Source organism: Elephas maximus, chromosome 8, assembly GCF_024166365.1.
Source record: "Elephas maximus indicus isolate mEleMax1 chromosome 8, mEleMax1 primary haplotype, whole genome shotgun sequence".
Classification (NCBI taxonomy): Eukaryota; Metazoa; Chordata; class Mammalia; order Proboscidea; family Elephantidae; genus Elephas; species Elephas maximus.
The window spans coordinates 6,448,063-6,587,586 of record NC_064826.1 but is presented as its reverse complement, the minus strand read 5'-3'; the positions used below and the strand labels follow the sequence as shown (position 1 = coordinate 6,587,586).

At 50.4% G+C, this 139,524-nt stretch overlaps 6 protein-coding genes across 12 annotated transcripts; 5 read left to right on the top strand and 1 right to left on the bottom strand.

The window, feature by feature from the left end:
• Positions 1–4,391: 4,391 nt before the first annotated feature.
• Positions 4,392–5,345, top strand: LOC126081886 (taste receptor type 2 member 40-like). The gene is given in 1 exon segment (XM_049894056.1): positions 4,392–5,345. A coding segment is annotated over 1 exon segment (954 nt).
• Positions 5,346–27,686: 22,341 nt separating this feature from the next.
• Positions 27,687–45,587, top strand: GSTK1 (glutathione S-transferase kappa 1). 4 transcript variants are annotated; one of them, XR_007518456.1, is made up of 10 exons: positions 27,687–27,834; positions 28,643–28,724; positions 28,825–28,953; positions 29,163–29,263; positions 29,376–29,411; positions 33,093–33,209; positions 33,491–33,584; positions 36,265–36,575; positions 38,927–40,764; positions 41,276–45,587. XR_007518456.1 is itself a non-coding variant. In XM_049894054.1 (8 exons), exons 1-8 carry the CDS (start codon positions 28,136–28,138, stop codon positions 36,366–36,368), a joined length of 735 nt encoding a protein of 244 aa, XP_049750011.1. In that variant the 5' UTR covers positions 28,072–28,135; the 3' UTR covers positions 36,369–36,707. The 4 variants fall into 4 exon arrangements, 2 of the variants coding, with proteins under 2 accessions (XP_049750011.1, XP_049750012.1); XR_007518455.1 differs by lacking the exon at positions 27,687–27,834 and adding an exon at positions 28,072–28,207 and having other exon boundaries at positions 41,276–45,586; XM_049894054.1 differs by lacking the exons at positions 27,687–27,834; positions 38,927–40,764; positions 41,276–45,587 and adding an exon at positions 28,072–28,207 and having other exon boundaries at positions 36,265–36,707.
• Positions 45,588–61,065: 15,478 nt separating this feature from the next.
• On the top strand, positions 61,066–63,870 carry TMEM139 (transmembrane protein 139). Of its 2 annotated transcripts, none has more exons than XM_049893697.1 (3): positions 61,066–61,104; positions 62,237–62,484; positions 62,653–63,870. In XM_049893697.1, exons 2-3 carry the CDS (start codon positions 62,249–62,251, stop codon positions 63,047–63,049), a joined length of 633 nt encoding a protein of 210 aa, XP_049749654.1. In that variant the 5' UTR covers positions 61,066–61,104; positions 62,237–62,248; the 3' UTR covers positions 63,050–63,870. The 2 variants fall into 2 exon arrangements, with proteins under 2 accessions (XP_049749654.1, XP_049749655.1); XM_049893698.1 differs by lacking the exon at positions 61,066–61,104 and adding an exon at positions 61,289–61,481.
• Positions 63,871–64,332: 462 nt separating this feature from the next.
• Positions 64,333–80,971, top strand: CASP2 (caspase 2). 3 transcript variants are annotated; one of them, XM_049894040.1, is made up of 11 exons: positions 64,340–64,517; positions 67,539–67,689; positions 67,963–68,130; positions 68,255–68,336; positions 68,839–68,933; positions 69,171–69,347; positions 74,024–74,152; positions 74,273–74,363; positions 78,345–78,494; positions 78,609–78,718; positions 78,850–80,971. In XM_049894040.1, the coding sequence occupies exons 1-11, from the start codon at positions 64,444–64,446 to the stop codon at positions 78,979–78,981; spliced, it is 1,359 nt and encodes a 452-aa protein (XP_049749997.1). In that variant the 5' UTR covers positions 64,340–64,443; the 3' UTR covers positions 78,982–80,971. The 3 variants fall into 3 exon arrangements, with proteins under 3 accessions (XP_049750000.1, XP_049749997.1, XP_049749999.1); XM_049894042.1 differs by having other exon boundaries at positions 64,428–64,517; positions 67,325–67,689; XM_049894043.1 differs by lacking the exons at positions 78,609–78,718; positions 78,850–80,971 and adding an exon at positions 74,444–74,504 and having other exon boundaries at positions 64,333–64,517; positions 78,345–78,431.
• Positions 80,972–84,340: 3,369 nt separating this feature from the next.
• On the top strand, positions 84,341–120,183 carry CLCN1 (chloride voltage-gated channel 1). Its single transcript, XM_049893817.1, has 23 exons — positions 84,341–84,520; positions 87,679–87,799; positions 88,142–88,273; positions 89,000–89,128; positions 89,310–89,443; positions 91,012–91,089; positions 92,145–92,223; positions 98,384–98,509; positions 98,929–99,013; positions 99,209–99,310; positions 99,622–99,706; positions 99,957–100,106; positions 107,814–107,883; positions 108,077–108,187; positions 110,787–111,000; positions 111,213–111,346; positions 113,609–113,823; positions 114,833–114,935; positions 115,213–115,292; positions 115,517–115,555; positions 118,514–118,618; positions 119,384–119,470; positions 119,821–120,183. Exons 1-23 carry the CDS (start codon positions 84,341–84,343, stop codon positions 120,181–120,183), a joined length of 2,922 nt encoding a protein of 973 aa, XP_049749774.1.
• A 3,233-nt stretch (positions 120,184–123,416) lies between these two features.
• Positions 123,417–129,813, bottom strand: FAM131B (family with sequence similarity 131 member B). The gene is made up of 7 exons (XM_049893785.1): positions 129,742–129,813; positions 127,539–127,648; positions 126,968–127,003; positions 126,633–126,726; positions 126,175–126,372; positions 124,627–124,770; positions 123,417–124,414 (listed from the first exon to the last, which is right to left on the bottom strand). Exons 1-7 carry the CDS (start codon positions 129,767–129,769, stop codon positions 123,918–123,920), a joined length of 1,107 nt encoding a protein of 368 aa, XP_049749742.1. The 5' UTR covers positions 129,770–129,813; the 3' UTR covers positions 123,417–123,917.
• Between the last annotated feature and the right edge of the window lie 9,711 nt (positions 129,814–139,524).

The following is a 139,524-nucleotide window of genomic DNA, read 5'->3' as shown; positions in this document are numbered from 1 at the left end:
TGTCGCTCCTCTTCTAGTCTGCGGGGTGGAATGAGGCGGAAGCCAAAGAAAAACGGTTTCCCTAGTCATACAGGGAGGCCCTGGGTGGTACAATTTGGTCAGCTGCTAACTGAACGTTTGGAGGTTCTAGTCCACCCAGAAGCGGCTCGAAAGAAAGGTCGGGTGATCTACTTCCCAAAAATTCAGCCTCTGAAAACCCTATGGAGCGCAGTTCAACTCCGACTCCCGTGGGATTGCAGTTGACCCCAGGGCCACTGGTTTAGTTCAGGATTTTTAATCCCATATGTTTCCAAGTCTATTCTGACACCTAGACTAAGGCTTTTGAAGTTAACAGCCAAGTATTTGAAACCGGGTCCTTTGGTTCCCCCATGAGAGCCTCCCTGGAGTAGAGATGTCTCCCTTCTAGCTTCCTAAATGAGAAAGGTTCACAGGAGGAAAAAATGAACAGCTCCACACCTCTCCAAATATGGCGCCATGAGTGGCTGGGGGCAGCCCACGTGGCCTATCTGCACCAACCTTCAGAGTCCCTCCCCAGCCCACACTGCTCCCTCCCTGCTTCTCCACCATGCCCCTGGGGGCTGCAGGCAGACCCTGCCCAGCCCCTCCGCTTCCGCTCTTAAAATCAGAGAAAGACAGGAATGAAAACCAACAGAAAACGGTAGCAGGGCCATGGAAATCAACTACAGGTACAGGAAATTGGGGGAGCTGTTATTTACTACAAACTTGCATAAATGGGAACAAAATGAACCACAACGATGAGTTTTCTGTTTTGGAATATGTGAAAGCTGTTGACAAACGTGATTCTGCTCTATGAGGGGAAATAACAGAAGTTAGTAAGCCTCTTACAGAAGATGCAAATTTGCCACCAAATCTCCTTGCTCGAGGACTCTGGCTTCTGTGAATGAAGCTGCTCTGAGCATCCTTGCGCAAGTCTTTGTGTTGACATGAATCGTCGTTTCTCTGAGCAGTGCTTTCTTCATTTTGCAATACGCTGCCTTTTCTCGGGCTATTTTTATACAAATATGATTTACCAATACAAGACAATTTTATAATAATAATAAAAAAATCTCTGACTTCTTTGATGGGGGTACATTTTTATCATCCCTCTGTTGACATTCTGAAAAATATAATAGGACAAGCATGCTGGCAAACAGCAACCGGCCCCAGGCCTCAGTGCCAAGACACTGATTGGTGAATTCTGTAGCAAACAGAAAAGTGCCTACCTTGTTAAAACGAGGAGCCACCACTCAGCTCCAGCCAGTGCCTGGCGTAGCAATCCTAATATTTCAAGAGAAGACATGGGTATGCGTATGCCACCTCCTAGATTTTAAAGGTGGGCAAATAATACCAAACACAGTCAAGCCCTGGGTGGGTGAGTGGTGTTCAGTGCTAGATGGCATGAGGTAAAACAACCCCAGGGCAAATGTGGGCCAAGGGCCCTCAGCCCCGGCTAAGACTTTGGTTCTCGGCCATGGCTACAATCAATCTGACCTTTTAGCTTTTGAAATGCAGTATGCCTGGGCCCTATCCCAGACTCTGGCTCAGTAGCTGAGTCCTGGGCATCAAGACATTTTAAGGGCCAGGGTCCGTTCCGGCGCACAGCCAGGGTGAAGCAGCACACATCCAGAGTAGGAGATCACTTCTCAAGTCACAGCATCTTGTCACGTTCCCCGCCTCGACACCATGTCCAGAACATTACAAGGCCTTCCCAGACTGCTCTGCCTTACTCAGAGCCTTGAAGGCTCACTGGATCTCAGCAAGCTGGAACTGGTGGTGCACATGCAAGAAAATGGTGACAGCGGAGACCTCTTGTCCCCGGTGAACCCAAATGGCATCAATTGGGGCTTTTCTGTAGACTGCTTGAGGACATCATAGAACAGCTGGCCTTTTCTGGAAGAAACTTGATTCTAAGGAAAAGATTTCCATGTATGAGCTGAGGGAGATTTCTTATTCACAACATGGTAACCATAGGAATAAAAACCTCTCCCTATATAAGGGGTGGGGGGTGGGGGCGTAGTTCCTGGATGGTGCAAATGGTTAACACACTCAGCTGCTAAGCCAAAGGTTGAAGGTTTGAGTCCACCCAGAGGTGCCTTGAAAGAAAGGCCTGGAGATCTCCTTCCAAAAAATTAGGCACTGAAAACCCACAGCTCTTCTCTGACACACAGAGGGTCACCATGAGTAGGGATCAACTCAACGGCAGCTAGTTTAAATAAGGAAGACAAGAAAGAAAGCAGGAGAAAGGGGTAAAACCAGCTCTCATGGTAGAATCTTGCCTTCCTGCAGGAGACCTGGCTTTGATTCCCGGCCGGTGCACCTCACCCACAGCTACCGTCACCTGTCAGTGGAGGTTTGTGTGTTGCTATGAGGCTCTTTAAAGTGTTGAAAAGCAAAGACGTCCCCTTGAAGACTAAGGTGCGCCTGACCCAAGCCAGGGTATTTACAAATGCATCATATGCATGCAAAAGCTGGACAGTGAATAAGGAAGACCGAAGAAGAATTGACACCTTTGAATTGTGTTGTTGGCAAAGAATGTTGAAAATACCTTGGACTGCCAGAAGAACGAACAAATCAGTCTTAGAAGAAGTACAACCACCATGCTCCTTAGAAGCAAGGATGGAGAGGCTTCCTTTCACATACTTTGGACTTGTTGTCAGGAGGGATCAGTCCCTGGAGAAGGACACCATGCTTGGTAGAGTACAGGGTCAGCGAAAAAGAGGAAGACCCTCAACAAGATGGATTGACACAGCGGCTGCAAAAATGGGGCTCAACCGTAACAACAATTGTGAGGATGGCACAGGACTGAGCAGTGTTTCATCCTCTTGTACATCGGGGTCGCTGTCATGGATTGAACTATGTCCCCCAAAAACCTGTGTATCAATTTGGCTGGGCCATGATTCCCTGGACTGTGTGGTTTTCCTATGTGTTGTAAATCCCGCCTATATAATGTTAATGAGGAAGGATGGCTGGCAGTTGTGTTACTGAGGCAGGACTCAACCTACAAGATTGGATTGTGTTTTGAGGCAATCTCTTTAAGATATAAAAGAAAGAAGCAAGCAGAGAGACAGGGGGACCTCATACCACCAAGAAAGCAGTGCTAGGAGCAGAGCCCGTCCTTTGGACCTGAGGTTCCTGCGCAGAGAAGCTCCTAGTCTGGGGGAAGATTGATAAGAAGGCTGACAGAGAAAGAAAGCCTTCCCCTGGAGCTAACACCCTGAATTTGGGCTTTTGCATACTTTACCGTAAGGAAATAAATTTCTCTTTGTTAAAGCCATCTGCTTGTGGTATGTCTGTTATAGCAGCACTAGACAACTAAGACAATTGCTATGAGTGGGAACCAACTTTGACGGCACCTAACAACAATGATGCTGACTAGGAAGACTAGGAAGAAAGGCCTGGTGGTCTACTTCCGAAAATCAGCCAGTGAAAACCCTATGGATCAGAACAGTCCTATCCTAGAAGAATCCCAGCAGTCATGGTCCCCAAACCTTCTGTTGGCCCAGGACAGGAACCATTCCCAAAGACAACTCATCAGACATGGAAGGGACTGGACAGTGGGTTGGAGAGAGATGCTGATGAAGAGTGAGCTACTTGTATCGGGTGGATACTTGAGACCGTGTTGGCGTCTCCTGTCTGGAGGGGAGATGGGAGGGTAGAGAGGGTTAGAAACTGGTAAAATGGTCACGAAAGGAGAGACTGGAGGGAGGGAGCGGGCTGACTCACTAAAAAAAAAAAAATTAGGGGGAGGGTAAATGGGAGTATGGAGTAAGGTGTATATAGGCTTATGTGTGACAGACTGACTTGATTTGTAAACTTTCACTTAAAGCACAATAAACATTATTTAAAAAAAAAAAAAGCAGTCCGATCTGCAAGCAATCATGGAGATGGCACAGGACCAGGCAGTGTTTTGTTCTGTTCTGCATGGGGTCTCCATGAGTTGAGGGCAACTCGATGGTAGCTAACAACAACGAATAAGAGGGACAAAAAAGGAAGAGGAGGAGGGTAGATAACACAAGCGCTGGGGTTTTGCAGAGCTTAGCAGGTGAAGAGGCCGATAGATTCCTAGCCTGGGATCTAGTCATGTCCAGTAAGGGTGGACTTAAACCAGGTGAGAAGGTGCCATGGTAGCAGGCTGTCTCACACCCTTTCCAGAGAGCTCCCTCAAGCCCAAGACAAATGGGTCTTCATGACAGATGGAAGCAACACCAGTAACCAGATCCTCTCCGTATTTGCATTTCAGGCCTGTAACTTGTGGTCACGTGACAAGCAAATGAAGAAAAATTGGAAATGACCACTAACCAAGAAACATCAACTACATTGAGCGGGGATCAGAGGAATGCAGGGCCAGCTCCATGCTTTTCTCAGAAATCTGAACGCAGAAGACAGAGAGGATGGCAACGGCGAACACAGACGCCGCAGACAAAGACGTGTCTCTGGTGAAAACTGCCTTCACCCTGGTGGTGTCTGGGCTAGAATGCATCATGGGCATGGCGGGGAACGGCTTCATCATGGCTCTCCACAGCGCTGAGTGGGCCAGGGGCAAGTGGCTCCCCGTTGGCGACTACATCCTGCTGCTGCTGAGTCTGTCCCGGCTCCTGCTTCAGACCTAGATGATGCTGGAGAATATACTAAGCCTGCTCTTCCGGAGCTCTTACAACCAAAACACAGTGTACATGCTTTTCAAAGTCGTCACCATGTTCCTCAACTACTGCAACCTCTGGCTAGCAGCCTGGCTTAACGTCTTCTACTGTCTGAGGATCGCCACCTTCTCGCACCCCTTGTTCCTCACGATGAAAAGGAAGATCGTGGGGCTCGTGCCCTGGCTGGTGTGGCTGTCGGTGCTCCTTTCCATCTGCTTCAGCGTTGCCTTCTCTAAGGACACCTTCAATGTTTACGTGAATAGCTCCATCCCTGTCCCCGCTTCCAACTCCACAGAGAAGAAGTACTTCTCTGAGACCAACGTGGTCAACCTGGCCCTTCTCTATTACCTGGGCATCTCCCTTCCTCTCAGCATGTTTGTCCTGGCAGCCACCCTGCTCATCACCTCTCTCAAGAGACATACCCTGCACATGCAAAGCAAAGCTACTGGCTCCAGGGACCCCAGCATGCAGGCCCACCTGGGGGCCATCAAAGCCATCAGCTACTTCCTCATTCTCTACGTCTTCAATGCAGTCGCTCTGTTCCTTTCCATGTCCAACATCTTTGACACCAACAGCTCCTGGAACATTTTGTGCAAAGTCATCATGGCGGCATACCCTTCCGGCCACTCGGTGCTGCTGATCTTGAGCAACCCCGGGCTGAGAAGAGCCTGGAAGCGGCTTCAGCACCTGTGCATCACCACCTAAAAAGGCAGACTCTGTGTCCAGCACTCAGGAAGCACCACGGACCTGGTCCCCCAGCTCTGCCTTCCCTCCCCTAGATGCTTCTCCTCTCCCATCTTTTCTGCTCAAACCTGCCCTGACCTTCTCCTCAGGTAACTGGATCCTACCATGAAGACGAAGTTGGATTTTTAACATGAGACTCTACCCAGGAGTGGCTCGAAGATGGACTTCTACAAGCCCCTTAACCTTCACTCATCCACAACCCGCCCGAGCTCCTTCCCACTCCCTCGTCCTCTGAGCCGTCTGGAGACTGGAACCAGACATCTCAGTTTGCCTGCGACAGCCCCAGTTTATGCCTGTTGCCAGGCTTGATTCTCAGCTGAGCACTCACTGATTCTCAAGGGTATCCTGGCCTGTGTGATAAATTATGTGGTCGCCCTACTTGAGGACTATCCACTGGTTAGATACAGTGCAAGGAGTGGAGGGAGCCAGGATGCCGAAGGAGGAAAGGGATGCAGGAAAGAAGCGCCGGCCAAAATCTTCAAGTGCTGCAGAGATTTCAGACGAAGACAGAAGAGAAAGTCTTTGGATCCAAGCCAAGGAGGTTACGTGTACTATCAATGAAGTGGTGGAGGAGGCGTCAGATTGGAGGAGCTTCCAAACAGAGAAGTGGTGGAATGAGAAAGGGCTTTGTGAAGACCGATCATGAAAGGAGGTTGGTTAGAGACAAACACAATGTAGGATGGCAGGTGGACAGGTGGATCCTTTTTCCCAGTCAGGGGAGGCAGAGAAGAGTGGAAAAAGAATAAAGGGAAGCGAGCAGGGAGCAGCAGAGTGAGTGTAGCTCTGCTTGGCTATCTGCTGACTCTGGCATGCAGGGGCATCTCACCTCCAGCAGCCTGTCCTGGTCACCTCGGAGTGACAGAGGGACAGGTACGGGCTGCTGGAGTGGCACTGTCCCTTGTCAGCGCAAGACAGTCATTGGCAAAGCAAAGGGCTGCTCACTAAGTAAGACCCCACCTGACACTGTGGAACTAGAAGTTAGGAATTTAGGTTTTCCACGTATTACGCATTTTTTAAATTGTAATTACTGAGAAAATGTCAAAAACAGCGCTACTGATCACACCACGCTTAAGTTGTCCCCAAATGAACATGTAAGGTCAGCAGCTAAGATTGAATTCTGAGCCCCTGAGCTCTCACATTTATTTCAGAAAGAGTTCCTTACTTCTGTAAATGGCAAAAATCTCACACTCACACAACATGCACACTCACACACACCACACGCCACACCACACACACACATCACACACGGGCATACTCACCACACACATAGCACACACCACACCATACCCCATAGACACACACACCACACACAGAGACACACCACACAGTCAACGTTCTCACACACACTCACACATACCACACCACACACATAGCACACACCACACCACACCCCATACACACACACAGACACACTCACCACACACAGTCTACATTCTCACACACACTCACACATACCACACCACACACAGCACACACCACACTACACTCCATACACGCACACACAGACACACTCATCACACACAGTCAACATTCTCACACACACCACACCACACCCCATACACACACCCATGCACATACGCACAGATACACTCACCGCGTATACACACACTCACATATACCACACACACCACAACTCAACACACCACACACACACACTCAACACACCCCTCACACACACAGACACACCACACACTCACACAAGGGGAGAGGACAGTGGGGTGAAGTCCCTCGCACACTCAGAAAGGCTGTGTGCAGGGCGGAGGGAGGCGGAAAGGCTGAGCAGCCGTCCTTGGAGTCAGAAGGCCAGAGGCTCTCTGCACCCCTTTTCCAGACTGGGATGAGGACCTAACACAGGAGAGGTGAGAGTCAGGGGAGCATCCTCCTCGGGTGTCCCAGGAGGAGCTCCCGTTGTATGTGGGGGTGCACTCTGGGGCCTCGGACGTGGCCACCAGGACAGGCCGGGGCAGCACAAGGCGGGTGACAGGTGGAGCAGGGCCGCAGAAGGGAGCAGAGAAGCTGGGTGACAGACCACTCCCTCCTGCCTCCTGCCTGGCCTTTGGGGGTTATCCCCGAGAGAAACAGAACCAGAAAGCTTCCACAGACTTCCCAGAGGGTGTCCTGGGAGGAGCTGAAATGTGCTGGAGGTATAGGGGCTGATCACCCTTGCTGGGAAAAAATAGATTGTTTTTAATTTTCTGGTTTGTCTCTCATTTGGTTTTCCTTATGCTTTTAGTAAAGTGCCTTGTAAGCCTTCTGCCTCTCTCAGCTTCTTGAGGACAAAATTGGTTTTTAAGGCAATCCAAAGGGAACAAGAATGAGTAGCCCTGGGACTGGGTGTGGGGGTGGCAGACAGAGGGGGCTGAGGAGGGAGCGCCAGGTGAAGGGTTGATGGGAAACCTTGGGCCCTCAGGCTCTTTGGAGTCCACAGGCTTAGGTTTGGGTCCTAGACCTGCTACTTACTGGTTGTGGGGTGCAGACACATGATTGAATTCCCTGGCCCTCAGTTTTGCATCTGCAAAACTGAGAGTAATGATACCTACCTCCTAGGACTATCTCAGAGTCCTGGGGGGTTGCAAAGGATTAACATGCTAATCAAAGGGCTGGAGGTTCAAGTCCACCCAGAGGCACCTCGAAAGAAACGTCTGGCAATCTACTTCCAGAAAATGAACCATTGAAAACCCTATGAGTAAGGTTCTGCTCTGACGCTCATGGGATTTCAATGAGCTGGAGTAAACTCCACGGTAACTGGGGTTGTTTTCGTTGGCTTGCTTGCTTGTTTTGGGGGTTTTGTTTGTTTGTTTTAGTCCTTTGTTAAAAAAGAAAAAAATAAAGGCAATGCCACAGTCCCCTTTCTGCCACCTCCACCATGCTGCTAAGGACGGATAGACACAGGGCTCTGATTTTGGTTTTATCTAAAGTTTTGAAGGTACAGCCTGAAGCAACTCAGTCAATAGCAATGAGTAAAGCGTGAACAGGCTCCTGCAGGGTCCTTGGGAACGGCTGGAAGGTCATCTCAACCAGCTTTGAGATCATCGTGCCCCATAAGCCATCACTGTCAGGCTCCTCGGGAATGCCTGGAAGGTCGCCTCAGCCAGCTTTGGGGTCCTCATGTCCCATAAACCATCACCATCAGGGTCCTCAGGAATGGTTGGTAGGTTATCTCAACCACCTTTGAGGTCATTGCGCCCCAAAAGCCATCACCATCAGGGGCCAAGGCTGAGCTGTGGGCTTTCCTTCTGCTTCTAACTAGCGTGGCCACGTTAGATCTGTGTGTTCCTTTTACACGGTTAGGTCTCTGGCTGGTTTGTGGGATGATGCCTTACGGTGGTGTGGCCAGCCCCTGGAAATAACCTAGACTTTCGTCCAGAGACCCAGATTTCAGTCCCAGAGCAGTCGTGGGAAAGTCACTTGCCTCTCTAAGCCTCAGTTTCCCCATCTGGAAAATGGGGGTAATCATGTATCCACTTCACAGGGCTGTTGTGAGGAGTAAAGAAACAACGTGTGTGTGTGTGTGTGTGTGTGTGTGTGTGTGTGTGTGTATTAAGCTGCAAACCGCCATACAGGTATCACTGCATTTATTCATCCAACAAGAACTTCCTGAGCCTAGGGGCTGGGCGCTGAGCTGGATGCTGGGAACTCAGAGATGAACTCACCAACATCCCCACTCTCCGGGAGTTGGTGGGCTGGGAAGGACAACCCTGGAATGAGAGTATGGGGACCACTCAGAGGGCGTCTGTGTGTTGTGCCACCTGGGAGCTGCTTCACCCTCAAGAGTTCACACTTAAGATTCCTCCTGGCCAAAAACATCCTGATCTTCCTCCATTTGGGGAGGGGGGACCCAGGGCAGGGTGCTGCTGTCCCAGGGTGGCCTCACTGGACAGGCAGGAAAGACAGAGGCTGAGGGAGGAAGAGGTTTCCCGGGAGCATCCTTGGGGAACTGTCAGAGGCTGAGGATGCAAAGCCGAAGGTCTCATTGCAGACAGCTGTGTGTGTTGGCGGGGGGAGATGGGGTGGGGGTTGAGAACCGAGTTTGCATCTCCTGGCTTGGCTCCGGGGACTGGATACAGATGCCAAGTTTATTCAAACCAGAGGCTGGGTGACAGATGGTGGCTGGAGGCCTGAGTGAGAGCTGCCTACAGGAAGGTACTTTGGGAAGAGACTTCTCTCACTTTATTCTCCATGGAACACGCTGGGACACTCACCCATCCTCATAAACTCAGTGAGAAACATCAGCTCGCCTTGGGATCCAGTGTCCCAGACCAGGCCTGGAAAAGTCAGAAAAGCCACTGGGGCTGTGTCCACACTGCACTGCAGCCAAGTGCTCAGGTGTCCTCACAGCCCCGAACTGGCACCCCAGGACAGTGTGGGACCCAGGACAGTGTGGGACCCAGGACAGTGTGGGATCTGCCTGAGGCCCTCCATGGGGGTGGGTGAAGAAGCTAGGTTTTATCCTTGGCTGAGGATAGAGAAAGCAGGAGCCATGGGTGGCTGAACCCCAATCCTGGCTCTCCTGTTGTCACCTTAACAGGCAGTGGCATCGGATGTGGAGTGTGGGAAAACACTTTCTCTGCTCGCACTGTACGTGCAGACAGGATAGGGGACAGATGAAGGCCTGGTAAGCTGGGCCATAAAGCCAGCCAAGTGCAGAGAGGAGAGGCCAGGTAACCTTGGGCAGTGCTCATCCAGGTGTGTCTACCTAAGCGGACGGGCCGGACAGTCCTGCTGAATACCACCACATCCGGCAAATACAGCCTGCGCTCTCAGCCGCCTTTGCCCTGGCCTTTCGTTTGACAAAAGAGACATTTCCATGACCACAGGACGACTGTCTGACTCAGCCTTTCTGGTTTCCCCGGAACCCCGCAGGCCAGGGCCTCTTCCACAGTGAAGCACAGCAGACGCAATTGTCTATTAACTAGGAAAAGCCAGACGAGCAAGTCGGGTGAAAGTGTTCGCTCTGGAGTAGGTGAGTTAGCTGTGTGTATTTTACATTTATAGTTTTGACTCACTTGACATTTCGCATTAACAAGTAGGGGCTAAGATTTGCTTGACTTTCTCTGCGATTTGTCTTCACCTAATAAAAAATTAAATACCTCTAAATCCTGCAAGTTGAAGATTGCTTTAACCTTTCTGTTAATTAACCAAATTATGAAGTGATTAAAGTGCCTTTTTACCTTTTCATGAGTTATTTAATTAATTCCTGTTGTTACCCGATTAGGGTCCCTGCCACGGAGCAGTTGAGCCAATCAAACATACTCCAAGTCACAAAGAGTGAGAAAGTTTATTAAGGAGATGTGTACATCACTGGGGACCCAGCAGCAGCACAGGCTGTCTCTATGGAGTCCCGAAGAGCAATTTCACATTAGAGCTGACACAGAATCTTAGGAGGGTTAGAAGTGTCTTTGTAGTCCACAGATGGCTTGGCTGGGGGAGTTATTCATTACAAGATAGTGACAAAAGACTCTTTATCAGACTAAATTGATACATATCAGGTACCTGTGCTCCGATTTTCCCGTGGGGGGTGGTAAGACACAGGTGGTCCTAAAGAACAAAACAAAGTTATTTGCACCAGATTAAAACAAAGAACAAAGTCATTAACATGAGTTCAAAACAAAGTCTTTAAGAAAGGTATGTGAAGGAGGAGGCAGGCAGAGGAAGGAGAAAAACTTACAGGTTTGATCCTGGCGGTAGTTAGGTCAAGCTCCCCGTCATCCATTTTGAAAAAGGAGAAAACATGCTGGGGAGTATTGGGGTCACACTGTGTCTGTATTCCAGTCACTGAGAATACTCACTTGACTTATATTTTCGCCACCGGTCATATTAACCGTACTCGCTGGCAGGTTTTTGTCGTGATTTTTGCTTATGAAGGGCTAAGTCGCTGAAGTTATGTTGCCCACCTTAACGACCTCCTGCTCAGCTAGCTCGAGTTCCTCTAAAAACAGCCCTGCTCGTTTTCCTGACTCTGTTTCTCTGGCAGTTTTTAGTCTGTGCTCGCCAACACGGGCCCTGCCAGGGGGTTTTCTACCCGCAGAGAGCCTCATGATGCTCTTCAGTAGATCTTTCTTCATTTTAAGTTCTGTCTGAGTTACAAACTGCCTCTTCAAATACAAAAATCAAGGAGAACAGCCTTCTTTCAAGATCCCTTTATCCCATTGGGAACCTAAGCTACAGTGTAAATGCTTACCTTTAACACAAAAAAATTAAAAAAAAAAAAAAAAGATTCCTCTAGCCTTTTTTTTTCCCCAAAACAACCAGGTTCTAATTACTTTCCAAATCTCTTTTTTAGCTTACAGTCATGTCTCTGAATTCCAAGTCTTTGTCATGGGGTAGAATGCTGGTAAACCAGCTCTCAAAAAAGAAAAACGCACCCTGACTCGTAGCATTTGCTGATTTTTTGTGTGTAAATACCCCCATCATGACGTATTGAAGCTAGCAGTGATGTTGCTGAGTGGGGTGCCAGGAGGCAGACGCGGGCTCCCGCACACCCCTGCCTTCACCGCTCCAGCATGAGAGCAGAGGGCTGAAGGTGGCAATTCTGAAGGCAGACGCCTGGGTTTCAATACTGGGCTCTTCCATGTGTCGGCTCTGAAACCGTGGCCAAGACACTTAACTTCTCTGAGCCTCCATTTCCTCATCTATTAAACTGAGACAGTAATAATCTCTGCATCCTGGGTTTATTGTTTTTTTGGTAATATTTTATTGTGTTTAAGGTGAAAGTTTACAAAGCAAATTAGGTTCCAATTTAACAATTTCTACTAAATTATTTGGCGGTATTGGTTACATTTTCCACAAAGTGTCATCATTCTTATTAATTCCATTCTGGTTGTACCATTTCCAGTACTCTAGGGTCCCCGCCCCCTTACCTTCTCATCTTTGTTGTAGAGTCTTTGTTGACCCTTTGATCTCATACAACCCATTGCTGTCGAGTGATTCTGACTTATAGCGACCCTATAGGACAGAGTAGAACTGCCCCAAAGGGTTTCCAAGGAGCAGCTGGTGGGTTCGAACTGCCAACCTTTTTTTTTTAGCACCAGTAGCTCTTAACCGCTGCACCACCAGGGTTCCTTGGTCTCATACAGGTGATTTTTTAAAGAAGCTCATTACTCACAGGTGATAATTCTTTATTTTATGAACCAATCTGTTATTTAGCTAAAAGCTGACCTCAAGGTATAATTTTGGTTTAAGGTTTTGAGTTTCTTGTTGAAATGTGCAAAATTTCTAGATAGTGCCTGTTTTAGAGTAAGCACTGTGAACTATTTCCATTGTTTTTATTTAGAACTGAAGACTAAATGGTGTTGTTTGGATAGATGGCCACTAGGTGGCAGCCTTCACCTTTGTAGCACAAGCCTTTTCTGCAAAGGTATTTGTAGCTTCATATCAAACACATTGGAAACTCTGGAGGTGTAGTGGTTCAGAGTTTGGCTACCAACCAAAAGGTCAGCAGTTTGAATCCACCTGGTGTTCCTTGGAAACCCTATGGGGCTGTTCTACTCTGACCTATGAGGTCTCTATGAGTCAGAATCAACTCAACTGCAATGGGTGGGTATCCTACATATCACTGATTTAATTATATGATTTAACTGACATTCTTCTTCCTCATTCATCTCCCAGTTTAAGCTACACATTTTCCCTTGAAATTCCATTCAGAATCCAACTGCTGACGTTTGTTTGTAGCCACATCTAAAGCGCAAAGCAGAAGCTATTTTCAATAAAGAGCTGCTGAACAGATTTCAAACGGCTGCTCAAGAAGACAAAGTATTATAATGAAATGTGCAGAAATGTGGAATTAGGAAACCAAAAGAGAAGAACACGCTCAGCATTTCTCAAGCTGAAAGGACTGAAGAAAAAATTCAACTTGCAATACTGAAGGAGTTACAATATTCTATGGGCAAAATATTGAACGATGTAGGAAACATCAAAAGAAGATGGAAGGAATACACAGGCTCACTGTACCAAAAAGAATTGATCAATGTTCAACCATATGATCAAGAACCGATGGTATAGAAGGAAGAAGTCCAAGCCACACTGAAGGCCTTGATATAAAACAAGGCTCCCGGAATTGATGGAATACCAACTGAGATGTTTCAGCGAGTGGATGCAAAGCTGGAAGCACTCACTCGTCCATGCCAAGAAAGTTGGATGACAGCTACCTGGCCAACTGACTGGAAGAGGTCCATATTTATGCTCATTCCAAAGAAAGGTGATCCACGAGAATGCAGAAATTACCGAAAAACACCATTAATATCATAATAAAAAAAAAACACAAGTAAAATTTTGCTGAAGATAGTTCAAATGGGAACTGCCAGAAATTCAAGCTAGATTCAGAAGAAGACATGGAATGAGGGATGTCATTGCTGATATCATATGGATTTTGGCTGAAAGCAGAGAATACCAGAAAGATGATCACTAGTGCTTTCTTGACTATGCAAAGGCATTCGACTGTGTAGATCATAACAAATTATAGATAACATTGCGAAGAATGGGAATTCCAGAACACTTAATTGTGCTCACGAGGAACCTGTACATAGACCAGGAGGCACTTGTTCAAACAGAACAAGGGGATATTGAGTGGTTTAAAATCAGGAAAGGTGTGCATCATGGTTGTGTCCTTTTACCATATTTATTCAATCTGTACGCTGAGCAAATAATCTGAGAAGCTGGACCATATGAAGAAGAATGGGGCATCAGGATTGGTGGAAGACTCATCAGGAACCTGCACTATGTAGATGACACAACCTTGCTTGCTAATAACAAAGACTTGAAGAATTTACTGATGAAGATCAGAGACCACAGCCTTCAGTACGGATTACACCTCAACATAAAGAAAACAAAAATCTTCACAACTGGACCAATAAGCAACTTCATAATAAATGGATAAAATATTGAGGTTGTCAAGGATTTCATTTTACTCGGATCCACAATCAATGCCCATGGAAGCAGCAGTAATCAAACAGTGTATTGCAAAAGACAAATCTGCTGCAAAAGACCTCTTTAAAGTGTTAAAAAGCAAAGATGTCACTTTGAGGACTAAAGTGCACCTGACCCAAGTCATGGTGTTTACCATTGTCTCATATGCATGCAAAAGCTAGGCAATGAAAAAGGAAGACCGAAGAAGAATTGATGCCTTTGAATTATGATGTTTGTGAAGAACATTGAATATACCATGGACAGAAGAACGAAAAAATCTGTCTTGGAAGAAGTAGCCAGAATTCTCCTTAGAAGCAAAGATGGTGAGACTTCGTCTCACATAATTTGGACATGTTCTTAGGAGGGACCAGACCCTGGAGAAGAACATCATGTTTGGTAAAGTCGAGGGTCAGCAAAAAAGAAGACCCTCAACAAGATGTATTGACACAGGGGCTGCAACAATGCGCTCAAGCATGACAACAATTGTGAAGATAGCGTAGGACGAGGCAGTGTTTTGCTTTATTGTACGCAGAGTCGCTACGAGTTGGTACCAGCTTGACGGCACTAACAACAACAACAATCTTAGTTATTATAAGAATTAAAGCCAAAGCGACACTTGTTCCTGTCACAAAAAGGGTCACCTCCCTAATCTTTGCTCTCCATATCTGTCCCCTCTCCCTCAAAAGAAGACAAAAAACAAACCAAACCCATTGCCACTGAGCTGACTTCAATTCGTGGTGACTCCACCGAGTGTTACAGAGTGGAGCTGCCCACGGGTATAATGTGTTCAGAAGCAGATCGTCCCGGCTTTCTGCTGAGGCACACTGGGGGGATCTGAACCAAATCTGACATTTATTAACACCTAATTTGTTTTCCTGCCCAGTCACTGGAAGATCACAAATCAGTCCAGCCGTAATTCAGACCAATAAATAGTTATTGAGCAACTGTCGATGTCAGACATTGAGCTAGGTAGTAAGGAACGATATAAAGGTAAATAAGAATCATATCAAGCAAGGAATTTATCAACAATCCATTAGCTCTTTCCATAAATAAAATATTAATGTTTTGGTAAACCTGATAACTTATTCTAAAACTTATACAGAAGAACAAAGGTCCCTGGACAGTTGGTAACCTCTACCAGATACTAAGGCACACTACGAAGGCACAGTTAGACTCATAGGAGCAGAAAAGGGGCATTGGAACAGATTTATTAAGCTTCGGGAACTTCGGAGATGTTCAAAAATAGCTATATATAATTGGACAAAGAATAGAGAATTTTTTTTTAATGGTCTAGGGAAACAGTCTCACTGTTTGGAGAAAAGTGAAGTTGGATCCCGCCTCTTACGTCATACGGTGGTAAACCCAAATAAATAAAAGAGTTAAATATGGGAGGCAATGTTATAATGTGAGAAGATGTAGACTAACTTTGTGTCCAAAGGGTGGGGAAGGGCTCATTAAACAAGACCCCCAAGAGCACAAATCGAAACGCAAAAATTGACTGGATTTCTGTCCAGTGAAGGCTCAGGTGACAGGTAGGGCAAAGGCACTTAAGAGAGACCACCACCTAGACTATATAAGGAAAACAGACAAATAACCCTAGTAACACAACAGGCAGGGGAAACACGGATGGCCAAAAAAACAGAAAAAGAGATGCTCGTCCTCACTCGTACTAAGAACTATGCAAATCAAAGCACCAATAAACCAAAAACACCAAGCCGACCAACCACCATCAAGATGATTCCGACTCATAATGACCCTATAGGACAGAGTAGAACTGCCCCATAGAGTTTCCTAGGCTGTAATCTTGTGTATTTACGGAAGCAGACTGCCACGTCTTTCTCTAGTGGAGCAGCTGGTGGGTTCTAACTGTTGACCTTTAGGTTAGCAGATGAGCGCTTAACCACTGCATTAGCAGGGCTCAAAACAACAATAAAATCCTCTTTTACACTTATCTGAATAGCCAAAAATTACCCAGTGTTGTCGGGGATGTGAAGAATGGAAGCCTGGTGCTGGGGCCAAACCCAAAAAGTCCAAACCCATTGCCATCAAGTCAATTCTGACTCATAGAGACCCTATAGGACAGAGTAGAACTGACCCGCAGGGTTTCCAAGGAGCAGCTGGTGGATTCAAACTGCTGATCTGGTTAGCAGGCAAGCTCTCAACCACTGCACCCCCAGGGCCTTGGTGCTGGAGCAGGAGTGTAGAATCATATGTCATTCAGAAACTAAACAGTCAGTCGTTGGTGAAATGCAATGCCTCATCGCCTCTGACGCAGAGACCCAGTGCAGGGCTCACCCCAAGAGAAGCTCCAACGGCCCGCACCTGAGGGGACGTGAACAAGGAGTCTTGACGCAGCAGCGCTGGTGGCCTGGACAGTAAGGTACTTAGCTAGAAGGCCGCACAGCGCACTGGGGCAGGTGCGTGGTTCCGAATATTCTGCAGAATCAGAACCAGTCAGCCGGATGTGAAACAAAAACATGGGACAATGTCGAGTGAAGATGTAAGAAGCAGGGTATTCAGTGTGTGCATTTGGGAGTCAGCTCAAACATGACAGCACCGCGCATTTAGGCCACGTTCTGGTCCAGGGCAGCTTTACCCCGCAGCAGTGCTGGGTCTGGGGGAGACACACAACAGAGTGCTAAGGGCGTGGCTTCTGTACCCAGACCCTTGGGGCCCAACTCCCCGCCCCCACTTTGCCACTCCCTTGCTCTGTGCCCTTGGCCGAGTCGCTTCACCTCTGTAAGGCAGCTGCTCTATCTGAGAAGTCGGGGAGAGTAGCAGTGAGTACTCTGTGGTCGTCGTGAGGGTTACCCGAGTTAATACACTTCAAGTCCTTGAAACAGCACCTAGCACTTAACAAAAAATAAATATTCTTGTTCTTGTTATCAATAGGACTATGGCTGCGAGAATCAATAAGAATCTGACGGGAGAAGTCAAGGGTAGAAGACAGCAGTATCTTTTTAAAACCATAGAAGGGAGTTGTATGTATCTATGGTAATGATGAAGTATGAATTGAAGAGAGTGATTAACTCGACTCTCTCTCTGTCCCTGGGTGGGGCAAACGTTTAGCGCTCAGCTACTAATGGAAAGGTTGGAGGTTCAAATCCACCCAGGGGGACCTCTGAAGAAAGACCTGGTAATCTGCTTCCAAAAATAACAGACTTCGAAAACACTTTGGAGCACATTTCTCCTCTCCCACGCGTAGGGTTACCACGAATCCGAATCAATTTGGCAGCAACTGGTATTTTTCGGGGGGGAGAGGTTAACACACACGCCATACACACACCTCACTCACACACACACTGTCACATTCACACACATACTCTCTCACACACCACACGTACACACACACACCACACTCTCTCACATATACATATACACACACCACACATACACACAGACACTCTCTCGCATACACATATACACACACCGCACTGACACACACATACACACACGCACCACACACTCACACGGCTTCCCCGTGAAGAATCTTATGCTGTGGTGGGGAGCCTGGTGCTCTTGACAGAAGGAGGTGAGGGCTGTGGTAAGAGAACACATGGCCTCACAGACAACACAGAAGAGGGGACTCTGCCTGGCCTGGAGGGTCACAAGGGACAGGAGCCTTGAGGAGCAGTAGGTTTAGGACTTAATATTTGGGACCTGGGTTAGGGTAACATTCTGCCCCTCTTTGCCCGTGTGACCTTCAGCATGTTTCTCCGTGAATAATGGCATCGAAAGGAGCCCTGGTGGTGCAGCGCTTAAGCACTCAGCTGCTAACCAAAAGGTGGGCGGTCCAAACCCACCAGCCACTCAGTGGGAGAAAGATGTAGCAGTCTGCTTCAATAAAGGTTGCAGCTTTGGAAACCCGTGGGGCAGATCTCTGTCCTACAGGGTTGCTATGAGTTGGAATCACCTTGGTGGCAATGGGTGTGGAAATAGCACCCAGAAAGCACCCAGGTCCTGGGAGTACAATCCTAGACTGTGAGAACCCCAGCAGGCCTCACCTGACCTTCCCTGTGATCGAGCCTTCTCTCCAGGTGGTCCACATCTCTTTAAGGATACCCCACCCCAACAACTAGTCCCTCAGTTACATGCCATTAACCTAAAGGCCTAACAATATGCCTCCTTGCTGGTGAGCTGTTGAGGACAGCAGAGGTCTTGTTCTTCTTAGTCCTCAGCACAGAGGATGTGGAGGGTGGGATCTTATCACGTCCTGGAAGCAAAAGGGGCGATGACTTTAACCCCAGAGAAAGTAACAAACAGGCAGAGGCGAAGGGTCTTAGACCCACTGGCCAGCATGCCACGTTGGCCCGTGCACCGCAGACTGCCAGCTCCCGAGTAGAAGAGAAGCGGGTTAGCAGCACGCTACCCCAGCAGCCCAGATGTCACATCACTGTGCCTAAGAAGGTGGCTCTTGCTCCCAGAGAGGAAACGTGGTCACAGACTACACAAATCCCAGCTGCAAAACCCTCTCCAGGTTTGTGCATTTTTCACTTGGGAGAAGCACAGACATTAAAATTACCTGAGCTACCCGAAATGTCCTTAGGGAATGACCTTAGGGAGTAAAGAAGGAACAGAACATCCCAGAGATTTCGTAAGGCACAATTTCCATGACCAGAGCTGGAGAACGTGTTTTTGAGCGGTTTTGAAACCAAAGTCAGGTAAGGGGCAGTAGACAGGGTTCATTCATTCCAAATAAAGGACGTATCCACAAAAGTTTAGTGTTAGACCCACAGATGCTGACGCAGACCAAAAGGGTTCAACTCCCACCTCCACCACCTTCAGGCTTCACGTAGGCTAGCTTATTTATACTTTAAAATTCCTAAAAGTAGAATTGCTGTGTCAAAGGGTGTGTATATTTGTAAAACAGAAAGATAACTGCTAAACTGCCCTCCATAAAGTTCTGGCCAAAACATGCTCCACTCCCACCAGCTATGTGTCGGAATGACTTTCCACAAACCCCTGCCAACACGCTGAGTCATCCAGTTTTTCATCTTTGCCAACTTGGTCGATGGAAACATAGCAGAGCGCAGTTTTACCTCACAGTTTCCACCAGTATGGACAGGCATTTTTTAATCTTTGAGAGGCAGCTCTTTGTTCGTTTCCAGAACTGTTTTGGTCATATTATTTGCCCATTTTTCCATTGGACTTTTGTTCTTTTCTCTGATAGATTTTTAGCTCTTTCTACTTTAGGCTCATTAGCATTTTCACTGTGAAATGAGCTGCAAATATTTTCCTGTTATTGCTTTTTAATGTATTGGATTTTGCCAAGCAGGTTTTTTTTTTCTCAATTTTATGTAATGGAACGTGTTAATCTTTTCTTTTAAGGCTTCTGCATTTAGTAATACAGTTAGTAAGGCTGTCTCTACTCCCAGATTTAAAAAAAAAAATCCCCCTCAGGTACTTTATTGGTTTCTTTTCAGAAAAAAAAAAATTTTTTTTAATATTAGGTCCATCTGGAGATGTTCCTAATGTAACATTTTAGATATGCACCCAATTACTTTATTTCTTAAACCATCAAGTTGTCCCAACATGACTTATCCAATAATTCATCTTTTATTAGTTTAAGAAGTTGATTTATTTAAAGCATATCTAGTTTTAATTATTTAAGTTCAAATTACATGACTGCTATTCTATTTACTGATGCTTCAAAAGCAAACACCACCCATGGACTCTCTCCTGTGAGAGAGGAGAATTTGGTTTACATATCCAACCTCTTCTTCCCCTCCTCCAGTGTTCCAGAAGTATATCCCGTCGAGTTCCTCTCTTGGTTACTTTTGTCACTTTAAATAATTCATTGGCACCACTATTTCTTTTTCCAACAACTCTAACCAGTATCTACACACCCCTCCTGGCAATATGAAGATACTTGCACATGGAAGTGTATATTTTTGTTGTTGCTGTTGCCACTCCAGATTATCCTCAATAAGGCCCTGGTGCCGTAGTGGGTAAGTGCTAGGGCTGCTAACCAAGAGGTCGGCAGTTTGAATCCACCAGGCGCTCCTTGGAAACTCTATGGGGCAGTTCTACTCTGTCCTATAGGGTCGCTATGAGTCGGAATCGACTCGACGGCACTGGGTTTGGTTTTTTGGTTTAAGGCCCAACCAAATAATAATATTAACAATAATAATAATAATTGAGTGTTCGGAGGTAGAGTGTAGAGACTCAGATTAATGTTTCCTAATTCCATGATTCTTAACATCAATATCCATGAGTCCATATTGATATAAATAAATAATTGAGTAAATAAATATACAAGGGATAAGGGGCAATTCTGCTTTCAGCAGTATTCCAATTAATAAATGCAAAGGAAACATTTAATAAATTAAGTTAATAAATGTGGAAGAAACAATAAATATGGAGCCCTGGTGGCACAGTGGTTAAGAGCTCAGCTGCTAACCAAAAGGTCAGCAGTTTGGGTCCACGTATAGGGTCACTATGAGTCAGAATCAACTTCATGGCAATGGGTAATGGGAAGAAACAAGGGAAAAAGAAAATCACCGTTATAACCCCCAGTAATAATTGCTGCAGGCAAGATCCACTCATGAATTATAACACTGGTGAACAAAAGTTTAAGGAGCAACAGGATATTTGCATAGCCTCAAAGTATCTTCCTCAACACCTGTATTGAGTAGTGGGGTGGTGTTAACAAATGTCCACAAATTTTTTGATATGCCTTCCCCAAAGAGGTGGGCTAATCCACCCAACTTCTCCCACTCCCCACACCTAGAGTGGGCTGCACTTAGCAAATTCCTGCCAAAGAAGAGAGTTCAGAAAGACAAAAATGGTGACTGTGGAGAAACTTGACATGACAGACCCCACCTTAACCAGGTGCTCAGGTAATACCATGTGGCCAAGGCATCACACACCCGCTAACATTCAAAGAGCGGGAGATTTCACCTCTGTGATCTTCCTCCCAAAAACCCTTAACCAGTCCATTGGTGAGAAAGCATCACATAAACCTAAGTTGAGGGTAATTCTAGAAAATACTTGGCCAATATGATTAGAAAGTGCCAAGGCCATGATAGACAAGAAAAGGCCAAGAAACTTTCATAGGATGGAGGATATGAAAGGGACGTGAGAATTAAATGTAATGTGGATCCTGGAACAGAAAAAGGACATTAGTGGAAAAACTGGTGAAATTCTAATAAAGTCTGTAATTTAGTTAAAGGTGATGTACCAACGTTTACTTTTCATCTTTGTACCACAGAGCCCCTGGGTAGTGCAAACGGCTCAGCGCTGGCTGAAAGGTTGGTGGTTCAAACCCACCCAGGAAGGGAGGGCAAGATGGCGGCCAAGCATTCGGTGCCCTACATCTCTCTCCAACTAAAACAGGGAACAACAAATAAAAATCGGCTCAGATAGAGATTTCGGGGCTCCGGACAGACGGTGGGTGAAGTGCTGGAGAACCGAGGGGAGTGCCGAATCAGCATAGAGCGAGCAGGACACGGGAAAGGCTGAGAGTCGCTGACTGCCTCACCCTGTCACCCCGCTCAGCTCACTGCAGCCCTTTGGTCGGGGAAGTGGAGGCGGCACACTGAACCAAGAACCCAGGACGGACCACACAGAGTACACGCATGGCTCAGGGCTACCAGGTAAACAGCCTTGAGAAGGTCCCACTGTTGCCAGGTGGAGGCCCCAGGTCTGCTCAGCCTGACGTGTTACAGCCGACAAACAGGCCGAGGTGGGAGAAGAAGGCCACCCTTATTTCATGGTGCCAGGTGGAAGCCCCAGGTCTGCTCAGCCTGACGTGTTACAGCCGACAAACAGGCCGAGGTGGGAGAAGAAGGCCACCCTTATTTCATGGTGCCAGGTGGAAGCCCCAGGTCTGCTCAGCCTGACGTGTTACAGCCGACAAACAGGCCGAGGTGGGAGAAGAAGGCCACCCTTATTTCATGGTGCCAGGTGGAAGCCCCAGGTCTGCTCAGCCTGACGTGTTACAGCCGACAAACAGGCCGAGGTGGGAGAAGAAGGCCACCCTTATTTCATTGTGCCAGGAAAGGAGCAACCAGGGCTGCAGCCTCCACGTCTGCTCACAGGCAGCTTAGGGGGGTAGGCTTTTACAGACAGCAGACAAGGAAATTAAAATTCATCATGAATACTCAGGGCTGACCTTTTGCACACAGGTGTTCAGAGCTTGGGAATGACTAGGAGTTTTTTCTAGTCAAGAGTTCATCCCCCAGGATGGAGGAAGAGGTCGGTTTTCCTCTATTAGCATGTTAAGTCCACGAAGAGGTGGAATGAGGCCATGTATGACCTGTTTTGTGGTTATCTTGTCAAGGGCAATTTTAGAAGAACGTGCAGCTTATTCTGCTGGTGTAGGACAAGCCAGAGCGGTGTCTCTTAGAAGGGTTGGGCTCTGAGGCTGCCTGCCTCCCAACAAAGGGGCTGGGCGCCTTCCTGCTGGGGTGGAACCGAGAGGCAGCCGCTAACCGGTAGTAGGTGGAGTTGGAATCTGGGAAACGAGGGAAAGTGAGGCCCAGCTGAAGCGGTGCAGGTCGGCTGCGGGAAGCCACCGGCAAGGAAGCCGGAGCGCCAGGGGAAGCGCCCAGGGACGCGGAAAAGCGGCGGGAGGGCTGGGTCTCCAGAGACCAGAGACAGACGGGCACTAGGATCCAGAGCCGCGGAAAAAGCCGGGGCGAGAAGACTGCAGCAAGCCGGCAGCCCAGCCGGACCGACTGGCTCCCTAGCCAACAACCGGGCACCTGCCCAGGTCCCCGTGGGGAGAGGGCACAAAGCACTACCCGCCGTGCCTCAGTGGGCTCAAGTGTAATGATTGCAAAGATGGCACAGGACCGAGTATTGTTTCATTCTAGGATTCTCAGGGTCCCAGAGAGCTGGAACGACTCCAAGTCGCCTATCAACGAAAGAAACCCTGCCGCGGCAGCCACACCCCACCCCTTCCCCCCAGGCCCGCGGAAAAGTGTGGCGCCCGCGCAGTCAGCCACAGAGGGAAGCCACGCCCCGGCCCCCCTACAGACCGAAAGTGTGGTGCCTGCGCAGTCAGCCACAGAGGGAAGCCACGCCCTGGCCCCCCGACAGACGGAAAGTGTGGCGCCTGCGCAGTCAGCCACAGAGGGAAGCCACGCCCCGGCCCCCCTACAGACCGAAAGTGTGGTGCCTGCGCAGTCAGCCACAGAGGGAAGCCACGCCCTGGCCCCCCGACAGACGGAAAGTGTGGCGCCTGCGCAGTCAGCCACAGAGGGAAGCCACGCCCCGGCCCCCCTACAGACCGAAAGTGTGGTGCCTGCGCAGTCAGCCACAGAGGGAAGCCACGCCCTGGCCCCCCGACAGACGGAAAGTGTGGCGCCTGCGCAGTCAGCCACAGAGGGAAGCCACGCCCCAGCCCCCACAGCCGGAAAGTGTGGCGCCTGCGCAGTCAGCCACAGAGGGAAGCCACGCCCCGGCCCCCCTACAGACCGAAAGTGTGGTGCCTGCGCAGTCAGCCACAGAGGGAAGCCACGCCCTGGCCCCCCGACAGACGGAAAGTGTGGCGCCTGCGCAGTCAGCCACAGAGGGAAGCCACGCCCCAGCCCCCACAGCCGGAAAGTGTGGCGCCTGCGCAGTCAGCCACAAAGGGAAGCCACGCCCTAGCCCCCACAGAAGGAAAGTGTGGCGCCTGCGCAATCAGCCACAGAGGGAAAGCCACGCCCTATCCCCCGACAGAAAGTCTGGCGCCTGCGCAGTCAGCCACAGAGGGAAAGCCACGCCCTAGCCCGCCGCAGACAGTGTGGCGCCTGCGCAGTCAGCTAGAGGAAAAGCCACGCCCTAGCCCCCCCCCGACGGAAAGTGTGCGCCTGCGCAGTCAGCCACAGAGGGAAAGCCACCGCCCTACATACGGACCTGAAGGAATCCCACCCCAATGTTAAAACAGTGCTCTCAAAAGGGCACACCGCATCTCACAGACCTCAGAGCGGACTTGACAGCCCGGTAACATCAGCCACCCTGAGAAAAACCACCCAGAGTCAGCACCCAGAAATTTAAAATTTTACAAAATGCCTAAAATCCCTGGAGCCAGAATGTTGTTGCTAGGTGCCATTGTGACCCTAATACTCCCCAGCCTGTTTTCTACCTTTGCAAAATGGGTGACTGAGAGCTCGTCCTAAGGCCATGATGAATGAACCTGTAAGTTCTCCTTCCTCTGCCTGCCTCCTTCACATACCTCTGTTAATGACTTTCTTTTGACCTGATGTTAATTTCTTTATTCTTTGTTTTAATCTGATGGCAAATAACTTTGTTTTGTTCCGTCCAAGCACCTGTGACTTTCAAGCCCTCACATAGAGATTAGAGCCCAGGTACCTGATAGGTGTTTCTTTAGCCTGATAAAGAGATCTCTGGCCTGTGTCTCTTTAGCTTGATAAAGAGTCTTTTGTCACTATCTTGTAATGAATAACTCCTCTGGCCAGGCCATCTGATTACAAAGACACTTCTAACCCTTGTAAGATTCTATATAAGCTCTAATGTAAAAGTGCTCTTTGGGACTCCACACAGACAGCCTGTGTTGCTGCTGGGTCCCCAGTAATGTATACCCATTGCTGTCGAGTCAACTCCGACTCATAGCGACCCTACAGGACAGAGCAGAACTGCCCAATAGAGTTTCTAAGGAGCACCTGGTGGATTTGAACTGCCAAGTTCTTGGTTAGCAGCCGTAGCACTTAACCACTATGCCACCAGGGTTTCCTGGTAATGTACACATCTCCTTAATAAACTTTCTCACTCTTTCTGACTTGGAGTATGTTTCATCGGCTCGACTGCTCCAGGGTACAGACCCTACTCGGGTAACACCATTGAGTCAGTTCCAACTCCTAGTGACCCTAAGTACAGCAGAACAAAACACTGCCCCGTCCTGCGCCATCCTCACGAGATCATTGCTATGCTTGAGCCCATTGTTACAGCCACTGTGTCAATCCATCCTGTTGAGGGTCTGCCTCTTTTTTGCTGATCCTCCACTTTACTAAGCATGATGTCCTCCAGGGATTGCTCCCTCCTGATAACATGTCCAAAGTATGTGAGATGAAGTCTTGTCTTCATCGCTTCTAATGAGTGTTCTGGCTGTACTTCTTCCAAGGCAGATTTGTTCATTCTTTTGGCAGTCAGTGGTATTCAATATTTCTCACCAGCACCACAACTCAAAGGCGTCAATTCTTCTTCGGTCTTCCTTATTCATTTCCCAGCTTTCACATGCAATTGAAAGCACCATGGCTTGGGTCAGGCTCACCTTAGTCTACAAGGTGGTATTTTTGCTTTTTAACACTTTAAAGAGGTCTTTTGCAGCAGATTTGCCCAATGCAATGTGTCTTTTGATTTCTTGAGTGCTGCTTCTCTGGGTATTGATTGTGGATCCAAGTAAAATGAAACCCTTGACGATTTCAGCCCTACCTCCGTTTATCCTGACGTTGCTTACTGGTCCATTTGTGAGGATTTTTGTTTTCTGTGTTGAGGTGTAATCCATACTGAAAGATGTAGTCTTTGATCTTCATCAGTAAGTAATTCAAGCCCTCTTCACTTTCAGCAAGCAAGATTGTTCATCTGCATAACACAGGCTGGAAAAAAAAAGTTGCCATGGTGATGGTTCTGACTCCTAGGGACCCTGAAGGCCAGAGTAGAACTGCCCCAAAGGGTTTCCAAGGCTGTAAACCTTTATGGAAGCAGATTGCCACATCTTTCCCCCAGGGAGCAGCCGGCGGGTTTGAACCATCAACCTTTTGGTTAAAAGCCAAGCACTTAACCACTGCACCACCAGGACCATCTAGTAACAACAACGAAAACAACATCAAAAAAAAAAAAACCCTCAGACCCCACCACAAAAGGGCTGAGCGAGCTCTGGAAGAACCAAAGGGTCAGAGTGCCTTCTAGTGGAATTTAGGGGAAGAAGGTGGAATTAAAGAATTTAAAAAATAATTCCTGGAAATACAGAAAATTCTGAGTTCCAGGTTGTCACAGTAAGGTATTGAAAAGCCCCGGGTTCAACAAACAATATGAAACATACAAGACCACAGGGGAAGATGGCTGAATTAACAGAAAATCACAGACAGGCAGAAACTTCTCTGATGGAGGCCAAGTAATGAGAAAAATGGAAGACCTCCAGACAAGGTTAAATATGTTCAAAGAAAGCAAAGAACACACAGAAAACAAAGTAATGGAGATTGTAAAAAAAAAAAAAAAAGAGAGAGAAGCAATATGAGAAACTTAATCAGGACATTGAAAAAAAAATTTTTTTTAATTGAAAGAGAAATACTGGGTTAGAAGAACAAACCCATCCAGAGGCATCTTGGCAGACAGGCCTGGCGATCTGCTTCGATTTGGAATTGACTCCTCGGCAGCTCACGGCATGTGAACACTGGGGACGCTGGGCGAAGGGTATATGGAAACTCTCTGTGCCATCTTTACGACTCTTCTGTAAGTCTAAAACGATTTCCAAATAGAAAGGTTTTAAAAATAAGTGGTCTGCTTTTAAAATAAAATGTTATATTATGGTTCTGAATTGGTCCTTGGATACTTTTAATATTACTGGAGAAAAATGAAACAGATTTTCAGTTTCAGTGATATTTAACCATTTTGTATGTTCTGTTCTGTATAGCCTTACATTCTGTCTTTGTGTTCTGAGAGCACGGGGCTGTTTTTCTAATAAATACAAAAGAGAAGTGGAATCTTTATTGTTATGTGTTTACCAATTTCTAAAATTACTAACGTTAGAGGTAATTTTAAGAACCTTAAATTTTTTTTTTTAATTCTATGATTTTTTTGCATTAAATATCCCAATAGAAGGCAACAGGCCATATTTGCAAATAGGAACAGGGCAGACTATTCCTTGTTATCCCTCCCACTCCTTCACTGAGGCCACCCATTCCCTCCTTGTCCCCCTTTCACTCACTCAAACAAGGAAAAATAAATGTTTTATACGTCCAGGCATTGTGCTAAACTCTTGAGAACACAAAATCAGTATCATTTGAGGACTTCTTACTGAGCCCTGAAGGGCTGGTAGGCAGTGGTTAAGAGTTTGGCTGCTAACCAAAAGGTCGGCAGTTGGAATCCACCAGCTGCTCCTTGAAAACCCTACAGAGCAGTTCTGCTGTGTCCTGTAGGCTCACTATGAGTAGCAATTGAGGGCAGCGAGTTTGTTTAACTTTGCCCCAGGCCCAGGGGTTGCACCCACTGCCAAGTCACAATAATAGCTTACATTTGCTGGAGCTCTTTCCTCCTCTATCCCATTTATCTTCACAACAACCCATGACGGGTGTTATCATTATGCACCTCTGTTTTTATACGGAATAAGCAAACAGGCTCAGAGAAGTCAAGCGGCGTGCTAAAGGCACACAGCTAAGTGAGAGGCACAGCAGGCATCTCAAACCACCGCCTTTTGCCCAGATTCCAGTCCAAAACTGGGCAGTGACCACAGGCGCGCCAAGCCATTTGAGCGGCGTCCCACCCCAGCACCCCCTCCAAATAAGCCCCGCCCAGCTCTACCCCCAGCGACGCTCAGAAGCCCCCAGGGGTGGGCCGGGGTGAACTTTCTCTGCGCAGGCAGCAACCGCGGCCTGACCGGGTAACCACCAGGGTCTTGGAGTGATGGGAGGCGGGCCGGGGGCGGGCAGGCCGGGGGCGGTGAGGGCGGGCGAGCCGGGAGGGGCTGGCGAGCCTCGTGGGGAGCGGGGGACGAGCCCCGGGGAAGGTGAGCGGAGAGGAGGGGCGAGCCGAGGAACGAGTGGTCCTGCGGGGTGGGGCGCGAGCTGGGGGGCGGGCCAGCGATTGGGGCCGAGAGGCGGGCTCCGGGGTAGGCCGGGCTCTTCGGCGTCGGGCGGAGCAGCCCCGCGTGGGAGGTGCGAGTTTCCGCACAGGCGCGCAGCATGGGGCCCCTGCCCCGGACTCTGGAGCTCTTCTACGACGTCCTTTCCCCCTACTCGTGGCTGGGTTTCGAGGTGACGCGGGGCTGCAGGCCGAGGAGGGTGGGGCTGGGCCTCATGGTCAGGCGCCGCCCCGAGCTCGGCCTCGCGAGGAGCCGGCTAAGGTCGCTGTGTTCCTCCCGGGCCAAGTCGCTCCGGGCGCGCACTCCACCGCGGCAGCGTTCCCACGGTGGTCTGGAAGCTGGGAGGGGGGACACCCCCCAAAAGTCGAGAAGAGTCCAGGACCCGCCACTTCGGGCCAGGTGTCAGTTTTGGGGGTGGGGGGCAGGAAAGGAAGAACAGGCCCAGGGGCAGCGAGGCAAGCGCCCTTCGTGGTGCGGTTTTCCAAACGTGGAGTTTGTCCTTCCAAACGAACAACCTAGGGGTCCCCAGTGCCTGTCCACTCCGTGCGGCCTTTTCCCTGGCCTGGCAGTCACACAACCCCCTCTGCTCCCCTCACCTACTCCGCAGGTGCTGTGCCGCTACCAGCATATTTGGAACGTGGATCTGCAGCTGCGCCCAAGTTACATCTCAGGCATCATGAAGGACAGCGGTAGGGGGCATGCCTGCCAGCTGTCCCAAGCCCAGGATAGGGTCCCCCAGCCCGGACCCTTAGGTGTCTCTCACCACCACGTCCCACGTCCCACCTGCAGGAAACAAGCCGCCCTCCCTACTTCCCCGCAAAGAGCTGTACATGACCAATGACCTTGAGCGACTGCGACAGCATTTCCAAGTTCCCATCCATGTCCCCAAGGATTTCTTCTCTGTGGTCTTTAAAAAAGGTGATGATAGGGGAATTGGTGAGGGGTGGAGGAGTCCGAGAGAGCAGGGCCAGGAAGGTGGGGCTCCAGGGCGGGGGATTGTGGAAATTCTCCATGGGGAGCCTCAAGGTCAGAGCTGGGCAAGCAGGAAGGGGTGGGAAATAAAAGGCAGGGGGCAAGCAGAACACCTGGTGAGTGGAGAAGACATGTCTGAGTGCTGCCGCCTGCAGGGAGCCTGTCCGCCATGCGCTTCCTCACAGCCGTGGACCTGGAGCTCCCGGAGATGCTGGAAAAGGTGTCCCGCCAGTTGTGGATGTGCGCCTGGTCAATGGTGAACGCAGGCTCCTACCCAGGTGGTGGGAGGCTGGTGACCCTGGATGACCTCTGACCCTCCCCCCAGACCCTCCACTCACACCCCTCCCTACCACCCCCTGCCTTCCCAGAATGAAGATATCACCGACCTCCAGAGCATCCTGGCGGTGAGTGCCCCTCCACCACTCACCTCCCAGGGAAGCTGAAAGGAGCCCACCTTGGGGAATGAGGAGAACAACAACCTTCCCGTTGAGTGGGAGAGATCACAGTCACTTGGGGAGAATGGGTGTCCGTGTTTGAGGGGACAAATGACTGAAAAATTGGAACTAAGAGGACCCCCAAAAATATGATGGTGAGAGGGAACAAGTGCACAGGTGAATTGCATCTAGTAAAAGATGTGCAGCGCAGGGCCTCCAGAGGGAAAGGGTAAAGTCCAGGCAAGGCTTGGCCCCACAGACGCTACCACAAACCTTCCCAACAAGCCCAGGTGAACACAGATGTCAGAAGAAGGCTTTTAGGAAAACGAAAAGACAAACCTAATACTAAAGCCAGAATTAAACAGAAGCCGGGAAACCAGTGGAAATGGCTCAAAACATTGACATCTGTGCCAGGCATAGATGAGGCCATAGAAAGTAAAAGTTTTTCTTAGGGTTATTTTCTCAGGAAATATAAAGCAATATTTTTCCTTTTGCTTACAAACAATACCAGTTGCTGTGAAGTCGAATCCAACTCCCAGCGACCCATGTGTATCGGAATAGAACTGTTCTCCACAGTTCTGGTCTTCAGTGTCTAATATTTCAGACGCAGATTGCCAGGCTTTTCTTCTGAGGCACCTCTGGTGGACTCAGACCTCCAACCTTTCAGTTAACAGCTGAGCAATTTAACCATCTGTGCCACCAGGGTGGTTTTTACAGAACAGAGTTTGGGCATATTAAAATTTGATACGTAAAATGGCAGATCACACAAAGCTTAAATGTACAAAGTAAAGACTGGTCAGCGTTATCGTCCAGTGTTTTTTTTTTTTTTTTTTCTCTTAGTTATCTAGTGCTGCTATAACAGAAATACTACAAGTGGATGACTTTCACAAACAGAAATTTATATTCTCTCACTGTCTAGGAGTCTAGAAGTCCAAATTCAGGGTAGCAGGTCCAGGGGGAGACTTTCTCTCTCTGTTGGCTCTGGGAGAAGGTCCTTGTCATCAATCTCCCCCTGGTCTGGAAGCTTCTCAGCACAGGGACCCGGGGTCCGAAGGATGAGTTCCATCCCCAGCACCGCTTTCTTGGTGGCATGAGGTCCCTTCCACACGGGAAGCAGAGCTGCCTCAGTCTCAAAGGGTAGGATCACGACCTGTCGGGTATCAAAGGGTGGAACCATGACCTCTGGGGTCTCAAAGGGTGGGGCCATAGCCTCCTATATCTCAGAGAGTCAGATCTTCACCAACTCGGTTCTGGAGTGTCGGGCTGCTGTTCACGAGTGCCAGCAGGATGGGCCGGATCCAATGCCCATAGCTGAGGGGTTGGGGCTGCCATCCCCAAGGGGTAAAAGAACGTGGCTGAGGGGATGGGATTGCCATTTAGATGGACTAGGAGAATAGGGCTGCCCAAAGCCGAGAGAGCAGAGTTGCCTTTCCAGTGGACTTGGAATGCGAAGCTGAAGCCCAGGGCTGAGGTGCCTCCATCCAGAATCTGAAGAATATGGCCAACACCCACAGTCTGAAGGGCAGGGCCATTTCCTAAATGGTCTCAGAGAACAGAGAATTATTTTCAAGCTTTGAGAGCTAATGTAATGTGTTCTGCTGACTTGCTTGGTGCCTATTATTCCTTCTTTCCCTCCAGTTTCTCCCATTTGTAATGGAAATGTCTACCTTGTGCCTGTTCCGCCATTGTATTTTGGAAACAGATAACTTGTGTTCTAGATTTCACAGATGGAAAGGAATTTTTCCCCTGGATGGAATTTGGACTTGGAGTTGATTTAATACTTTTGGGATGATATGATGGGGTGAAAGTATTTTACATGTGGCAAGGACATGAATTTTGAGGGGCCAAAGGGTGGAATGTCATGGATTGAATTATGTCCCCCCAAAATATGTGTCAACTTGGCTAGGCCATGATTCTGAGTATTGTGTGGTTGTCCACCGTTTTGTGATGTCATATGATTATCGTATGTGTTATAAATCCTAACCTCTATGATGTTAACGGAGCCCTGGTATTGTAGTGGTTAAGAACTCAGGCTGCTAACCAAAAGGTCAGCAGTTTGAATCCACCAGCTGCTCCTTGGAAATCCTGTGGGGCAGTTCTACTCTGTCATATAAAATTGCTGTGAATTGGAATTGACTCGATGGCACACAACAACAACCACAACCTGATGTTAATTAGGCAGGATTAGAGGTGGTTATTTTATGTTAATGAGGCAGGACTCAATCTACAGGATTAGGCTGTATCTTGAATCGATCGCTTTTGAGATGTAAAAGAGAGAATCAAGCAGAGAGAGTGAGGGACCTCCTACCACCAAGAAAAAAGCGTTGGGAGCAGAGCCAGAGCACATACTTAGGACCCAGGGTCCCTGCATTGAGAAGGGGAAGACTGATGACAAGGACCTTCCTCCAGAACCAACGGAGAGAGGAAGCCTTCCACTGGAGCTGGCACCCCGAATGCAGACCTCTAGGTTCCTAAACTCCGAGAGAATAAATTTCTGTTTTTAAGGCCATCCACTTGTGGTACTTCTGTTACAGCAGCCCTGGGGAACTACGGCACCCCCTCCAGCAGCCCTGGGGAACTACGGCACCCCCTCCAGCAGCCCTGGGGAACTACGGCACCCCCTCCAGCAGCCCTGGAGAACTAAGGCACCCCCTCCAGCAAAGTCTATGCGTAATATTTAGCTTGCTTTATCACTGAATATTTAGCAGTCATTTTTTATGTTTAAAACTCCTCGAAAGCATAATTCTCAATTACTACCTAGCATCCCATTCAGTGGGCTTCTTTCTGTTTACTTAACCATGTCCCTACTGCCAAACATTCACTCTGGTAAACAATCCCCTAACAGAACTCAGTCAAAGACGGTGTCCCATTGCAGTGGACTGCATGACTTCTGTGTCCCCCCCCCATGTGGGGTGTCAGTTTGCAGTGCTGCTTAACCTTGGCTGCACATTAAATTCACCTGGAATGCCTGGGTGCCACCTGCAAAAATTCTGATGCGATTGTTCTAGGAATGGGCTGGGCAGCAGGGTTCTTGAAAGCTCCCCAGGAAATTCAAATGTGCAGCCATGGCTGAGAACCACCACTTTAACAGAAACAACAGGACCCCAGACAACCACAGCAAACCCTAGACCGAAGCCTTTATGGTTCCTTTGAAGCCAGGCAGGTGGCTGCAGCCACATTCCCTGCTTGGAAAATCCTCAGGAAATTCCATAGTGATTAGAGTCCAGCCCTTGACTCAAAGAACCCAGAGATACTCAGGGATTCGGAGATGGATGAAGGAACGAGCCCTGGACTTGAATTCAGGGGCACAGATTCTGCTGTCGGCTCTGCTAGTTAAGCTCCTGAACTCTCTTTGCTCTCTGGACCTCGGTGTCCCCATTTGTGAAATGAAGAGGTCAGGCTAGCTGGTTTCTAAGATGCCTTCTGGCACTACAGCTGTGACCCCAAGGCGCGTTGCTTTTCCTGTCAGCCTCAGGACTTTGGAAAAAGGAAGCAGGACTTCTCTTGGGAAGGATAGACCTTGGCATCATAGACTAGTAAATGCATTGCAAGGAAAACTTGGGGGCAGAAAATATAAAGACCCGTTTGTCCTCCTGAGGTCCATCCCTTCTAATGCAGACATGGTGTGTCCCCCCCACTGTACCACCTTAGGCTGCAAAGGAGGCCGGGATGTCTGCAGACCAAGCCCAAGGAATTCTGGAAAAGATCTCAACCCCAAGGGTGAAGAACCAGCTCAAGGAGACCACCGAGGCTGCCTGCAACTATGGGGTGAGGGACCCTTACTTGTGTTTCCAACCCTGATCCTGAGGGTCTGCTGGGTCCCCACACTTTGTCCCAGCAGCTACTCCCCAGCTCTCCCTGAGCCCCAGGAGAGGAAGGGAAGGAGCTGGATGGTGAGAGGTCAGGGAAGTAGAAGGCTCTGGGGATCACGGTATCTCCTACCGAACACTGAGAAGCCTCCAGCTGCATCTGTGCACGCAGACAGTGCTGGCTGCCGGCCTCACCCCCAGCCCAGTAATCATCCCCGCTTTGCCCCCTCTGCCTTCCAGGCCTTTGGGCTGCCCATCACCGTGGCCCACGTGGATGGCCAAACCCACATGCTGTTTGGCTCTGACCGTCTGGAGCTGCTGGCACACCTGCTAGGTAAGTCAAAGTTTAACGCCCCCCCCATCACATCAGCTGAGCAGAGGGCCGGGGAGGAATGTTCTTGGCACTTCCACAGCCGAGCCTCATCTTGACACGGGCTGCTGGCTGTCGGGCTGCTGGCTGTCGGGGAGGTGAGCTCTCACCTTGCTGCCCTGTAAAACCCAACAGGGCTCTCCTGAGAAACCCCCGGGGGTCTTGGAGGGAGGAGCACCCTGATGACAGTGTGCAGACCCTGTGGTTTTTCATCCAGGAGAGAAGTGGATGGGCCCTGTGCCTCTGGCCCCTGGCGCCAGACTCTAGGAGCGCCCCAGGAAGCAGGCCATCTACCTCACCCCCACCGCCACCGAGTACCAGATCTGAGTCCCTGCCTGACCCGGTGGGCCTGTAGCCCTGAGCCTGTAGCCCTGAGCCGTCTCCCCCCAACCCCTGGGGTGTGGGAGGGCTGTTTGGGACATGATCTTCCCTTGGCCACCTTCCATTAGGACCTCCAAGATCCCCAAACTCTGCTTCTGCAAAATAAACCTCAGGCATTGCGCAGAACATTTAGGCTGTGGTGTCCTGTGGTCTCGGTGTGTTCTTGTGTCTGTGTCTTTCACCTGCCCACTCTAGGGTCTTTGGAGAAGCAGCCTGGCTGGGGAGGTGGGGTCCAGAGAGCAGAAGCAGCCCCTCTCTCTTTTATGCAGAAACCACCTTGGCCTCTGGGTCAGAGACAGAAGGACTTTGCAATTCAAAGTTTGCACTGACTGGCTTCTGAGCAGCTGAGTGCCTGGAATGGGCCAAGCTCAGGGCCAGGGGGTGGGGGGAGTATGGTGGGAACTGGAGCACTTGCCCCGGTGTCAAAGTCAGTCATCTGCCCCAAAGGGAGAACGAGGAAAGACCGTGGGGGTCACCTGGAGCTGCCGAAGCCCAGGGGGCTGCTCATTGTCTCCTGTCTCCCAGCCCTCCCCAACAGGCAGGCCCCAGGAACCCCACACTTCGCCCTGGCCTCTATAATAACCCTCGCTCCCACATGAATCCATGACTTTCTGTCTCCCAAATGTTTATCCCAAGTCCTGGCCTCTACCCGCGCCTCCAGTGCGATAACCAGAGGACCTTGTGTTTAAATGGTGTGTTAATCTTTCTGAGAACAGTGTTAAGAAGCCGAAGCCACACTGGGGAGCTATTGGGACCCAATGCAGAGCTTCAGAGCTGAGGGGCTCTGGCAACGGGCGCCATGTTGCTTTGTTCCCTTCTTCTTTCTCAGCTCCAATCCTGTTTCCTCTTTTATCCCCTATCACTTTCCATCTTCCTTCTCTCTCCCTTTTTCCATTATTCCAACAAACTCCAGGATTTAAATCATCTTTTCCGAGCTTATCTGTGAAGTAATGCCAGAAATGTATCTCAAAATAAGTTTTTCTTCCTTCATGACCTACTATGTTTTTGTTGTGAGCTGTTGAGTTAATCCCGACTCACAGTGGCCCTATAGGACAGAGTAGAACTTGCCTCTAGGGTTTCCTGGGCTGTAATCCTTACAGGAGCAGATTGCCAGGTCCTTTCTTCTGCACAGCTGCTGGTGGGTTCAGTGAGTTCAAGTGGTGGACCTTTCAGTTAGCAGTGAAGTGGTAACTATACTAGAGTACCACAGCTACTATACTGTAACCAAGAGGACAGGGAATGTTTAGCCTTCAAAATCAGGGGGAAGAAAAAGAAAATCATTGTGGCATCAAGTTCAAACAGAAGGTAACTTCTCACGTATCAAAGCTGCAGAGACCAGGCCAAGATGGAGACCAAGTTGTAGGACACTTGTCTCAACATTGTCGGTGAAATAAAAAACTGAAAACTTCAATATCTAGCCAAACGTTATGGTACACCCAGGATTAATGTTTCCTAGCCATCAGAGATCGCGTTTGTGGAGAACTTTTCAGAACTTTGGAAATTCTTAGGCTATAATATTAATTGGAGAAAAGAGCCTGTCCAGCATTGTCTTCTGTCCACACCTTAAAGTGTCCAGCACAGCAGGTGAACAAAAAATGTTGAATCCAAGTGTCGTGACTCACTGTTGTTCGGGGAGTGAAGGGGGCAGGGGAGATGTCAACCGTTACGGTTTCTTTAGAGGGCAAATTTCACTTTCGGGAATTTTTCCAATTTATTCATGTGACTAAAGACATAGAAGGAGACCTTGGCGATATTGCGGGTTTGGTTCCAGACCGCCACAGTAAAGCGAGTCGGAGGAATGTTTTGGTTCCCCAGTGCATATAAAAGTTATGTTTACACTATACTGTTGTCTATTAAGTGCCAATAGCATTATGTCTAAAACGACGTACACACCTTAATTTAAAAATACTTTATTGCTAAAAGAAAAAAAAAAAAGCTGTCACCTGAGCCTTCGGCCAAGTCGTAATCATCTTTTTGCTGGCGGAGGGTCTTGCTTTGATGTTGGTGGCTGCTGACTGAGCAGGGCGGTAGTCGCTGAAGGTTGGAGTGACTGTGGCAATTTTTTAAAAGAAGACAACAGTGAAGTTTGCCGCATCGATTGACTCTTCCTTTCACGAAAGGTGTCTCTATCATGCGATGCTGTTTGATAGCCTTTTACCCCCAGTAGAACTTCCTTCAAAATTGGAGACAATTCTCTCAAAACTTGCTGCTGTTTTATCAACGAAGTTTATATAATGTTCTAAATCTTTTGCTGTTATTTCAGCAATGTTCGCAGCATCTTCACCAGGACTACATTCCATCTCAAGAAACCACTTTCTCTGCTCATCCATAAGAAGCAACTCCTCATCCTTCAACGTTTTGTCGTGAGTTTCCAGCAAGTCAGCCACACCTTCAGGCTCCACTTCTAGTTCTCCTGCTGTTGCTACCGCATCGGCTGTTACTTCCTCCGTGGAAGTCGTGACTCCCACAAAGTCATCCATGAGGACTGGAATCAACTTCTTCCAAACTCCTGTTAATGCTGATATTTTCACCTCCTCCCATGAATCGGAAATGTTTTTAATGGCATATAGAATGGTGAGTCCTTTCCAGAAGGTTTTCGATTTACTTTGCCCGGGTCCATCAGAGGAATCACCGTCTATGGCCGCTATAGCCTTACGAAATGGATTTCTTAAATAATAAAACTTGAAAGTCAAAATTACTCCTTGATTCATGGGTTACAGAATGGAAGTTGTCTTTGCAGGTATGAAAACAACATTAATCTCCTTTTATCTTCAAATTCCTGGGTGACCACATGCATTGTCAAAGAGCAATAATATTTTGAAAGGAATCTTTTTTTCTGAACAATAGGTCTCAACAATGAGATTAAAATATTCAGTAACATGTTGTAAACAAATGTACTGTCGTCCAGGCTTTGATGTTCCATTTATAGAGCACAAGCAGAGTAGATTTAGCATAATTCTTAAGGGCCCTAGGGTTTTCAGAACGGTAAATGAGTGTTGGGTTCAACTGAAAGTCACCAGCTGCATAAGCCCCTAACAAGAGAGTAAGCCTGTCCTTTGAAGCTTTGAAGCCAGCATTATCTTCTCCTCTCTGGCCGTGAAAGACCTAGACGGCATCGTCTTCCGATACAGGGCTGTTTGAGCTCCACTGAAAATTTGTTGTTTAGTGTCGCCACTTTGATCAAGTAGCCGGATCTTCTGGTAACTTGCTGCAGCTTCTACATCAGCACGTGCTGCCTCACTTTGCACTTTTATGTTATGGAGTTGGCTTCTTTTCCCTAAACCTCATAAACCAACCTCTGCTAGCTTCAAATGCTTTTTGTTTTTTGTTTTTTGTTTTTGCAGCTTCCTCTCCTCGCTCAGCCTTCACAGAATTGAAGAGCATTAGGGCCTTGCTCCGAATTAGGCTTTAGCTTAAGGGAATGTTGTGGCTGGGTTGATCTTCTATCCAGACCACTAAAACTTTCTGCATATCAGCAATAAATCTGTTTCACTTTGTTAACATTCACGTGTTCAAGGCGTAGCCCTTTTAATTTTCTTCAAGAACTCTTCCTTTGCATTTACAACTTGGCTAGCCATTTGGCACAAGAAGCCTAGCTTGCAGCCTATCTCAGCTTTCGACATGCCTTCCCCACTAAGCTTAATCACATCTAGCTTTTGATTTGAAGTGAGAGATACACAACTCTTCCTTTCTTGAAGACTTAGAGACCATTATAAAGTTATTAATTGGCCTAATTTCAATAGTGTAATGTCTAAGGGAATAGGAAGCCCCAAGAAAAAGGATTGAGAAGGGGGGACGGCCAGTCGGTGGAGCAGTCAGAACACGCAACATTTACTGATTAAATTACTTTTATGGGTGCAGGTCATGGCACCCCAAAATAGTAACATCAGAGATTACTGATCACAGATCACTGTAACGGATACAGTAATAATGAAAAAGTTTGAAATACAGTAGGAATTACCAAAATGTGACACAGAGACACGAAGTGAGCACATGCTTTTGAGAAAGTAGTGCCAATAGACTTGCTTAACACATGGTTGCCACAAACCTTCAATTTGTTAAAACGGCAATATCCGCGAAGCACAATAGAACAAGGCATGCGTGGACATAGAAAGATATTAATTGCAAAATCCTGGAAACAATGTTTATGAGTTGGAGATTCATTAAATAAATTAATCATTCTTCCATAAAATAGAAACCTCTAAAAAAGAAGAAGAGATGGAAAGAAATCAGAACAGTCCTTGATTGCGTGAATGCTCTTTATCTTGATCACGGCTTGGGTTACACAGGTGTTTGCTTTTGTCAACGCTCATGGAATAGTCCACACAAAATCTGTTTGTTTTATTGTAGGAAATTATACTTCAAGAGAAAAAACAATTAACTGTAAACAAACAACTCTAGTTACTTTTACGCATGCTGAAGTATTTATGTGGAGGTGTACTAAGGTCTGCAGCCTACTTTGAAATACATTTAAATTTAAATATGTATGTATATGTGGATTCAAACTGCCGACCTTTTGGTTAGCAGCTGTAGTTCTTAACCACTACGCCACCAGGGTTTCCATATATGTATATACATATATATATATGTAAAACAAAGTGCACTTTGCTAACTAGGAAAACTGTCTTGACTTCATGTATCTAAATGGGAAAAACTGTATACCAGGTTGAGAAATTTGGGGTTCTTGTTACACATGATGTACATTAAGAACCTGGCTAATTAAAAAAAAAAAAAACATTAAAAAAGGTGTATTGATGGATGGATAAAATGACAGATATGTAACAGGCATACTAATAATTATATATGGATACGTAGGTGGATACGTGACAAAGCAAATACAGCAAAATGTGAATTGTACAATCTAGGTGGTAGGTGCATTGATGTTCACTGTAAAATTCTTTCAACTCTTCTGTATGTTTTTATAGCTCCTGATGTCTATTGATGTTGATCTGTACATGTGGATAAAGAACGACCTGCAACGTATATCATTAGGTGGAAAAAGCAACATACAAAACAGCACCTATGGCATGTTCGTATGTACACAAACAAGGAAGTCTGTATCTGTTAGAGTCACATATTCATAGTTTCTCTGGAGGGATACTATTGTGGGTTGAATTGTGTTCTCCAAAAAGATATGTTGAAGTTCTATCCCCCAGAACCTGTGAACATGACTTTGTTTGGAAATAGGATCTTTGAAGGTGTTATCAGTTAGGCTAACATGCAGTCACACCAGTGAGAGACAAGACTCAGAAGAAGACAGCCATATGGTAACTTAAGCAGAGATTGGTGTTTTGCTGCCACTGCACACCAAGGAACTCCTTGAAGCTGGGAGAGACAAGGAAGGATCTTTCCTTAGAGACTTGGAGAGGTCATGGCCCTGCTGACACCCTGAATTCAGACTTCTAGCTTCCAGAACTGTGAGAAAATTAATTTCTGTCTTTTTAAGCCACTCACTCCATGGTACTTTGTAACAGAAGCCATGGGAAACCAGGACTTCAAACCAGCTCATAGTGGCTCAGTAACTGACATTGTAAACAAGAGACACATAGGCATTACATAGCAACCAAATCTGTTACCCGTGGTACTTTGACCGAAGTAGGAAACAAACAGCTGTGCCCCACTCAAAGATGGTGGTGGCTGAGTGCGCCCCTTTGAATGTGCGTCACTTTCCAGAGTCCTGCCAATAACCCAATCAGCTACATCAAGCTCCTGAAATTTTCAGGAGGAAGGGCTGTGGCAAACGCCTTGAGGAATCGAGCTACTGAGGCTGAGGGCTTGGGACCATGGTCTCAAGGGACATCTAGGTCAATTGGCATAACATAGTTCATAAAGAAAATATTCTAGATCCTATTTTGGTCAGCAGTGTCTGGGGTCTTAAAAGCTTGCAAGTGGCCATCTAAGATACAACTATTGGTCCCGTCCTGTCCAAAGCAAAGGAGAATGAAGAAAATCAAAGACACAAGGAAACAATTAGTCCAAAGGACTAATGGACCACAGGAACCACACCCTCTACCAGCCTGAGCCTGAAGAACTAGATGGTTCCCGGCTACCACCACCCACCACTCTGACAGAGATCACAATAGAGGGTCCCAGAAAAAGCAGGAGAAAAATGTAGAACAAAATTCAAATTCACAAAAAGACCATACTTACTGGTCTGACAGAGACTTGAGGAACCCCCAAGACTGTGGCCTCTGGACACCCTCCTAACTCAGAACTGAAGCTAAACCCGAAGTTCACCATTCAGCCAAAGATTAGACAAGCCCATAAAACAAACAAAAACACACGTGAGGCACGTGCTTCTTACATCAATCAAGTATAAAAAGAAAAAAAATACCACAAGCAACAGAGTTGGTAGCTATGCTATGTTTACGAAAGCAATTACTGAACCGTTTTGAACCGATTCGAAGCCCTGCAGGAAACTGATACAGATACTCAGAACCAGCCAGAGACTGTGGTTGCCTCTAGGGTAGAGGACTGAGACGGAGGTTTTAGGGTACAAAGAAGACTTACTCTTCACTGTAATCCTTTTTAGACTGGAATTTTATACCATGCATACAGATTATATTTTAATAATCTGTATCTCTAATCTCTGTGTGTTGTGCATGTTTTAATTTGGTAATATCCATACATAGATACTTTTTCACATACTTTCTGGAATTATTACTTAACTCTTTCATATGGATGTCTCACCTCTCCACCCACATCAGAAAATCCTGCAGACTTGATCCAAGGTGCTACATTTTCTTGATAAGGACCCTTAAAGGTCAGCACAAGTTATGGATGATGTGCGCTGCAAATGGTTAATGCAAATGACTGTTAACTGAAAGGGCGCAGATTAATTTCCACCCAGAGGTGCCTCAGAAGGAGAGCCTGATGATCCACTTCTAAAAACTCAGCCACGAAAACCCTATAGAGCAGTTCTACTCTGACACACATGGGGGCGCCACGGGTTGGAATTGACTTGATGGCAAGTGGATTTTTTTTTTAACCTTTACACTTTTAATCATGAAAATATTCAAACATGCACAAAGACGGAGAGAATATTTCAGTGAATCCCCATATACCCTTCGCTCAGATTTATTAGTTATCAAATTCTGCCACATAAGCATTTATTCCTTTTATACTTTTTAAAACAAATCCAGAAATCATGTAATTTTATCCTCACATACTTTAGTATGCATGTCTAATAATATGGATTTATATATATATATATATATATATATATATAGCCACAATACCGTTGTTACACCTAATTAAGTTTGGTATCATCCCAGCACCAGTCTGTGAAAATGGCATGGTAGAGACATCTGACCTCCTCTAACTTCACAAGAGGGAAGAAGAACAGAGACCAACAGCCCAAGGCTGCTTCATATGAGGCGGAGGTAAGACATGCCTCCTCTCTCTGCCATCTTCACAAATTCTGACACGAACCATCCCTCCCATGGCAGTCTACTTCTCTACTGAGTGTGATATTATTCTTGTTAGGTGCCCTCAAGTCAGCTCCGACTCATAGCAACCCTGTGCACAACAGAACGACACACTGCCCGGTCCTGCGCCATCCTTACAATCGTTGTTATGCTTGAGCTCATTGTTGCAGCCACTGTGTCAATCCACCTCATTGAGGGTCTTCCTCTTTTCCACTGACCCTGTACTCTGTCCTTTTCCAGGGACTGATCCCTCCTGACAACATGTCCAAAATATGTAAGACATAGCTCACCATCCTTGTTTCTAAGGGACATCCTGGTTGTACTTCTTCCAAGACAGATTTGTTCATTCTTTTGGCAGTCCATGGTATATTCAATATTCTTCGCCAGCACCACAACTCAAAGACATCTATTCTTCTTCGGTCTTCCTTATTCGTCGTCCAGCTTTCACATGTGTATGATGCGATTGAAAATACCACGGCTTGGGTCAGGCGCACCTTAGTCCTCAAGGTGACATCTTTGCTCTTCAACACTTTAAAGAGGTCCTTTGCAGCAGATTTACCCAATGCAATGCGTCTCTTGATTTCTCAACTGCTGCTTCCATGGTTGTTGATTGTGGATCCAAGTAAAATGAAATCCTTGACAACTTCAAACTTTTCTCCATTTATCATGATGTTGCTCATTGGTCCAGTTTGGGGATTTTTGTTTTCTTTATGTTGAAGTACGATCCATACTGAAGGTTGTGGTTTTTGATCTTCGTTAGTAAGTGCTTCAAGTCCTCTTCACTTTCAGCAGGCAACGTTGTGTCATCTACATAACACAGGTTGTTAATGAGTCTTCCTCCAATCCTGATGCCCTGTTCTTCTTCATATAGTCCAGTTTCTCGGATTATTTGCTCAGCATACAGATTGAATAGGCATGGTGAAAGGATACAACCCTGACGTACACCTTTTCTGACTTTAAAACAATCAGTATCCCCTCGTTCTGTCCAAACAACTGCCTCTTGAGCTTTGTAAAGGTTTCTCATGAGCACAATTAAGTGTTCTGGAATTCCCATTCTCTGAAATGTTATCGATAATCTGTTACGATCCACACAGTCGAATGCCTTTGCATAGTCAATAAAACACAGGTAAACATCCTTCTGGTATTCTCTGTTTTCAGCCAGGATCCAGCTGACATCAGCAATGATATCCCTGGTTCCATGTCCTCTTCTGATACTGGCCTGAATTTCTGGCAGTTCCCTGTCAACATAATGCTGCAGCCGTTTTGAATGATCTTCAGCAAAATTTTGCTTGTGTGTGATATTAATGATATCGTTCTATAATTTCCACATTCGGTTGCATCACCGTTATTGGGAATAGGCATAAATATGGATCTCTTTCAGTCAGTTGGCCAGGAAGCTGTCTTCCATATTTCTTGGCATAGATGAGTGAGCACCTCCAGCGCTGCGTCTGTTTGTTGAAACATCTCAGTGGATATTCCATCAATTCCTGGAGCCTTGTTTTTCCCCGATGCCTTCAGAGCAGCTTGGACTTCTTCCTTCAGTACCATCAGTTCCCGATCATATGCCACCTCTTGAAATGGTTGAACATCGACTAATTCTTTTTGGTATAATGACTCTGTGTATTCCTTCCGTCTTCTTTTGATGCTTCCTGCATCGTTTAATATTTTCCCCCATAGAATCCTTCACTATTGCAACTCGAGGCTTCAATTTTTTCTTCAGTTCTTTAAGCTTGAGAAATGCCAAGCATGTTCTCACCTTTTGGTTTTCCATCTCCAGCTCTTTGCACATGTTATTATAATACTTTGTGTTGTCTTCGCAAGCCACCCTTTGAAACCTGTTCAGTTCTTTTACTTCATAATTTCTTCCTTTTGCTTTAGCTTCTCGACGTTCGATAGCAAGTTTCAGAGTCTCCTCTGACATCCATCTTGGTCTTTTCTTTCTTTCCTGTCTTTTCAGTGACCTCTTGCTTTCTTCGTGTATGATGTCCTTGATGTCATTCCACAACTCGTCTGGTCTTTGTTCACCAGTGTTCAATGTGCCAAATCTATTTTTCAAATGGTCTCTGAATTCAGGTGGGATATACACAAGGTCATATTTTGGCTCTTATGGACTTGCTCTGATTTTCTTCAGTTTCAGCTTGAACTTGCATATGAGCAATTGATGGTCTGCTCCAAAGTTGGAACTTGGAATGTACAAAGTATGAATCTAGGAAAACTGGAAATCATCAAAAATGAAATGGAATGAATAAACATCAATATCCTAGGCATTAGTGAACTGAAATGGACTGGTATTGGCCCTTTTGAATCAGACAATCATATAGTCTATTATGCTGGGAATGACAACTTGAAGAGGAATGGTGTTGCATTCATCATCAAAAAGAACATTTCAAGATCTATCCTGAAGTACAACATTGTCAGTGATAGGATAATATCCATACACCTACAAGGAAGACCAGTTAATATGAGTATTATTCAAATTTACACACCAAGCATTAGGGCCAAATGCAATCAAGATGCGTTGATAATTACTGATGATTGGAATGTGAAAGTTGGAAACAAAGAAGAAGGATCAATAGTTGAAAATATGGCCTTGGTGATAGAAACAGTGCCAAAGATTGAATGATAGAATTTTGCAAGACCAACGACTTCTTCATTGCAAATACCTTCTTTCACCAACATAAACAACGACTATACACATGGACCTCACCAGATTAAACACACAGAAATCAAACTGACTACATCTGTGGAAAGAGACGATGGAAAAGCTCAATATCATCAGTCATTAGGGAAGTAGCAGGTTACAATTCAGGTTCAGGAACACTCAGTATCCAGTTCTTCCATCAGGACGGCCTCCTCTCAGCTGTACCCACAGGCACGCATCTCTGTGGCACCTCACCTCCACCCTGCACGCGCAAGTGTTACAAAGCTCTTTTAGCTCTGCTGAGAAGTGTCCAGGGGCAACCTGTGTCCAGCAACCCTTAGCCTGAAGGCGCTTAGCTTTCTTGCTCCATGAGCCTCTTCTGCCTCTGTTTCTCTGCTGCTGCTTCCCACTATCTTTGGTGTTACAACTTGTCTTAGTCATCTAGTGCTGCTATAACAGAAGTACCACAAGTGGATGACTTTAACAAAGAGAAATTTATTTCCTCACAGTAAAGCAGGCTAAAAGTCTAAATTCAGGGCGCTGGCTCCAGGGGAAGGCTTTCTCTCTCTGTCGGCTCTGGAGAAACGTCCTTCTCATCAATCTTCCCCTGGACTAGGAGTTTCTCTGTGCAAGAACCCCTGGCCCAAAGGATGTGCTCTGCTCCCAACACTGCTTTCTTGGTGGTATGAGGTGCCTTGTCTCTCTGCTTGCTTCTCTCTTTTATATCCCAAAAGAAACCGGCTCCAGACACAATCCAGACACAAGTCCTGCCTCAAAAACACAACTGCCGCCTATCTCCCCTCATTAATATCATAGAGGTAGGATTCACGACACAAGAAAATCACATCAGATAACAAAATGGTGGACAATTACAAATACTGGGAATCATGGCCCAGCCAAATTGATACACACAATTTTGGAAGACAGAATTTAATCCATGACCCAACTCTCTCTCTCTCTCTGTTTCCTGATTCCAGGAGCTTCTCGGCACAGGGATCCCAGGTCCAAAAGACATTCTCCACTCCTGGCTCTACTTTCTTTGTGATGTTGAGATCCTCTCCTCCTGCCTCTAGGATAGCTCATTTTAAGCCTAGCAGGATGGCAAAACTGACCAGTCCCTTCATTAGGGTTCTGTACACCTATTTACAAAGTCCCACTCAATCGTTGTGTGTGAGTCACAAAGACTATGGCTAAAAATGGCTAGAAGGGCCTTATTAAGCAATTCATTGTATGTCACAGTCCATAATCAAATGTCCCATATTGTCTAACAATATATTAAATGGTTTGTTTAAATCACTTTCCAAAGTCAATATATTATATTTGATTTTTGTCCCCTAATTCTCTTAAAACCTAAACCAATCCTCTCTTTCACTGGCATTGCCTTGTTGCAGAAATTAGGTCAATCATCCTATAAAATATCCCACGTTCTGGATTTGTCTGTTTTTTCCCTTGTGCTGTTATTTAAATAGTTCCTGTATCTCTTGTATTTTATTTTAAAGTTGCATATCTTTAAAGGTTTTTCTAATTGAACATGTTGATTGTAGTAAGAAAAATTATAGAATTCCATATGGTAATGCGGAAAGTAAAAGTCTCCTATAATCCCATCCCCAGAGATAATCATTATTAATTGTCTGGCATACATTCAACCAGATTTTCTATCTCAATAAAAAAATCATTTCTCAATTATTTCACAGTGAGAGTGGTCATTATGTGATTCCTCATTGCAACTCTGTTTTTGAGGAGAGAAAAATAAGACTTTTTATTCAGTAATTTTTTGCACTGTTCAGGAGGGATCAGTCCCTGGAGAAGAACCTATGCTTGGTAGAGTACAGAGTCAACAAAAAAGAGGAAGATCTTCTGTGAGATGGACTGACACAGTGGCTGCAACAAAGGTCTCAAGCATAACAACAATTGTGAGGATGGCGCAGGACCAGGCAGTGTTTCATTCTGTTGTATGTAGGGTTGCTATGAGTCAGAACCAACACAGTGGCACCTAACAACAACAACAATTTTTTGCATTGTGTCCCAAACCCATAAAAAGTTTTGTCACTGTTAGAAAGTGCTGGGGCAGGACAACCCCAGTTATTGTTTTAAATTAAGTAAACACAGGAAGAGGTATTGTATGTACTGCAGGGTGAAAATGTGTCATTGCAGAACAGGCACAGAATGGGAGTAAATGAGTAAAGCACTCAGGGCAAAGCCTTGCCCTGAGCTCCAGAGTCCATTAGGTAGAACATGATCTAATGGGATTAATGAGTTTGACACCCAAATGGCAGCAGGAAAGACCATTAGTCTGGAGGATCTCAGCTTGGAGGTCCGTACCTACGCAGCAAGGATAATTTTTTTTTCCAACTCTCTGATCTTGTGGAGATTCTAAGCCTTTCCAACTCCCTTCCCATCCTAGGAATAGGCTATGGGTGGGATGCATACCATAATCTCTCCTAGTGTTTCATGTGTACCAAAAAAAAACAAACCCTCTGCTGTCGAGTCGATTCCGACTCATGTGTAGACTATAAAAGAAGAAAAAGGAACAGATCATTCTAACGTGCGTAACCTCCCTTATCCAAGGTGAGGCATCACGCAAGTCCATTTATACAACCAGCTCCCTGTTTCTGAGTTCTTAATTTTGACTTTTCTTTTAGTTGGTCTTGGGGCTCTGGTGGTGCAGCGGTTCAGAGCTTAGGCTGCTAACCAAAAGGCCAGCAGTTTGAATCCACCAGCTGCTCTATGGGGCAGTTCTATTCTCTTCTATAGGGTCGCTATGAGTTGGAATCGACTGAATGGCAACAGGTTTGGTTTTTTGCTTTCTGTTGGTCTTAGTAGGTTTTCAAATAATTTTTTTTCTAAAAGCCATGTGGAGGATATGTTTTTTTAATCCTTAGATATCTGAGAATAATTTTCTGTTGCCTTTCTACATGAAAAACTTCTTGATTAGTTTTTAAAATCTTTGATTACAACATTTCTGCTCAAAATTTAATAGACATTACTTCACTGTCTTTTGGGACTTGGTGCTGCGGAGACCATCGAGGTAAGTATGAATTTTATTCCTCTGTAAGTGACTTCTTTCTCCTGCCAGGATTTATGCTGGAGTTTTCCTTGACTTTTAAATCATTTACCAGGATACGTGTAGGTGTGTGATCTAGACATTCCCCGTTTAGCGCTCCAGATCCACTCTCCATTTTATCCACGCTGCTCTGGACCATGAAATTTTTATAGGCTCCTGTACCCTCGGATTTTGGATTGATTTGGCCAAAGGGAGGCGCTAGCAAAAGGCCAAGGGCAATAGGAGAGTGAAGTGAGGCCTTCTTCAACTCTCTGTCTTCTGATACCCCCTCCCTTCTTTTTGTCTCTTTAGGCCTAGGGATGGCAACGACTGTTGAGTTCTTGACTGATTCCGTGTGGATCCCCTTTTATTGATTGTTCCAGGAACTTGGTGAGCATAGTCAAGCTTCAGTTTGTATGACCTATTTACCTACATTCAGGGTCACTGATCAGGCCATCTGTTGTGTCCAATTTGCTCCTAAGCCTAGTCAGTGTTTTTGTTTTGTTGTGATTTTTTTCAATTTCAGATATTGTATTTTTCAGTTCTAGAATTTCAATTGGTTCTTTTTAGGTTTTTTATTCCTTTGATAATATTTAAATCATTCATCATGACCATATTGTCTTTTAAGTCTTTGAAGATAACTAGAATAGATGCTTTAAGCCCCTGACTACTAATTCCAAATTCTGGGTCATTTTGGGTTAATTTTTACTGACTTCTTTTTCTCTTATCTATGGGTCTCATTTTCTTGTTTCTTTACATATCTAGTAATTTTTTATTGTGTACTGTACATTATAGAAATAAGCTATAGAAGATCTCATATCTGTTTTCTTCTTTTGAAGAATGTTGAGTTTTGTTCTAAAAGACAGTTAAATTAATTCACATTACATTGATCTCGTGAATCCCTGGTTTTATGCTCTGTTAGGACATGTTTTGGTTTTACCCTTACTCCTAGAGTGTATATCTTAATCTGGGGAGATGGTCTTTACTCCTAAAAGGTAGCCTTTCTGGAGTTTTAATGGAATGCTTGTGGTTTTTACCAAGCCCCTCTAATTTGGCAGGACTTAATCTCCAAACTCTGTCTCTCCTACGGTGGGCAATGGATGAAACCTCAATTCAGCTCTTTTATCCTTCCAGTTGTTTTTTTCCCCTTGGATTCTTTATCATCTTCATCACATGCACAGTTCAGGAGTCAGCCAATGATTTGGGGAGTTTATATGTAGATTTTGAGTTTCCTCTTCTGTGGATTCCTGAGTTCTGTCCCCTCCACCTTCAATATTCAGTTGTTTTGGCAGCCTTGCACTTTCTCCTCCTACTCCATAGCAAATATTTCAACTTCAGGCTTTCTGCTTGACTTTATCTGTCATGATAGGCAAATTGCGGAGTGCACTAAAGACAAAAAAGCGCTGTATAAATATGGATCTCGCCATTGTGGGTCCCCTCTTTCAAATGTCGAGTCCTCTTCTTTTTCTGTCTGATTTTGATCATTTTTAAGTGCCTTCGAATACTAGACACATATATATATTTGGGATCTATATATTTTTTTCCAAAGTTTATAATTGTTACCATCAGGAGGAATAAACCAAACCTAATCAAACTCACTGCCATCAAGTCGATTCCAACTCATAGCGACCCTGTAGGAAAGAATAGAACTGCTCCATGGTGTTTCCAAGGCTGTAAATCTTTATGGGAGCAGACTGCCGCAGCATTCTTTTACAGAGTAGCTGGTAGTTTGGAACCACCTACCTTTCGGTTAGCAGCTGAGTGCTTTAACCACTGCACCACCAGGACTCTTGCAGGAGGAACAACTACAATAACAAAAAAACAAACCCTTTGTCGTCAAGTCGATTCTGACTCGTAGTGACCCTATAGGACAGAGTAGAGCTGCCCCATAGGGTTTCCAAGGAGTGGTTGGTGAATTCAAACTGTTGCCCTTTTGGTTAGCAGCCATAGATTTTAACCACTGTGCCACCAGCAGGAATAGTCTTATATAACTTATCGTTTTATTACCAGAAGTGGAAATTTTCTAAGCCATATTATTTTTTGCCTGTGTTCTTTTTTTCTAAATTTTATTTATTTTGTTGTAGTTATTACGAACATACACAGTGAAACACATACACCAATTCGACAGTTTCTACATCTACAATTTAGTGACATTGACTACATTCCTCAAGTTGTGCAACCATTCTCACTCTCTCATTCTGAGTTGTTCTTCCCTCATTAACATAAGCTCACCTCCCCCTAAGGTTCTATCTAATCTCTTGAGTTGCTCTGGTCAATTCCATCCCATTGAGATAGTTCTTAAAATTGCATAATGCTTAAGGCAGACTTTTTTAAAAAAAAAATTTTATTGTGCTTTAAGTGAAAGTTTACAAATCAAGTCAGTCTCTCATACAAAAACTTATGTACGCCTTGCTATATACTCCTTATTTTATTTTTTATATACTCCTAGTTGCTCTCCCCCTAATGAGACAACACGCTCTTTCTCTCCACCCTGTATTTCCGTGTCCATTCAGCCAGCTTCTTTCCCCCTCTGCCTCCTCATCTCCCCTCCAGACAGGAGCTGCCCACAGAGTCTCCTGTTTCTACTTGATCCAAGAAGCTCGCTCCTCACCAGTATCATTTTCTGTCTTATAGTCCAGTCCAATCCCTGTTTGAAGAGTTGGCTTTGGGAATGGTTCCTGTCCTGGGCCAACAGAAGGTCTGGGGACCATGACCTCCGGGGTCCTTCTAGTCTCAGTCAGACCATTAAGTCTGGCCTTTTTATGAGAATTTGAGTTCTCATCCCACTGCTCTCCTGCTCCCTCAGGGGTTCTCTGTTGTGTTCCCTGTCAGGGCAGTCGTGGGTTGTAGCCGGACACCATGTAGTTCCTCTAGTCTCAGGCTGATGTAGTCTCTGATTTATGTGGCTCTTTCCATCTCCTGGGCTCATAATTACCTTGTGTCTTTTGTATTCTTTATTCTCCTTTGCTCCAGGTGGGCTGAGGCCAATTGATGTATCTTAGATGGCCACTTGCTAGCATTTAAGACCCCAGATGCCACTCTCCAAAGCCGGATGCAGAATGTTTTCTAAATTTTATAATGCCAGTTGACCTAGATGTCCCCTGAAAGCGTGGTCCCCAAACCCCTGCCCCTGCTATGCTGGTCTTTGAAGTGTTCGGTTTATTCAGGAAACTTCTTTGCTTTTGGTTTAGTCCAGTTTTGCTGACCTCTCCTGTATTGTGTGTTGTCTTTCCCTTCAAGTAAAATAGTTTTTTGTCTACTATCTACTTAGCGAATACCTCTCTGCCTCTTTCCCTCCCCACTCTCATAGCCATCAAAGAATATTTTCTTCTCTGTTTAAACTGTTTCTTGAGTTCTTGTGATAGTGGTGTCATACAATATTTGTCCTTTTAAAGCAGACCTTTTTTTTACTAGTTAAGCTAAACTACTGTTCAGTTTTAAGGTGACTTTAAGGGATTTTTTTTGTTTAAAGTTTTAAAGATTATCTCAAGGCAGTAGTTGCAGGGGTTCATCCACCCTTCATGACTCCAGAAAGTCTGGAGTCCATGAGAATTTTAACTGCTGTTCTGCATTTTCCCCTTTTGATCATAATTGTTCTACGGAACCTTTGATCAAAATGTTCAGTAATTGTAGCTGGGCACTATTCAGTTCTTCTGGTCTCATGGCAAAGGAGGCATTTGTTCATGGAGGCAGTTAGTCACACGGTCCGTTTCCTCATCCTATCCCTGGCCTTCCTTCTTCCTCTTGCTCTAGATGAATAGAGGTCAAATATTATGCCTTGGATGGCTGTTTGCAAGCTTTTAAAATCTCAGGCACTGCGCAAGGAACTAGGAGATAGAACAGAAGCACTGAACACGTTCTTAGGCCAATTAAGTAGGATGTTCCATAAAACCATGATCCTAAACCTCCAAACCAAGGAACCAAATCCCATGAGGTGTTTTGGTTGTACATAATCAGCCTCAGCAGCTAATCTTTTGTGTGTGTGTGTCTGTTGTTGTCAATATATCTATCACACAACTTTTTCCAATTCAAATTTTTATAGGTGTACAACTTATTGGCAGCAATTACAATAATCAGCTGTGGAACCCTACCCTTGATCAACGCAATTTTTCCGTCAACGTTAACCGCCCCCCCGCCTGTCCCTGGTAACCACTAATAAACTTTGGTCTCTCTGTTTGCCTTTTCTTGTCTTTTTATATAAGTGAGATTATACAGTATTTGTCCTTTTGTGACTGGCTTATTTTACTCAGCATAATGTCTTCAGACTCCATCTGTACTGTAGCATGTATCAAGACTTCATTTCTCCTACTGGCTGAGTAGTATCCCATTGTATGTATGTACCACGTTTTGTTTATCCATTAATCTGTTGGTGTGCATTTATGTTGTTTCCACCTTTTGGCTATTGTGAGTAATGCTGTGATGAACACTGATGTACAAGTCTCTTTCTGAGTCTCTGCTTTCAAGTCTTTTGGATATATATCTCAGAGTGGAATTACTGGGTCATGTGGTAGTTCTATATTTTTAGTTTTTTGAAGAACCACCACTGTTTTCTACAACAGTTGTACCATTTTGCATTCCCACCAGTAATGGATAAGAGTCACAATTTCATCACATCGTTGCCAAAGTTTGCTTTTTCTTTTCTTTTTTTTATCTTAGCCATCCTATTCGGAGGAAAATGGTATCCCATTGTGGTTTTGACTTGCATCTCTCTGATGGCTAATGATGTCGAGTATCTTTTCATGTGTTTGGTGGCCATTTGAATGTGCTCTTTGGTGAAATGTCTATTCAAGTTCTTCAGCCATTTTATGATTATTTCTCTTTTTGTTATTAAGATGTTGAAGCTATATACATATTTTGATAATTAGATTCTTGTCAGATATATGATTTCTGAAGATATTTGCCTGTCAGTAGCTTGTCTTTTCACATTTTTGGTAAAGTCTTTTGATGAATAAAAGCTTTTAAATTTTATGAGGTCTCATTTATTTGGTGTTTTGCTGTTTGTGCTTTTGTTATTATATTGGGTAAGCCATTCTTGAAAGCTAGGCCCAACAGCATTGCCCCTGCTTGTTCTTCTGGGAATTTTATGGTTTTAGTATGAACATTTAGGTCCTTAAACCATTTTGAATTTATTTTTGTGTACGGTGTGAGGTATGGACCCTGTTTCATTTTTCTGCCTGTGGAAATCCAATTTTCTCAGCACCGTTTATTGAAGAGACTCTTCTTTCCCCATAGAATGGACTTAGGACACTTGTCAAAAATCAGTTAACCATAGATGTGTGGGCTTATTTCTAGACTCTCAATTCTGAAGCAAGGGATATCATTGCTGATGTCAGATGGCTCCTGGATGAAAGCAGAGAATACGAGAAGGAGTTTACCTGTGTTTTGTTGGCTATGCAAAAGCATTTGACTGTGTGGATCATAACAAATTACGGACAATATTGAGAAGAATGGGAATTCCAGAACACTTAATTGTGCTCATGAGGAACCTATACATAGATCAAGAAGCAGTCGTTCGAACAGAACAAAAGGATACTTCGCGGCTTAAAGTGAGGAAGGTATGAGTCAGGGTTGCATCCTTTCACCATGCGTATTCAATCTGCATGCTGAGCAAACAATACAAGAAGCTGAAGTATATGAAGAAGAATGGGACATCAGGACTGGAGGAAGACTCATTAACAACCTGCCTTATGCAGATGATCACAGCCTTCAGTATGCATTACACCTCAACATAAAGATAACAAAAATCCTCACAACTGCAACATCATGATAAACATCATGATAAATGGAGAAAAGATTGAGATTGTCAAGGATTTCATCTGACTTGGATCCACAATCAACACCAAAGGAAGCAGCTATCAAGAAATCAAAAGATGCATTGCATTGGGCAAATCTGCTTCAAAAGACTTCTTTAAAGTGTTGAAAAGCAAAGATGTCACATTGAAGACTTAGGTGCACCTGACCGAAGCCATGGTGTTTTCAATCGCTTCATATGCAAGCAAAAGTTGGACAATGAATAAGGAAGACCAAAAAAGAATTGACACCTTTGAGTTGAGGTGTTGGTGAAGAATATTGAATATATCATGGACTGCCAAAAGCATGAACAAATCTGCCATGGAAGAAGTACAGCCAGAACGCCCCTTAGAAGTAAGAACGGCAACACATACTTGGGACATGTTATCAGGAGGCACCAGTCCCTGGAGAGAGATATCACGCTTCGTAAAATAGACGGTCAGCAAAAAACGGGAAGACCCTCAACGAGATGGTTTGACACATTGGCTGCAACAATTGGCTCAAGCATAACAATGATCATGAAGATGGTACAGGAGAGGTTTCACTCTGTTGTACGTAGGGTCACTGTGAGTTGGAACTGACTCGACGGCACCTAACAGCAGCAACATAGTATGTTTTAAAATCCAGAAGTGTGAGTCCTTCTATTTTGTTCTTCTCTGTCTTAATTATCTAGTGCTGCTATGACAGAAATACAGATGGATGGCTTTAACAAACAGAAATTTATTCTTTCACAGTTTAGGAGGCTAGAAGTCCAAATTCAGGGCACCAACTCCAGGAGAAGGCTCTCTTTCTCTGTCTGCTCTGAGGGAAGATCCTTGTCATCAATCTTCCCTTGATCTAGGAGCTTCTCAGTACAGGGACCCCAGGTCCAAAGGATGCACTCCACCTCGGCTCTCCTTTCTTGGTGGTAATGAGGCCCCTCTCTTCTCTGTTTTCTTCTCTTTTATATCTCAAAAGAGATTGACTTAAAAGCTCGTGAGCAGCTATCTAAGATATATCAATTGTTCCCATCCGACTTGGGGCAAAGGAGACCGAAGAAAACCAAAGACAAAAGGAAAATAGTAGCCCAAAGGGCTAAAGGACCAAATGAACCAGAGACTTCACCAACCTGAGACCAGAAAAACTAAATGGTGCCCAGCTACTGCCAACGACTGCCCTGACAGGGAGCACAACAGAGAGTCCCAGGCAGAGCAAGAGAAAAATGTAGAACAGAGCTCAAATTCATTTAGAAAAACCAGACTTAATGGTCTGACACAGACTGGAGGAACCCCTGAAACTATGGCCCCCAAATGCACTGTTTACCTAGAATTGAAACCATTCCTGAAGCCTACTCTTCAGAAAAAGATTAGACAGGACTATAAAACAATAAATAATACACATGAGGAATATGCTTTTTAGTTCAATCGGATCTATGAGACCAAATGGGCAGCTCCTGTCCAAAAGCAGGATGAGAAGGCGAGAAGGGACAGGAACTGGTTGAATGGACACAGAGGACCTGGGTTGGAAACGGTGAGTGTGCTGTGGAGATTGAAACTAATGTCACAAAGCAATATGTGTATAAACTTTTGCATGAGAAATTAACTTGAACTATAAACTTTCACCCAAAGCACAGCAAAAAAAAAAAAAAAAAAAGACAACTTAATCCTGTAGATTGTGTCCGGATCATTAACATAACTGCCTATAATCCTACCTCATTAACATAGAAGTTAGGATTTACAACACATAGGATAATTACATCAGATCACAAAATGGAGGACAACCACACAATACTGGGAATCATGGACTAGCCAAGTTGATATACATTTTTGGGGGACACAATTCATTTTTGACAATTCCCAATTTTCCTAGATTCATACTTCGTACATTCCAGGTTCCGATTATTAATGGATGTTTGCAGCTGTTTCTTCTCACTTTGAGTCACACCACATCAGCAAATGAAGGTCCCAAAAGCTTTACTCCATCCATGTCATTAAGGTCGACTCTACTTTGAGGAGGCAGCTCTTCCCCAGTCATCTCTGAGTGCCTTCCAACCTTCCAATCTTCCAGCACTATATCAGACAATGTTCTGCTGCTATTCATAAGGTTTTCACTGGCTGATGCTTTTCAGAAGTAGACTGCCGGGTCCTTCTTCCTAGTCTGTCTTAGTTTGGAAGCTCAGCTGAAACCTATCCCCCTGGGTGACCCTGCTGGTATCTGAATACCGGTGGCATAGCTTCCAGCATCATAGTAACATGCAAGCTCCCACAGTACGACAAACCAACAGATGTGTCCCTAGTTAAATTTATCCCTAGGTATTTTTTTCTCTTAGATGCTATTGTAAATGGATTTTTTTCCCCCTAATTTCCCTTTCAGATTTTTCATTGCTGGTATGTAGAAACCCTAGTGACTTTTGTTTGTTGCCCTGGTTCCCAGAGATTTTGCTAAATTCTTCTATTAGTTCTAGAAGTTTTCTTATGGGCTCTGGGATTTTCTATATATATAAAAAAAAAAACATATCATCTGCAAATACAGATCATGTTACTTCTTCACCTATCTGGATACCTTTTATTTCTTTTTCTTGTCTTATCGCTCTAGCTAGGACTTCCGATACAATATTGAACAGAAGTGATGAGAGTGGGCAACCTTGTCTTGTTCCCCTTTTGAAGGGGAACGCTCTCAGTCTTTCTCCCACTAAGTATAATGTTGGCTGTTGGCTTTTCATCTATACTCTGAATCATATGGAGTAATTTCCCTTCTATTCCAATCTTCTTTAAGGTTTTCCTCAGGAAAGGGTGTTGGATTTCATCAAATGCTTTTTCTGCATTCATAGAGGGTTTGGGTTTCTTTTTTAATGGACAATGTGAGTTACAAACAAATGATGGTGGTGTTAAGTACAGGAAGGGGCCGGCAGGGAGTGTAGGAGTGGGGTGGAAGGACTGTGCTGACTGGTTGGGTGGGGAGGCAGTAGGCCTTTCTTAAGGTGCTGGGCAGTGCAGGGAAGGCAGGTCCCAGTAGCAGGACGGCGTCTCCTGCTGTTCTCACATGGAAGTGCCCATGACAAACAGGTGGACTCAGGCTGGGCTGAGGCTCACCTGTCATAACCAGGGCTGGAGCTGCAGGGTGGGGAAGGGGTGATAAGCTTGGGCTATTTCCACCAATTTACAGCTTAGAAGCTGGAGCTTGGAAAGGGTTAAGTCATTTATCCAGGCCACATAGCTCGTAAGTGGTGGAACTGAGATTTGTAACCAGGTTTGGCCATCTCCCAACCACGCATGCTTAACCAGGGTGCCTCTGTGTCGCTCAGCGTTAGACACACTCATGTGGGGCTCATTGCCACTGTGTGTGGACATTTCTATTCAACACAATACCTTTTTGTCCCTTGGCAGCAACCACAGTGGATTTCTCACATTCCAGAGTAGCTTGTGGTGGCTTGGTACTGAATTCCTGAGCCAGTGAGTGCCTGAGCCCCGCGTTCACTCACGTCTGCCCAGGTGAACTTTGTACATTAAAACTGGCTGGTGAGGGTGCCCACGTGCACTTCTCCTTACATATCTGATGACTTGTGGAAGTCGGACGCATGTCCATCTCAGAAACATCAACGCTGCTGACCTTTCATGTTAAACCATTTACCCGTTCACTCTAAGCATTTGGAGGAGCCGTGCCTAAGGTAAGTGTTACAGGTTCAATTGTGTCCCCCCAAATATATGTGTTGGAATCCTAACTCCCAACTTGTGGCTATAATCCTGTTTGGGAATAGGGTTTTCTTCGTTTTGTTGTGAGGCCATTCTAGCGTCGGATGTGTTTTAAACCTAATCACTGCTGAGATCTAAGGAGCAGCATGGACACTGGGACAAGCCAGCACTAACAGGGAAGACAGACAGCATGTAAAGATTGCCAAGGGACCGACGAACAGAAGCTGGAAGAAATGAGAAGGATCCTGTTCCAGAGCTGACAGAAAAGAGAGCCTTCGCCTAGAGCCTGTGCCCTAAATTCAAACTTCTAGCCTTCTGAACTGTGAGGAAATAAATTTGTTTTTTAAAGCCACTCACTTGGGGTAGGAAACTAAGACAGCAGTTAACGCAGAGGAAAGCACACACAGCTGAGTTAAAAGGCCCAGGCCTGGGCTAAACCAAAACCAAACCCACTGCCATTGAGTCGATTCCGACTCATAGAGACCCTATAGGACAGAGTAGAACTGCCCCATAGAGTTTCCAAGGAGTGCCTGGTGGATTCGAACTGCTGACCTTTTGGTTAGCATCTGTAGGTCTGGGGCTAGTTGTCACTAAACAAACCATTTACTGTCTCTGAGTTGATTGACACAGTGGCTGCAACAATGGGCTCAGATATAGCAATGATTCCGAGGATGGTGAAGGAGTGGGCAGCGTTTCATTCTGTTGTACATACGGTCACCATGAGTCGGAACCAACCCGACGGCACCTAACAACAACAACATGAAAATGATAACCTGACTTCTCTCACACTACTGTTATTAATGATCAGATCAGATTGCATGTGCTGGCCAAGTAAATATTTTCTACACACACACATTCACAAACAAATGTTTACGCAGCGTTTTCTCAGAAATCACCTGCATATTGGGCTTCTATGATCGATCAGTGTAAGGGGTTATCTTTTATAATCGGCTTTAATTGAGTCATAACTCACAAGCATCCCAAAGAGCCTGCAATCTTAACTCCCAACCCTGCCTTGAATGTTGATAATCTTATTTTATCTTTTGATACTGTCTTTGGCTGTCCTTGCTGCTTGAAGACCAGCTTTTTCTTAAGATGCCAAATGATGGGGAAAATACCCTCTAACCACTCCTCCAGGGACGATCAGAGCGATTACCTCAGAATCTCAGGTATTTCGTTAGATTCTTATCACTAGGGCAGCCAACAAGGGTGGCTAGGGTCGCACGGGGTTGTGGTTACCAGCCAGGGTGCTGGACTCAGGCTGTGTGTTCAAATATTGACTCTACCCATTATCGGTTAGACACTTTCCTCAAGCTTTTCACCTCTTTGAGCCTGTTATCTAACCTATAAAATGGACATAATAATAGTACTCACCTCCTGTTGTACGCTCAGTATTTTATATATTTTAAATGGCATAACTTGTGTAAAGGGTTTAGCTCAGTCAGTGCTCAGCACACACAAAGCACATGCATGTTGGCTCTCACTCTAAATCTCTCACACTCACCTGCCCCTGGCACCAAGATCCTTAAGCTAAACAGATCCCCTCCCCAGACTACAGAGCACCTCACACTGTAGTCCTTGGGGCCCTGCCCTGTGGCCCCCTGCCTCTCACCCATCACCCCCCGCCCCCCGGCCTAGAGCTCAATCCTTAACAAGGTCCCCTAACTCACCACAAATATCAAAGACCCTTGGCCAGTTTCCTTCTATACTGACTAGAGATCACCATGCTGCTCCCGGCCGTGCCTTCCCCACTGGAGCTGGGTAGTAAGGAACTGGTGGAAACAAAGCAGCAACCAGCTCTGTTGTCACCACTCTACTTCCTGAAGACACACTTCATTTAGGCTAGATGACCTTTTCCTAAGAAGCCCTGGTGGCACAGTGGTTAAAGAGCTCTGCTGCTAAACGAAAGGTCGGCGGTTCGAACCCACCAGCCGTTCCATGGAAGAAAGATGTGGCAGTCTGCTCCTGAAAAGATTACAACCTTGGAAACCCTATGTGGCAGTTCTACCTTATCCTACAGGGCTGCTACGAGTCGGAATTGACAACAGTGGGGTTTTGGTGGTCTTCTCCTAAGGAGATCTGCTGGTGCAATGGTTAAGTGTTAGGCTGCTAACCTAAAGGTTGGTAGTTTGAACCCACCCAGAGGCTCCTCGGGAGAAAGGCCTGGCAATCTGCTCCAATAAAGATTGCAGAAATCCCTGTGGGGCAGTTCTACTCTGTCGTTATGAGTCAGGATCAACTCCACAGGCACCTAACAGCAACAACGGCACGCTTCTCCTTACCTTTCCTCCTCTCTCACCATCAACCTGGGGAAGAGAACACCATTGCTGTGACAACACTTATCCCTTCCTCTCTCTCACACACACATGCACCCTCAGTCCTTACGGTGCCTCCTCGGAGAACCTGGATTAGGTCTCTGAACCTCCATCTACAACTCCCCTTGACTTGCCCACTGGTTACACTCTCAGGTCCCAGAGCCCAGTGTAGCCCAACCTCCTCTGGGCCAAGGACAAAATGTCTGCACCCACTGCCCACCTCCCAGCCCCTACCTCACAAAGCCTGGCCCACAATTAAGAACCTGCCAGCTCTTCACAGAGGGTGGTGAGGCCCAGCAAAGGGCAGCATCTAATGAAAGTATTCACCCTGGTCACTGAGCACCAACGTGTGTCAGAAGCTGTATTCCTATCAGGGATCCCAAGGTGTCTGGAGAAGAAGAAAATTCCACCACAAGCAGCAGACTAGAACAGGTAGGAAGGTACCCTGTAGATACACTAAGGAAATCCCCTCTACAACAGTGTAACCATGGAGCTGGATTCTGAAGAAGTAACAGCTACGTGGGCTGTGAATTACTTAAATGGCCCTTCTAGCTGTAGTCTTTGTGACTCCCACACGATGATTGGGTGGGACTATGCAAATATGGTGCCTGTGGTACACCAAGGGGATTGGACAGCTTGCTGCTAATGCTGATAAGGTGTATGGAACCCTGACAAGGGACTTGGTCAGTTTTGCCATTGCACTAGGCTTAAAGGAAGCCAATCCCAGAAGCAAGAGGAGACCACACTACCACCAAGAAAAAAAAGCCAGGAGTGGAGCGTGTCCTTTGGACCTGGGATCTTTGTGCTAAGGACCCCCTAGACCCAGGAGACAGAGAGAGAGCTGTAACACCAGAGACAACACGAAGGCCCGAGACATGGTGGCAAGTGCAGCAGAGTAACCATGGCAGCAGTAGGAAACAGGAATGAGACAGTACAGTGGGTTTCTGGGCCTACGTAGTGAGGCAGCTACAGTGGGTTTGCCGACCTACGGAAAGAGAGGGAGAGAGATGAATGCCTACGGGCAGAAGGCTCGCTGGTAGAGTAGGGTGCTTTCAGTCACTTATTGGCGACCAAGAGCCAAGGGCTGAGACGGGGGGAGCCTGTCCTAAAAGGGGCCGAGAGGGAGAGCTCATCTTTAGGGGACAGAGAGGTGGAGCCCGTCTACAGGGGACCGAAAGGGAGGGCCTGTCTTCAGGTGGCCAAGAGGGGGCCTACATGGCCAAGAGGAGCTGAGACAGCTGTCTTGCACTGAAGGGAGACTGCCTTGCCTACATGCTTCCTGGTCCCAAACTGATTGGTACTCTGTTAAAAACAAAACAAAACCTATTGCCTCAAGTTGATTTCGACTCATAGCGATCCTATAGGACAGAGTAGAACAGCTGCATAGAGTGTCCAAGGAGCGCCTGGTGGATTTGAACTGCTGACCCTTTGGTTAGCAGCCGTAGTAGCACTTAGCCACTACGCCACCAGGGTTTCCTGTAGTCTGTTACTTCCCTAAAAAGCCACGTAACTTTAAGTGTTGCCGGAGTTCTGTGTGGCCATTGAAAAGAATTATCGAACCTTGCCATAGGAGGGACAGCTGGTGTCAGAATTGGTAAGGAGGTTGGAGGGTGGAGGTATGTTTGACCTCCACATCATAGCCATCAGCCTTGCGCTGATGTTGACAATTCTCCTTGGGTGAAGTCAGGGGATCTCTGACGCCAGTACACCGTTCTTACAACCAGGTGTACATACACACCTGTACAGATCTGCAGACAGTGGGCAGTTCCCGGGAAGCACCTAGACAGCCTGCCTGAGAGACAGTGGCAGTGAAGCAGACGCACTGTCCCCGCCACACACGACTGCTCCCGTGTGCAAAGCACTGAGACTCTCTGTGGGGCAGAGGATATAGCACTGGAATACGAGGCAACCTGCCCAGGGCTGTAATTAAACACCATGAGCATTGGGAGGGAAACGTTCCTTCTAGTTCTGGTCCCAGGTACAAAGATCACAGGAGTGGGGGAGAAGATAGGGTGTTCATTAAGACACAGCAGGGGGGAGGGTGGGTGGAGTCTGCAAAACCCTGAAAAATTAAGGTGAGGCTGAGGAGGTCAGCAGGACAGAGAGGAAGGAGGAAGGTCGGGAGGAGGGAGGGGACTGGGGGAAAGCAGTGGGCGGGACATGGATGCACCCCGCCCTCCTCAGCTCTGGCGTTTTTTGGAGTCTGGTGGCGACAGGTGAGGGAGGCTCTCGGGCCGGGCCGGGCCGGGTGATCACTGGGCAGGACGGGGTGGTCCGGAGCGGCTGTGGTGCCTTGCCACCCAGAGTACAGGGGACTCTGCCAGATCGTTTGGGTCCAGGGTGCCTAGGTGGGTCCAGGGTGCCTAGGTGTTCTGCTGCGTTCGGAGGAGGGAAAGCCACCTCCCCACACCCTCATGCCACTGCAGTAGCCCTGACCAACCCACTGCAGTTGAGTCGATTCTGACTCATAGTGACCCTGAAAGACAGAGCAGGACTGTCCCATAGAGTTTCCAAGGCTGTAATCTTAAGGGACGCAGACTTCCACATCTTTCTCCTGCAGAGTGGCTGATGGGTTCGAACCACTGACTTTTCGGTTAGTAGCCCAGCTCTTTAACCACCGCGCCCCCAGGGCTCCTTAGAAGCCCTGGCAGGAAGGCTGAAATCTGGTTTTGCTGACATGGGCTGGCAGAGGGTGGGTGCCCTGGCAGACGTGGGGCGCTGAGGAAGGCAGGCATTATCTGGGCCTCTGTCCACTGCCCCAAGGTTTTGTCTGAAGATCCTGGCTCATGTAGCTAGGGCCTTGTGACTCTGCAGTGTCCACGTACACTTTTCCCATCCCCTGGAGCAGGGGCTGACAGCAGAGGAATGGGAAGACATGGGCTCAGGCAGGTGAGTGGAGCTCTTCCCATGGGCTCAGTCTGAGGACCTGTGTCTGGGGAAGTGGATGAGGTCCAGGCCCAGCAGTCAGGAAAACAACCCCATCATCTGGATTCCAGACATGCCGGTGTGCACTGAGGCCTGGGGCGCCCGGACTGGGCCCGGGTGACATGAGGGCTGCAGCCGGAAGGCCCACCACAGGGAAGAGGAAACAGGCAGTGGGCAGGGCCAGGGTGCTGGAAACTGTGGGTGCTGGGAGCCAGAACTCCTGGGGCACCTTTCTGGCTGTGCGATCAGACCCAAGACCATGGGACAACAGCGTGGTTCTTGAGGCGACCACCAAGCTGGGCGGAACCCCAGCGAGCATTTACTCTGGCCATCAATTGACTGGAGAATGGAGACTCTGAAACTCAGAGCAAGGGCCAGGCCTGGACAACTCAGGGTCTGCAGACAGCTGTGTGTCTTTTGCAGGAGCCGGGGGCCATGGTGCCCAGCCAGCAATGGGGGCGCCTGAAGAAGCCGCTCTTCTTCCTGGGCTGCACCTCCATCCTCCTGGGGCTACTGCTGCTGGGCAGCAAACGGCCGAACATCGTCCCCCTGGCTTACTTCTTTTTCACGTTGGGGGGCTCCTCCTTGTTTGTCAGCCTCCTTGCCTGCTTGCTGGAGTGGGGATTCCAGCAAGGGCAGGCTGAGAGCCCGGGGGCCTCAGACAGTGCGCGGTGAGTGAAGGGCAGCCTGGAGAGAGGACACCTGGGTCCCTCAGGCAGGCTCTGCTCTCTTCTGCCCTAGAACAGGCTAACCAAAATGTCAGGGCAGTGGACACAGACAGGAAGGGGGAAAGGGCTCCTTTCAGAAAGCCACCAGTGACCTTATTTCTCCTCCATCAGGGACAATGAAGCCTTTGAGGTGCCAACCTACCAGGCGGCCGTAGCGATGGAACCACAGCGCTATCCCCAGCAGCCTGACGACCCGCCGCCCTACAGCAGCGTGATCCCTGTGGGACACGAGGAGGGCGAGCTGAGTCATCCAGAGGAGCCCAATAGAGCTGGACTGCAGAGGCGAGGGGGCTCAGAGGGGTCCGTGACCCAGGGAGGAAACCCCAGAAGGGTTCCAGGAAGGGTCCGGCTTCGGGGACCGCGGGCCGTGTCCACTGAGCCTGACCTGCAGAGTTTGCGGATGGCCCCCAAACTGGAGCCTATTACCCCACCTCCTGCTTACGAGGTCAGCCTTGGCAACCCGGACGATGACAGTGTTTTCTACGAGGACGACTGGACACCTCCCTAAACCGCTCTGGCAGGATGTGCCGTTCCCCGCTCCGGACCCACTCCGCCCTTTGACCAACATTCCCAGCGCCTCCTGTCAGCACTGTGCCCCTGGCCACCACGAAGGGCAGGCTGCGTGCGCTCCCGCGGAGCTGTGGGTGGCGTCCTTCGTCTGAGTCTTCCAGAGACCGTACCCCGATCAAGCAGCTCCAGAGTTAGAGTGAGGGTGAGGTGGGGAAGGACCCAGAGACGCTGGAAAGACAGGAACCTCTGCTGGGTCACCTGGTCCTCCAGCCTCCTGAGCTGCCAGGGGGCTCCTGGGGTCAGAGGCGCCGGTAACTCGCCCAAGGCGCCCTGCTAGTAAACTGCGCCAGGACTCGCTCGCTGGTTTCCACTTCGGGCCGCCGTGGCGCACCTGGCGCCGGGTCTCGGGGCCGAGGACTGCACGCAGGCCGCGCGGGGCCGGGCGCGTGCAGGCAGCTCGGATGGCCCGGACGATGCTCGCGGCGCCGCGGGCGGCCGGGCGGGCCTGGCTCCGAGGGGTGGGCGGCGGCCGGGACCCCTGCTAGGCCCGCGAGCGCCGCCCTGCCCCTCCGCTCTACTCAATAAAGGGAAGAGTCCGCGCGCCTCTGCCCCGCGGTTATCGCGCTCGGGGTGAGCGCACCTCGCACGGCAGCCGACGGCGGCCACCCGACGACCCGCCCCAGCCACGCCCGGCCGGTAGCTCCGCGCCTGGCACGCTCCGCCTACCGCTGGCCGGCGCGGGGCGGGCACCCGTGGGCGGAGCCTGACCACCTGGGGGCGGGGCCGGCCCGGTAGGGGGCAGGGCAGCCCACGTGGGGGCGGAGCCGAACTACGTGAGGGCGGGCCAAGTCGCGTAACAACAGAGCCCGCTAGCGTAGGGGCGGAGCCGGCTCCCGTGGGGGTGGGGCTGATCCGAGTAGGGGGCAGGGCAGGCCTACGTAGGGGCGGAGCCGAACTACGTGGGGGCGGGCCAAGTCGCGTAACAACAGAGCCCGCTAGCGTAGGGGCTGAGCCGGCTCCCGTGGGGGTGGGGCTGATCCGCGTAGGAGGTAGGGTAGGCCCAGTGGGGGCGGGACCTGCTCACTGGGGCGGGGCCGGGCCGTGTAGGGGCGGGGCTGACTGGCGTAGGGGCGGGGCTGGCCCCCTATGGGCGGGGCTGGCTCCCGTGTGGGCGGGGCTTACCCGCGGAAGGGGCAGAACCGGTCCACAGAAGGACGCAGCCAGCCCACGTAGGGGCGGAGCCGGGAGGTGGAGCGGGCTCGGCGGCGCCTGGGGCGGCCTGGGAGGCGGGGCGCGCTCTGCGTGCGTCGGCGCGGGGCGGGGCGTCGGGCGCGCTGGCGTCCGGCTCGTTCGGCGGTGGGCGGTGCGCGCACAGCCCGGGAAAGGCGGGAAATGGCGGCGCCGAGCGCGGCGTCCCGGCCCGCTTTCCCGCCGAGGGGGTTGATGGCCGCTGACAGGGGGCGCAGGTGAGTGGGGAAGGGGCGCCGCTGAGTGGGGAAGGGGCCCAGGCGTGCAGCCCTGGCGCGCCCTCCCCGTGGATCCCGGCATCGGCCGCGCTTCCTGCCCGCGGCGGGAGGCACTGAAGGCCGCGGGGTCCCCTCGGGTCGTCCTCTCGGGGTCCTCTCGGGTCGTCCCCCCGGGGTCCCCTCGGGTCGCGGCCGCGGGGTCCTCTCGGGTCGTCGCCCCGGGGTCCTCTCGGGTTGTCCTCCCGGGGTCCCCTCGGGTCCCGGCCGCGGGGTCCTCTCGGATCGTCCCCGCGGGGTCCTCTCGGGTCCCGGCCGCGGGGTCCTCTCGGGTCCCGGCCGCGGGGTCCTCTCGGGTCGTCCCCCCGGGGTCCCCTCGGGTCCCGGCCGCGGGGTCCTCTCGGGTCGTCCCCGCGGACACAGACTGCCTGGCTCCCTCCGCCAGGTCGGGGGCTCTGACCGAGGGCAGCTCTCTGCAGCCACTTGTGGGCCTTCCCCGGTTCCCCGGTGAGGAACTGCTTTGCGCCTAAACCCGGTGAGAGCCCAACTGCGGTCCTTGCCCTAAGTGCATTGGGTTTGCATTGAATGAAGCCTGATCCTCGTTGCTTTACATAAAACGACCTTGTTTTCAAAGACCTCTACACCGCTTTGGGATTTGAGTACTTTGAGAAGGAGGTTCCTGGGGCCCCAGTGCCTCTGCCCTGCCCCCGTCAGCCCATTTCGTGGCCGACGTCATCCAGGGTAACATTTCCAGGCCCCCGGTCCAAACCCAGATTAATTCAGGATTTTGGAACAGGAGCCTGCAAAAGTACACAGGATCAAGGCTTAAGAGCCCTCTTTGTGTCCTTTCCGCACCCCTCCCTCCTTCCAGATGCATCCCGAAATTCTTGGAAAGTCCATCTTTGAGACTCTCCACACTGTGGAATGTAGGAAGGAGCAGGTTTGTGGACAGTGGGCGATGCTTCAGACCAGGAGCTCAGTTTGTGCTGTAAACTTTCACCTAAAGCACAATAAAATTAAACAAACAAAAACCTGATGAGCTCTTGATTGCAAATGCAAGTGTGAAGAGGGAGAAGGTTCTGAGCTGGGGGTGAGTGAGTTGTGAGCTTGGATGAGATTGTCCAGGGAGACGGTCTGCAGGGTAGAGAAGAGAATGGAGGATGGAGTCCTGTGGAGGATCAACATTTAAGGGCCGGCAGGAGGTCCGGGGCAGAGAGGAGGGCAGCATGGAAATCAAGGGAGAAGAAAGTTTCAAAGACAGAATGCTGCTGGTGAGGTAGGGGAGGAAACCCGAGTAAACCTGAACCACCATGGGTGGTGGACTGCAGCTGACATCCTCTGCACCCAGCTGGGATGTTATCTTAGGGTTAGCCTAGTTAATAACACTTCTTTTTAGCTGAGTTTATAGATCTGCTTTGTGTGTTCCAAGATGATTCTTAAATGGAGTTTTGGTTGTCGTAGCAGGTTTTTACGGGAGGTTTGCAGCAATAGGAGTGTTACAATAGAACAGAAACAAGTTAAAATGGAGTTTGAAACACTACTGTCCCACACCCAAAATCCACTGGCGTCTTTAAGCCCTGAGAATTGTTTTACCTACCACTTCTGCCTTAGGATCCCACCTCATATCTCCTTGGGTTTCTCAAGACCCTGCTTTTCTAGCTTCTTAACTATAAAGCCCTTCATCCACAGTTAGGCCAAGTAAATCTGTACATGCGGGGTGTTTTATTGATTCTAAGATGCACTCTTTTTTTTTTTTTTTCTTGACGTTTAAACATCCTTGAAACGAGGATGCATTTTTAAACCACCTTTAAAGTTATTAATTGAAGCTTTTACCATGTCCCCTTCTCACTGCCATCAGGCCCTCACTGTTTTCTTGTGCTCAGAAACTGACAGGCAGGCTGGCAAGCTCAGGATTTAGTGAACCAGGCACAGGGGCGATACATACTGGGAACGGGATTCTTTTATTTAGTTCATAACCAAACCAATAACAAAACTAAGTAATCCTTGAAGTTCAGGTACCCTTGGTGACCAGATGTGGGCAGCCCCCGGATCACCAGTGCCTTCCATTCCTAGACCTGTCTTAAGTCGAATTTTTATGTAAATCGGAGCAGTTAGGTACTGTTAGGAACTCACCAAATGGTTATTTTAGTATATAGCGTACGGTATACGTTTCTACATATAAGAAAATGGAAGAATTTCAGATACACTAAAACATCTTTTACTTAATGATGCAGTAACAGTGTTTTGATGTGCATTGTAAAGTAGCACCTGTTTGTTGTTATGAGCCATTGTGAGTACCCCGGATTTTTAATATAACAGGCTGGTTCAGGTTGTGTGCAGCTTAACCCCGGGACTGCCTGTAATCCAGCTTTAATGTACTTTTACCCTTTAGGCGGTTTTAAGTTATGTTGACTGCACTCGTTGGGATTTACCTGCTGTGACTTCCTGTCACACTACTAATCTAGCTCCTCAGGGCTCTGATAATTTCCATGGCATCATTTTTGTCACAAAAAGGTACATTTTTTTTAAAAAACATGGGAAGAGTTTTAATTGGCATAAATAAGCTGGAGAGAGAGCGAGTGTGCCTGTCTCATTTTCTATTAAAACTGACCATTGGTTTGCATTTTCTCCTCTGTATTGTCATTTTTAAACTTCCTGTCACCTCTAGCAGCCTGGGTAAATAATGTGTTTTCTGGAATGATTCTCTTAATTAAAATTGTTCAGTCAGATGGGAGTATTCCTTCTCATCAGTATTTGCGTGTGTGCACGTGTGTGTTATGTTTACAAAGGTATTTCCCTTCCCCCGTCAGACCATTCATCTCAAGAGACGGTCTCAGCTGAACATGCTCGTAAAGAATTGTACAGCGGTTCTGTACAATCTTTTCTGCTTAGCACAGCTTTTCCGGAGTGGTCGAATACGCGAGTCCTAGTTATCCTGCACCCTGTTTGTTCGGCCCGCACGTCTTCCTGATCCTGCCACACCTCGTGCCGGAGCTGAGGCCTTTCTTCTGCCTTCCCTGGCAGGATGCTGGGTGTGTGTGGCATGCACCCCGACCACCAGGAAGCTCTGAAAAGGAACCGCGTGGTGCTGGCGAAACAGCTGTTGCTGAGCGAGCTGTTGGAGCACCTCCTGGAGAAGGACATCATCACCTTGGAAATGCGGGAGCTCATCCAGGTATCCCGAGGCCGAGAGGAAACCTTGGCTGCAGGGCTGGGAAGAGCATGATGAAGGGTGAGAGGATGCAGTACCGTGTGAGGAAGTGGAGGTGGCCTTCCCCCGTGGGGCGGCGTGAAGAAACGATACAGGTTTGAGGGTGATGGGGGGCGTCGCCTATGTTCCTGCAGAGAACTCTTGAGATGGATGGGGCTCACTGGGAGGCTCATGGGGAGAGAGACGGAGCCCCAGCTAGATCAGTAACGACACCTTCACACTCTCTTCCTATCTTAGGCCAGAGTGGGCAGTTTCAACCAGAATGTGGAACTCCTCAACCTGTTGCCCAAGCGGGGCCCCCGGGCCTTTGAGGCCTTCTGTGCTGCCCTGAGGGAGACCAAGCAGGCCCACCTGGAGGAGCTGCTGCTCATAACCCTCTCAGGTCTCCAGCACGTCCCCACACCGGTACGGAGCCTGAGCCGTGTGTTGAGGAGGGAAAGGGGCTGTTGAGGCAGGGCCAGGGAGATGAGATTGTTTTACTTGCACTGGCCCACCTCCCTGAGGCCTGGTGGGTGCTGGTCTCTTACAGCTGAGCTGTGACTACGACCTGGGTCTCCCGTTCCCGGTGTGTGAGTCCTGCCCCCCACTCAAGCAGCCACGCCTGTCTGCAGGTGAGGATTGGCCCCACAGGTGGACTTCTTCCCATGCCTGGGTCGGCTCCGCTCCCCTCACATCCCCTCGTGGGGACGGCGGAGATGGGGTGGGGGCTGGGCCCACTGCTGTTCTGTCACCCCAGGTGATGTTCCTATGGAGACTGGGTCTCAGAGCCTGGTTGGCCTGTCACCTTCGTACAGCAATGTTAGTTCAGAATGAGAAAAAGGCTGTTTTGGCCACCAGCTTGCTGATTGAGTAGCCTTGTGATTAGAACTAGGCTTTTATCAGATACCCTGTTCCATCATTCCGTGCATTGACAATGCACCTACTATATGCAGGCCAAGTACAGAGGATCCAGTGGTGAGTGAAGGCAGACAGGCCTGTGCCCTCATGGGGCTTACAGGTGGGAGGGGGTAGGGGCAGTACTGGTCAGAACCCCAGCTCCCAGGGCCTGCGTTCGTGATGCAGAGCTGGGCTGGCGCCTGGAATGACCTGGTGCGCTGGCTCTGTCTTGTACAGACACCGTGGAGCACTCCCTGGACAGCGGAGACGGCCCACCCTGTCTGCAGGTGAAGCCGTGTACCCCCGAGTTCTACCAGACACACTGCCAGATGGTGAGTCCTGCAGAACGGCAGGCCGGGGCGTGTGTCGCCTCTGCGGTTCCTTCTGCTTCTGAGCCAGGAATCGTTACAGATTCCGTGTCTTCTGGGCATGTCTCTCTGCATCTCCCTGGTGGGGTTAAGAAGGAGAATACAACATCTGTGTTTTCTTGAAGTTTCTGACATAGTGGGGAGCTTGGTTTCTGTCCTCAGGAAGCTCACGGTTTCACCAGCCTCCCTCCCTTCTCCCAGGCCTACAGGATGCAGGCACGGACTCGCGGGCTGGCACTGGTGCTGAGCAATGTGCGCTTCACTGGAGAGAAAGACCTGGAGTTTCGCTCTGGAGGCGATGTGGATCGCAGCACTCTGGTTACCCTCTTCAAGCTGCTAGGCTACAACGTCCACGTTCTTCATGATCAGACTGCACAGGTACCTGGGGCAGGGAGAACGTGTGTGCGCAGAGAGCTGGGCAGCTTGGGCCGGAACCATCCACTGTGCCTGAGCCTGCTGGGATGTGTCCGGCAGCAGTCCTCGCCTCACTGCTTCCTCACTGTCCTGCCTCCTGGCAATCTTTTAAAAAAAGAGCCAAGGCCAGCCGGCTGCCTCAGCACTGCTTCTCAGGGCAGCTGGCCTTCCCAGCAACTGCAGCCAGGGCTGCGCTCTCATGACTACGTGTGAGCATGACACCTGATTCCCGGTCACTCAGTAGGCGATGAGATGCCAAGATGCACCTGAACACCTCAGAGCAGGGCCTTATAGGCCAGGACGACACGGAGTTTACTTCTCAGTGGATACTATCTCTAGGAGTCAGGTTATTGTACAGAAGACTGCTTTGGCAGATACAGTTCTAGTAAGTGAGAGTTTGTTGGAATTATCCTTGTAAATGCCATTCCGTGGCCTTCCAGTGAGGGAGAATGTGGGAAATTCCAAAATCGTATCAGTTGGGTGGCAGTCCCGTCTCAGGCTGGACTACTGGAGGACATTACTGCAGACCAAGCGTTTTTGCTCCAGGTTATTCCTCATTAACTTCAACTGCTGACCTTGTTACCTTTAGGTGCTTCCATTTGTAACTCGGTAATAGTCCGTGGATATTTGTCTCTTTATCTTGTTTCCAGAGGAGTTGTACTTTACTGAACTTGCCTTTGGGATTGTCATGGTAGATTACAGCGCTAGAGTATTGCCTTGCCCTGTTGGGGTAGGGGAGCTTTGTTTTGTGTTCTGCCCATCTGGTTCTGTGGTTCTCAGCTGGCCCGCTGCTGTGAGAATGGTGTGGCTGTGCTGTCCTTCAGGTGAGGCTGGCTTCCTAAGGAGGGCCCTGTGTGCCCTCCCGGGCATTTTCGCCAGCCTCCCAATAGATAGGAGCCTGTACAAAGTAGCAGACCCACCCGGCTTCAGAGCCGTGCCTGGATCAGCTTCTTCAGTCATCATGGACTCAGGTAGGCTGGACACTTTCCTGCTAAGGCAAGAAGGGAGCAAGGCTAGGGCTGCTGCTGCTGTTGGGTGCCGTCGAGTTGATTCCAGCTCAGGGTGACCCCATGTGACAGAGTAGAACTGCCCCATAGAGCTCCCTGGGCTGTAATCTGTATGGAAGCTGATTGCCAGGCCTTTCTGCTGCGGAGCCACTGGGTGGGTTTGAATCACCAACCTTTCGGTTAGCAGCTGAGTGCTTGACCGTTGCACCATAGGGCTCTTTAAGGGTAGTGCATCTCCCATAATTCCTGCAAAGACGGTTCTGTTAGAGGGTCAGATGTAAAATGTGTGCTGTGTGTTTTCTTGGGGGTTTTGGTCTAGTTCTTCCTTTTATTAGGAATTAATTTGTCAGGGTCTTCAAAATTGTGTGCAGTTGTGAAAGGATCCCCCACATCTGTTGGTCAAGGATGCGCTGCCGAGTCAGCATGTGCTGTGTTTTCAGTCGCACGGTAGGCTGACGGATCCGGTTTGTGCAGAACCTGATGCAGATGCGATGATTTCGCTGATCCCTGGCTGCGTTATCTGGTAACGAGTTGCAGTAGAGTTAAGCTTTGAGTATCTGATAATAGGGGGCCGTGCTAGCCACCAGAAACTCTCAAAATGCGGACCTTGAGTTCAAGAGACTTTATTTAGCTGAGGGAGTCTTGATATCAAACAAAGAAGTCTGCTCCTCCATATTCTTAAAGGGCCAGGAAGATGAAAAACAGTGTGAGTCAGAGGGAGAAGCGACCACCTGGGCTGGTGGGACGTGGGTGGGTGGATGGATGGACAGATGGATGCTGTAATGACCAAGAGGAGCGCTGGAGGTGGCCAGGGCAGCAGCGTAGTGTGTGGACAGGAAGTGCGTGTGCCATGTGAAGGGTCACCCGGGGCAAGGAAACACCAAAGGTAATGGGGCCAGCATGCATGGGGCCTGAGTGTCTTCCCCAGTATTCGTCTTCCTGGCGCTGACATTGGGGCGCCATGAGCAAAGAGGGTGGGGTATGTATGTAGTGCTGATTGGGGAAGTCTAGTGAGACCATGCCAGAAGGCCTGAGGGCGGCAGAGAGTCCATTGTGGAGTGCTGGCTGATCACACTGGGTAGGTGTGGACCAGGGAGCTACAGTGGGGATAGGGTTGGAGCCGTGAGCAGGTGCACAGAATCCTGAGAGCCCCCGGACGCGGCTTGATTGATTGGCGAGCACTGGAGCCGAAGCAGAAGTGACGGTCCTCCTTTCCCCTCCTGTCAGCCCTGTTTGGCTCTAGAGCTGTATCCCATTTAAAAAAGGAAACAGTACATTTAGTGTTAGAGAATCCTTGTCCTTTGACTAGTCTTCTCAGGACCCAGGTCTGTTTTTAAGTCATTCTCGTCATCAAAGTCTTGTTTCGTCTGCCTCGTGAGATTACTAGTTCTAGAATTACACTTTCCTTGTACAGTGACACCTGGGAGAGCCAGAACTTGGCGGGAGTGTTCCTTTTCCGGGTCTCACAAGCTTTCCGCCTTCTATGGGGTGCAGTCTTACCACTTTTCTATTGTTCTCGATTAGTGGAAAATATTTGAGTTTTCCTTCTGTGACAGGTTTCTGCCTTACACAGGTTCCAGCTTTCGCAGGTTTTACAGTATTAGGATACTAGATACATTTTAAAGTGATGCATTCCCCGTTACTGTGTGACATGGATATTAACTCGTGTATGGGTCTCGCACGGCTTTGAGAGTTTAGGGACCAGCTCTGAGTCACCCCAGGAAAGCACACGCAATTTTGGAGGGCTCACGGTGACTCTTGTCTCCCGTGTTCCCCAGCCGAAATACGCAGGCCTTGGAGCCCTGCTATTTATAGAAGCACTGTCGTTTCATCTGAAAGCACTCTCCTGAGCCTATTCTAGGCACTGCTACTTTTGGAACAGTTCTCCCAGGTGACTAATCCCTGGTTATTGATAGGTGTAGTCTCACGGATTCAGCTGCAGGGCTGCTCACTCGGCCGCGCTGTGCTCTGGCAGTCGCCCAGCTTCAGAAGGCTCGCGTGCAGGTGCCAGGCAGACAGGTTTGTGTTCCCTCCTTGGAGCGGTCACAGTCTGTTACGGCCGCCTCCACAGGAGCGTTCTTGTTGATGCGTTTTCCTGAGGTTGTATCTTCTTGAAGCAAGTAGATTTTGAATATCTTTTATCGTAAGGTTTTTGTTAATATGGTTGGCTTCTCTTTGCCCAGAAAACATAGACTTTCTTTTCAAAGCCAGTTTCTTCATCTCTAAGTAAGCTGCAGACTTTCAGGTCTTTCACATAATTAAGTCTCAGCTTTCTGCAGAGTGTCCAACAGACCGATGAGCCGCGCCGAAACGTCAGCTGCCGCACAATCACCTGCAGGGCTTGTTAGAACCCCACCGGGCCACCCCCAGAGTTTCCCCCCAGCAGGCCTGGGGTGGGGCCCGAGTCTGTGCCCTGTTTTCTTACACGTTCCTAGGCGCTGCTGCTGCTTCAGGGACCACCACAGCGCATAACGTGTGTGCTTTCATTTGGGCGTGTGTTGTAAATATGAGATGTGCGGGTGCTGTCAACCTCTGCTGGGATCACATATTTGTCATCTCTGTTGCATCTCACCCAGACTGATCATACAGTGAGCTCGTTTTCTCTGCGTGTGCTGGATGGGAGAGATGGCCAGGCGTGCTGGGTTGTTGAGGGAGACAGGTCTAAGAGCTTCTATCAGATTGTTCTGGTCTTAGATGCCGTCCACCTGGCACTGGGTAGACCACCTGCCCACGGTGGAGGCATTTGTGCGTGGCAGCTTCGTGCAAAATGAGCACGAGGCTCTGGCTGAAGGCAAGCTGCTGCTTTGGAAAAGTGGTAGTGTTATTGCCTTTCACTGAGCGTGCACGTTATGGTAACGGCACACCTTTGCAGCAGGAGCCAGATACCATGCTGAGACCTTTCCATGCTGTATCTCCTTGAGTCTTTGCAAATGGAGAAAATGGACTCTTAGTCATCTGCTTATAAAGTGGGAACTGGAGGTTTGAGGGGCTCCACGCCTTGTTCTGATGTATGCAGCCAGGGTTTCTCCCGAGACCTGCCTGACCCCAGTCCACGTGTCTCTCGGCACCCCACATGCAGAGCCCTCCCCTGGGGGCCCTTGCCGCTGACCCTCCGCCCCAGAGCAGTGTCTTGTCTCATCCCTGAAGACCATGCTGCTGGCTTGTTCCCACACACACCGGCTCCTCACGCCCTCAGGGCAGTTGTTCTAGTGAGGGAGCAGAAGACCAGGGGACAGATCAGTTAACGAGCTTGTCACAAGCTCCTTCCCAGCTTGAATCTGGGGCTCTTCCTGTGTTTCAGTGTGTCTGAATTCTGTGACCATACACTCAGAGTTTGTGTACTTTTCTGGAGAAGCCATAGCGTTCTCCTGCCTCTCATAGGGCCTGTTGCTTTTCTTACAGTTACCGTGGGGATGTACAGAAAACATTTTACATTCTGATAGTTCAGGGTTTCAGAGCCACACAGAGAAAAGCTCCGAGTGGTACTGGCTGCAGTGACAGCGCTCACACAGAGCCACACAGAAAAGCCTGGAGTGGGGCTGGCTGCAGTGACAGCACTCCCACAGAGCCACAGAGAAAAACCTGGAGCGGCGCTAGCCACAGTGACAGCGTTCACACATGCCTTTCTTGCAGGAGATGCAGGAGAAACTCCACAACTTCGCCCAACTGCCCGCGCACCGCCTCACCGACTCCTGCGTCGTGGCGCTGCTCTCCCACGGGGTGGAGGGCGCCATCTATGGGGTGGATGGCAAACTGCTCCAGGTGTGTGTCATCTGGGGTGGGAGGCGGGGTGTGAAGCCCTACTGTCCACCTTCCCAGCATTGGGGCCTGCCAGGAGGTCGCAAGGGCCGCTCACCCTCTTCTCACTGCTTCTCCCGGCAGCTGCAGGAGGTCTTTCGGCTTTTTGACAACGCCACCTGCCCGAACCTGCAGAATAAGCCCAAGATGTTCTTTGTCCAGGCCTGTCGTGGAGGTGAGTGCCTGCCCGCCTGTGCTGGGTGGTGGCTCCTGGTGGCCCCCACCAGCTCTCACTATCCTGTTTGCTCCTCTCAGGTGCTATCGGACCCCTCGGGCACCTCCTTCTGTTCCCTGCTGCCACCGCCTCTCTTGCTCTGTAAGTGTCTCCGATGCATGGGTGGTCAGCTCTCCGTGCACCCCAGCTCTGACCCAGCGTCTCAGCAGCATCTCTGCTGTCTTTCCTGGGAGCTCCTACTCTGCTGTGCCTGTCCCTCTGGCGCACTTCTCGTCTTACCGTCAAGCACAGGGTTTTCTCTCTGCCTGCCTGTCTCTCTTGCTGTCCCTTATCTTTTCTCCTTTCTCACTCTCTCTGCCCTCTTCCGCTCTCCCCTCTTGATCCCCTCTACCTGCACTCTACCTCACCCGTTCTGCGGCCACCTGCAGCAAGCGAGGCACAGGCCCCTGCAGCCTTAGGCCCTGGCTTTCCAGGCTATGCAGCCCCTCCATGCATGCTGCCTGGGTGGCTACTGAGAGCCAGGCCTGGGGCTGGACTCAGGCGGTAGGCCTGCGTCTTGGTCTGAGGAAAGCTATTACGAGCTCTGGCTTTGGGGTCAGAGTCCAGTGCACCCCCTCCCCCTGCTTACTGGAGTGAAGTCAGGGTCCCTGGCGCTCCTCAGCCTCGGGTTCCTCAGCTTCATATAAAATGTAGCTAGCCCGTACCTACTGCCTGCGGGAGCTGTGAGGGTACAATGCAATAATGCGTATCGAGGGCTTGCTGAGCACAGCCTGTGACGTGTGGTAGATGCACACACAGTCTGTGCCGGCTGTGCCTCACAACAAGGCTGTTGCCTGAAAGGGCTTGTTACTGAGATTAAAGACCACCTTGGCCCAAAGTTGAAATAACTGTGTTCTGTTACATGTTCAATAGATATAAATGGCTAAAATGGCAGCCCCCTTGCTCCAAGGAAACCCTGATGGCGTAGTGGTTAAGAGCTGTGGCTGCTAACCAAAAGGTGGGCAGTTCAAATCTACCAGGTGCTCCTTAGAAATTCTCTGGGGCAGTTCTGCTCTGTCCTTACAGAGTCACTACGAGTTGGAATAGACTGAATGGCAATGGGTTTGGTTTTGGTTTCGTGCTCCAGGTGTCACTATAGCACGCCATATACTGAGGCCCCACCATGGGACTAGGTCTGCATAGGACCAGAGCCACACTGGGTGCTCAGGGGCGCAGGACCAAGGGGCATGAGGCCTCGGTCTGCGTGGGACGAGGGCCACACTGGGTGTTCAGGGACATGGGACCGAGGGGCACAAAGGCTTGGTCTGCATGGGACCAGGGCTGCAGTGGGCGCTCAGGGACGCAGGGTCGAGGGGCACGAGGCCTTGGTCTGCACAGGCTCACCCATGGCCAAAAGAGAGAAGTAAATAGACATGAGGCAGCTTGAGAGTAGCCATTGACCTGTGAGGGAGAGGAGCTGTCTGGATGGGGGAGGTTAAGGGGAGGAAGAGGCAGAGGTGGTTGGAAGTGCTGAAGTCCAGACCAGGTTGCACTGATATAGTGGAAGTCTGAGTTTGGCCCCAGGGTGATGCGATTTGCACGCATGTAGGGTAGCAGATGAAGAGCCGTGGGATTGCAGTGGTTAAGCGCTCGCTTGCTAACTGAAAGGTTAGCAGTTTGAACCCACCAGCCACTCTGCGGCAGAAAGGTCTGGCAGTCTGCTCCCTTAAAGATTAGAGCCTAGGAAATGCTGTGAGGCGGTAGGGTTGCTGTGAGTAGGAGCCCACTCAGTGGCAGTGGGTTTGGCTTTCATGTGCGTTTAGAATATCAGACGGGAATTCCTAGGTGGTGCCAGTGGTGAATGCGCTCATGCTTAGCAGCTAACTGGGTGGCAGTTCAAGTCCACCCAGAGATGCCTCAGAGGAAAGGCCCTGTGATCTACTTCTAAAACATCAGCCATCGAAAACCCTGTGGAGCAAGTTCTGCTCTGACATATGGGGTCGCCATGAGTCGGAGTCAACTGAACAGCAGCTGGTTTTATAGTAGCAGATAGACCCTCTGAAGGGAAAGGCAACACCATGTGACAAGCCCCCTCCCCAGTCACTGAGCCAGATGGCCCTGGATCTGATCAGAACTGAGCTCTTTGTAAGTGAGTGGTAAGATGTGGCTGGTCATGGAGGTAGAGCCAGCTGGCCACAGGCCTGTCAGAACGTGCCATGTTTCTCCAGGAGGCTCACCAGGTGGACACTGTACTCAGGAGAGGACGGGAAGGCAGGGGCTTGGTTTTTGTCACTTCTTTGTGCCCAGGCTCAGAAGTGCCTGACAGTTGGTGGCTCCTAAGGCAGAGTGATGGGATGGACGGCAATTCATCTGTCTGAGAGAGTGCAGTAGTAGTTGCGGTGGAAACAGATGCGGGGGTTATGAAGAACGAGCCAGCAGAACGCGCCAATGGAGAGAGCGAGACCTGAAGGCAGGAAGCTCGTTTCTGTCCTTGACCTGGGGGATGCGTGTAGCCAGGCCTAATTTCTTTGGGAGGTGCTGCCAGCGAGGTGGCGGGCTAGAATCGCGACCTTTGTGGCCATGGTTTCCATCTCCACACGCAGAGTGATGACAGGTGACACTGGGTCTGATAGGGAGAACGTGCTCTTTCTGGGCAATGGAGTCGTGGGCTTTGCCTCCCCCACTTCTCCCCACAAGTCACTCCTCTGAGATGACAGTAGGTGATCAGAGCTCGCCATCTCCTGAGGTGCTGGTTGGCACGGCTCCTGTCTCCCAAGCCCTTGGGGTCGGCTCTGGGGGGCAGGACCACGCTCCGCCGTGCTTCTAGGGCTGAGAACAGCGCCAGCTGGCCAAGGCAGTTGCTTGATCCATTTTCATTGAATCCGTGAACCATGGTCCTTTTCTCCACCGTGGTTGGAGCCCCACTTCCTTCCTCCCATTTTAGATGCTCTTGAGGGCTGCACAGAGCTGAAGACACTCATCTTTGGTGCCTCGGGCTGTGAGTCCTGGCTCGCTCACTTTCCTACCAGTGCCCCGCGCACATACAAACAGTAAACCACCAGCAGAAATAGGAATGTGTCTCGGGTGGGTGAGGCTCAGTCACAAGGTTGGGCGTGTTCTTAGGGAATGTTCAGAAACTACTGCTAAAACTGAGTAGTCGGGCTCTTCTGACTTTGTAGGAAAAAATAGTCAAATTGTCCGAGTTTTAAGGTTTTCCTGTTATGAGTTTCTCTTAAATGTCAGGTGCTTTCAACAGCTTTATGAAATGAATGTGATTAAGAGCTCAGCTGTTAACCAAAATGTCCGCAGTTCGAATCTACCAGCCCATTCCTTGGAAACCCAATGGGGCGTTCTGCTCTGTCCTGTGGGGTTGCTGTAAGTCAGAATCGACTCGACGGCAGTGGGAGAACGGGACAAGTGTTTGAAAAATAGTGTCAGAAACAGTGGAGACAGCTGATCATGCTCACTGTTACTTCTTTTTATGCATATGTGGGTTTGAGGTTGTGACTTTATATAGCGGACGTGTAGGAGTCACATATTTGATTTATTGACTTGTTTTTCTTGCCTGTGTGATAAAACTTATCACTGTAGTGTGATAAAAACGGTCACTCCCAGGTGTGATGGTGATGGAACAAGTAACCACGGGGCCAGGTGATTTGTGGGTCTTGTGACAGGGAGCGTTTGACGCAGCACCCTCCCTGTTGTATGCGCTGTGGGTGAGCGCAGGCCATGTGTGTGTGTCTGTGTGTGATCAAGCCTGGCTGTCCTGCAGTCATGGATGAGCACAGGTGTGCTTGTGCTTGAGCAGGTGCCGGTAGGCAGCCCTGGGAAGTGGGTGTTGTAGGGAGAGGAGTGGGCGTAACGACTCTTAACCCACCATCGTAGGTTGGAGGCGGCAGCTGGAATGGCTTTCCACTCGGTGTGTAGGGACCCTGGGCTTGCCTGAGACAGGCCCGGGAGAGATGGGCGGAAGTGACCTCTTTGTCCTCTCTGCTTCTGCAGATGAGACGGATCGTGGGGTCGACCAGCAGGACGGGAAGAGCCAGGCGCAGTCCCCTGGGTGTGAGGAGAGCGACGCCGGGACGGAGGGGCTGCTGAAGACACGGCTGCCCACACGCTCAGACATGATCTGCGGCTACGCCTGCCTCAGAGGTACCGGGTCCCGCTGCAGGACGGGCCAGGGCTAGGGTGGGAGGGGCCATGCGGCGGGAGCTGGTCGTGTGGGCAGCCACAGCCATCACGCTGGCTGACACGCCCCGGTTGCAGGCACGGCCGCCATGCGTAACACCAAGCGGGGGTCCTGGTACATCGAGGCGCTGGCCCGTGTGTTCTCCGAGCGGGCCTGCAACATGCACGTGGCCGACATGCTGGTCGAGGTGAGTAAGCCGTGCAGGCCTTCCCAAGGCTCCTCCTCTGCCTAGTGTGCCCTTCCTGGTCACTCTGTCATCCCTTGGCTGGCCCACAAGCACCCTACTCACATGTTGGCCTGCGGCTGCCGCCCCTCCAGGTGAACGCACTTATCAAGGAACGGGAAGGTTACGCCCCCGGCACCGAGTTCCACCGCTGCAAGGAGATGTCAGAGTACTGCAGCACGCTGTGCCGCCGCCTCTACCTGTTCCCGGGACAGCCCCCCACGTGACCCCTCTGCAGGCCCTGGACCTTGGGAGGTGGGGCGGAGCCTTCTTTCAGGATGCGTGGCTCCTGTCCCCCTCAGGGATGTGGGGCTCCCAGGCCTGCCCCGCCTGCCTTCTGGTGGACGTTCCAGGCCAGCTCCCCGTGTGTGATGTCACTCCCACAGAGCCACCCTGGCAGGACCTGCCCCGGGAGGTGTGGCCACAGAGGTGGAGCGGTGGGCATGGAGTCTTCCTGTGGAGAGCGGGGGTTCCATGGCGGTACTCAGTTGCCTCCAGCGCCTTCCTGTCAGCTCACCATTTTCTCTTCCTTTCACATCCCGGACCCTGTTTGTTCCAGAGGGAGGCCTGGGAACACATCCAGTTTAATGTGGCCATTTTCCATCTCGTTTTGAAAACCCAGATACGAGATCCTCTGCCGCTGTGTGTGGTGCCTTCAGGCCTGTGAACTGCCATTGGGAGATGGAGCCTGGCATCTGGGTGTGTTGGTCTCTGCCTGGGAGCCCCCCGGCCTCGGTGGTTGATACTTCCCCTTTCCTGTGTGAGCCCACAGAGAGCGAGAGAGAATGATTCGGCAGAGGTGACAGGGAAGGGCACTTCCTCCTGCTCTCATCTGTCATCCTCTCCTCCCCACATTACCCACTGCAGTGTACCTCCCCACCCCCGTGCCAGGGCACCTCTTCTGGATCCTGTGAAAGCTTCCTCCTCGTTATCTCCTGTGTCGCCTGCCCCTCCTGCCCCGCCTGGAAACTCTACTTCTCGGGTCACTGGCTGCTCGAGGGCATGACGAGACTGTGCCTGGTTCTGCCCCAGTAGTAGGCTTCTCTGATTCTCCTCCCCTCCTCAGCACTTCTCCATTCCCTTGAGGCCACTGCCATAAAACCACAGTCCAAACTCATGGTGACCCATGTGTGACGGAGTAGAACTGTGCTCCATAGCATTTTCTTGGCCATGATCTTCATGGGAGTAGATTGCCAGACCTTTTTTTCTGTGGCACTGCTGAGTGGGTTTGAACTGCCTGCCTTTCAGTAGCTGAGCACTTTAACGGTTTGTGCCACCCGTGGGCCTGGCTACTGCCGTACATGTTGTCACTTCTTCCACCCAGAAGCCTCTGTGCCTCTGCTCCAATGAACTCCCCTGTTGCAGTCTTCTGTGTTACTTCATTCTCACCCCTTCCACTCTGTTTTCCATGTGGTAACAGTGGGTTCGTTTTCTTACATGTAAACCTGACCATGTTGCCTACTGCTTGGAACCTTTCTACTTCGTGTTTATCACACCTTAGATACAATCTCACTCTTTCCCTGGCCCGCAGCCCTGCTCAAGAGAGCTGGTCTGCTCCTCCCGAGCAGCATGAGCAGCTTCTTCCCCTCAGCTGCAGCCCAGGGCCACCTCGACACTCTGCGCTCTCCTGCCCTGGGACCTCGCAGGCCCTGCTCCTGGGTCCGGAGCCCTACCCCTTGAGCTGTGCTGGGCTGGCACCCCCGTGCTCCGAGTCTTAGCTTCAGCACCAACTTCTCAGGGAGGCTTGCCGGGCGCGTCCATGTCTGACAGTCTCCTGAGTCCCAGCTGCTGCATCTTGATTGATCCTCTGTCGCACTGACCACGGTGTGTGATCCCACACTTGCTTGGTTTGTTGACTTCTGTCCCGCTAGGTTGTAAGCTCCACGTTGTTGACAAGTGTCCCGCTACACTTAATAGTCCATGTGTACAATGTAGCATTTGTACTCTATTTTTATACATGTTTTGTTTGATTCAATGGTATTGGCTCCTTGAAGACAAATGTCATGTGTGAGGCAGCCTTTTCATCTCCCATGGTGCCAGGTACAGCGCCAGGCCTGCCGTCGTTAAGGTGCTCCACCAGTCCTGCCCTGTGGGCCAGTGGGCTGGGCTTGCTACCACCCTGCCCTGGTCCATCACGGCATGGACGTGGTTGTGATGCAGCCTGCCCACTGCCAGGGCTCCGTATTGCCATCAGGTGCCAAATAAATGCTGTTTATTACCGAATGTGTGCTGGTCTGTTTACTGTCAACGGCGACGCTCTGAAGCCCATGTGTGTTCCTTCCCTTGGCCCCTGCCTCCGTTTTCCTGCCCCAGCTGAAAGCCCTCCTTCCTCTGCCTCAGCATCTCTTCTGTACAGATGCGGTCCCATCAGCAGCGTGGCCACAGGCTCCTGCACAAACCGCACCCAACCTGGGGTGCAGGCAGTGTGCGCCCTGGTGTAGGGAGCACGGACTGCCATCCATGCCTCTCCTGGTCCATGCTGGCGTTAGGATTTTCTAGGTGGCCGTGGGCTGGGAGGGGGTCCTAGGGAAGTGTGGAGGTGACCCGAGGAGTAAACCACACAGAAGTTGAGACTCTCAGGGTGCCAGGTGTCTGCAGTGGGGCCTGGAGAGGCTGAGTGTGGTGGGTGGACAGTTGGGGACAGGAGAGGGAGGTTCTGAAGGAGCAGTGTGGGCCTGGACAGGGGAGGGAGGAGGAACAGGTAGGCAGACGGCCGTCCAGGAAGAGCAGGGGGACTTGGGGAGCTGAAGCTGCCAGGCAGAGGGGTGGGGAGTTACGGGGTGGGGAGGGGATAACCACCTGGAGACAACCCCAGGAGGTCTCCAAGGTCTCAGTCTGCCTTCCCACCCACCCTTGGGTCAGGGCAGCAGGTTGGATTTCACAACTCTGTTCCCTTCCTCTGCTTTCCTTCTGCCAGGGGATTCTCTTCTAAAATTAACCCCTCCCAGGGCTGGGGGGCTGCCCGGCTCTGCCCTCCCCGGCCTGGTCCTCTGACCGGGAAGAGGAAACACGGAGGCGCCAGCTGGAGTGGACTTAGAGATGGGCAGGCGTCTGAGCTGAGGGAGGAGGACTGTGTCCCAGCCATGTGGACTCATGCAAACACTTCCCCCCGGCCTCCACACTGCCCCCCTTTTCTCTCAGAAGAGTAAAATGGGGTTCCGAGACTGAGTTACGTGGGCCCTGCCTCAAATGGTATCCCAGGCCTTGGTCAAGGAGCCTAACCTCCCAGCCTCAGTTTCCCTCACCTAAAAAACGAAGTTCATTTCCCCCATGAAAGGTTCCGACGGGGACTAAATGCAATGGGCGTGAGAGTGGCTGGGACCCTGCTTCGTACTTGCTTGGTCCATGCCGACTGTTGAGCCGAGCGAGCACTGGTAGTACACACTGACCTGTGCTTCCTAGGGTCAAACGCTGGGCCAGGTGTTCGCGTATCTTCTGTCTTCATCACCCTCGAGTCACAGCCTCACTACGGAGGAGGACACCGCGGCCAGGGCGGGAGACCAGCTGTCGGTGTGAGCGTGCCCTCTCGGCTGGCAGGACCGCCTTTGCTCTGCCCTACTGTGCGAAGTTTTCCTCTTCTTAGCCCTCGACAGGGAGGGCGTCCTGGGGAGGAAGGGAACAGGGCTGTCCAAGAGGGATGACCACAAAGATCTGCAGAAAGTGGAGGCATGGGTTCAGGGCCTGGCCAGAGGAGGGGAGGGACATGCCCTCGGAGAGTGTAACACAGTACCCAAGGCTGGGAGGCTGGAAGCAGATGTGGTCCAGAAGGAAAATCTGTGTGTGGCTTGGTTTAGGGGTGCCAGCAAGCTGTCTTCCACACACTCCTATGCCCAACACACTCCCCTTTGCCTTGTGTCCTGTGGGCCGTTCCCTGCAGCCTTTTTTCAAACAGCAATTCCACAGAAGCCATGAGAATCTAACCTCCTGAAGAATACATACATGCACATACTCATTAATTTGCTTCCAAATTTAGAGGCTTCACAAGGCTCCCCAGAAGCCTCTCGTGGGCCCCAAATAAGACCCTAAGCACTAGGCCAGGCAGGGTGCCACAGGGTGGGACATCACTCACATTTTATTTTCTCATTCTTCTGTAGGACGGTACCCCGTGGGATTTTAACTACTCCAAATCTGGGACATAGACCTTCACCCTCCAGCCCTTGCCCCCCAGCACTGGCCTGCAGGCTCCCTGCCTCCTCCTACCTCAGAGACAGGCTCTGAGAGCTGCAGCAGGCACCCCCTTCTAGACAGAGGGCTCCATGCAGGGAAGGACCCCCAGGCCACTGGCCTTTGCACCCAGAGCCTGTGGCCAGGCTGCCCCCAGGATTGGCAAAGTAGCTGTCAGTGTGTCTATCTTTGTTTCTTGGGTCATAAAGTGAGCCCTGACAGAAACTTTCCGTCTGCCAACCCAACAGGCAGGTTGACCCCGATTCCAAAGCCAGGATTTGCCTTGGTGGCTCTGTCTCACTCCTGCCTGAGTCTCTCCTCTTCTGCCTGCAGAGCTGGTGGGTGTCATGGGAGCCTCCGTCCCTCCAACATCACACGTGGGTCACCTGTGGGTGGGCTACAGCCTGAAGGCGTTAGGTTTGTGCTGGGAAGTTTCTGTTGGGGTCCCCATCTCCTTAGCTGCATGTCTAGCCCAGGTTTGGGGGCACTTACCCTGTAGTCCCTGGACTTAGGCTGTGGGGACCCTCCCGCCTGCATGGTGAGAGACAAAGCTGCACTCTGGCCCTTGCTGTGGCCTGTCACCCACTCTCCTCAGCTGCTGTGAGGAACTTGCAGGGAGGGTATCCTGGGGGCTCCGTGTGGCCTTGGCCCTAGCGTTTATCACCCGAAAACGGGAAGCAGGAGGGCCCATCCCACCATCCCTCGGGAGTGGCAGTTCCCAGCCCTGCACCCCTCCCGTATCTACCTGTTCTCATGGGCCTCCCCATAAATCTGGCACTGGTGCGGGAAGCAGGAGGAACCCCAGATCCCAGGGCTGCACACCTTCAGGGCTGATGCGTGGGGTCAGGTGACCCCATCTGATTGGTGGGCAGACCTAGAAAAGGCCGGGAGCTGGGCTGCCGGCGGAAAGGCTGGTTACTAGTCAGACGGGGACCTGCTGTTGAGGATGAGCCCTGGAGGCCAGAGGGAGAGTGCCAGGGCGGTGGCGGAGATGCACCGGCTGCTGTCCCCGGTGAGCCCCCCTCTGGGTGTTGGACACCTGAGTCCCCTTCCTTTGCGCCAAGAAAGAGGTGGGAAAGCAGGCAGGTGTGAGTGCCCACGAGGTCCTCAGGCAGGCAGGTGAGTGCTGGCCAGGAAGGGGCCACGCTGGTCTGGGCTGGAGGCCTGGTATTGATGAAGGGGGGCAGTGCCTAGGATTCCCCTGTGTCCCGCAGGTCCCCACCCAGCCTCCACCACACTGCCCACACCTGCTTCGACCCCAAGCAGATCAGATGTGGCACTGGGGTCATGTGACGACGGGGGGGTGCTATAAATAGCCGGGGGTGGGCACGATGCCCCAGACGCCTTGGGGACGGGCAGGAGGAGAGGCTTGAGGACCCGGCCTGGGGGAGGACAGTGAGCAGGCCTCAGCCTGGGAAGGGCATGGAGCAGCGGGGATCTCAGCGAGTGGGGGGCGAGCAGACCTGGTGGGGCAGTGCCCCCCAATACCAGTACATGCCCTTCGAGCACTGCACCAGCTACGGCCTGCCCTCTGAAAGTGGGGGCCTGCAGCACAGGCTCAGGAGGGACGCCAGCCCCCATCCCAACGCCCACCCCACGCAGGTAAAGCCCCTGGGGAGACGGGCGGTGGGGTGGGAGTGAGGGGGTAGGAAAGGAGGCGGCAGAGGGCTTTTTACAATCAAATCAGCCTATGGCCACGTGTCCAAAATGTGCCCGGGTCTGGGCCACGGCCACCATATTGCCTCCCAGAATGCAGGGTGCCGCTTTAACTTGCATAGGTGGGTGGCCCCTGTAACTGCAGAGGTGTGGAGTATCCCCATAACGTGCAGAGGCGCAGGGTCCCTCTTAACTCATAGAGATGCTGTGTCTCCCTGTTCCGTGGTCCCTGAGCCTCCCTGTTTCTGTGCCATGCCCCTGCCCATGTCCCGCCCACCCTTTGTGTGCCCCCTTAACATACAGAAGTTCAGGGTGCCCCCCTAATATGCAGAGGTGTGGTGTCCCCCCAATGCACAGAGGTGCAGGGTGCCCCCAACATGCAGAGGTACAGGGTCACCCCTAACTCACGGAGGTGTGGGCTCCCCCTTAATGCACAGAGGTGCAGGGTTCCCCCTAATTCACAGAAGTGCATGGTGCCCTCCTAATGGGCAGAGGTGTGGGGTACCCCCTAAGTCACAGGTGCAGGGTGCCCCCTAATGCACAGAGATGAGGGGTCCCCCAACTCACAGAGGTGAGGGGTCCCACTTAACTCGCAGAGGTGTAGAGTCCCCCTAATACAGAGGTGAGGGGTCCCCCTTAACTCGCAGAGGTTCAGGGTCCCCCTAATACAGACAGGAGGGGTCCCTCCAACATGCAGAGGTGCAGAATGCTCCCCTAACGTGCAGAGGTGCGGGGTCCCCCTTAACTCACAGAGGTGTGGGGACCCCCTTAACTCACAGAGGTGCTGTGCTCCCCTGACATGCAGAGGTGCAGGGTCCCCCCAACACGCAGAGCTGTGGGGTGCTCCCCTAGCTCGCAGAAGTGTGGGGTTCACCTGAAGTGCAGAGGTATGGGCGGCCCCTCTATGCCTTTGCCTGAAGCCTGGTGGTCCAGTGCCCTTAGGCTCGCCCACTGGCTTATGTCATGAGTATCCAGAGGCTGGCATGGCACTCACACCTGTGCATCCACACCCCCATAGGCAGACCCCCCCCCGATGGTTCAGTCCACCCTCCGCCGCGGACATGCACACACACACGCACACACACATACACAGACAGAGGCAAAGGGAATGGGATGAGGGGGAGAAAACGGACTGGCTGGAGCCCAGGGCCCAGAGACACCTGTGTTACAAGAGCAGGAGAAACGTAACCAAATGTCTTGGTGGGAAGGTTGGCCAGGCATTAGGCACCTGGGGGGACAGGCACCCAATCAGGGGTGGCAGGGACAGCCACCCTCTGGGGCTTGGGGTGGCAGCTGAGGGCAATGGGCTCCACCAGGGTAGAGGTGAAACTGTGGAGCAGCAGATAGGTTGTGGTCAGTCTGAACGCCCTGGCCACATGGAGGAACCAGCACCAGTGTCTAGCAGTGTGTCAGCTTAGGGGCGCCCGAGGCTCCTCTTGGCTCTGGGGATCTCGGGATGGGCCGGGGCAGTGGTGGCCCAGTGGTAGGATCCTCGCCTTCCACGCGGGAGACCCAGGTTTGATTTCCGACCAACGTACCTCATGTGCAGCCACCGCCTGTCTGAGAGCGGAAGCTTGAGTGTCACCAGGATGCTGAGCAGGTTTTAGCAGAGCTTTCAGACTAAGACAGACTAAGAAGAAAGGCCTGGCCATCTACTTTTGAAAACCAGCCAGTGCAAAGCCTGTGGATCACAATGGTCCGACCCACAACCGACCATGGGGATGGCGCAGGCTCTGTTGTACACGGGGTCACCGTGAGTGGGGCCGACTCCAAGGCACTTGGGTTGCCCATCTCAGCACTGCTGTGCAGTCCCTAAGCGCAGTTCCTGGGGCTGCATGCTGGGTCACCCTTGGGGAGGGGACATGAACCAATGTCAGCTGGTTGGGGAGATAGGGCTGCCTGCAGCCAAGATGGCTGCATGAGGCCTCTAAACACCAGGTGGAGCTGGACGGAGAGGCCCTGCCTCGTGGCCCTAGGGCTCCTCTCCACGCCTGAGTCACACTGGGCTGGACAATTCCAGTAAAATGAAAGCGTGGTGCTTTCTGGGACAGGGAAGCCCTCTCATGGAGCACGGGGCTTGGGGAGGGGGAGTACATTTGGGGATAGGCTGCACTGGTCCCCAAGGGCCTTGAAAACAAAGGAGGCTGGGTTTCAATTTTTATTTATGGGGGTTTTCAAACTTAAAGAGAAGCAGAGTGGTCTAGAACCCCTGAGTACCATCACCAGCCTCAGCAGTGGTCAGTATTGGCCAGCACTGGCTATGACTCCTCTTGTCCTCACCCCTCAATCCCTGACAGACTCCCCTCCCCCAGCCCTGCTGGGGGGCATTTAGCCCCAAACCAGCTGCCCAGTCTCCACTCTTCAGGGCACCTCCTGTCCAGGGTGTGACAGGATGTGACCCCTCCTCACCCTCGCCAGCCTGGCCTGAGAGATAAGACCTGTGGAGGGTGTGTGCTGGGCTCCTGGTGGCCTGGAGGGAGAGCAGCCTCCTTGATCACCAGCTTCGTTCAGAAGACACGCAGCATGGTCAGGGGCTGGCAGGGCCAAGGCTAAGCTGTGCTGGGGTTGTGAAATCAGAGCCTCCCCAGGCCTCCCTGAGCTGCCACCACTGCCACAGTGCTTGGAGGGACGCAGCCAGGATGCGTTCATGTTGGGGGAGGAGTGGCGGCCTGCCTATGAGGCTGTCCTGTCTGTGCAAACGAACCAAGGGACAACCTGGGGTCACCACGGGCTGGGCCAGCCCATCCTCGCCGTCCACGCCAGGATCTGAGGGGGGACTTAGTGCTGGGGACCCAGGCTCAGACCACTATGGCGACGCCTGTCTTAGCTGTCCTTGGACCACTGCCTCGGGGAAACACCGCAGGGATAAAAGCGCCCGTAGACCAGGACTAGTGCAGTGCGGGGGGAGGGGGGGCAGAAAGTGGTGCGGGGAGGGGCAGGGATGGCAGAGGGAGCTGAGGAAAGCGATGACCACAATGACCCCATGCCAGCCCTCATTGCCCAGGAGCTCACAGGTGCTCTTGCTTTTCTGAGTCCATGTGCCCCCCATCTGCTCTTTCTTCTGTTTAATGACACACAGACATGTCCATTGTCCCTCTGCCCAGATCTATGGCCACCACAAAGGACATTTCTCAGAGAAGGAGCTGGACGTGGGGGGGCCTCAGTGGACAGGCTCCAGTACCACAGTGGACAGCAAGGACAAGGACCACTACTCCAAGTGCCAGGGTGAGACTCAGAAGGTGTGGGGCCAGGAGGGGGCGCGGGGCCAGGAAGGAAACTGGGGGTCCCACTGCATGCCCCCCACACAAGCACTCTCCAAGTAGTGGGAGCAGGCACCCCCCACTTCATGCTGCCTTGTCCGCTAGCATCCACATCCCCACCCTTCCAAGAAATCAGCACTTTAGGAATTCCAGTGTCCAGAAAGAACTGGATGGCTGTGGGCAGAGAGGCGAAGAAAAATGCCATGAATGGGTTCCAGACAAGACCCCGGGGGCCAGCCCCTCCCCTCCCAGCCTGGCACCCAACGTGGCCACCTGGTCACTGCTCTCCCCCCACACCCCCACCTAGATTGTTTCCACAGCCTGGGCCATGTCGTGAGAAGGAAGCTGGGGGAAGACTGGATTTTCCTGGTGCTGCTGGGCCTGCTCATGGCTCTGGTCAGCTGGAGCATGGACTATGTCAGCGCCAAAAGCCTGCAGGGTAGGTCTGGCCCGGCCCTCACCTCCGCCTCTCCCCGACTGGGGCCGTTTCTAGAGTTTCTACCTGGGGCTAAGCTGGATGGGCTTGGTGGAGAAACCTAAGGCCACAGACAAGACCAGAGCCATTTCTCATGTCCCTTTCAATGTCACCTCCCAGGCTGTGGGGCCCATAGCAGTAACAGACTCAGCCTGGTTTGACCAGGACTCCCGTGTTACGGGAATCCCTGGGTGGTGCAAACAGTTAATGTGCTCGGCTGCTGACCAAAAGGCTAAAGGTTCAAGTCTACCCCGAGGTGCCTTGGGAGTAAGACCTGGCAATCAACTTCTGAAAAAGCAGCCATTGAAAACCCCACGGAGCCCAGTTCTACTCTGACATACATGGGGTCACCACGACCCACAGTCTGTTTGGCGGCCACTGGAAGTTGGGTCCCATCGACCCCTCAGTCCTGGGACCCGGGTGGTTGGTCCCGAGGGGCTCTGAGGACACGCTCACATCACCACATTCGTGTGGGATAGCAGCGTGCCTACCCACCCCAAAGTTGGGGCGTGAATTCCCTCCTCACCTCTGCAGTTCAGGTGCCCGTGAGCAAAATGTGAAGGTGCCATCTTATGGGGTGAGACAGGCCAGCCGGGGCACGAGAAGGCCCTGTGCACACTGGGTGTGCACAGGTGGGCAGCCCTGGGGGGGCGGGGTCCTGCCCCCTGCTCACCCGGCCGGTGTCTGCAGCCTACAAGTGGACCTACTACCAAATGCAGCCCAGCCTCCCTCTGCAGTTCCTGGCCTGGGTCACCTTCCCGCTGGTCCTCATCCTCTTCAGTGCCCTCTTCTGCCATCTCATCTCCCCCCAGGCTGTTGGTAAGAACCACCCCTCCCCACGCGCCATGGGCCCGCCCATCAGCCACCAGCACAGGGCCCCCCATCTGTGGGTTGCTCCACATCCCTGCCCTCACCTGCCCTCCGTGGGTTCCTGAGAGCCAAGCACCAGTTCCCGAGAGCCACTACCTCAGCCTGCCATGACCGGCTCTGGCCCGTCCAGGCTCTGGGATTCCTGAGATGAAGACCATTCTCCGCGGGGTCGTCCTGAAGGAGTACCTGACCATCAAGGCCTTTGTGGCCAAGGTGGTGGCACTGACCGCTGGGCTGGGCAGCGGCATCCCCGTGGGCAAAGAGGTGGGTGCTCACCAGGGGGAGCTGGGCGGGTAGCCGGCTGAGGAGGAACCATGGGACCAGGGACCGAAGCCAGGCAGCGGCGAGGGGGCACGTGGGCAGGCCCTGGTCCTGGGTGGGGTGGCAGAATGTCCGAGCACATGCCTGGGCCCAGAGACACACTGCACATGGGATCTGTCTCTGGGGCATCCTGGGCTCTTACTGCCCGACGGTCAACCGCACTCCCAGACTCCGCCCACTAGGTGGCAGTAGCAGCCCCCGGTCGTGACAACCAGAATGGCTCCTGCCAGTGTCCCCTGGGGTAAATGTCCGGTGACCCAGCCCAATCCCTGTCCCAAGAAGAGACAACTGAGCCCCAGAAGGATGCTTTGGTTCCGTGTCCCTGCCCCCTCCGGCCCCCTGTCGCTCTCTGCACAGCCTCCAGAGCCGCCTCTGAGGCCTGCTCAGGAGCGCCCAATGGCCCGTTCTGCTTCACATGAAATCCAAACCTGACTCCTGCCCAGGAGCCCTGGGACCTGGCTCCGGCGTCCTGCCAGCCTCGCCCGGCGCACGGGCCCTCCTCTGTCCCAGCCTCTGTCTCAGGCCTCGTCTTCTGCACACTCCCACAGCTCATTCCCTCTGCTTGTTCCAGGCACTGCCCCTCTCTGTAACCTGCCCTCTTGGTGTCCTGGGGGTGGGGTGGTGGTTGGGGGGGAGGTTAAACAAGGTGCCACTCACTGCGGGGCTTATAAGAACAGAAATGTATCGTCTCACAGTTCTGGAGACTGGGAGTCTGAGATCAGGGTGCTGGCAGAGTGGATTCCTTCTGAGGCTCTGAGGGGGATCTGATCCAGGCCTCTCTCCCAGGTCCTGGCATCCTTCCTCTATCTGCCTGTCTCCTCTTTTATAAGGACACCAGTCACAGAGATTAGGACCCACCCTACCCCAGTATGAGCCCATGTTAACCTAACTGACAACACCTTCAAAGACCCTATTTCCAGTCAGGGTCACACTCACAGGTACAGGGGTTAGGACTTAAACATATCATTTTAGGGGACACAGTTCAACCTATAACACCTGTTCAGGAGGCATTCCCCCACACCTTTTCCAAATGCACCCCCACCCCACCCTCGCCTGTCTCCCTCTGACCCTCACTCCCCTTCATTTCCCTCTCGGCCCTTAGGGTTATCTGACATGCCCTCACTCTGGGGAGCACCGCCCCTTCCTCTTGGGGTGAGGCTCTGTGAGGGCAGAGGTCCGACTTTCCCTTCTGTCTCTCCAGGGTCTGGCTGGAGTGACTGGTGGGGCCCAGTTCCACCTGGTCTCCATCCTGAGCCTGTGTCCTCCCTCTCCAGGGCCTGGCTCAGTGCCTCAGTGACCAGTGGGGCCAGCGCCGCCTGGTCTCCATCCTGAGCCCGTGTCCCCCCTCTCCAGGGCCTGGCTCAGCATCTGAATGACTGGTGGGGGCCAGTGCCACCTAGTCTCCACCCTGAGCCCATGTCTCCCCCCTCCAGCGTCTGGCTCAGCGTCTGAGTGACTGGTGGGGGCCAGCGCCGCCTGGTCTCCATCCTGAGCCGTGCTATCCTCTCCAGGGCCCCTTTGTGCACATTGCCAGCATCTGTGCTGCTGTCCTCAGCAAGTTCATGTCCGTGTTCTGCGGGGTGTATGAGGTAAGGCTGAGCCAGGAGAGCAAGTGGGGCTGTGTGTGCCTGCACGGGAGCTGCCTTGGCTCGGCTGGCCGCAATGCTGAGGGGGGCACTGTGTGTCCCCACTGTGCTGCCACAGCCACCTCTGCTCACTGTGCCTGTGCCCACAGTGCTCTTCCTTCCAGAGGCTGTGCCAGCTCCCCCCTCGTGTGCTCCACACCCCGCCCCATGTGCCCTGTCTGTGGTGCCCCTGCCTGCCCCCCTGTGCCTCCCCGTCCTGTGGTCCCTGACCCCCCGTCTCTGTGCCGTGCCCATGTCCACCCCCCGTGCCTCCCCGTTCCGCGGTCCTTGACCCCCTCCATCCCTGTCTCTGTGCTGTGCCCCTGCCCACCCCCCGCCTGCCCTCTGTTGCAGACCGTGCCTAGCCAGCTTGACCTCCTGGTATCGGCCTGTGCAGTGGGCGTGGGATGCTGCTTTGCGGCTCCGCTTGGAGGCAAGTTGCCCTTCCTCCCCCCACCCCCCCACCCCCTGGGGCCTGAGTGGGTTGCAGGGGCTCAGCGAGGGGCTGTGGATGTAGCCTGGTCCCCAGGCCAGAGCTCTAGGCCTGTGTGTCCTCAGAGACATGGCCATGTCACACTCACTCTGTGGTGCTGACCGTCTGAAGCTGGCTCCTGCCTGGATGGTCCTCTTCAGTCCCTCTCTGGTTATCATTTATTGGCTTCCCTGCCAGCCATATATTTGCTGACTTGTATTTCATTTCCTATTTGGTCTTACGTTATGAATTGACTTCCTGTTTGCTAAAATCACTGTTTCTCTTGGCCATGGGGCTGGACAGCTCTGGGGCCACAGGGGGCTTGAGGACCACCCTGGCTCCCTGGACTTTGGGCTCTCATCCTACCTGTCCCTCCCTGCTGACTCCCTCCTCTTCCCTCCCTGCTGTCCCCTCTCTGCTGGTCCCTCTCCTGCCCCTCCCTGCGGTCCCCTCTTCTCTCCTGCCCCTCTCCCCTTCCCTCCCTGCTGACCCTTCTCCTGCCCCTGCCTCTCCCCGCCCCTCTGTCTCTCTGTCTCTCCCCCAGTAGCAGCCGTACTATTACACAGACATCCTGACTGTCGGCTGTGCGGTAGGAGTCGGCTGTTGTTTTGGGACCCCACTTGGAGGCAAGTGACTTACCCCTCCCAAACCAGCCAGGTATCCGACCTGGCCCCCAAGACAGTGTTTGTCAGGCCCCCAGGTGCGAGAAGCCCCAGTGCACTGAATATAATCAGAAGGCTGACTTCTAGGGATGGTTTACTGTGAGCCTGCCAGGTTCTAGGGGCTTTGCACTTAGATCTTCTAGGAGCTGTCTGAGACAGGTACTCCAGGAGAGAGGGGCCAAGTGCAGCGAGGGTACGTGACTTGAGCATTTGTCTTCTGGGTCACAGAGGCAGGGACTGAAACCCAGTCATCCCTATGGCCCCTGCTGGTACAAAAACCCAGGGGTCATGTTGCCTGTTTTTGCCCTGCACCTGCTACACCTTCCCACAGGGACGCTCTCTGCACTCCTTTTCCAAAGGGACACTTCTATTTTGTGGTGGTTTAGTAAAGATGTAAGAGTTTAGGTGGAGTTAAAGGGAATTATCACTTAGGAGGTACAGAGCGAGAAAAAACATTTAGGTGAACTTACCTGGCTTCTTGGTGAGCTTTCAACGAGGACTGGGGATGGGAGGGAAAGGATAACCGGCCCTTGATATTTGTAATGAATTTAGAATGAAGCTAGCTCCTCCACAGGAGTAAGGAGTCCCTGGGGGCTGCGAACAGTGAGCATGCTTGGCTGCTAACTAAAGGTTAGAGATTTGAGTCTACCCAGAGATGCCTCAGAAGAAAGACCTGGGGATCTGTTGCCAAAAATCAGCCACCGAGAACCCTGTGGAGCACAGTTCTATTCTGACACACAAGAGGCAGCCATGAGTTGGGGGTCAACTTCTCAGCCACTGGGTACGGACGTAAGGCCAACAGCAGTTTTCCAGTCCTTTTCTTCCTCACCGATGACTGATAGGTGGGCATGCTCAGAGGAGGCAATCAGACCTGAGGTTTACTAATCAAAATCAGTGATCAGCAGATTCCAGAGGACGGTTCCACACGTCGCTCCTCCGATGCCATGTTGACAGTTGAAGAAACAAAATGAGGGGAAGGGCACGTGCCTCTTACAAGCAGCAGCTGTTGGAGGTTCCTTCTCCACTGTGACAATGCAACCGCCCTTTCCTAGAGAAGCCTGCAAGGCAGCCGAAGTGGGATCGGAAGAGAGTCAAGGTTTGCGAGAACCGGTCCGGCTGACCCGGCCGCTGCCATGGTGCCCCCTGCACGGCTGCTCGGGGACCCCGGTTGGTCAGTGAGTGGTCAGCTCCGGCCCTCACCATCCTCAGTCCCCTCGAGGGGAGGCTTGTGCCTGCATTTCCGCTCGTTAACCGCTCACACTGATATCTCTACCCACTCTTGCCTTTATTTACTCTTTAGCCTTTCAAATCCAAAAAGTCTAAGGAGAATTTTTAGATGGAAGAAAAAAATTTTTTGGAATCCGTCAGATCCCTTTAAAGTGAAGAGAACTTTCATTTTCTGCATAAAGCTAGAATGTCTGGGGTGAACGAGGAAGGCTTGCTCTGCCCTATGCAGAGAAGGGGAGAGAGAAAGACATAGAAAATCACAGGCATTTCTCTCTCTCTCTCTCTCTCTTTTTTTTTTGCCATTTTAAGTGTACAATTCAGTGGCATTACTTATATGCCATCAGCACTATTTGTTCCCCAAACTATTTCATCCCCTAAACAGGAACTAAGAACCGCTTCAACCATAATGCCCCATTTCCGCTCCCCAGTCCCTGGTCGGCACTAACCTGCTTTCCATCTCTCTGCGTTTTCCTGTTCTGGGTATTTCAGGTAAGGGGCGCATGTGTCTGTCCTCGTATGCCTGACTTACTTCATTTAGCATCATGTCATCAAGGCTCATCCAAAGACGATGCTCTTGACATGAGAAGTTGTCGGGCAGGGAAAGCCTGTAAGCTGTTTATTTTTGGTGGCAAATAGTGAACGTTCTTGCAGGTGGTGGAAGTTGCTGGCTTTTCTGTGAACATGGACTAGTTCTGAAAGAAAAATTAGTAATAAGCTAATGTGTCCACTACATAGTCAACTCTTAGTTCTTTACACCAGTAAACGAAAGACGCTTCAGCGTTTAACACAATGAAAACTGTTCCCTGCTTCCGTTCCGTGCCGGGTCGGTACTGGCTCCGTGCTGGCTCTGTGCCGGGTCCCAGCTCTCAAGGTGCTCACGGTGGAGGGTAGACAGGCAAGCAGACCAGCCATCACACCCACTCAAACCAGTGTCTTAATGCAGCCTGGGAAGAGGGCAGTGGAGCCCCCCGCAGGCCTCTGGGGGTGTCGGCGAAGAGTTACACGAGCGGTGGTGTTCAGTCTGACACTTAAATGATAGGAATTTGCAAAGAAGACAGCGAGGGCAGAGTGTTCTGCACTAAGTCAGATTTGGGAAGCTGTAATTACACTCCACCGCCTGTCTGTCAGTGTGTCGTACTGTGGCGGCTTATGTGTTGCTGTGATGCTGGAAGCCATGCCACCAGTATTTCAAATACCAGCAAGGTCTCACCCATGCTGGACAGGTTTCGGTGGAGCTTCTAGACTGAGACGGACTAGGAAGAGAGGCCTGGCGATCTACTTCTAAGAATCAGCCAATGAAAACCTTATGGATCACAATGAACGTTGTCTGACAGAGTGCTGGAAGATGAGCCCCCTGGGTTGGAAGGCACCGTAAATACGCAATGGCCAGGACAATGGACTCCAGCATACCAAGGGTCGCGATAATGGCACAGGACCAGCAGCCTTTTGTTCTGTTGTCCATGGGTCGCCGTGAGACAGAGCTGCCCGGACAGCAGCTGAAAGCCACCATAGTAACTACACTAGCTAAGTAGCACTACAGGTTACAGGAAGGAGTCGCAGGACATGAGTCTGGACGGGAAACGGGGGCCCAGTCACCGAGGGCCTCATGGGCCACGTCCACGTCTCGAGGCCAGCATTTGCCAACATGGGCTCCAAGAACACATTTCTCATGGCATTAATAGAGGTCACAGGTAGAAAGCGTTCCAAGGTGAAATAAGTTGGGAAATGCTGGCTTATACAGGTATTTTTTAAATGGTCGAATTGTTAGAGCGTTTAATATGCTGACACGAGGAGGCCTGGGAATGGTTTCCTACACAGCCCCCAGCCAGGGCAGCCTCCTGGGGTGAGAGGAGCATAAGCCTGGCTTTGGGGAATGTGGCCCTAGGGAAGGGAGCTGTGGGGGGATTCTGAGCACCTTGCATCTTTGCCCAGTCTTTCTGGCGGCTGTGTGCAGGAGAGAATGGCCTGGGCAGGGGGTTGGAAGGATGGAGGCTTGACATGAAGATATTGTCACCGCCTTGACAGATGGCAGGAGTCGGAATTGGGGCAGAGGGCAGAGTATGAGCTTGAGAGTCCAATCAGTGTGGCCAGTGGTGGACGTGAGGGGTGAGGGAGAGGAGGGGTTTCCCCTAACCCCCAGATCTAACAAGGGCACCGAGTGGACAGCGATGTTAGTAACCAGAACAGGGACGGCAGGAAGTGAAGCAGTCTGGGGGAGAGTTCACTCTGCATCCATTGGGTTGGAGCTGCCTGCAGGGTAGCCAGGTGATGCCACGCAGGTAGCTGGGAAGTGAGCCAGGGCTGGAAATGAAGCTTTGCGAGTCAATAGTGTATGGGAGGTTTGAAGCCTTGGGCCCAGTTGAAAGTGGCCTGGGGAGGGTCTCTATGAGGAGCAAGAGTAGGGACGAGGACAGAGGGGGCCGGCAGAGGAGCTGCTGAACAGTGCCAGGGAACACCGGAGTGGCCGGGCTGGCAGAGCCACCGAGCCTTAAAGACGGAGGCTCCCAGTGCAGTCTGTGTTGCAAAGGCTCACTTCTCCTAGCAGCCCATGTTCCGTCTGGCTCTGTTAACACTGAGACTGATCCTCACTCTCAAGTCCACAGTGAGGGACTGCTGGGAAAGCGTCCCAGAGCGTGTTGTGGGAAAGAAAGCCTAGCCTGGATTTTCAAAGTTTGCTGTCAACGTGTGTCTCCCAGCGCTGACAGGGGAAGAGGAGGAGAGACTGCTCACCTGCCCCCGGTGGCCACCCTTCTCAGGCCAGGCCTGCACAGCCTCGTGGGGCCAGATCTGGGGGCAGGCACAGGGCGGTGCCAAGTCTGCTGCCCCAGATCACCTGTGCACCGGCTCCGTGTCTGAAATTCTACCCCCTCTATTCTCTCCTGTCCTCTTTCCCTCTTAGCCTGTCCTCTCCTCTCCTCACATCCAAAGGTCAGGGTGGGGCCCTGAGTGTGTGCCAGGCTCTGTACTGGGTGTTGTTGGCAAGGAAGTCTCAATCCTCTGGCTGCTATTAGCTGCCGTCGGGCTACCTGGACTTATGGTGACCCCAGGTACAATGGAACAAAACACTGCCAGGTCCCGTGCTATCCCCGTGGTCGGTTGTGGATTGCACCGTTGTGACCCACAGGGTTTTCACTGCCTGATTTTCAGAAGCGGATCACCAGGCCTTCCTTCCTAGCCTGTCATAGTCTGGAAGCTCCCTGCAACCTGTTCGGCATCACAGCAACCCACACACGAGCCTCCACCCATAGACGGGTGGCGGCTGCACATGAGGAACCCTGGCCGGGAGTCAAACCCGGGTCTCCCGCGTGGAAGGCGAGAGCTCTGCCACGGAGCCACCACTGCCCTCCAGTCCTCTGAAGAATTCAGGAGTGTAAACAAATAATGAGAAGTGCTCAAGTCACCCCAAGTCCTCAGGGAGCACAGATGGAGGGTTCTTCCCACCCAAGGAGGATGGAGCTGGCTCCCCCAGAAGCTGACCTTGGAGTTGACCCCTAAGAACCCTTTCAGGGAGCGGCAGCTACTCCAGGCAGTTAGCCTCTATGCCCCACCCCCAGCACGAGGGACTTCGGTGGGTGGCTGTCCGCAGCCCGTGGACAGGAGGGCGAGGACTGGAGGGAGCTGAGTGATGCAGCATTTGAGCACGCAGCAAAAAACAAAAACAACCAGTTGCCGTGGCGTTGACTCATGGCAACCCCACGTATGTCAGAGTATACTCCACGGGATTTTCAATGGCTGGTTTTTTTGGATGTAGGTCACCAGGCCTTTCTTCCGAGGTGCCTCTGGGTGGACTTGAACCTCCAACCTTTCAGTTGGCAGCTGAACAATTTCTCCCTTTGCACCACCAGGGACTCCGGGTCTAGAGCAGGGGAAGAAAGAGGCTAGGATGAGATACTGCCTCCTGGTGGGGAGGAGGCATGGGGACCCTGGGCAGCACCTGACTGCCAGGGGCCTAGGTGGGTGCTGGAGATGCCTGGCCCAGTTCACAGCTGTCCCTGGGCCAGGCCTCCTCCTTGTTTTTTTGGAAAGACGAGGCTTAGCACATTTGACGTCATTTTGTCATCAGTTTTTACTTTGCCCCTGCACAAAGTCGACCCTCTTGGGCTTAGCATGCTTAAAGCTGCTTTCTTTGTGTCTGCCGGAGCTTCACTGCTTTGTGCCGGCCCTCGCTGTTTTTCTCTCCATCCGTCAGCCTCCTGCCCCTTTGTCTGCTCCCAGAAGCAGGACAGCTGGGGAGAACTCCCTGGCTTCCCTTCGTCCTCACCCGCCTTCCCTCTGTGTGGCTGTCTTCAGTTCACTTCTTCACTTCTTTCTCTCAGGACTCCGTGGGCTGCTTTCACGTCAGATTTTTATAATCGTTTTTATCTTTCATTTGGCTTCATCCTCTGCTTTCTTTCTTTCCTTGGAACACTGAGTGTTGTCGGCTTGCACGAAGCCCCTCCTGCCTATTGTTCCTGTCTCTGCTGATAGGGCTGCCCAGGGCACGTGGTGTCTGGGGGTGGCAGGAGGCCCGGGGGAGGGTGTTGAGGGTCGTCCGGTGCCTCTCAGCCCTGCTGGCGGCTCAGAGCACCTGCTCAGAACCTTCTCGCTTGTAACTTTTCTGCAGAATGGTTCCAACAGCCTTCGAATCCCACCCAACCCTACGTCCTAGGGGATGCACAGACACCGCCAGCTGAGCCTCATGTTTTTGGGGGAAGGGCTCCCCGTTTCCGTCTTCTCTGTGTCTTGTTGGACCACATTCCTGGCCTGCAAACCACGCCAGCATGACCCAGCGTGCAGCTCAGAGTGGGATTCCAGAGAGCACTGGTTTCCCCAGTTCAAGTTTCAGCAGCTGCCCTGGGCGGGGTAGGGTGTGGCAGGAGCCCTCCCTGGCCCAAGCTGACCTCTTCCCTGTCCCCAGGGGTGCTGTTCAGCATCGAGGTCACCTCCACCTACTTTGCCGTGCGGAACTACTGGCGAGGGTTCTTTGCAGCCACCTTTAGCGCCTTTGTCTTCCGCGTGTTGGCCGTGTGGAACAAGGACGCCAGTAAGGGAGGGACAGAGGTCTGCAGGGGTGTTGTGTGGGCCAAGGACGCTGGTAGTGGGGTGTGGAGTGCATCCTGGGGGCTACTTCAGAAAAGGGATGGGTGGCATTGTTTGGGTGGTAGGACTGAGGCCCAAGAAATGGAGGGAGGTGCCTAAACCAGGGATGCAAGTGATGAAGAGGAGGAATGTGTGCCTAGGAAAAGGGGATGAGAAAGGAGAGGAGAGCCTGGGCTGGAGGAGGGGTGCCCTTCAGCTTGACCTCTGGACAGGAGAGGAGATCCTGGGCTGGAGGAGGGGTGCCCTTCAGCCTGACCTCTGGACAGGAGAGGAGAGCCTGGGCTGGAGGAGGGGTACCCTTCAGCCTGACCTCCGGCTCCTTCTTGGCTCTGACTCTCCTTCCTTGCCCTTACCTTCCCCTAGTCACCATCACCGCGCTTTTCAGAACCAATTTCCGCATGGACTTCCCCTTCGACCTGCAGGAGCTCCCGGCCTTTGCGGTCATCGGGTGTGTGGTTGCTACTGGGGAGGGGACAAGCGTGAATGGCAGGCGGGTGGGGACAGGCCAAGTGGGGATAGGGCAGGTGGGGGAAAGGGCAGGTGGGGGACAGGGCAGATATCTGCCAGCATTTGTTTGCCTGCAGTGGCTAGGTGGGAGGGGCCCTGCTCTGGGACCAGGCTCCACCCTGTGCCTTGCCCCTAGGATCTGCTGCGGGTTCCTGGGAGCCGTGTTCGTGTACCTGCACCGCCAGGTCATGCTTGGGGTCCGCAAGAACAAGATCCTGAGCCAGTTTCTGGCCAAGCAGTGAGTCCTGCTCTCTCCCTGCCCCCGACTATGGCTTTCTCTAGGGGTGCCCCTTTACCCGTGTGGAGGGCACGCCACAACTCTAGGGTGGACATGCCAACAGGAGACCCTGCACTGCCTGTAAGGGGTGTGGCATGATGCTCCTTTCGAGGTGAGTTTTTTGTGAAAAGAATGTTCTTTGTGTAAAGATCCCAGACCACAGGAGACTCGAGGAAGCACCCTGTGCTCTCCCCCTGATGCCCGGGGAGAGGTTCAGTGTGGTATCTGTGTGGTTCACAAAATGGGGAGGGTTAACTCCATCTCTTTTCTAGCCGCCTGCTGTACCCTGGGATCGTCACCCTTGTCATCGCCTCGTTCACTTTTCCCCCAGGCATTGGCCAGTTCATGGCTGGAGAGGTCAGCTTGGAGGGAGTCGGTGGGGGGTCGGGTCAGTGAGCAAGTGTCATTAAGCCAGGACTTGGGCCACTGGAAAGGAGGAGACAGCACAGATGTCCCACAGCCTTCCAGGGCATGTGATTTTGCCCCAGGGTAGAATCTCTCCTGAGAAAAGGGCAGAGGGACATTGATTAAGGAGGCTGGGGGTCAGTTCTCTCACACCGGGGTCTGGTGTGTCCCTGGAGAACCCCCTCCTGCTCTTCTTCTCCAGCTGATGCCTCGGGAAGCCATCAGTACCCTGTTTGACAACAATACGTGGGTCAAGCACACTGGGGATCCAGAGAGCCTGGGCCAGTCTGCGGTGTGGATCCACCCGAGGGTCAACGTGGTTATCATCATCCTCCTCTTCTTCATCATGAAGGTGCGCCCATTGCCACTGACCCCGGACCTCCATCCACTTCCAACCCAGGGACCCAGGGTTTCCATGGAGAAGAAAGGGGCTTAACGTCCTCTGGACTTCATCCAACTGAAACAGAGATAGTTTGGGAACTAAAGCATGAGTTGCCTATAGAAGTGACCCAATATCTGGGTTACTTACTGCATTCATGTCAGCTGAGTGATGTTTGTCATAATTATTACAACTCTGCTAATGGTTCCACTTGTTAAATTACAAGGCGCCACAGCAGTCAAGTAAACAAGGACAAGACAGAGTTTGGCAATACAGATAACTGTATGAAAACCTCATAAAGTACCTCCCACACACATTAGATAATTAGCTCGTTCTCCACATATCTGATTATCCATTTTGAGGTGACTTGCACATCCACTACCCAGTCTTGTAGGTAATCTTTCTTCGGAATTACAAAACAGATAAAATATTTAAATCTATGTCATTAGTGACTACAAATAGCTTTATAAATGTGATTGTTCTCTCTTCAGGTATGAAGGCTGTGAGGACTTAGCCATTCCAAACCACTTTCTCCTCACTTCAATTAGGAAACAAAAGCAAGTCTCTTTTACATCAGTTCTTCATATCTACCATCAAGGATCATATATTTACAGACTTCACAATTACTGCCTTATACAAAGATATTTCTATTTCTACACCTGGTAGTGACATCTATGACAATTGCTGAATGTCTTTCTTTCTTTTTTTTGCTGGTTGCCTTTTGACTAATAGTATGTCTTGTCTAAATTATCCAACATTTCCCTCTGAATATTAGGTCTCTCATTTAAAAGCCTGTCCACACTGAACTTTCATGCTTCTGAATACCTTGCTGCCAGTTTCCTTTGATAGTTTTTTATGACTCTACACCTTCCCAGGATATGAGTCACTCATTTGTATTTATATTGCAAATCTCACAGTAGGTTCGTTTATTCATTTACTAAACAAATGTTTTCGAGCACCAACTATTGGCCAAGTAAGCACACAATACTTGATTGTTGATCCTTGGACCTTCTGCTTATCATTGAAAACTCATTTTAAAATTTCCTTCTGTGTTTTTTGCTGTTCATTTCACATAGTTGTCAACAATGACGTTTTAATTAGAGACCTAGGAGCCAACTCTGTAACTTCCACCCTCAGGCTGTGTTGTGGGCTCCCGGGAGCTCTGTTCCCACATGCCTTTTCCCATTTGTGTCTGGGAGCATTCATCAAGGATAGGCCTTCCATGGGGGCCCTGGTGGCGCAGTGGTTAAGCGCTCGGCTGCTAACCAAAAGGTTGGCAGTTCAAACCCACCAGCTGCTTCTCAGGAGAAAGATGTGTCTGCTTCTGTAAAGATTATAGCCTTGGGAATCCTATGGGGCAGTTCCACTCTGTCTTATACTATGAGCTGGAATCGACTTAATGTCAACAAGTTTGATTTTTTGGTACAGCTTCCGTATTTCGCACACCTACTTCCTTTAAAAGATTTGATATTTTTATTGTAAAGGAGTTCTCAGTCTCTTTTTAGAGATTTGATTTTTGGACTTTCACTATAAAGCTCATCTTCTCTAGTTTATAAATTCCAGCTTCCTAGAATCACTTCCTGCATGTATCTGCCTGTTTGTCATACTGTGGGGGCCCTTGTGTTGCTGTAATGTTGGAAGCTATGCCACCGGTATTCAGACACCAGCAGGGTCACCTGTGGAGGACAGGTTCCAGCTGAATTTCTGGACAAAGACAGACTAGGAAGAAGAGCATGGCAGTCTACTTCTGAAAAGAATTACCTACTGAAAACCTTATGAATAGCAGAGGAACATTGTCTGATATAGTGCTGGAAGATGAGCCCCCCAGATTGGAAGGCACTCAAAAGACGGCTGGGGAAGAGCTGCCTCCTCAAATTAGATTCAACCTTGATGATGTGGATAGAGTCAAGCTTTTGGAACCTTCATTTGCTGATATGTCATGACTCAAAATGAGAAGAAACAGCTGCAAACATCCATTAATAATCAGAACCTGGAATGTACGAAGTATAAATCCAGGAAATTAGGAAACCATCCAAAATGAAATGGAATGCATAAAGATTGATATCCTAGGAATTAGTGAGCTGAAATAGACTGGTAATGGCCATTTTGAATCAGACAATCATATGGTCTATTATGCCAGGAATGACAAATTGAAGAGAAATGGTGTTGCATTCATTGTGAAAAAGAACTTTTCAAGATCTATCCTGAAGTACAGCTCTGTCAGTGATAGGATAATAGCCATACACCTACAAGGAAGACCAGTTAATACGACTATTATTCAAATATATGCACCAACCACTAAGGCCAAAAATGAAGAAATTGAAGATTTTTACCAGCTTCTGCAGTCTGAAATTGATCAAACATGCAATCAGGATGCATTGATAATTCCTGGTGATCAGAATGCGAAAGTTGGAAACAAAGAAGGATCAGTAATTGGAAAATATGGCCTTGGTGATAGAAATGATGCTGGAGAGCAAATGATAGAATTTTGCAACACCAGTGACTTCTTCACTTCAAACATCTTTTTTTCACCAACATAAATGGTGCCTGTACACATGGACCTAGCCAGATGGAATGCGTAGGAATCAAATCAACTACATCTCTGGGAAGAGACGATGGAGAAGCTCAATATCATCAGTCAGAACAAGGCCAGGGGCCAACTGTGGGACAGACCATCAATTGCTCACGTGCAAGTTCAAGTTGAAACTGAAGAAAATTAGAACAAGTCCATGAGAGCCAAAGTACAACCTTGAGTATACTCCACCTGAATTTAGAGACCATCTCAAGAATAGATTTGATGCATTGAACACTAATGACCAAAGACCAGATGAGTTGTGGAATGACATCAAGGACGTCATACATAAAGAAAGCAAAAAAAAAAAAAAGACCAGATGAGTTGTAGAATGACATCAAGGATGTCATACATGAAGAAAGCAAGAGGTCATTAAAAAGGCAGGAAAGAAAGAAACTACCAAAATGGATGTCAGAAGAGACTCTGAAACTTGCCCTTGAATATAGAGTAGCTAAAGCAAAAGGTAGAAATGATGAAGTAAAAGAACTGAACAGAAGATTTCAAAGGGCAGCTCAAGTAGATGAAGTATTATAATGATATATGCAAAGAGTTGCAATTCAAGCCTCGAGTTGCAGTAGTGAAGGATTCAATGAGGAAAGTATTAAATGACACAGGAAACATCAAAAGAAGATGGAAAGATTACACAGAGTCATTATACCAAAAAGAATTGGTCAGTGTTCAACCATTTCAAGAGGTAGTGTATGATCAGGAACCAGTGGTACTGAAGGAAGAAATTCAAGCTGCACTGAAGGCACTGGCAAAAAAAAAAAAAAAAAAAAACAAGCCTCCAGGAAATGATAGAATATCAATTGAGATGTTTCAACAAACAGATACAGTGCTGAAAGTGCTCACTGGTCTGTGCCAAGAAATTTGGAAGACAGCTACCTGGGCAACCGACTGGAAGGGATCCATATTTATGCCTATTCCCAAGATAGGTGATCCAAGGGAATGCAGAACTTATCGAACAATAGCATTAATATCACAAGCAAGCAAAATTTAGCTGAAGATCATTCAAAATGGCTGCAGCAGTGTATCAACAAGGAACTGCCAGAAATTCAGGCTGGATTCAGAAGAGGACGTGGAACCAGGGATATCATTGCTGATATCAAATGGATCCTGGCTGAAAGCAGAGAATACCAGAAGGATGTTTACCCATGTTTTATTGACTATGCAAAGGCATTTGACTGTGTGGATCATAACAAACTATGGATAATATTTCAAAGAATGGGAATTCCAGAACATTTAATTGTGCTCATGAGGAGCCTGTATATAGATGAAGAAAGTTGTTCGGACAGAACAAGGGGTTACTGGGTGGTTTAAAGTCAGGAAGGGTGTGCATCAGGGTTGTATCCTTTCACCATACCTATTCAATCTGTATGCTGAGCAAATAATATGAGAAGCTGGACTATATGAAGAAGAATGGGGCAATAGGATTGGAGGAAGACTCATTAACAACCTGCGTTATACAGATGACACAACCTTGCTTGCTGAAAGTGAAGAGGACTTGAAGCACTTACTGAAGAAGATCAAAGACCACAGCCTTCAGTATGGATTACACTTCAACACAAGGAAAACAAAAATCCTCACAACTGGGCCAATAAGCAACATCATGATAAATGGAGAAAAGATTGAAGTTGTCAAGGATTTCATTTTACTTGGATCCACAATCAACACTCATGGAAGCAGCAGTCAAGAAATCAAAAGACACATTGCATTGGGCAAATATGCTGCAAAGGACCTCTTTAACGTGTTGAAAAGCAACGATGTCACCTTGAAGACTAAGGTGAGACTGACCCAAGCCATGGTATTTTCAATCTCATGCATGTGAAAGCTGGACAATGAATAAGGAAGACCAAAGAAGAATGGATGCCTTTGAATTGTGGTGTTGGTGAAGAATATTGAATATACCACGGACTGCCAAAGGAGTGAACAAATCCGTTTTGGAAGAAGTGCAAGCAGAATGCTCCTTAGAGGCAAGGATGGCAAGACTTCATCTCACGTATTTTGGACATGTTGTCAGGAAGGATCAGTCCTTGGAGAAGGACATCATGCTTGGCAAAATACAGGGTCAGGGGAAAAAAGGAAGACCTTCAACGAGGTGAATTGACACAGTGGCTGCAACAGTGGGCTCAAGCATTACAACAATTGTGAGCATGGCGCAGGACTGATCAGTGTTTCGTTCTGTGGTACATAGGGTCGCTATAAGTCGGAACCAACTCTATGGTGCCTAACAAAAAGAACAACAACAGAATCACTTACTGAATGTACTAACCCAGATCCAAATCTTGATGGCATTTCAGAATTTATCATCCAGTGATGATAACAAGGTTTTTCTAATAGTTCTCTGGACCGAGCTGTATGGCAACTTGCTATCAATATACTTTGAAAATGTCAAGCTTTTGAAAAGGCTCAGAGAAACAAATACTGTATATTTTTCAACAATTCTCCCACACCTCACTCCCTCTGCCCCTGCAGTATGTACCTGGATCCTACTGCATGGATGCAAGTTTATTCTGAAAAACTGTCATGTGTGATGTAGAAGGATTCCACTGTATGTCACCATCTCTAATTTCTCATGAATTACATCCTTGATGATGTTTAAATCATAAGTGTATTGGGAAAAGAAACTCATACTTCCGGGGCTTTATTTCCAAACCCAGCAGTTTACAGCAGGCCAATAATATTCTGTAATATTTGTAAATAGAAAACTGTTGTACAAATCCCTGCTGGTGGCCTCATTATCACTACCTCCCAGCACATTCACTGTTCTATTACTGGACACATAACCATGTCTCATTTGTTCCAAAGTGAAGGCACTGGGATAGATAACCAAGCAAAAATATAGAGGTGACTGGGCATGTTGTTTCCATGGTCTGATTCGGGCAGATTCTGGCAGATGAAGTTCTCAGTTTGACTCTTACATATTGATGAAGGGAACGTCTGTCTTCCTCAGTCTAAATCCATGGAAAGTATCATTAAGAGCCTTGTACAATGAATACAATTCCAACTCCTCACTCTCCCTCTTACCAAGCCTAGCATTATCACCTGATACCATTACATTCTCAGTCCAGCCTGAGGCTCTGTGGACATCTTTTTTCCTGATCCTCGTTGCGTTTTGGCGTCCTTCTTGTGAAGGGTCTCAGGAGAGCGGCACGTGATCTGATCATGGCCCCCTCATTTCCTGGCTTCTCCAGAGTCAAGTGTTTAAGACCCTGGCAAACACTGATGTTCCACACCATTACGTTGCTTCTGGATCTACTCTGTTGTGTGCCAATAACTGTAAGAGTTTGCTAATCTCATGTTTCATCCTTGGTGCTACAGGAGTCAGCCACTTCCATGCCCACTCATCCTGACGCTGCTTGACCTGTGTCTTGGAGGATAATCTAAACTTCTCCCTCAGAGATTTGGTCTATCCATCACCTATGATTTGTCTTACTGGGGCTTTCAGATTAGCTTGAGCCTGCAAAATCCCTTACGGCAGTCATGTCTTCATTCCAAAGAGGTGGTGTGAACAATTCAAGGGGTCTCCAACTATGCTGCATGTCAGAATTACTTAAGAAGTGGTTAGGTGACAACTGTCTGAGCCCCAGCTCCAGACAGACTGATGCAGCAGCCCCCAATGTTGTCAGCCATCTGCATTTAAATAAGCCTTCCACCCCAAGATGAACATCACCAGTGGATGTATAGCCAACGTTAGCTCTGAGAAGCTTTTTCTGCTTTGCGTGTGTAGTAGTTGGTGAGCCTACCTACCTACCTACCTTCTTTCCTTCTTATCTATATACCTACCTACCCACCTCCCTCCCTCCACCTACCTTAATTGAACACTGTGCTGGTGCAGAGAGAGACAGGGATACCAAGATCCCTGTCTTCCCTCAGGGAATTCTCAGTCTGCATTCTCTTCCTTTTGGACATGAACCTGCTGGCTGATGTCCTTCATAGTCCTACCCTGCCGTGAATAAGCATGGGGTCTGCTGATCTCAGAGCCTCTGGGGTGGAACTCTCAGGGTCTCAGTCGCTGCCCCTGAGTCCAGCCTTGCTAGGGAGGGCAGTCTTCCGGAGATTCAGAAAATCAAACCATTTATTTTTCATTAGCTTACAGTGCAATTGGTGTCATTTCTAAGATGTGAATTCTTTGATCTCGGCTTTTTGTTCTGACCTTTAGCAGCTACCATCTTGCTCCTTATTAGTTTGAGACAGCTAAGATTTGCTTACTTATTTTAGAAGTGATATATGAAATTACTGCTTATATATATACTCAAACACACATACACACGTATATAAAACACTTTTATTCCTTTTACAGACATTTCAAAAGTTCAACCACTATTCCTTTTCCATGCTATTTCTCAATTCTTTTTTGTTCATTGTGACAGAACGTAATACTGCTTTCACTAAAATAGCCCCATTTCTACTGGAATACTCCCTCACAGAGCTGGACTTGGAGGTCTTTTCTAGCACACTCTCTGACTTGCCTGCTCTCTCAGTTTGCCCTTCCACGTGGCTAGGACAGACTTTGGATTCTGTGTTTAAGGTGATGGATGAAAAGGGCATGGCTCAGGCAGGCCAGTGTTCACTCTAGGTTCCCCTGTGAGGCTCACATATAGGAAGCCTTGTAAATGACTAGTAGTCACAGACTAAGTCACGAAGCCTTGAAGATGTCTGCTCACTGGCGCTCCTTTTCTGAAACAACACTGGCCAGGAAAAGGTATCCCCCTACTTGGAGTGTGTCAGGATGATCTGCCTAGGGGAGCTTTCTGGGCTAAGTGGGCCCAGTGGGCTAGGGTCTTTCTGGAGCAGTGAACAGGAGTCTTCTGGGGCCCCACCTCTTGTCCCAGATAGCCTGGAGGCCAATATAGTTACTCAAAGCAGGAGGGACTTGAACCAGCCATCTGCAAGGTGACCTCTTGGCCCGAGGGCACCATGTTTTTGGTTCTGAAGGAAGGGTGATTTCAAGAAGGATGAGCTGTTCCAAGGTTTCAGTGACTCTAGAAGCAAGATGGGGGGAAGGCAGTGGGGGAGAGTTGAGTGTGTGTGTGTGTGTGTATGTGTGTGTACATGTGTGTGTGTTGGGGTGTAGAGAGGGTGTCTGATGTTTCTTTGTGCCCCAGTTCTGGATGTCCATCGTGGCAACCACGATGCCCATACCCTGTGGAGGCTTCATGCCTGTGTTTGTGCTGGGTAAGTTCTGATGGGAGCCCGGAATCTGAATAATTGATGCAAACTGGGGCCCTGGGAGGATAAGGGAAGGCTTGGGATGCTGTGGGTTTGTATTTGGTTTTAGCACCCACAGGGGGGTTGGCTTAGCTCTGAAAACCTACAGGGTGGGGAACTTAGCTCACTTGACACCTTCTGTCCTGTTGTTTCCCTCCAGGAGCTGCCTTTGGAAGGCTGGTAGGGGAGTTGATGGCCATGCTGTTTCCTGAGGGCATCTTATTTGATGACGTCGTCTACAAGATCCTTCCTGGGGGCTATGCAGTGATTGGTGAGATGCTCTCACCCCCAGTAATGAAACATTGAGGATCACACTCCCCACACTTATGCTTGCTCTTGAAATCATCATTCCAGGCTACACAAAATAGTTTTAATTCAACTCTTACCCACATAAGGAACCCTTGGCTCTGACTCTCGTTAACTGTTACTGAACTTCTTTGAGCCTCATGGGGATCAGATGTGATAATAAGGATGAAAACACCTAGGATTATGTCTGGGTGTCTGGTGAGGGTTTTTTCTGTTCTTCCTAAGACTCATGGAAACAACAAGGCTGGAGACTGGCTCAGACACCCCGACCTGCAGATAAGCTAGCATTGATGGGGACTCAGGGCTTTGGACTTATCACCTGGGTGGCCACTGGTCACCAAGATGGCCATGGAGCTATTTCTCTGCCTTCCTGGGCCTTCATTTCTTTATTCTGAAATGACTCCTGAGACACCTTACAGCCTGATGTTCTGAGAGTCTACGATAACCCTGCTTCCTTAAATCTATTGTCCCATCCAACCAGGAGCCCTGTCTAGCACAGAGACCAATATAACCCCCCAATTATCATCCCTCCTTCCTCCTTCCCTCCCTCTCAACCTTCAGTAACTCCTAAGGCCGTGCCTCCCTAGGAGATGGAAGCACTACCCAGCTTCATAGCTCAATGGAGACCCTATCCCCATCACAGCTCTTTCTTCAAAGCCTCTTTCATGTCAGTCTTCTTCATCTTCATGCCTCTCCAGTCTCTCTCCCCACCCTCACTATGTACACGTGTCCTATGATAGTTCAAGTCCTGAAGTAGATTGTGCTTATCTTCCAGGGATGCCATCTCTCCCAGTACCTCCCTTTTGTGACCCTTCTTTGATCTGTTTCACGCACACCTTCCCAGCATCTTTCCCCATAGGCGATCTCACCCATATTTAAGTAAGAAATGTAGCTAATACACAGGAGCTATTTTTTTTCTTCTTTTAATTGTACTTTAGGTGAAAGTTTACAACTCAAGTTAATCTCTCATACAAAATTTTATACACATATTGTCATGTGACACTAGTTGCAATCCCTACAATGTGATAGCACACTCCCTCTTTCCGCCTTGGGTTTCCCGTGTCCCTCCAACCAGCTCCTATTCTTTCCTGCCTTTCCATCCTGCCTCTGAACAGGAACCACCTCTTTGGTTCTGCTTGAACTAAGAAGCACACCCTTCATGGGTATTATTTTATATTTTATAGTTTGGCCTAATCTTTGTCTGAAGAGTGGTCTTCGGGAATGATTTTAGTTCTGGGTTAACATAGCATCCGGGGGCCATGGCTTTGGGGATTCCTCCAGGCTCAGTCAGACCATTAAGTCTGATCTTTTTATGTGAATTTCAGTTCTGTTCCACACCTTTCTTGCGTTCCATCAGAAACTATTATGCTCCCTGTCAGGGAGGTCTTTTTTGGTAGCCGTGCACCATCTAGTTCTTCTGGTCTCAGGCTGAGTCTCAGATTTATGTTGCCCTTTTGTCTCTTGGGAAACCCTGGTGGTGTAGTGGTTAAGTGCTACGGCTGCTAACCAAAGGGTCAGCAGTTGAATCCGCCAGGCGCTCCTTGGAAACTCTAAGGGGCAGTTCTACTCTGTCCTATAGGGCTGCTATGAGTTGGAATCGACTCGATGGCACTGGGTTTGGTTTGGTTTTTTGGTTTTGTCTCTTGGGCTAATATTTTCCTGGTGTCTTTGGTGTTCTTCATTCTCCTTTGGTCCAAGTTGGTTGGGACCAATTGATACATCTTAGATGGCTGCTCACAAGCTTTTAAGACCTCAGATGCCACTCAACCAAAGTGGGATGAAGAACATTTTCATAATAAACTTTGTTATGCCAACTGACCTAGGTGTCCCCCAAAACTGTGGTTCCCAGACCCTAGCCCCTGCTACTCTGTCCTTTGAAGTGTTTGGTTGTGTTCAGGAAACTTCTTAGCTTTTGGTTTACGCCAGTCACAGGGGCTATTTTGGCTAACGGGGAAAGAGAAACACAAAAAAGTAAGGCAGAGCCTATCTTTGAAGAGCTTATAGAATGGTAAAATTTTAGATCTACAAGTGCCTTGGAGATCACTGGGTTGACCCCATTGGCCTTGCAGAGGAGAGCCTGGGGCTTTAGAGGCATGCATCTCTTCTTGTATGGTTGAGAATAGCAGACTCAGAGCCTGACCAGGCCTCAGTGCTCCATGCCCACAGCACAGTTCTTGGGTTTTCACACTATTTAGTCATTATTGCTGGTGTTGAGATCTGAGGCCCAAGGTAAAACACCCAGACTGAGTTTTAAAGTATTCAGTTAAGAGCAATCCAAACTCTGAAAAGTGAGGAACGGAGTGGACATCCCTGTTTTCATTTTACAAATGAAGGTTTTGGCACACATGGGATTCTGTGACTTGCTGAAGGTCATAGAATAGATCAAAGCTGCTATTTTCTAGCTGTTCAGCATCTAGTCCCTGCTCTTGACCCATTGCCATCTCAGCAGTGTTGGCACAGACAGGGACATGCTTTCCCACATCCGTCCTCCGCATCACTCCCTGTGTGTCCTCACCCAAGCACAGCCGCCCTGGCCCACCAGCGTGGCCTGTGTCTTGTTCCAGGGGCAGCCGCGCTGACAGGTGCTGTGTCCCACACCGTCTCCACGGCTGTGATCTGCTTTGAACTGACGGGTCAGATTGCTCACATCCTGCCCATGATGGTGGCTGTTATCTTGGCCAACATGGTGGCACAGAGCCTGCAGCCGTCCCTCTACGACAGCATCATCCAGGTCAAGAAGCTGCCCTACCTGCCAGACCTGGGTTGGAACCAGCTCAGGTCAGGAGTGGCAGCTGGAGGAGCTCAGGGCTAGTGGTGGGCGAGGGAGGCTCTGGGTTGGGCCGGGGGTTGGCGTCACATCTGGAAACACCATGCTCTATTTGGTTCCCTATTCCCATGAATGGTCATATGCATGGCCGACCTTAAAGCAGAAGGGGAAAGGGCAGTGAGGACCATGGTGGGGCTCATTGCCGTGCTTTCTCCCTCCGTAGCAAATTTACAATCTTTGTTGAGGACATCATGGTGCGTGACGTGAAGTTTGTTTCAGCTTCTTGTACTTACGGCGAGTTACAAAATCTGCTCCAGACAACCACAGTTAAGACTTTACCACTGGTTGACTCAAAAGGTCAGTGGGAGGTAGGATGGAGCCTCCCAAGTGAGGGACCCGAACGAGGGTTACACAGAGGTCAAGGGGGCACTGTGGTACATACAGCTGTCCTTAGGGGCCACTGATCAACTAATGGAGGCCCAGCCTGTGCTCCTCAGGGGACTTGCCCACCTTCGAGAAAGAAATATAGTGCCGTATCACACACACAAGAAGACAACGAAATAAATCTGTGGCCCCTTCTGTGGTTCCCTCTGCTGCTTAGCTGAAGTACAGCAGTACGTGATCAACTGCCGTCTGGTTGACCCCAACTCATGGCACCCCACGTGTGTCAGAGTAGAACTGTGCTCCACGGGGCTTTCAATCGCTGGTTTTTTCGAAGTAGATCGTGAGGCCTTTCTTCCAAGGTGCTTCTGGGTGGACTTGAACTACCAACCTTTTGGTTAACAATTGTGCCTATTAACCATTTGAGCTACCTGGAGACTCCTAAGCTGAAGCTAACCAAAAACCTGTTGCTGTGGAGTTGATTCCGACTCACAGTGAACTAAAGGACAGAGCAGAACTGCCCCATAGGGTTTCCAAGGAGTGATTGGTAGATTCGAACTGCTGACCTTTCATCTCCTGACTAACAGTGTCCTGACTGTTAGAGCCTCTGAACTGCTGCATCACCAGGGCTCCAGCTGAAGCAATACTCACTCTTTAACGTCCAGCTTAAACCATTGAGGAGATGAAACTGTTCCCCACAGGAAGGCGGGCTCTTCTAGTAGACAGAGATTTCACACCTCTCTTCCTCCACTGTCCTTTCTGCTCATCTTCAACCCCTCACCCTGCTTGGTACTATTTCTTGTATGGTTTATATATTCACATCTTGTCCCCCTCTCTAGACTGGGAGCTCCTTGGGGTAGAGGCTGTGACTTCTGTATTTCCCAAAGTGCCTCTTTATAGGATTCAGTAGATAGTGAGTGGATAAATATGTGCCTGATGCTTGAGCTTGTATAATGGAGAAAAATCGGGTAAGGCCATTTGGTGCCAGTAAAATAGTTAATTCTGATTTCAGGAACTCAGGGTATCCAAACTGGTCATGATAGATTTGTTCTAAATGTCTTCCTGGAGCCCAGACCCTTCTAAAGTAGTGCCGGCCAAGAAGGCACAGGGTTTTCATAATATCGACTAAACTGAGCAGTGTGGTATATCTCAACAACACTGCTGCAGGTTTATGTCCTTGAAGCTTGATGAAATATTCATCGTAGTACCAGAATTTCTACAAACTTATAGAGAAGACCTTCCCAGGAAACGTAGGCATTTCACTTATACACTGAAAGGACCCAGGTTCTTTGTTTGACAGAACATCAGACACAAAAGTTTGAGAACAACTGCTTGGAGGAGTCCCTCTTTCAGCTCCTTCCAGGATGGAAGAGGCAGAGTGTACCGCTGGTAGACCCTTTCCAGCCTGCTCACGTTTCAGTTCACACAAATGGTGTTTGATGTTTCTTTTTATTTGGACAGGGTTGATTTGCCTGTTTTAATACTGGGCTCACCTATTTACAAATAGGCTATATAAGGGCTGGATCAAAATAAGTGCTAATTAGTGCACTACCAATTGGGCCTTAATACTAAATGGGTGAAATGAAAAAACCTGGAAGGTTTTTGAAAGGGGTTTTCAGGGAGGGAGGGTCAAAGCTTAGTTGGGTCCCCAGGTGGTGCAAACAAGCCTTGGTTGTGCTGTGGTTAAGAGTTTGGTTGCTAACCAAAAGGTTGGCAGTTTGAATCCACCAGCTGCTCCTTGGAAACCCTATGGAGCAGTTCTACTCTGTCCTATAGGGTCACTGTTAGTCAGAATCGACTTGATGGCAACGGACTTTTTTTTTTTTTTTATTTTGGTACTAGCTGAAAGGTTGGGAGTTTGAACCCACCAAGAGGTCATGGCCTTGAAAACCCTAAGGAGCAGTTCTACTCTGCACCCATGGGGTCACCATGAGTCAGAATCGACTTGATGGCAACTGAAAACAACTAATGGAAGGGTTGGCTATTTCAAACCACCCACGGTGGCAGACAAAGACCTGGCAATTTGCTTCTGTAAAGACTACAGCCAAGAAAACCCTAGGGAGCAGTTCTGCTCTGTGACACATGGGATCGCTGTGAGTCAGAATCAACACCCAGGGAGCGGTTCAGTTTGGTTTGGTTTGAGACCAGGGGCTGCCGGGTCTGACTTGCCCACGCTGATGCCACTACGCGTTGCAGAGCTTTGGGTGGTCAGACCTCAGGGAGAGCCTGTTTCCCCAGAGTCCATGATCCTGCTGGGCTCTGTGGAGCGGTCAGAGCTGCAGGCCCTGCTGCAGCGGCACCTGAGCAATGAGCGGCGTCTTCGGGCTGCCCAGGACATGGCCCGGAAGCTGTCGGAGCTGCCCTATGACGGGAAGGCCGCCCTGGGGGGGCGCCCCGCGTCTTTTGCCTTCGTGGATGAGGATGAAGACGAGGACCTGCCTGTCAGGACCGAGGTAAGTGGGTGTGGAGGGCGGGGAATCAGAAAGGCGGGGTCGAGGCCGGAGGTGGGAGGGGCAGGAGGTGGGGCAAGGGGTTAGCAGGGAAGCTGAGAGGTTGGGTTGTGGGGACTGTGGCTGAGGGGCTGGGAGGTGGGTGCAGGGACTGTGGTTGGGGGGCTAGGAGGTTGGGTGAGGGGACCTGGTTGGCAGGGGATCCAGGAGATCAGGGTATGGGAATTATGGCTGGGGGGTTGGGGAGCTGGGGGGTTGGGGTGTGGGAACTGTGTCTGGTGGGCTGGGAGACTGGGGTGTAGGTACTGTGGCTGGGGGGCTGGGAGGTTGGGGTGTAGGGACTGTGGTTGGGGGCCTGGGAGGTTGGGGTGTAGGGACTGTGGTTGGGGGCTGAGAGGTTGGAGTGTGGGGACTGTGGCTGGGGGGCTGGCAGGTTGGGTGTAGGGACTGTGGCTGGGGGCCTGGGAGCTTGGGGTGTAGGGACTGTGGTTGGGGGGCTGGGAGGTTGGGGTGTGGGGACTGTGTCTGGGGGACTGGGAGGTTGGGGTGTAGGGACTATGGTTGGGGGCCTAGGAGGTTGGGGTGTAGGGACTGTGGTTGGGGGCTGAGAGGTTGTGGTGTGGGGACTGTGGCTGGGGGGCTGGCAAGTTGGGTGTAGGGACGGTGGCTGGGGGGCTGGGAGATTGGGTGAGGTGATGTGGTCACAGGCCACAGCAACTCTTCCATGCCTCATCCTGATCATGGGGCTGGGCTGCTGCCGAAATGTGAAATGCGAGAGGAGGGTGGAGAGGCTGATGGTTGAGAAAGCCAGAAGTTGTGGGTCTGCGTCCAAAGAGCCCAGGGCCCCAGACCAAGGGCTGGAGGCAGTAAGGCCAAGGACCATGGTATCAATGGAAATTCCAGGGGAGAGAGGAATTCTGGATGGGGAGAAAGGACAGAGCTGGTAGGTCTCCCAGGACATCCAGGCTGCCCACCTCTTCTGGGGACCCAGGCCTCCTGCTCTTCCTTACAGTCACCGCCTCCTCCCACCTTCCCTGTGGCCCCGCTGTACGCTGAGGAGCCCAACGGGCCCCTGCCTGGCCACAAACAGCAGCCAGAGGACTCAGAGCCTGCAGGTGAAGGTCCCCCTCCCCAGGCACCCCTCACCTCCACCAGGGCATACTGCTGGGATAAGGTGTGAGGCCAGGCATGGGGTGGGGTCCTGATGCATTGCTCCTTGTGTCACTCTCTCAGGGAGGGGCGGGGTGGCCTTGGGAGAGTGTCTGCAGAGGGGGAGCCATGGAGGGCAGTCTTGTGGGGCAGAGTCAGGGCCACCCAGAGCCTGGCCATGCCTCAAGATGGAGGGTGCCCCAGGATGGGGAGTATTGCTTGTCTCCCTTTTCTTCCTTCCAGAGAGAAGGCCGTCCATCTTCCGATCCTTGCTGCGCTGCCTGCTGGGCCGCACCCACCCTGCCAAGAAGAAGGCCATCCAGGTGAGCACAGGGAGTGTGGCAGGGGGAGAGGGAGCCTGTCTTTGAGGAGTGAGTTGCCCATGGTTCTTGAGTCAGGGGGGAAGAGACTCCCCAAGGGGGTGGTTAGATCTGTGGGAGGCCTGCCATGGGTGAGAGGCACTGTGGCGCTGCCCTGGGAGGCGACTGGTGTGTCGCTAGAACTGTGGGAGGGTAGGGAAGGAGCTGGACCTGTCTCTCTTCTCCAGGACTCAGCAGACTTGGTGGATAACATGTCCCCTGAAGAGGTATGTCAGGGGAGCAGCAGCCTGTGGGGGAGGGGGCCTTCTGTCAGTGAAGGCACTGCTTCTACGGTCCAGCTTAGGGATGGGTGTGAGCCCAGGGGGTTGGTGTGAGGGTAGAGAGCAGTGAGAGAGCGCTGAACACCGCTGGGAGCTGGAGGCATGGTGCTGATCTCAGGGACAGCGTGACTCCAGGAGGGAGAGTGTGAGCCTCAAACAGCCGAAGGCATGTGGCTGAGATGTGGGGCCTCAGCTCGTGTGGAATGTGACCAGGACCAGGGAGAGGCTGTTCAGGAAGGAAGAGCCTCACCCAAGCTAGACAGCGCCAGGTGCCAGAGCAAAAACACGGCAATATGGGCGTGAAGCACAGAGACCAACACAGGGTCAAGCAGGCCCTGAGCACTGGACAATGGACGTTCCAGGACACGAGGCCCTGAGCTGTGGACGGATCCAAGGCAAGAGAGCTTCCTGTTATAACCCTGTGGTGACAGCCAGGCCTCCTCAGACAAAGGCCCGCACCCTAAAAGAGGGTCACCAAGCTCACGGGACAGGCAAGGGAGCAAGGGGCAGTGCTGGTCAGACCCCCCCACCTTGGGGTGCAGAGAACAAGAGAAATCCATTCATAATTATTTCATTTAGTGAAAGGAAATGCGGGCTCACCGTGCAGCTGAAAGGGTAGAGCTTTCAAAGTGTGTAGTCGATTTAGAAAAACATGGTGGGTATTATCTTAAAATGAACACCTTATTGGATGTCCAATACAGATGCCCAAAGTTAGAATAGAAGTCCAAGTTTAGAATAAATATATACTGAAGATTTAAAATGCTGCCAGATTGAAGGAAAGCGTGGTGGGTGACAGAAGGGAAACCTTCCCCTTCTTCCCAGGGCCACCTCAAGACACATTTCTGATAAGTGATTAATAAAAAAGTGGAGCTGATGACCAGAGGAAAAAGAGAACTACTCCTTCTGCCCACAAATAGGAATCCAATGGTCCACAACAGAAAGAGCAACTTGCTAGGTCAGTAAAAAACCAAACCAAAACCCGTTGCTGTCCATTCCGACCCTATAAGACAGAGCAAGAATTGCCCCATAGGTTTTCCAAGGAGCGGCTGGTGGATTCGAACTGCCGACCTCATGGTTAGCAGCTGAGTCTTAACCACTGTAACCTGTAGGTCAGTAAAACCAATAATAATGACTTAAAATACACCAAAGGGAGAAAGTCAGCCGGATGACGAACAAGGCTGTTTAATGAGGGTGAAAATACCGTGCAGTCAGCGATGAAAGAGAAGGACCACATCCCCCTAGCTTAGTCTTTCCCAAGGAAGTCAGCCCCCCGCGATCTACTGAGGCGCTTTGGAGGATAAGTCCAGTAGGACTCAGAGTTCAGAGTATGTACAGCGTGGTCTTCAGACCAGATGAAGCGATCCCCCCTGCCAATAGCAAGATGGCACCATGGGGACATTGGCAGAATCCCATGTGGCTGGCCAGACTCACTGTGATCCTGTTTGATCTGCTGCCATGAGCGTTCAGTCTGTCACGCTGCTGAGCCTTTTCAAACCAAAGCTGGGGGTCCTGGGCCATAGCCAGCAGGCAAGGCTAAAAGCCCAGCTCCACCTCACTCCCCGTGTGATCACCAGCAATCTTCTTCTGTGAGCTGGAGGTGACGTTGGGGTGGCTGTGAGGAGTAAGTGGGCCAGGGAAGGCTGAGCGGTTAGAATATCACTGGGCGCCGAGCAGGCGCTGTGGGGATGTTCGCTGAAATTGTTGCTGTCACTGTTGTTACACCGTTGTTGAGGGAAGACGGAATGGATCTGGGGGAGGCCAGGAGTGATCCTGGAGAGGACAGAGGGCAGGACCCACCTGGCCAGGGCTGGCGAGGGGCTACACACACACAGAGCCTTACCTGTGAATGGCTGCACCTGCCACGTCAGGGAGGGGAGAGTCCAGGGGAATGTGTGCTTGTAATCCAATGTCACCCAAGGAGGAGAAGAGGGCGGACATCGCTGTGGACCCACGCTCCACACGAGGACCAGATCGGGGTCTGGACGAATAGCATTGATGAAGTATGACGCCATTCAGAGGGACCGGTTGGAAGGGATTTCAGAAAATGCCAGCTTAATCTGTGAAAGCCAGACCTCCAGTGGACTAACACTGGCGTCCTGGGGACTGGGGCCACTGTCTCAGAGCCTAAATGCCTCTGTCCCAGAGAGAAACGGCTTTGCTCAGGTCACATCAAGCTCCATGTGACCCAGGTTCGTTCTCCAACCCAGCAAATATCTACCTGCTCCGCTGTGTAGCAGACAGACGTGCGACTTGGCCACCACCCGCAGTGATCGATGGCACGCCACACTCACTCCCGGGGACTTTGTGCCTGGCAGCCAGAGTGAGACGGATGCTGGTCGCCGACCAGTGCCAGCAGAGGGGCCAGCGACGTGTAGGGGAACCGAGAGAGAAGAAGCACCTCTGGCTGGGGGTCAGGGAATCAGTGTGATGGCTGGTGGGGCCGGGATGGAGATCTCAGGGGGCAGGGGTGGAAGCACAGGCCAGTGCTGGAGAAACAGAGAGCTGCCGACTTGCCTGAGCCGAGGGCTTTATAGGAGAGGAGTGGGTGATGCAAAGAATGAACGTGCTCGGCTAACGAAATGGTGGTTCGAGTCCACCCAGGGGCACCTCCGAAGAAAGCCTGATGATCTGCTAAAAAAGCAGCCACTGAAAACCCTGTGGAGCCAAGTTCTACTCTGACACATGTGGGTCACCATCAGCTGACTCAAGGAGGCCTGGTTTGAATGGTTTTTAGGCAGACAGATGGGTGGGAAGTTGCAGGGGTGTGGGGCCCCAGGGAGGGAAGATGTTGGGCATGCCTGAGGGTAAGGGTGGGTTTGGGGGAGCGGCTGGCAACCTGAGTGCACACTGACGTACCGCCAAGAGGAGGCTGCAGGGGCTGCGGTGACCACCATGTGCCCACAGGTGGCAGCCTGGGAGCAGGAGCAGCTGGGCCAGCCTGTGTGCTTCGACTGCTGCTGCATCGACCAGTCCCCGTTCCAGCTGGTGGAGCAGACTACCTTGCACAAGGCAAGCCTGCTGACTGCCGCTTGGGGGGCCCCCGGGGGCTGTGCACTGACTGCTGACCAGCGGCACAGAGGTTCCCAGGAGGAGCTGTGTGCACTGACCACTGGTGCATGGGGATACTATGGGGGGGGAGGGCTGAGTGCTGACCACTGGTACAGGGGGACACTGGGGGGGACTGTGTGATGACCACTGGTGCAGGAGGACACTGGGGGGTCTGTGTGCTGACTACTGGCACAGAGGGACGCTGGGGAGACTGTATGCTGACCATTGGTGCAGGAGGACACGGGGGGGGAGACTGCGTGCTGACCACTGGTGCAGGAGGACACTGGGGGGGACTGCGTGCTGACCACTGGTGCAGGAGGACACGGGGGGAACTACACGCTGACCACTCGTGCAAGGGGGACACGGGGGGGTCACTGTGCTGACCACTGGTGCAGGGGGACACTGGGGGAGGGCTGTGTGCTGACCACTGGTTCAGGGGGACACTGGGGGGACTGCATGCTGACCACTGGTTCAGGGGGACACTAGGGGGTCTGTGTGCTGACTACTGGTGAAGAGGGACACTGAGGAGACTGTGTGCTGACCATTGGTGCAGGAGGACACGGGGGGGAACTACACGCTGACCACTGGTGCAAGGGGGACACAGGGGAGTCTCTGTGCTGACCATTGGTGCAGAGGGACACTGGGGGGAGGGCTATGTGCTGACCACTGGTGCAGGGGGACTCTGTGGGGGGGGGGTTGCGTGCTGACCGCCACTGCCCTCTGCAGACCCACACGCTCTTCTCGCTCCTGGGCCTGCACCTCGCCTACGTGACCAGCATGGGCAAGCTCCGGGGCGTGCTGGCATTGGAGGAGGTGAGCTGGCCGTCCAGAGAGACAGACCTATGTGCCCCAGTTCTAGGGGGTGCTTTCCCCAGAGGTAGTCCTACCCAACTGGGTCAGGTCCGGGGTCCCTGTGTATGGTGTAGGGGTGTCTGGGGGCCAAGTGAGGCCGGAGGCCACAAGGAGGGGTGGAAGGGCCAGCTCTTCTTCTCTCCACCTTTGTCCCATCCTCTGTTGCCTCCGTGGTGCCCCGTCTACTTGCACCCCGTCTTCCTGTGCCTTCCCGTTAGTCTGCCTCTTGTTCCCAGCAGCTGCTGCTCTCACTGCACCCCATCCTCTCCTTCCATGTTGAACTCTCTCTCCTTTCCCCCCCAAACCCCCAGCTCCAGAAGGCCATCAAGGGCCACACCAAGTCTGGGGTGCAGCTTCGCCCCCCTCTTGCCAGCTTCCGGAACACAACCTCAATTCAAAAGACAGCCGGAGGGCCGCCCCCACCTCCAGAGGGCTGGAGCCTGCCTGATAGCGGACCTGGTGTCCTCGGGGCCACGGATCCTCTCCCCCCAGAGTCGCCCATGCCTTCGCCCTCCCCAGAGACCCCTCCCGGCCCTGCCCTGAGAGGTGAGGGGGAGCTGGAGGAGCTGGAGCTGGAGGAGGGCCCGGGGCCCGAGGAAGGGCTGACCGACATCCTGCAGGGGCCCAGCCTGCGATCTACGGACGTGGAGGATGAAGATGAGCTGACACTCTGAGCCCCAAGGGCCCAGGCAGGGGTATCACTGGGGGGAGGGCATCCCTTACTCTGGCTCCTCAGGGAGCTGTAAGGGGGGTAGTGCTAGTCTTGGGGGGTGCAGAACTGGGCCGCGGCACCCGTCATCGCTTGGCCTTTATCCCCTCGCAATCCGACGGGGTCCTGCCCCCAGCAAAAGGACCCCACCCTCCACAGGGCTTCCTGAGGCTTCTGCTGCCTCCCCGACACCCCCGACCTCCCATGGCTCCTGTCCAGCCTCTGTCTGGCTGTGCCTCCTTGTTCTCCAGTCCATGGGGCAGGGGAAGGGAGGTCCGGTGACCGCCAGACAGGTGCCATGTGCCACGTGGACAAGGGGAACCAAGTTTCTGGGACAGCCCAGAATGACCTGTGCCCAGCCCCCATGTCCCATAAGTCCCTGCAGACCTTGCCCCAGCTGCCAACCCCAGGTCAAGGAGCCAAAGGCCAGCTGCAGCCCCTCCTTTGTCCTGCTTTAGCAGTGGGCTGTACATCAAAGACAAGCAGGCCCAGCAGTCTGCATGAGAAAGGCCCCCGTGGCTCTGGGTGGTGGAAGGGCCGGTGCCTGGCTGCCCAGCGTCCAAACCACCCAGACGTCACTGACCCCTCTGGTGGAAGTCCCCTACTGCACAGCATCTGGCTTGGTTTGCAGGTCACCAGTTGCTATCAACTCCAACTCGTGGCAACTGCATGTGTGTCAGAGTAGAACTGTGCTCCACAGGGTTTTCAATGGCTGATCTTTTGGAAGGAGATCACTGGGCCTTTCTTCCAAGGCACCTCCGGGTGGGCTGGAACTTCCAACCTTTCAGTTAGCAGCTGAGCCCATTAACCGCACCACCCAGGGACTCAGATTTGCAGGTCACTCCCTAAAACATTTCCCCCTGCCCAGCACAGACTTGTCCAGCCTGAAGCCCTGGAGCTGCTCTTGCTGAGACTTCCCACCAGGAACCAGGCCACTTGGCCACAGCCCCCTCTTTGAGGCCCACTCCTCACAGTCCTTTTCTGGGGTGGAGACTTGGGAGCTTAGTTGAGATGGGGGGCCACTAGGTGCTCCCCAGCTGGGGAGTCAGAGCCTCTTCCTGCAGCATCAGCGACAGGGGCTGGTGGGTGGCACAGCCACTAGCCTGCCCTCTCCAAGAGTGATAGAGATCTGGTGGCATCTGGGACCCCTGCTTCCAACCTGCTCCCCACTGACACGTTACACTTGTCCAGCTCTGCCTCTCCCCCTCCCCTGCCGCCCCAGTGCCCAGGCACCCCTGTTCCCAAATGAGACACACACAGTCAGAGGATGCCACCATGTTGTTTAGTGCCATGATCACAGCCACCGCCTGTTCCAACATCACACCCCCCCAGGCCAACAGAGGCTGGCCTGGGCAGGGGCAGGGGCTTCCAGCCCATGCCCGTGTGTACATAATCTAGAATATTTGTATATATTTATATAGACTTCTCTCTGTAATATATGTCATAGACTCTCTCAGGCTGGGTGGGAAGGTCGCGGTAACAAAACATGCGAAGACTGGTCATAAAACTGTGTCCCCTGGAAGACGGCGTAAGGGAGGTAGAGGTGGGTGGGTGAGGTGATAAACGTACCCGAGACCCCTCCTTAGGACAAGGATCAGAAGGAAGGTGGGGGGAAGGAAGGGGAGGGATGGAAGATCTGGACTTTCCTTTAATAAAGTGAACTGATTAAAAGTGCAACCCCGCCCCCCCCACCCCCGCAAAGAAAATCATTTAGCAAGAGCAGTTTCATTCAGAAGAATATAAAAACAGCCCTGTCCAGGACTGCCGTAAGACGTGCTGCACAGCCTCACCCCAAAGGGAAGCAGCCCCCCACCCCAACAGCTGTCCTGCACATGCTCTCTGTCCCTAAAGTATAAGCAAACCCCATGCACCCCTCCCCAGCACCAGAGGGCGCCCCTCGCTCAGAAGAGTCCAGAAGGCTAGTTCCTGCCCCTCCCCCTTCAGCAAGGCCAGCTCTGTTAGGACAAAGACCCTGCAAAGCCAGGGGCAGCGCCCCAGGACACCGAGCCCAGCTCCCATTTGGACCATCCTGCCAGGGGACTCTTGCTTCCTGGGGGAAGTGCGGGGGGGTGGGGGAGGATACTGCTCCAACCTCTTCCTCAGCCTGCTGGGCCCTGAGTGAGTAGGGCTGTGGTAGACAGTTGCCCACTGTGGGTCCTGGGTGGATGGTGGGCACCAGAGGTGAGGTGTAAAGGGAGAGATGATGTGTTGGACAAGTGGAGGGGGCAACAGGAGCCCCAGGTGGGGAGCTCCCGGAAGTGGGGTCCAGGGCCAGCTGTGCGTGACACACTGTTCAGGCAGCATCAGACCAGGTGACGGCTGTGCACCCACCTCTGGTCACCGCACCCACTCCTGGTTCCTCCAAGACCCCTCAGGACCCAGACACACAGGACCCCAGCCCTGGTTACATCTTGGAACTGTGTGTGTATGACAGGGGGTGGGTGGGTGGGTCATAGGTTGGCAGAAACAGCCCAACATACCAGCTTCTCATTACAAAGAAATACCAGTGTAGGGGCTGGGAGGGGGACACAGCTGAGGGACAGACACCCGGGGGGCTGGGTGGGGAGGGCACACGGAGTCAGGGCTGGAGCTCGTGGTGGGTGCAAGGGAAGAGGGAGGAAGTGGTGATGAGCCTCTTTAGGCCTCTCTTTCCCCCCTCCTCCCAACCCCCCCAAAGCCGGCGGGGGAGGGGGGCATCAGAGGCCAAGACCATACCCTGCCCTCGAGATCCGAGATCCATCCGAGTGGAGGTGCTAGGGTGTTGGAGTCCTGGGAGGCCCTAGGGAGCCCGGGGAGGAGCCGAAGGGGCAGGAGGAGCCGAGGGACGCTCCGTTCCTGGGGACACCCACCAACCGGGGCCCTGGCAGCACCGACTCAGCCCTCCACCCACTCAACCCTGAGTCCCCAAGAAGTTATAAAAATGTAGAAAAGGCAAAGAGAAAAGTGTAAACAGCTCCAGAGAGTTGGGGGAGGGCGGGGGACACAGCCCTCATGCTTACCCCTGGCCAGGACACCTGCGTTCCCAGTCAGCAAACCTGGGGCTGCTGTCCCTCACCCCTGGGACCGGGGTTCCCAGAGCAGGGCTGGGGGACATAAGGGGAGCAGGAGCAGGCAGCTGGCTGGGAGTCCTCACAGATCTATGGACCTGCCTTCCAGCCAAAGGACGGTCAGATCCTGGATGGGGCCTGGACATGCTCACTGTGACTGTCCTGTCCCTGCAAAGCCTTTGGCCAGGCCCCCCTCACCCTGGACCCCAGGCCTCAGCAGCCCACTCGACACCGAGGGCAGGCTCTTCCCCTCGAGGGAGACAGCCCTGCAGTGGACTCCCATGCCCACAGGGCCAGGGCCACAGCCAGAGACAAGGCCAAGTCTGGGAAAGCGAGAGAGCGGCAGAGGAGGAGGCTATTGGCAGCTGCAGGCAGGGCTCCTGGAAGACTCGATGGGCAGAGACTGGGGCCAGGTGGTGACGGCTGCTGCCCACCTGCCCGGCCTCATACCAAGGCCTGCGGTCACAGGCCCTGCCACACGAAGGCCACTCATGCCGTGGTCTGGGTCTTGGTTCCTGTGGTGTTCGGAGTGCATGGGGTACGATGCCTCCTGGTCCCCACTCTCCTGTGCAGTGCGGTCCTCCACCGTGTCAGTGCACAGCAGGGGAGGTGGTGGGTGCAGTCATGGTGGGAGGAAGCAGGGCCCTGGGGGCTAGTTGTTGGCCTCTCCCTCCTCCTCGTCGAAGGATTGCACTCCTGAGGATGTGACGTCAGACACCTTCCGGCTGAGGGCAGTGGACACTTCGGGGTCCTCCCGCGGGGACAGAGACTCCAGGTCCCGGCAGCCCGCGTCCTCCTCCTCCTCGGGGGCCAACAGCCTCTTCTCCCCCTCTTCCCGCTCTTCTTCCTCCTCCTCCTCAGCAGGGACCTGGGCCAGGTCCATGACGATACCGCCTGCAGCCCAGTCAGCGTCCACCCCTAGCAAAGGTGGCTCCTGGGCCGAGCAGCCTGAGGCGAGGTGAGAGGGCCCCATCTCATGCAGGCTGGGCTGCGAGTCATCGAATGCCGGGCCGAGGTAGGAGCCTGTGGCTGGAGAGGCGATGAGGGACTGGTCACTGGCTTCCCAGGCATCCGAGGAGCCCAGACAGTACATGCCCTGGGACACATAGGAGTGAGGCCAGCCATCCATGGGGGCCTGAGCCAGGGCATCTGCAAAGAGATTGGGAGGTCAGGGGGGCCATGGTGCCATAGGCAGAGCAGCCCGGGAATGCAGGGTAAGACCCCAGTGCCTAGAGTAGGGAGGGCAGGGACACAGACAGGACCAGCGCAAAGGCAGGCGGACTCTGGGGGGTGGGTGTCCCCTCCCTAGAGGGGGAGGGGGCTTGGAGGCCTCCAGGCTTAGATCTGGGAACCACCCTCACCCTGGCTCTCCATCAGCTCCTGGTAGTTGTCACTGTAGTTGCAGCCCAGTGGCTCCTGGGTGGAGTTGACACTCATGTCCTCACCGTCCATGGAAGACCAGGCCATGAGCGTGGCCTCAGAGATGGCAAACTGCTCCATGACACCTGACAGGAGAGATGCAATTATGGAGGGTGCCACCTCGAGCCCCCAGACCATGCACAGAGCGGCACCTTAGCACAACAGGCGTGGGATGTGAGCCCCCCATGTCGTTTTAAATTCTCTAGGAGTCATATTCAAGGACATTAAAAGAAAACAGGTGAAGCTAACTTAACAATATATTTTATCTTACCCAACATGTACATAAATTTCAATGTGTAATCGACATAAAAATAATCAACAAGATAGTTTACATTCTCTCATTCCTACTACATCTTTGAAATCCAGTCGGTATTCACACTTACAGCACAGCTCCACTTGGCATGGCCACATGAGGCCGGTGGCCACTGTACTGGACAGTGCAGCCTTTGTTTATGCCCCGAAACAAGGCAAATCGTGGGGACTTCCCAGAAGGCCAGATTTAGGATTCCTAGGGGAAAGAGTTGGGGGTCTTCTGGTGAGATCTCCTAAGGGACAGAAATTAGGGATTTCCAGAAGTTTATCTTGGGAAGTTTTTAGGAATGCTAGCTAAGGTAGTGGGTAGCCAAGGGCAGCAGAATCTAGATTAGAGGTTTCAAGACCAGTGGAGACTCCCCAAAGGAGCAACATGGGTTTGTGGGTCCAAGGTGATGTGAAGTGGAAAGTCAAGGGATTGGAAGGAGGAGGGAGAGCAGAACAGCGTCGGGGGTAGACTTGGCGGGGTCCCTGTTCTAGGCAGGGTTGAAGCTTGCATTGCTGGCTGCCTTACCCTGCCCCCAACCTGTTTATCTCCCCTCTCCATCCACTGATGTTTCTCCCATCACCCACGCCTCCAACACAACATCACCTCCTTTCTCTCCTCAGACCCACCACCCTTCCTTGGTGCCTTATTGAGACCTGCACTAGAGTCCTGCAACCTTGTGGGGACATTATGTGCCTGTTATCATATCTACACTGCTTCCCTGGAATAAAGCCTCTCCTGGAGATCACCCCTCATCACCCAGGTCCCTGATCTTCTAGTGGTGGTCAAAAACAATAGGTCCCGTAAGTGGGCGGAGGCTAGAAGAGATCCCCACAGCCTTCCTCTTTTTCCTCAAGAAGCATGAGTAGGAGCAGAGCCTTTTGGAGCCCAAGACCTTGCCTTTGTTTCATTTACTATGAGAGGACAGGGGTGGACAGTCTCACCAAGTAGGAGGGAAGGCATCTGGGACAGGTGGACTTTTTATCTCACTCCAGTGATCATTTCTGGAGATGATATTAAGAACGGATTGAGGACACTTAGCAAAATAACTAGTCAAATACTGGAACTACAGCTATGTGGGGGATATAGGCCACCATATAGGTAGGCTGACCCCACTATGGGGGATAAGGTTGGAGGGTCAGCCTCTTGTCACCCCAAAACTGTGTCACTCAAGGGCTCAGGGTAGAAGTACCTGCTAAGAAGCGTGCCTCCTTCTCGCCATCACTGAGGTCAGAATAGGCATCCGTGTCCCTGCGCACGGCCTCATGGCTGTGTTGGGGCTGGATGGCTGGGGCCTTCCCCCAGCCCTGCCACTCTATCATATGGGCCACCCGGCCCTGGCCCATGGCTGTGGGCTTTGTCACATGGTCCTTCATGCTTCGCGAGATCCCTATGGAGCCAGACAATCCTATACTATCCAGAAAAGCTCACGACACCCATACCAGACCCTCCCACCCCATCACCGGGACCCCACCCTCCATGGGGCAGGCATCCCCAGGACTCCACATCTGACGGCAGCCTGGGGATGGGAGAAGCCTTAGTGGGAAGGACAAATGGGTCTGGGGTATGGGATGGCCAGAAGGAGCAGGGAGGCAGACAGGAGCCTTGGGGTGCTCTCCGGGCTGGGGTACCCCCAGGGCGGAGGCTCACCTGAGAGTGATGACTTGGCCAGGGCCCCAATGCCATAGGCATTCGAGTTACGCTTGAGCTTCGGGAGGATAGAAGTGGTGTCCTCCATGGAGAGCTGGTAGGGAGGGTGGGAACAGGGCAGAGGAATAAGGGGGTACAGGGTGCTTTATATATTGGGGAGGGTCCATGGCTTCCAGCAGAAGGAGATGATAGGGCAGGTGATAGGAAGAGTTCAGTGAAGGCACATTCCCCAACCGCCCTGAACATGGTGCCCGGGAGACCGCTGGGGGGCAGGCACACTGTGTTCTATGAAGGTGAAAAGGAGTTGGCAGGGATGGGGGCGGGGCTGCACTCACGTTGATGGCATCCCAGGAGAACTCCGTCCGGGTTTGCTGTGAGGACAGAAGACAAGGGCATGGGTGTCCCAGGCACGTACAGTAGCCCGAGTGACCCCACCTCCCTTGAGGGGTTTCCTTAAGGTGTGAAGAAGGGGGGCTTTCCTGAGATCAGCAAAAAATTGGATCTCAGAGTGGAACGTTCAAGGGAAGCGTGAGAATATCCTGTGAAGGTGTTGGTCTCTAGGAGCATTTGGGGTGTTGCCTTGGAATTTAGGGGGCTAACTGGGGGATACAAAGCCCTGGTGGTGGAATGGTCTGTACTCGGCGGCTAACTGAAAGGTTGGCAGTTCAAACCCACCCAGCAGCTCCACGGGAGACAGGTCTGGAGATCTGCTTTCAGTGAGATGATACCCTAGGAGACCCTATAGGGCAGTTCTACTCTGTCACATGGGGTTGCTACAGGTCAAAATCAACTTGACAGCACCTGACAACAACTGGAGGGTCAGGCAGCTACAGCCTGGGATGACTGGCCATGTGGGCTCCTGGGGTCTCTCGAGGTCTCTGGGGAGGGCAGTGAGGTGGGGCTCACCTCTGTGGACGGTCGGTGGAGGCTGCTCCCCTGCAGTGAGCTGGTACTGTCCATGGGTATCTGGTCGACATCCTTTAGGCCCTTCCAGTCCACTGCGATCACCTCATTCCCTGCAGAGCGGGAGAGTTAGCCACCTGCCCGCCCACGGGTCTCCTGGGCCAGTCCCCCAACAACACTACTGTTCTCTCTGACCCCCTGTTTCCTTTCTCACCCCTCCTATCCTCACAATTTTGATGGGAGAAATAACAATGCAAAGCCAAGATATTGTTTTCACTCAACTAAGCAGGGTGCACCCAGGAGAAGGGTCATATGGCCTTTTGTTTGTTGTTTAAGAGAGTGGCGGTGGTTGGGTCTTAGCAGAGAAACAATTCTCCCTTCTGTCCTGAGGATGGAGCCAGGCTTTTCCTCTGTTACGTTTCTAGAAGGAGGGCAGACCTCCCCCAGGGGGTAGCTGCTCTGACCTGGGGGCATAACTCTTTGTGGGGTGGCAGGAATATGTCTTCCCTAGGGGACCCTCCCTAAGCCCTCGGTAAATTTGTGGGACTGGAAGGAGACTCGGTGGGGACAGAGGCAGGAGCAGGGGAGGCAAGAGGGAAGAGCATCCCCCAGAATGGGATGGAGACAGGGGCCACCAGGAGCATAGGGTGGAGCAAGGGCAGAGTGTCCCCCAGAATGGGATGGAGACCAGGGCCTCTGGGAACAGAGGGCAGAGAGTCCTGAGAATGGGATGGAGACCCTCCCCCTGGCTGAGGGAGACATGTACTGGGTTGAAGAGGTGGGTATTTGGAAGAGAGGAGAGGGGGCTTTATAAAAATAGGGGTTACATGAGGAAATTCAAGGCAAAGAGAAGACAGGACACAACAGGAGGGGTGGGGTGTTTGAGGACTGTCCCGGGAGGGCAGGAGATTCCTGACTGGAGGGGGATGCAGGAAGTCTTGGGGAGGGCACCTGGGGTGGTGGTAGAACGATTTACATCAGCTGGCAGCCTGGACCATCTGCCCTTGGAGGTCCCAGATACACAAAAAGCTCTATGATTCTGAGGGGAGGATACAGGCGTCCTCTCTTGGGAAGGGGTACATTGAGGGGGTCTTCCTCTTGGGTAAGTACAGGCCCCCAGCTTGCAACCACACAGATGGTGTAAAGGAAAAGGGTTTAAGGAGGAAAGACCCCTCAAAGTGGGCCACTCTCCCTGGGGCTGCAGGGGAGTGGAGAGAGGGTTCGGGCCAGAGGCTGAAGATGCGGAGAGGAGGACTGAACACCTGGCCTCAGAACAGAAGCGGGACTGGGCACCCTGGGGGAAGAGCTGGGGCAGCGGGTGGGAGGGGAGTGGGCAGCCTGTAGTAGCGGGAGGGAGCGCTGAGTCAGAGCTGGGGGCAGGGGAGGGAGGACCAGGAGAAGGGGTGATGGCAGGCTGAGGGGTATCCATGGAAATAAACCAGGGCTCGGAGAAACCAGGCTTCCGGGGGGTGCGTTTGTTTGTAATAATAATGAGAATTATTCCCTCAGCCTGAGGTCGCTGGAGTGTGTAGGCGGTAGAAACTGGGAGCCGGAATGGGGAGACTGGGGGGTTGGGAGAGGGTTGGAGTAACTGGCTGAGCTGTGAGGGTGGCACGGGTGCAGGGGGCGGCGGTCGGGGGCGGAGAAGAGCAGTGAGGACGCGCCTGCTTCGCTCCCCTTCACAGTAAACACAGGGCCGCCGGCCTCCCCGCCGCCTGCAGACAGGTGCCATCCGCCCGGCTCCTCCCGGGTCCCCGCCGGTTCCCGCCCCTCCGGTCCCCAGCCGCCCGGCCCCTGTCCCTGTCGGGTGGAGGTGGGGAGGGGGGACGCACGGGAACAAAGCGAGCGGGGAGCAGGACGGAGGGGGCCGGAAAGGGAGACTGGATGGTGGGGGGAGACCTGGGGCAGGATGGAAGCCGGGGTCTCGGGGGCTGCTCCGGAGACAGGGGGCGCGGGCAGGGCCAAGGCTGCAGCCTGGCGGCGAGGGATGAGGGCAGGGAGGGGGCTGGTGGGGATGCTGACGGGAGGGATGCTGGAAGGATGCTGAGGGATGCTGAGGGATGGAGGAGGGATGCAGGCTCGGGGACCAGCCTGCGGGGCATGGGTGCCGGCCGCGGCGCGGGGCGAGGCGAGGCCGCAGGCCGGGCCCCGGTGGCCGGGAGGCCGGGAGGGGGCCGGGTCGCGCCCCCGCCCCCGCGGTACCCACCCACGGTCCGGGAGCCGATGCAGCCCATGGTCCGGGCGTCCGGGGCGCCGGCAGGGGCGGGCGCGGGAGCAGGGACCGTGGCCGCCCAGCCGCTCTGCAGCGCCGCCGCGGCGTCTCAGCGCGCCGCTCCCCATCCCTCCGGCCCGCCCTGGCCCTCCCCATCCCGCCGCCGCCGCCGCCCCGCCCGGCTTGCGCGCTGCCAGCTCGGGATTGGCCCAGCAGCCGCCCGCCCCGCGCCCCCCGAGGCCCCCGCGTGACTCCCGCCGCGGGGACCCGGGAAGGCAGGCTCGGGTGGGACAGGAGCCCGGGCTGCCCTTGGGCTCTGGGTGATGGATGTGCGGGGTCGGCGCTGGGGACCCCGGGAGAGAGCAAGTGGGTGGCAGTAACACCCCAGGGAGGCTGGCGACACTAGTGGTGTCCCCGCAGGCTGCGTCTGGCGCACGCAGACGCGCGATTGGTGGCCCGCGTGTTGCTGTGCGTGTCAGGGAGCTGTTTGGCTACCCAAACAGACTGCCCTGTGCTCTGGGGGTAGCTGGGAACGTTAGGCTGGGGGCGGGGCGCGGAGGGGTACCTTGAAGGTAGTCCCACTCCAGGCCTGATGAGTGGGAGGAGTTTAACAAGGATAACTCGATCTCAGCAAAGTGAAGACAACACTTCAGGACCAGCTAGTGGGGAGGGTGCTCCTTGGGGGAGATGGAGAGAGAGCACTAAGCAGCAAGGATCAAGCAGACGCTGTAGTTACAGCAGGCAAGAAGTGGAGTCAAGAACAGTCGAATGGGGGGGCCAAAACAGCCAGCCGACAGGGGACAGGACTCTGGCTCACGCAGCCCCACCTGTGTCGGAGTAGAACTGTGCTCTGCAGGGTTTTTAATGGCTGAGTTGTGGGGAGTAGGACTCTTCCAATGTGCTTCTGGGTGGACTCGAACCTTCAACATTTTGATTAGCTGCCAAAAAGGGTTAATCATTTGTACCACCCAAGACCCCCACGGAAAGGACAAGGAGATCATCTTCTCTAAGCAGCACCCATAGAGCCCAAAGTGAGGGAGCAGGCTGCCTTAACACCAGAGAACAGAGCAGAAGCACGGTGCTAATCCAGGGGCTCATTGCTCTCCACCTGCTTTTCTGTCCCTCCTGGGGTGAGATGGGGAGGACATGGGCCAGGGCTCCCCGGTGTGGCATTGTAACAGAGACACAAAGACCTCTGGGTACAGACTTTTAATCTTTAAATTATAAATGGGAGCCACCCTCCATGGTAAGACGGTAACCACCACGTTCAGTGGCATCCCTGGAGGCAGGATAGTGCTAAAGGTGTAATTGCAGGCCTGAGACATGTAAAGAATGTCCTTGGTCTATGTAAAGAAATAAACCAAATCTACATTAGTAAAACTATGGAGGAGAATAATCAGCTTTAGGTCTGCTTAGGTTTTACTAATCCAGTATTATTCGTGGGAGGATCTGATACCTTGTTTCCACAGCACAGAGAATTAGAAAGTACGTCTTGCATTTCTGCCATTGTTGATTATACAAAAGAAGTTATCAATGGGTTTCTGCCCTCCTGGAATACATCCTTAGCTGCAAAGGGAAGAATATGGAAAGATGGCAAAAAGGAAGAAAAACAAAACAAAAACAAAGCCCCAGCCTCCATTACTCCAGTTATGCCCCCAAGCCCTATCTGGGCAGAGAAGGCAATGAGAGGGTGCTTCCAGCTAGTAAGGTATTGGGCCAAGTGGCCAGCTCTGCTCAGTCCCTCCCACCGGAAACAGCTCTCCCCTGGGGTGCTCTGCGATATCACAAACAAACCCTGCTCTTGGTCCCCATAGCACAACAGAGTCAGGCTGGGGAGACCCAAATGGTTAAATGAAATCAACAGCAGGGACCCCCGGTCTTGAGGGCTCAGTTCCCTCCCACACCCTGTCTTGGAGGTACCTCTAGCACCAAAGAAGAGTAGAACTCTTCCATCACCAAAGAGCAGCCAGCTGCCCCCTGTTCCCCGAAGGGCCCCTTGTACAAAGATCTTATTTCTCACCACTTAGAGGCACTCTCCCAGGCTCTTTGCCATCTTCTGGGCCAAGAATAACAAGCCACCTTCGCAGAGGGCAATTCAACAGTCCTGCTGAAAACATCTTTAAAACGTGTGTTATTGTTGTTGTGATGACCAAATTGCGACACAGCTATCCCACTTATAGAAAGCTTCTAAGGAGATAAGTTACTACGTAAACAGAGACAATCTACAGCACTCATCAGAACCCTATTTACGTAATAATGAAAGACTGCACACAACTCGGGCCTTCAAAATAGTGGTAATTAAATAAATTATGGTATATGCCTATAGTAGAATACTATGCAGCCATTATAATATTTTATAACTGCATTTTCTGACATAGAAAAATGTTCACAATATATTGTAAAGTTTTTAAAAAAGCAGGCTATAAGAATTGCAGTGTACTGTTTTTGGTGTAAAAATTACACAGATACACACACACATGCACGCGTGCACACACATACATGCACACAAACGTTCTTTCTGTCTTTTGTCAGATTTCCCATTCTGAGTGATTTCTGGGATTTCTTGAGGAAAGCGTATGTTCCACCAATCTCCATCCCCACTCACAGTTTGACCTTCTATGAAATCACACCGTTAACTAGTCCATTTCCAAAGACTAAAAATCTAAGACTTCAGCAGAATGCCCCAGTGTGGCAATGGCACTTACTAACTGATGCCCTTTGGGACAGAGCCCCAAGGTGAAATCATGCCTCCAGTCCCCTCTGTTACTGGCTGGCTCATGCTCCGAGTCTCCTGTGGCTAACTCCTGGACGGAAGGAACAAAAAGGGCTTCCAGCCAGATCTGCCCAAAACAGAGGTTCTTGCCCCGTGGGTGGAATCCAAAGTCGCTCGCCTTGCACAAGGAATTATACATCTTTTTTTTTTTTTAAATAATTTTTATTGTGCTTTAAGTGAAAGTTTACAAATCAAGTCATCCTGTCACATATAAGGCTATACACAACTTACTCCATACTCCCACTTATTCTCCCCCTAATGAGTCAGCCTGCTCCCTCCTTCCAGTCTCTCCTTTTGTGACAATTTTGCCAGTTTCTAACCCTCTCTACCCTCCTATCTCCCCCCCAGGCAGGAGATACCAACACAGTCTCAAGTGTCCACCTGATACAAGTAGCTCATTCTTCGTCAGCATCTCTCTCCAACCCATTGTCCAGTCCCTTCTATGTCTGATGAGTTGTCTTCAGGAATGATTCCTGTCCTGGGCCAACAGAAGGTTTGGGGACCATGACCGCCCGGATTCCTTCAGTCTCAGTCAGACCATTAAGTCTGGTCTTTTTACAGTTTCAGTCAGACCATTAAGTCTGGTCTTTTTATGAGAATTTGGGGTCTGCATCCCACTGATCTCCTGCTCCCTCAGGGGTTCTCTGTTGTGCTCCCAGTCAGGGCAGTCATCGGTTGTGGCTGGACACCATCTAGTTCTTCTGGTCTCAGGATGATGTAGTCTCTGGTTCATGTGGCCCTTTCTGTCTCTTGGGCTCATGGTTATCTTGTGACCTTGGTGTTCTTCATTCTCCTTTGATGCAGGTGGGTTGAGACCAATTGATGCATCTTAGATGGCCGCTTGTTAGCACTTAAGACCCCAGACGCCACATTTCAAAGTGGGATGCAGAATGTTTTCATAATAGAATTATTTTGCCAATTGACTTAGGAGTCCCCTTAAACCATAGTCCCCAAACCCCCGCCCTTGCTCCGCTGACCTTTGAAGCATTCAGTTTATCCCGGAAACTTCTTTGCTTTTGGTCCAGTCCAGTTGAGCTGACCTTCCGTGTATTGAGTATTGTTCTTCCCTTCACCTAAAGTAGTTCTTATCTACTAACTAATCAGTAAATAACCCTCTCCCACCTTCCCTCCCTCCACCCCCCTAGTAACCACAAAAGTATGTGTTCTCAGTTTATACTATTTCTCAAGATCTTATAAGAGTGGTCTTATACAATATTTGTCCTTTTGCCTCTGACTAATATCGCTCGCATAATGCCTTCCAGGTTCCTCCATGTTATGAAATGTTTCACAAATTCGTCACTGTTCTTCATTGATGCGTAGTATTCCATTGTGTGAATATACCACAATTTATTTAACCATTCATCCGTTGATGGACACCTTGGTTGCTTCCAGCTTTTTGCTATTGTAAACAGAGCTGCAATAAACATGGGTGTGCATATATCTGTTTGTGTGAAGGCTCTTGTATCTCTAGGGTATATTCCGAGGAGTGGGATTTCTGGGTTGTATGGTAGTTCTATTTCTAACTTTTTAAGAAAACGCCAGATAGATTTCCAAAGTGGTTGTACCATTTTACATTCCCACCAGCAGTGTATAAGAGTTCCAATCTCTCCGCAGCCTCTCCAACATTTATTATTTTGTGTTTTTTGGATTAATGCCAGCCTTGCTGGAGTGAGATGGAATCTCATCGTAGTTTTAATTTGCATTTCTCTAATGGCTTTTTTTTTTTTTAATGTTAATGGCTAATGATCGAGAGCATTTTCTCATGTATCTGTTAGCTGCCTGAATATCTTCTTTAGTGAAGTGCGTGTTCATATCCTTTGCCCACTTCTTGATTGTGTTGTTTGTCTTTTTGTGGTTGAGTTTTAACAGAATCATATAGATTTTAGAGATCAGGCGCTGGTCGGAGATGTCATAGCTGAAAATTCTTTCCCAATCTGTAGGTGGTCTTTTTACTCTTTTAGTGAAGTCTTTAGATGAGCATAGGTGTTTGATTTTTAGGAGCTTCCAGTTACCTGGTTTCTCTTCGTCATTTTTGGTAATGTTTTGTATTCTGTTTATGCCTTGTATTAGGGCTCCTAAGGTTGTCCCTATTTTTTCTTCCATGATCTTTATCGTTTTAGTCTTTATGTTTAGGTCTTTAATCCACTTGGAGTTAGTTTTTGTGCATGGTGTGAGGTATGGATCCTGTTTCATTTTTTTGCAAATGGATATCCAGTTATGCCAGCACCACTTGTTAAAAAGACTATCTTTTCCCCAATTAACTGGCACTGGGCCTTTGTCAAATATCAGCTGCTCATATGTGGATGGATTTATATCTGGGTTCTCAATTCTGTTCCATTGGTCTATGTGCCTGTTGTTGTACCAGTACCAGGCTGTTTTGACTACTGTGGCTGTATAATAGGTTCTGAAATCAGGTAGAGTGAGGCCTCCCACTTTCTTCTTCTTTTTCAGTAATGCTTTGCTTATCCGGGGCTTCTTTCCCTTCCATATGAAATTGGTGATTTGTTTCTCTATCCCCTTAAAATATGACATTGGAATTTGGATCGGAAGTGCGTTAAATGTATAGATGGCTTTTGGTAGAATAGACATTTTTACTATGTTAAGTCTTCCTATCTATGAGCAAGGTATGTTTTTCCACTTAAGTAGGTCCTTTTTTAGTTTCTTGCAGTAGTACTTTGTAGTTTTCTTTATATAGGTCTTTTACATCTTTGGTAAGATTTATTCCTAAGTATTTTATCTTCTTGGGGGCTACTGTGAATAGTATTGATTTGGTGATTTCCTCTTCGATGTTCTTTTTGTTGATGTAGAGGAATCCAAGTGATTTTTGTATGTTTATCTTATGACCTGAGACTCTGCCAAACTCTTCTATTAGTTTCAGTGGTTTTCTGGAGGATTCGTTGGGGTTTTCTGTGTATAAGATCATGTCATCTGCAAATAGAGATAATTTTACTTCCTCCTTGCCAATCCGGATGCCCTTTATTTCTTTGTCTAGCCTATTTGCTCTGGCTAGGACCTCTAGCACAATGTTGAGTAAGAGTGGTGATAAAGGGCATCCTTGTCTGGTTCCTGTTCTCAAGGGAAATGCTTTCAGGCTCTCTCCATTTAGAGTGATGTTGGGTGTTGGCTTTGTATAGATGCCCTTTATTATGTTGAGGAATTTCCCTTCAATTCCTATTTTGCTGAGAGTTTTTATCATGAATGGGTGTTGGACTTTGTCAAATGCCTTTTCTGCATCAGTTGATAAGATCATGTGGTTTTTGTATTTTGTTTTATTTATATGGTGGAATACATTAATGGTTTTTCTAATATTAAACCAGCCTTGCATACCTGGTATAAATCCCACTTGGTCATGGTGGATTATTTTTTTGATATGTTGTTGAATTCTATTGGCTAGAATTTTGTTGAGGATTTTTGCATCTATGTTCATGAGGGATATAGGTCAGTAATTTTCTTTTTTTGTGATGACTTTACCTGGTTTTGGTATCAGGGATATGGTGCTTCATAGAATGAGTTAGGCAGAATTCCGTCATTTTCTATGCTTTGAAATACCTTTAGTAGTAGTGGTGTTAACTCTTCTCTGAAAGTTTGGTGGAACTCTGCAGTAAAGCCATCCGGGCCAGGGCTTTTTTTTGTTGGGAGTTTTTTTATTACCGTTTCAACCTCTTTTTTTGTTATGGGTCTATTTAGTTGTTCTACTTCTGATTGTGTTAGTTTAGGTAGGTAGTGTTTTTCTAGGAATTCATCCATTTCTTCTAGGTTTGCAAATTTGTTAGAGTACAATTTTTCGCAGTAATCTGATATGATTCTTTTAATTTCAGTTGGGTCTGTTGTGATGTGGCCCATCTCATTTCTTATTCGGGTTACTTGTTTCCTTTCCTGTATTTCTTTAGTCCGTCTGGCCAATGGTTTATCAATTTTGTTAATTTTTTCAAAGAACCAGTTTTTGGCTTTGTTAATTCTTTCAATTGTTTTTCAGTTCTCTAATTCATTTAGTTCAGCTCTAATTTTTATTATTTGTTTTCTTCTGGTGCCTGATGGATTCTTTTGTCGCTCGCCTTCTATTCAAGTTGTAGGGACAGTTCTCTGATTTTGGCTCTTTCTTCTTTTTGTATGTGTGCATTTATGGATATAAATTGACCTCTGAGCACTGCTTTTGCTGTGTCCCAGAGGTTTTGATAGGAAGTATTTTCATTCTCGTTGCTTTCTATGAATTTCTTTATTCCCTCCTTAATGTCTTCTATAACCCAGTCTTTTTTCAGCGGGGTATTGTTCATTTTCCAAGTATTTGATTTCTTTTCCCTAATTTTTCTGTTATTGATTTCCACTTTTATGGCCTTGTGGTCTGAGAAGATGCTTTGTAATATTTTGATGTTTTGGATTCTGCAAAGGGTTGTTTTATGACCTAGTATGTGGTCTATTCTAGAGAATGTTCCACGTGCGCTAGAAAAAAAGTATACTTTGCAGTAGTTGGGTGGAGTGTTCTGTGTAAGTCAATGAGGTCAAGTTGGTTGATTGTGGCAATTAGGTCTTCCGTGTCTCTATTGAGCTTCTTACTGGATGTCCTGTCTTTCTCCGAAAGTGGTGTGTTGAAGTCTCCTACTATAATTGTGGAGGTGTCTGTCTCACTTTTCAGTTCAGTTAAAGTTTATTTTCTGTATCTCGCAGCCCTGTCATTGGGTGCATAAATATTTAATATGGTTATATCTTCCTGGTCAATTGTCCCTTTTATCATTATGTAGTGTCCTTCTTTATCCTTTGTGGTGGATTTAACTTTAAAGTCTCTTTTGTCAGAAATTAATATTGCTGCTCCTGCTCTTTTTTGCTTATTGTTTGCTTGATATATTTTTTTCCATCCTTTGAGTTTTAGTTTGTTTGTGTCTCTAAGTCTAAGGTGTGTCTCTTGCAGGCAGCATATAGATGGATCGTGTTTCTTTATCCAGTCTGAGACTCTCTGTCTCTTTATTGGTGCGTTTTGTCCATTTACATTCAGCGTAATTATAGGTAAGTATTTTTTTTTATGTGTTTAGTGCTGTCATTTTGATGCCTTTTTGTGTGTGTTGTTGACAATTTCATTTTTCCACTTACTTTTTTGTGCTGAGATGTTTTTCTTTGTAAATTGTGTGTTCCTCATTTTCATAGTATTTGACTTTATGTTTGCTGAGTCGTTATGTTTTTCTTGGTTTTTATTTTGAGTTATGGAGTTGGTATACCTCTTTGTGGTTACCTTAATATTTACCCCTATCCCTCTAAGTAAAAACCTAACTTGTAATGTCCTATATTGCCTTGTATCCCTCTCCATATGGCGGTTCCATGCCACCTGTATTTAGTCCCTCTTTTTGATTTTTTTTTTTTGATTATTGTGATCTTTTACATATTGACTTCAATGATTCCGTTTTGAGCATTTTTTTTTTAATTAATCTTAATTTGTTTTTGTGATTTCCCTATTTGAGTTGATATCAGGATGCTCTGTTCTGTGACCTTGTGTTGTGCTGGCATCTGATATTATTGGTTTTCTGACCAAACAATTTCCTTTAGTATTTCTTCAAGCTTTGGTTTGGTCTTTGCAAATTCTCTAAGCTTGTGTTTATCTGTAAATGTCTTAATTTCACCTTCATATTTCAGAGAGAGTTTTGCTGGATATATGATCCTTGGCTGGCAGTTTTTCTCCTTCAGTGCTCTATATATGTCATCCCATTGCCTTCTTGCCTGCATGGTTTCTGCTGAGTAGTCTGAACTTATTCTTATTGATTCTCCTTTGTAGGAGACCTTTCTTTTGTCCCTGGCTGCTTTTAAAATTTCCTCTTTATCTTTGGTTTTGGCAAGTTTGATGATAATATGTCTTGGTGATTTTGTTTTTGGATCAATCTTAAATGGGGTTTGATGAGCATCTTGGGTAGATACCCTTTCGTCTTTCATGATGTCAGGGAAGTTTTGTGTCAGGAGTTCTTCAACTATTCTCTCTGTGTTTTCTGTTATCCCTCCCTGTTCTGGGACTCCAATCACACGCAAGTTATTCTTCTTGATAGAGTCCCACATGATTCTTAGGGATTCTTCATTTTTTTTAATTCTTTTATCTGATTTTTTTTCAGCTATATTGGTGTCAATTCCCTGGTCCTCCAGACCTTCCACTCTGCATTCTAATTGCTCGAGTCTGCTCCTCTGACTTCCTATTGTGTTGTCTAATTCTGTAATTTTATTGTTAATCTTTTGGATTTCTGAATACTGTCTTTCTATGGATTCTTGCAACTTCTTAATTTTTCCTCTATGTTCTCGAATAATCTTTTTGAGTTGTTCAACTGGTTTATCAGTGTGTTCCTTGGCTTTTTCTGTAGATTGCCTTATTTCATTTCTGAGGTCATCCCTGATGTCTTGAAACATTCTGTAAATTAGTTTTTTATATTCTGCATCTGGCAATTCCAGGATTGTATCTTCATTGGAAAAGATTTTGATTCTTTAGTTTGGGGAGTTGTAGAAGCAGTCATGGTCTGCTTCTTTATGTGGTTTGGTATCGACTGCTGTCTCTGAGCCATCTATAAGATATTGTAGTGATTTATTCTATATTTGCTCACTGAGTAGTATCTTGTTTTGTTTTCTTTCAATATACGTAGATGGGCTATGAGATTGTGCTGTCTTGATTGTCGTAGCCCTTGACTCACTTAAGTCCTATTACCAGCTGGTTTGGGCTGTTACCAGATATATAAGCCTGAGTCCATTCACTGTTCTTGAGTAGAATCTGATTTTGGGTCATCAGGTATGTGGTGCAGACTGTCACCTATCTACCTAGAGAAGTAGTGGTGATAGTTGTGTACACCAGATTCTGGTAGCAGCTGGGGTTCACACTCCAGCGGGGGCAGGATGCTGACAGGCTTCCCCCAAGTACCAGTGAATTAGGTGTGCCTCTATTCCTAAAGCACCTTGGTGGGTGGGCTCTGCAGCTGTACCTTAGGCCCCCAATGTAAGTACCTCTACAGATTGGTAGGTGTCACCGTCCTTAGACCCCTAAG

Excerpts from the sequence above, each read along its gene's own strand:
- GSTK1 (XM_049894054.1), top strand. The coding sequence starts at position 28,136 with ATGGGGCCCCTGCCCCGGACTCTGGAGCTCTTCTACGACGTCCTTTCC. Across the intron at positions 28,954-29,162 it reads CTCTGTGGTCTTTAAAAAAG|GGAGCCTGTCCGCCATGCGC; the intron begins GTGATGATAGGG and ends TGCCGCCTGCAG. Across the intron at positions 29,264-29,375 it reads GGATGTGCGCCTGGTCAATG|AATGAAGATATCACCGACCT; the intron begins GTGAACGCAGGC and ends CTGCCTTCCCAG.
- TMEM139 (XM_049893697.1), top strand. The coding sequence starts at position 62,249 with ATGGTGCCCAGCCAGCAATGGGGGCGCCTGAAGAAGCCGCTCTTCTTC. Across the intron at positions 62,485-62,652 it reads GGGGCCTCAGACAGTGCGCG|GGACAATGAAGCCTTTGAGG; the intron begins GTGAGTGAAGGG and ends CTCCTCCATCAG.
- CASP2 (XM_049894040.1), top strand. The coding sequence starts at position 64,444 with ATGGCGGCGCCGAGCGCGGCGTCCCGGCCCGCTTTCCCGCCGAGGGGG. Across the intron at positions 64,518-67,538 it reads GCCGCTGACAGGGGGCGCAG|GATGCTGGGTGTGTGTGGCA; the intron begins GTGAGTGGGGAA and ends CTTCCCTGGCAG. Across the intron at positions 68,337-68,838 it reads GCAGCCACGCCTGTCTGCAG|ACACCGTGGAGCACTCCCTG; the intron begins GTGAGGATTGGC and ends TGTCTTGTACAG.
- CLCN1 (XM_049893817.1), top strand. The coding sequence starts at position 84,341 with ATGGAGCAGCGGGGATCTCAGCGAGTGGGGGGCGAGCAGACCTGGTGG. Across the intron at positions 87,800-88,141 it reads CCACTACTCCAAGTGCCAGG|ATTGTTTCCACAGCCTGGGC; the intron begins GTGAGACTCAGA and ends ACCCCCACCTAG. Across the intron at positions 99,707-99,956 it reads GCCAGTTCATGGCTGGAGAG|CTGATGCCTCGGGAAGCCAT; the intron begins GTCAGCTTGGAG and ends CTTCTTCTCCAG.
- FAM131B (XM_049893785.1), bottom strand. The coding sequence starts at position 129,769 with ATGGGCTGCATCGGCTCCCGGACCGTGG. Across the intron at positions 127,649-129,741 it reads CATCGGCTCCCGGACCGTGG|GGAATGAGGTGATCGCAGTG; the intron begins GTGGGTACCGCG and ends CCCGCTCTGCAG. Across the intron at positions 124,771-126,174 it reads GGAGGCACGCTTCTTAGCAG|GTGTCATGGAGCAGTTTGCC; the intron begins GTACTTCTACCC and ends CTCTCCTGTCAG.